At 38.8% G+C, this 137,058-nt stretch overlaps 2 protein-coding genes across 2 annotated transcripts; both read right to left on the bottom strand.

Moving 5' to 3' along the window:
- Positions 1-15,718: 15,718 nt before the first annotated feature.
- LACTBL1 (lactamase beta like 1) lies at positions 15,719-70,906 on the bottom strand. Its single transcript, XM_053690914.1, has 8 exons — positions 70,745-70,906; positions 68,876-68,974; positions 38,678-38,822; positions 36,995-37,104; positions 34,111-34,268; positions 29,492-29,739; positions 20,244-20,349; positions 15,719-17,433 (listed from the first exon to the last, which is right to left on the bottom strand). The coding sequence occupies exons 1-8, from the start codon at positions 70,904-70,906 to the stop codon at positions 16,455-16,457; spliced, it is 2,007 nt and encodes a 668-aa protein (XP_053546889.1). The 3' UTR covers positions 15,719-16,454.
- A 12,012-nt stretch (positions 70,907-82,918) lies between these two features.
- On the bottom strand, positions 82,919-90,939 carry LOC128637957 (von Willebrand factor-like). The gene is made up of 8 exons (XM_053689844.1): positions 90,933-90,939; positions 90,766-90,831; positions 87,567-87,611; positions 85,949-86,131; positions 85,510-85,692; positions 83,905-84,087; positions 83,466-83,648; positions 82,919-83,194 (listed from the first exon to the last, which is right to left on the bottom strand). Exons 2-8 carry the CDS (start codon positions 90,800-90,802, stop codon positions 83,007-83,009), a joined length of 1,002 nt encoding a protein of 333 aa, XP_053545819.1. The 5' UTR covers positions 90,803-90,831; positions 90,933-90,939; the 3' UTR covers positions 82,919-83,006.
- Between the last annotated feature and the right edge of the window lie 46,119 nt (positions 90,940-137,058).

Below are 137,058 nucleotides of genomic sequence, written 5' to 3'. Positions count from 1 at the left end.
CAGATTACTAGGTGTCTTAAATATTGAGTACAGTTCTGGAGGCAATAGCTGCAAAAGGATATAAATACACTGGAATCTGCGGCTACTATGCTTGTTTTTATCATATACTTTATCAGTTAAATAGGTACTTGAAGTCCTAAGGTAATATATAATATGTCTGTGATCCATGAGTGGCCTAGCTGACATGTTTAAGGGCAGATCTCACAACGGGAACCCCTGTTGTTAATGCTCTGGAATCTTTTTGTGTACTATGGAATTGCATATATCATGCTATATGTTTCCTCTTGATTTCAATACCCTGCTGTATTGCATTTGAAATATAATAAAAATGTATTTTATAAAAGGTACATGGTCTAAAAGCATAAAACTTGACTAGATGATATATCTATAGCTTAAAAGAGAGACGAAAGAGAGATGATATATGAAGGAAACTTTTAAGTATATTAAGAGGCTTAATAAAGCTGAGACTAAACATATTTTTCTAAAAAAAGAGCAACACCAGAACTAGGGGTCATGATTGTGAAGGGTGGAATGTTCACAAGTAATTTGCAGAAGCTGAGTGTTTCTTCACAGAAAGGGTATCCTATGTACTAATTAATGCCTTGGATAAGCTGTAGGCTACCCTACCTACTAATTAATGCCTGGGAAAGCATTAGACTATCCTACGTACTAATTAATGCCTGGGAAAGCATAAGGCTATCCTACATACTAATTAATACCTGGGATAAGCATTAGGCTATCCTACATAGTAATTATATGCCTGGGATAAGCATAAGGCTCTCCTACATACTAATTATTAATGCCAGGGATAAGCATAAGGCTATCCTATGTACTAATTAATGCCTGGAATAAGCATAAGGCTATCCTACATACTAATTAATGCCTGGGAAAAACATAAGGCTACCATACGTACTAATTAATGTCTTGGATAAGCATAAGGCTGCTATATGTACTAATTAATGTCTGGGATAAGCATAAGGCTATCCTATGTAATAATTTATACATGGGAAAAGCATGAGGCTATCTTACATACTAATAAAATGCCTGGAATAAGCATAAGGCTATTCTACATACTAATTAATACCTGGGATATGCATAATGCAATCCTACGTACTAATTAATGCCTGGGATAAGCATACGGCTATCGTATGTACTTATTAATGTCTGGGATAAGCATAAGGTTATCATATGTAATAATTAATACCTGGGATAAGCATTAGGCTATACTACATACTAATTTAATGCCTGGGATAAGCATAAGGCTATCCCATGTACTAATTCATGCCTGGGATAAGCATAAGGCTATCCCACGTACTAATTTATGCCTGGGATAAGCATTAAGCTATCCTACATACTAATTAATGCATGGGATAAGCATTAGGCTATCCTACATACTAATTTAGGCCTGGTATAAGCATAAGACTGACCTGCATACTAATTAAAGCCTTGGATAACCATAACACTATCCGACATACCAATTAATGCCTGAGATAAGCATAAGGCTACCCTATGTACTAATTACTGCCTGGGATAAGCATACGGCTATCCTACATACTCATTAATGCCTGGGATAAGCATAAGGCTATCCTACATACTAATTAATGCCTGGGATAACCATAAGCCTATCCTACATACTAATTAATGCCAGGGATAAGCATAAGGCTATCCTACATACTAATTAATGCTTGGGATAAGCATAAGGATATCCTACATAGAAATTAATGCCTGGGATAAACATAACGCTATCCTACATACTAATTAATGCCTGGGATAAGCATAAGGCTACCCTATGTACAAATCACTGCCTGGGATAAGCATAAGGTTATCCTATGTACTAATTAATGCCTGGGATAAGCATTAGGTTATCCTATGTACTAATTAATGCCTGGGGAAGCATAAGGCTATCCTACATACTAATTAATACCTGGGATAAGCATTAGGCTATCCTACATAGTAATTATATGCCTGGGATAAGCATAAGGCTCTCCTACATACTAATTAATTACAGGGATAAGCATAAGGCTATCCTATGTACTAATTAATGCCTGGAATAAGCATAAGGCTATCCTACATACTAATTAATGCCTGGGAAAAACATAAGGCTACCATACATACTAATTAATGCCAGGGATAAGCATAAGGCTGCCATATGTACTAATTAATGTCTGGGTAAGCATAAGGCTATCCTATGTAATAATTTATACCTGGGATAAGCATTAGGCTATCCTACATACTAATCAAATACCTGGGATAAGCATAAGGCTATTCTACATACTAATTAATGCCTGGGATATGCATAAGGCTATCCTACATACTAATTAATGCCTGGGATAAGCATACGGCTATCATATGTACTTATTAATGTCTGGGATAAGCATAAGGCTATCCTATGTAATAATTTATACCTGGGATAAGCATTAGGCTATCCTACATACTAATCAAATACCTTTGATAAGCATAAGGCTATTCTACATACTAATTAATGCCTGGGATATGCATAAGGCTATCCTACATACTAATTAATGCCTGGGATAAGCATACGGCTATCATATGTACTTATTAATGTCTAGGATAAGCATAAGGCTATCCTATGTAATAATTTATACCTGGGATAAGCATTAGGCTATCCTACATACTAATCAAATACCTGGGATAAGCATAAGGCTATTCTACATACTAATTAATGCCTGGGATATGCATAAGGATATCCTACATACTAATTAATGCCTGGGATAAGCATATAGATATCATATGTACTTATTAATGTCTGGGATAAGCATAAGGCTATCCTATGTAATAATTAATACCTGGGATAAGCATTAGGCTATCCTACATACTAATTAAATGCCTGGGATAAGCAGAAGGCTATCCTACGTACTAATTCATGCCTGGGATAAGCATAAGGCTATCCTACATACTAATTAATGCATGGGATAAGCATTAGGCTATCCTGCATATTAATTAATGCCTGGGATTAGCATAAAGCTATTTTACATACTAATTAATGTCTAGGATAAGCATAACACTATCCTGTGTGTTAATTAATGCCTGGATAAGCATAAGGCTATCCTAAGTACTAATTAATGCCTGGGATAAGCATAAGGTACACATTTGAATGAACACACACACACATGCACATACACACATATGCATGCACAGACACACACACACACATGTACATACGCACACATAATTACACACTCACATACACATTTGAATGCACACACACATACACACAGATGCATGTGCACACAACCACAAAGGCTCTCACACACACATGCACATACACACACAAATGCATGCACACATACATCAACATGCTCACACGCACTTGCATGCACACACAGACATATACACTCTAACATGCACATGCAGTCTCACACACACACACACATGCATACACTTGCACACACACACAGACATATAGGCGCATATACATGCACACATACAGTCTCACACAAACACATGCATGCAGATATATAGGAGCAAATACATGCACACACGCACACAAACATAAAGGCGCACATACAAGCACACATACAGTCACACACACACATGCATGCAGACACTTGCACACACACATACACACAGACATATAGGCGTGGCACACATACATGCACACATACAGTCACATACACATGCATGCAGACACTTGCACACGCACAGAGACATATAGGCACACATACATGCACACATACAGCTAGACACACACACACACCTATGCATGCAGACACTTGCACACACACACACACACACACAGACATATAGGCACACATACAGTCTCACACACACATGCATGCAGACACTTGCACACTCACAGAGACATATAGGCACACATACATGCACACATACAGTTAGACACACACACACCAATGCATGCAGACACTTGCGCACACACACACACACACACACAGACATATAGGCACACATACAGTCTCACACACACATGCATGCAGACATTTGCACACGCACACAGACATATAGGCACACATACATGCACACATACAGTCTCATACACACTTGCACATGCACACAGACATATAGGCACACAAATATGCACCCATACAGTCACACACACACACACACATGCATGCAGAAACTTGACACACACACAGACATATAGGCACACATACATGCACACAGACAGTCACACACACACATGCATACACTTGTACACGCACACAGACATATAGGCGCACATACATGCACACATACAGTCTCACACACACTTGCACATGCACACAGACATATAGGCACACATATATGCACACATACAGTCACACACACACACATGCATGCAGAAACTTGCACACGCACACAGACATATAGGCACACATACATGCACACATACAGTCACACACACACATGCATACACTTGCACACGCATACAGACATATAGGCACACATACAGTCTCACACACACATGCATGCAGACACTTGCACACGCACAGAGACATATAGGCACACATACATGCACACATACAGTTAGACACACACACACCCATGCATGCAGACACTTGCACACACACACACACAGACATATAGGCACACATACAGTCTCACACACACATGCATGCAGACATTTGCACACACACACAGACATATAGGCGCACATACATGCACACATACAGTCTCACACACACTTGCACATGCACACAGACATATAGGCGCACATACATGCACACATACAGTCTCACACACACTTGCACATGCACACAGACATATAGGCACACATATATGCACACATACAGTCACACACACACACATGCATGCAGAAACTTGCACACGCACACAGACATATAGGCACACATACAGTCACACACACACACATGCATGCAGAAACTTGCACACGCACACAGACATATATGCACACATACAGTCACACACACACACACACATGCAGAAACTTGCACACGCACACAGACATATAGGCACACATACATGCACACATACAGTCACACACACACATGCATACACTTGCACACGCATACAGACATATAGGCACACATACAGTCACACACACACAGACATATATAGGCGCACATACATGCACACATACAGTCTCACACACACTCTTACAGAATTAATTTTAGTTCTTGTGTAAATTTCACTAAGATTTATATGCAGTCTCTCCTCCGGGCCATGTTATATAATGCAGTGGATTAATTAAAAACACAGCATTTTTCTGTACTCTTGCAATAAACTGTCAAACTAAAGGAGTTTATAATATATATATAATGAACGAACACTTTGCTTGTTGCAGCTGTTATTCAACAGCCAAACTCCAGCCACCAATTGCTTTATTTGGAGCAGATAATACGGACTTGTTTCTGGAGCACCCACAGTCATTTTGTTAGCAAAGCTATCCTTGTTTTGCTGCTTCTATTCTTATCTTCTCTGCTGAAGCCAATTGAGAAATAGCACAGGTTTAGGCTTCGGGAAGACACACGCACTACCAGTTGTCAGAAATAAAAAGTCTTAATTTTCAGACTTATGTTACAGGAAAATGGGGTAAAATAAATAATAAAATATATTACTACACATAAATATTTTATATCACTGTCCCTTTAATTTAATTTAATCCCATCCCTTCATTCCTTAATCAGTCATTTAAATATAAATGCAGTAAATATTGGAGACATAACTTTGTGCTACGGAAGCGCTCAGCCTTTGAACTTCATTGCTTGACTCCTGATGAGGTAGTGGGGAAGGAATTTTCCATTTGGCCAAGAACACTAGTAAGTGCAGTGCAGAACATAAGTGCGCTGTGAGATGGATCTTTAGGTTTTCATGGTGGGTGGGCTTGGGGATGACAGGCACTTTTAATAAAGGGACAGTGTATGGTAAAACGTCCTTCCTTTTAATGTCTAATGATCCATTTTACCTGCTGGAATGTACTGTATATCATTGTTTACATATAGCTTGTTTTCCTTTATTGTGTTATTTGACATAGCTGCTTTGCCTGTTGAATCCGCCACCTATACTGAAAATGTAAACACTACAGTAATTGTTATAGAAAAACTATGTAAACAAGGTCCAGCAAAAGAGATCACAATCTCAGAAGGGTTGGATACATAGGCGCTAAAATGTTAATTTTCAATCTCAGATAGCAATAAGATAAAGAAGCATTTGTGTTTATATAGAGAGATAAAGTAATTAGATCTATGCTCACTGTATGCTCAGCCCATTTTAATGGGTTTCGGTTTCAAAATGGAACAACAGCCTTTTCATATTAAAAAATAAAGCTAAAGGGGCTATTTTCCATACATTGTATACTCCATAACAGAGGGCCCTTGTGCAAGGATTTTTTGTTTGTTTTTCAGTTGAAAGTAGTAATATGCATGCTGCTTTTTATAATGATTTTTAGGAAGGATAGATAAATAGATAGATTTGCAACCTGCACTAATAAAAGGCTTCCCTACTTTTGAGATTGTACACATTCTGTACATGCCTATGTATAGACTGGCTGCTATTGGCCCCACCCAGCCCCTGGGCCCTCGTGCAACGGCACCTGCTGCACCAGTGGTAGTTCCACCCCTGCCATAACTGGTATAGCAAATATACTCCATAACTGATATAACCACTCATTGAAAACACATTAAGGGCAAACCAATTCTACATTACACTGCCCCTTCAAACTGCAGGACACAATTTAACTTAATTCACGCAGTAGTTTTGTGTGTACAGTTAAAGAGATATGAAACCCACATTTTTTTATTTTATAATTCAGATAGAGCAAGCAATTTTACTCAACTTTCTAATTTACTTCTATTATCAATTTTTCTTAGTTCTCTTTGTATCTTTATTTGAAGAAAAGCAGGAATGTAAGCTTAGGAGCCGGCCCAAGTTTGGTTCAGCACCCTAGGTAGCGCTTGCTGATTGGTGGCTACATGTAGCCACTGAAGAGTAGAACTAATGCAACACAAATGATTACATATCTCCTCTGTTTCCTTTTGTTGGTCTTCATTCCTCCCACACACACACATTTTCTTGCTTCTATTATTTTTCATTCACATTTTTTCTCTTTCTGCTGTCTTCCCCCCCCCCCCCTTAATTCAGTTTTTCTTTTTTTGCCTGAGTCATATCTTCCTTTTGAGCTCATTAGTTCTCTGTCTGTTAAAGGGACAGTAAACACCAGCATTTTTGTTGTTTAAAAAGATAATCGCTTTATTACCCATTCCCCAATTTTGCATAAACAACACAGTTATAATAATATACTTTTTCCTCTGTGATTACCTTGTATCTAAGCCTCTGCAGACAGCCCGCTTATTTCAGTTCTTTTGACAGACTTGCATTTTAGCCAATCAGTGCTGACTCCTAGGAGCTTCACGTGCCTGAGCTTAATGTTATCTATACACATGAACTAACGCCCTCTAGTGGTGAAAAACTGTCAAAATGCTTTCAGATTAGAGGCAGTATTTAAGGTCTATGAAATTAGCATATGAACCTCCTAGATTTAGCTTTTAACTAAGAATACCAAGAGAACAAAGCAAAATTGGTAATAAAAGTAAATTGAAAAGTTGTTTAAAATTACATGCCCTATTTAAATCATGAAAGTTTTTTTTTTTTACTTTACTGTCCCTTTAAGTGTCTCCTTATTTCTTTCCTTCTGTCTCTACTCTAAAGGCTGATTTTCTATTACTCCATCTTAACCCCACACTGTCTGCATCTCTCTGCCCAGGGGGATATGGTTATGTTCCTTTACTGAGCTCCTGTCATTTGTACACAGAGGTCTAACACAAAGGAATATGCTTTACAAACAATACTATCATATACCTCTATATATATATATATATATACACTATTAGTATAGACAAGACATGATATGTAGCCCGATTCTCTAAAGCTCTCTGTTGTTGGAGAGATTCTCTAGGAAGTCTGGTCAGTACTGCAAGGTCCCTAAAATCATTTTAGAAAAGTGAATTTCAGCTTGAGAGCTTTTTATCTTGCTTGCAGGTTCTGGGTGTGAAGGGAAGTCACATACACTACAATATAAAGTCTAAAACAAAGATTTTTTACCATCTCTCTTCATGCAGACACATTTTTGATTATATGCTAAAGTTCTTAAAGGGACATTAAACCCTTTTATGATTCAGAGAGAGCAAGCAATTTTTAACAACTTTCCAATTTACCTCTTATCTAATTTGCTTCATCCTCTTGGTATCTTTTGTTGAAACGCATACCTAGGTAGGCTGGGGAGCAGCAATGCACTACTGGGAGCTAGCTGCGTATTGGTGCCTGTACATGTATACCTCTTGTCATTGTCCTACCTGATGTGATCAGCTAACTGCCAGTAGGCTCTTTCAACAGACAACACCAAGAGAACAAAGCAAATTAGATGAAAGAAGTAAATTGGAAAAATGTTTAGAATCACATGCTCTATCTGAATCATGGAAGAAAAATGTTGGGGTTCATATCTCTTTAACTAAAATGACCAGGCATGGGGTTCATTACACATTTTTATATGTAAAGGAAAATGAATTATAGACACACTGAAACTATAATAATTCTGTTGTCTTCTACAGGTGCAGTTGTAACGGTCTTCACCATTTGCTGGGCACCATTCCACGTTGACCGCTTAATGTGGAGCTTCATAATCCAGTGGACAGATGTAATGCACAAAATATTTCAATATGTCCATGTTCTTTCTGGGATCCTTTTCTATGTGAGTGCTGCTGTGAATCCAATAATCTACAACCTGATCTCCACTAAATTCCGTGAGTGCTTCAGAGAGATTGTCTGTCGAAATCCTGAGATTAGCCTATCCTATAGCAGTTCTCCAGCCTTCTGCAAAGTCCAGAAGAGTCCTTCACATGTGGAGAGCTTGTCTGTAGGGGCTGAGAGGTCCACGTATCGTGAGCTCGGACTTCTGCCGTTTAGTTTGCATCCACAACTCAACTGGGCTAATGATGATGAGACATCTTATATATAAGCCGAGAACAAACCAGGTGGACTTCTCTAATTAAAGTGTTAGCTTTTGTGACTGCTCAATATGAATCTATATGCTGGGTTCCTACAAATTATAGAACTTAAGTCTCATTCTTGGTCTGATGATTAAAAAACCTGCGGGTATGGGGAGAAATCACGTAAAATCTTTGGGGGCATTTTTTTGAGCATTATAAACATATGTGTCTCTCCTTCACATCCTGAACCCAATTCAAGCAGATAAACAGCTCACTAGCTAAAACAATATATAAATTCTTTACTGTGTAGTACAGACGAGACTGTTTAGCTAATCTCAGTAGAGCACAGAGCTTTAGATGATCAGGCCATTTCTTTCTTTACTCTTGTTATGAACACTCTCCTCTCTCTCTCTCTGCCATCTATTTCCCTATCTCCACGTATTTCTTTCTCTACTCCTCTGAATCTTCTTTTCTCTCTTTTTCACCTCTCTTGTATTTTCTCTATCTTCACTCTCCTTTCTTCACCATCTTCTCTCTATACTATCATCTTCTTTCTATCTTTCCCCTTTCCCCTTTCTTTCTCTCTATCTCTCACCTCTTTATTTCTCCATAGTCTCGCTATTCTTTTCTTTTCTCTCTCTTCACTTTCTTTCTTTTTCTTATCTCCCCTCTCTCAACTCTCCCTGTCCTCTATCTCTCCTCTACTCTATTCCTCTATTCTCTACTTTCTATCTTTCTCCCTTGTATCTTTTCTCTTAACTCTCACTTCCCTTTTACTCCACTCTCTCCTCTCACCTTCCCTCTCTTCAATCTCTCTTCATAATGTTTTCCTTTCTCTCTCTCCCTCTCCCTCCAGTCTCTTATTCCTTTCTCCCTCTCCTTTCTGTTTTCTCTCTCCTCTCTCCCTCTCTCTCTCTCTCTCTCTCTCTCTCTCTCTCTCTCCCCTCTCCCCTCTCTCTCTCTCTCTCTCTCTCTCTCTCTCTCCTCTCTCTTTCAATCTCTCTTTTCAGTCTTCTGTGCTCACTCTCTCTCCCTTCTTTCTCCACTCTGTCTATTCTTTGCATCTCTCTCTTCTCATTCTTGACTTTGTCTTCTTCTGTTCTTCCTTAGTCTCCCACTTCACCCTCCCTCTCCTGCATTATTGATCAGCAGATACAAGCTTTCCCAGTTCATTACATTTTTGTTTTAGGGCTACAGCGGGAACACATCATAAAAGTTGAAAAACAAAACATACATTTCCTGCCACCTAGTGTTCTGTTGGGGAAGTACTTTACAGCTATGAAATATGTATGTATGTGTATATATAGTGAAGACTGGATTAGCCGTGTTAGTCCAGTAGATAAGATGCTCAAATAACAAAGTATTGCAGTATGCAGTGATACCTTTTTTATTGGACTAACATAATATTTCAAAGACAAGCTTTCGAGAGTTTTCCTCCCTTCCTCAGGTCACAGACAACAAATGGGGGACGGGGGCATAGCATGCACGATTAGAGCTACAATAATGAATGAAAACAAATGGATATAATAAGGGAGACACGACAATGTAGAGAAAAAGAGACCAATATAAGACAATAAGATGAGAGAGTATAGAAAGTTTTGGTAGTGTGTGAGAAAGCCAGAGTCTTACATTAAGTCCTTCATTTCTGGTGTTGAAATGTGTGATCATTTTCATCTAAAACGTCTTTCGTTCATGAGAGTCTTTGAAATTCCCTTTAAGAACTTTAATCCTGAGGTTTAGGATGGAAATAAAAAAGGTATCACTGCATACTGCACAAAATAGGACTTATGACTTTGACACACATTTATAAATTGCTATTTTCCTGACTAGTCAACTGACATTAAAACAATCTCAGCTGTAGTCATTTTATTAAATTTGTCCTTATAAAATAATTCAGTTAGTCTGATATATATTGCCTATATTGCAGAGCACTTTATGATTAGTTTTATGATTAGCATCTTTGAGATTTTTATTTCATAAGATTAATACACCTAGTAAACAGCCAAATGTATTTAATTCTTTCCTGTTTTTTTTGTGAACAGTTTACCATACCTTGCCTGAAGCACCAATCTCTCTGATTCAAAGTGATATGTTGTCATGAAACCAGGCTCGGTAGCAAACAAGACAGTAAAAAGGATTCTATTTTTAGGTTGGGTATGTTGGATTTTTGTTAACTTTGATGATATATTAAAGGGATCCGAAACCCCAAAATTGTCTTTTTTCCCCCCCTATCAACCCACCTTGCTTTACTTTGCAACAAATGACCCCAAGAGAACAATTAAACTTGGCAATATAAATAAACTCTTAAGTTGGTAAAATCGCTGATCAATCAGAATCATTAATTTTTTTTTACTTTACTGCCCTTTTAAGCTATATATGAAATATAACCAGGGCTGGTGCTACAATAGAGGCAAATTAGGCAACCGCCTTAGGGTGCCTCTGCAGAAGTGGTAGCAAATTTGGTGTGTATACATATTTTTTTAATTTTTGTTTGGTGCCTTACTTGGGCTTCATAGTAGGGGCCATATGTGGTGGTAGCATCTGGCTTCAATATCTCACTGCACAGCCCCTGCACTCTGCAAAACATTAGCATCCTTCATAAAAGTTGGTGGAATTGCTGACAGCAGTGGGACTCACCTCCACCTATAGCCTAATTGGTATTCCTGGGGCCGATGAACACTCAAAGGAACACTGACAATCATAAAACAGTGCAGCATTTGTTATCAGTGTTTACATTTTCTACATTAATGGGAGAGTCTACTCCAAAATGTGTATTGTTTAAAAAGATAAATAACCCCTTCATTACCCATTACCCAGTTTTACATAACTAATACAGTTATATTAATATATTTTAACCTATGTGATTACCTTGTATCTAGACAACCCCCTGATCACATGACTTTTTATGTATTATCTATTGACTTGCATTTTAGCCAATTAGTGCTTGTTCCTGCATAACTCCACGGGAGAGGGCACAATATTATCTATATTGCACATTCTCTTGTTGTAAAAAACTAATACAAAAGCATGTGATAAGAGGCTGTCTATAGTGGCTTAGAAACAGGCAGAAATTTAGAGGTATAAATGTTATAAAGTATATTTATATAACAATTTTGGTTGTGAAAAGCTGGGGAATGGGTAGTAAAGCATTATCTATCTTTTTAAACAATAACAATTTTGGTGTTGTTGACTGTCCCTTTAAGTATATAGTGCAGCATGTTTATTAGTGTATAGAAGCCTTGCATTATCACATAGTACAGAGTGTTCTGTTTGTTAGTGTACAAATGTTCGTTATCCTCACTATACAGTAACATAAGTGTGAGTTGTACTTATCCCCTGGCCAAAACTTGCCGGTACTTCACTGTAGGTTGATGTGATCTGTTGTAGAGGTTGAGAAATGTATACAGATGCATTCACAGCTTTTGAGAACTTGCAGGTTAGGTTTGCTAGAGTGAGCCGCAATCACAAATTTAAGAATCAGTCTCTGCTTCATATTTTAGGTGGCAGAGAGAAATCAAGTTACACTCTCTTGTTTAGGGTGATTTTGTCACCAATTGATTGCTCAAGATCAGGGCCAGGATTGAGCAAAAGCATTTCTGCAGTCTTATATTTTGCCAAGTGGTGATTGCAGGTAGATAAGTTCTCTGCTTGAGAAGTTGTCTGTGTGCAGCTTGATAAATGTTCTTGTTAGACATACTAGTATCAGTCTAGGCAGTGACGTGCAGTGAGGTCAGAGGCTGGTGAGGCACTAGATATGATACGACGGAAAAACACATGCACAGAGGGCGCAAGTACCCCCAACAGGGCAGATTTAAATGATAGCTGAACCAGTGCACAGTTGAAATAATCAGGCGATGAGTGAGAGCAAGTTAGTAACCACTGATTTACTGATCAGCTGATTACTTCACCTGTGCACTGATTCAGCTATAATGAAAACCTGGCCTGTTGGGGATACTTGAGGACCATTGTTGAGAAACACTGCACTAAAGCACCAGCTCATCGAAAATGTATTGATTACCTGGAGAATAAAGGACACATACTCTGCTCACATACACACTCACACAATTCTGTGGCACAGTGCCAGTTACTAAGCAATTAGAATGATCCACAATCTCTTCTCTACTCACTACTGTATTGTAAAAATAGAAATAATTTACCATACAAATTTTACACAAAGCACAAGTTATCAATACTGCCAACACAGCTGCTGCAATATGGTGTTCAAGAACGCACGTGCACATCCCACTTATGTATGCTCTTCAACAAAGGACACCAAAGGATACCAAAAGAATGAAGTACATAATAATAAAAGTAAAGTAGAAAGTTTAATTTATTTATTTTTTTGTGCAATTTCTATCTGAATGATGGACATGTAATTATGACTTTCATGTTCCTTTCAAAAACTAATTTGATTTGCTGACATGGGGCCAGTAACAGTTGATGATAATTCTCAAAATATAAATAACTAGAAAAGTCTATTAAAATAGCATGCTCTACCTCAATCATGAAAGTTTAACTTTTAAATGTCTCCCTTTGACTATGTGTTTAACCAATTACTTTACAGTGGCATTATTTCTAAAAAAAAACATTTAACTGCAATAATTACATATATTTTTAAAATGACTCATTATCTCCTTTTTATTAATATAAACTTGTATAAAAGCAGCACATATTAAAAACACAATGCAACAGCTTTCAATTGATTTGTGAATTACAAGTTAACAGCAGTCTTTAAATAAATGGAGACACAGAGAAAAATAAAAATAGATACTGCATCCTCTGACTGAACAGACATAACATATATCGAGTTTGTACCTAATTAAATCAAATAACCATGAAAAAGGGAGGCTTAGCAATATTCAATGTCAAAAACTTTAATTTAAATAATGTGGATACTGCACACTTAACTTCAAACTCTGGTTTTTAAATTATGGATTTAAATTTGAATTGTCCCTTTGACTTCCTGTCAGTATTGGGTTATGCTCACTTACTGTCCCCCTGTTAATGAGCTGTATCTGAACACAATTTGTGAATCACAAGAGATGTAGATTAGAATACTACTTTACTCTTCTGCTTGGTGTCATCTGTTCTTAGGTTACCTCAGCTTCCAGTTGTGTCACATGACCCTGCTCACTGCATCCTCCTTATGATTAATCTATATATCTTTCACTTGCAAGGAGGCATCAAGAGGGGTGCCTCCTATTGGTCCCAATTTTTGCTGCTAATATATTGACAGAACACAGGTGGCGCTGCAGCACAGCTTTTCCTTTGACCCATGTACTGCAATGGAGAGAAGCGTTTCTGTACCTGCCTCTCCATAGCATTACATGGGGGGAAAACATTTTTTTAACTTTTTTTTTTGTTTTAATTAAAATTTAATTAAGCTTTGGCCACATATGGCAGGGTAGGCACTGCCTCCCCTGCCTCTTATGAGTGCACGTCCCTGAGTCTAGGTATAATGGTGAATTAGAAAAGAGGGAATCTTGCCTCTAGGTTTGTGTATTTATATATTATTACCACTGTTTTGATTTTGTTACGCAGAGCCACCACTGATTTGCTATGTTGTGTAGAGCCACCACTGATTTGCTATGTTGTGTAGAGCCACCACTGATTTGCTATGTTATGTAGAGCCACCACTGATTTGCTATGTTGTGCAGAGCCACCACTGATTTGCTATGTTGTGCAGAGCCACCACTGTTTTGCTATGTTATGCAGAGCCACCACTGATTTGCTATGTTGTGCAGAGCCACCACTGATTTACTATGTTGTGCAGAGCCACCACTGATTTGCTATGTTGTGCAGAGCCATCACTGATTTGCTATGTTGTGCAGAGCCACCACTGATTTACTATGTTATGCCGAGCCACCACTGATTTACTATGTTGTGCAGAGCCACCACTGATTTACTATGTTGTGCAGAGCCACCACTGATTTGCTATGTTATGCAGAGCCACCACTGATATGCTATGTTGTGCAGAGCCACCACTGATTTGCTATGTTATGCAGAGCCACCACTGATATGCTATGTTGTGCAGAGCCACCACTGATTTGCTATGTTGTGCAGAGCCACCACTGATTTGCTATGTTATGCAGAGCCACCACTGATTTGCTATGTTGTGCAGAGCCACCACTGATTTGCTATGTTGTGCAGAGCCACCACTGATTTGCTATGTTATGCAGAGCCACCACTGATTTGCTATATTATACAGAGCCACCACTGATTTGCTATGTTATGCAGAGCCACCACTGATTTGCTATGTTATGCAGAGCCACCACTGATTTGCTATGTTGTGCAGAGCCACCACTGATTTGCTATGTTGTGCAGAGCCACCACTTTAGTACATTATGTCATGCAGAAATGAACCATTTTAACTATTAAAATTAAATTAAATCAGATCAGCAGTCAAGACTCAAGATATTGATGTAATAATGGAAATCTGTTTTGTAATGGCAGAGTATATAATTTCTTTGTGATGGGAGGGCAGCAAAATGTGTCTTTGCCTGTGGAGCCAAAAATCCTAGCACCAGCCCTTTATAACATATGTGATTGATATCTTTCCAAGTATATTTTATTACATCATTTGATTGTGTCACACTTACTGCTTAGTTTAGCTTTATTAACATATTTGGTTCAACAAGGGCGCCCCCTATCATCTCTTCTATATTTATTTTTTTACTTGTTCTAGTACACATATTTTTTCAAAGGAACTGGAAAACAAAACACTGGTTAATCACCTGTGTATTCAATACTATTTTCATCTGTGCTGGCAGATGAAATATATTACAATTAGCAGAATGAGTTTTTGAAGAAATAGCTCAAATTTAAAAGTTTGTTTTATAATAAACAAGGTCCCCCAGTAGGTTACAGAAAATTATTTTAATAGTCTTTCAAACAGTAACCCTGCGGCTCTCATCTTTGCTGTTATATTGTTGTGTTTCCATGGTGATGAGTGTCTATGGATGCTTTGTATTGTAAATGGTTATGTCAGCAATAGCTAGGTGGAAACTCATGTGCCCACTGCAATGTAGGAGCGTGATGAAAACTGATAAAGCTCAGAGCAGTCACACGTGCATATATATATATATTTTTAGGAGACTAGTTTATATAGGCAGTATAATTTAGATGCAACAGTTATAAAATAATCCACTAGTGAAGTTGTCAATACTATCTCACTGCTTTGGGATCTGAGCTTCAAACTCCAACCTCAGACCCAATGTGTGGTGGGTAACCCATCAAAGAGGTAAACTGAGAAGTGACCAGCAGCATCCTAACGTTCTGGGGTCTGAGATTCTCGGAGCTACAGAACTCATTGGATAATCAAGCTGAATTTACAGAGAATGTATAAACCCAGTCTCACAAGTCCAAGTCAATAGTGTTCTAAATCTTGTGAAGTTTCTTCCATCAGCTTCAAATATATTTTTGACCATCAGAGCAGCTTTTACCAATATTACAAGCGGCAATGCATGGGAAATATACTTTTGAAAAAATATTTTATGTATAAAAAATGTTTAGCATGGTATTGTGTCACAAAGTGTAAAAAACTTCTGTGATCTAATTGTAGAACACAGGTTTGTGAGTTATACGCTGCACATTGTACGTGTTGAGACCTGGAGCATCAAACCCTGGAGACAAATTCTGAGAGTCAAATGGGTAGAAATTAAAAAGTTGCTTGTCCTGCGTTTCAAGTGAGACTGACGCCGAGCCCAAGTTCAGAATGCAGGGAAACTCCTTCTCAAACATCACTTGGAAGATGCGTTCCTCCAAGTAATGGAGCTGGATGGTCCTGTAGTTTTCAGGTATAAGTTCTTCAATATGAGGTCCAAACTGCTGCATGGTTAAGACACCATTGGGTCCTTGTTTGATCTCATAGAAAGTTAGATTTGCATAAGTGTAATAGCCAACATATGGTGTGGGGTTGGGGGCTGGGTTAAGTCTTTTTTCTGCTTCTCGAAAAGATTTTTCCATGGCTGGAATGAGGTAGCGATATGTTTTGTCCACAATGTCCTCTTGTTGAGGTCGTGTTCCTGACATGAGGACAGTAAAGCTCATTTTAAGCTTAGGGATAAGGGAGAATGTGGCAGAGTAGCCATCCAAATCACCATCCTTACGAATAATGTCATAACCATATAACTCATTTACCTCCCATGGTGTACCAGTTTTGTTGGCAAAGTAGTCAGAAGAACACTTAAAGAGGGGAGTAAGCATGATCTTTAGGGTATCTGGTTCTAGGATTCGTCGATGATAAGTACCCAACAACATCATTGCCAATTTGGCCATATCTGCTGCTGTGGAATACATCTGACCAGATGGTCGGTACCAGCCTAGATCATAGAGTGGGGCTAGCTGCCCACTGCTATAGAAACCTACAGCCATCTGAGCGAGGATGGGGGGTGTCATATCAAAACCTGTGTCCTCCATGCCCACTCTGTCCAAGATATTCTCCACCACCCAGCGCTGGTAGTCACCTTCAGAAGTGTGCTCAGCAAGGACATGAGCCAGCAGGGAGAAAGCCAGATTACTGTAATGGCACCTGGAAAAACAATTAAACGTTTCTTAAAACAAATATGAAATTAGACTCACAGTAATTTTTTTAAGGGAAATAAAACCCCTCATTTTCCTTTCATGGTTCAGATAGAGCAGACATTTTAAACATCTTTCTAATCTACTTATAGGGGCCGATTTATCTTCCCCTGAATGGTGCCTAATGCACCTGTTTCCGCACGTCAGAAACAGGAGTTAAAGTGACAGTCAACACTTGAATTTCTTTTGTTTAAAAAGAAAGATAATCCCTTTATTACCCATTAATATACTTTTTACCACTGTGATTACCTTGTATCTAAGCCTCTGCAGACTGCTCCCTTATTTAAGTTCTTTTGATAGACTTGCATTTTAGCAAGTCAGTGCTATCTCCAGGGTAACTTCACGTGCATGAGTTCAATGTTATCTATATGAAACACGTGAACTAATGCCATCTAGTGCTTAAAATGGATTCAGATTAGAGGCAGTCTTCAAGGTCTAAGAAATTAGCATATGAACCTCCTAGCTTTAGCTTTCAACTAAGAATACCAAGAGAACAAAGCAACATGTGTGATAAAAGTAAATTGGAAAGTTGTTTAAAATTACATTCCCTATTTAAAATCATGAAAGTTTTTTTGGACTTGACTGTCCCTTTAAGAAGCAGTGGTCTTAGGACTGCTGCTCCCTAACTCATCTGCCACCTCTGAGGTGGCGAACAGCAATCAGCCCGATCGAATTCAATTGGTATGATTGACACCCCCTGCAAGTGGCCGATTGGCTGCAAATCTGCAGGGGGCGGCATTGCACAAGCAGTTCACCAGAACTGTTTGTGCAGTGTTAAATGCTATAGCAAATCATGTTCACCCGTCATTTGATAATTTGGCCTATATTATCAAATTTGCTTCATTCTCTTTTGTATCCTTTGTTTGACAGAGCAGCAAATCACTACTGGGAGCTAGATGAACACACTGGATGAGCCATTGGCAAGAGGCATATGTGTGCAGCTACCTATCAGCAGCGAGCTACCAGCAGTGCATTGCTGCTCCTGAGCCTACCTAGTTGTGATTTTCAATAAAGGATACCAAGAGAACAAAGCAAATTAGATAATAGAAGTACATTGGAAAATTGTTTAAAATCGGCTGCTCTGAATCCTGAATTAATTTGTTTTCATTTCATGTCCCTTTAATTATCATTTATGTAAAGTGTAATTTTTCTTTCACGACAATTATTTGTGTGCATGTGTATTCATGTGTGTCAAACAAGGCATCTTTGTGCAGCCACCAATCAACAGCTACTTATCCTATTTAGATATACTTTCCAACAAAGGATATCAAGAGAATTAGGCAAATTAGATAATACAAGTAAACTGGAAAGTTGTTTAAAATTGTAATCTCTATCTGAAACATAAAAGAAAAAAAAATTGGGTTTAATGTCCCTTTTAAAGGGATGCTGTTCACTTGCACCAAACCTAGATGTACATGTTCCCTAGTTAGGAACAATTTAATTTCAAAGAGCTTTAAATCATCGGGCCCTTAGACTGCTAAAGACATGTGAACGCTCCTGAGCTCCCCTACGATCACAAAGAATACCAAGAGAATTAAGCAGAATTTATAAAAGTTGTTTAAATTCAGGGGTCAAGTCCTACAAAAATCAATATTGTTTTATATAAATACACACAGACACACACACTTACACACACACACAATGTAATTATATGTATATAATCTATACACTTTGGTTAATTAAAGCAAATTAAAGCCAATGAAGGGTTGAATGGTTGCCTTTGGGCCTGAGACTCCTCTCACCCACTTAATGTACAATAGTCCTATTTCTGCTGAGGGGAGCTAAATAACCCCAGAGCAAGCCACACAGAAATGTAAGCACCATCTGTTCCACACATTGTGGGTTGATCACACAGCAGCACCAACCACTGACAGGCTTGCATTTAGTGTATTGTAGGAAGTGTTACTGCCCATTACTAGAGGGTCTCACTATCCATCTAACCAGACTGTGATCCAGCAACTCCCACCAGCAGCAGCAGTGTTTACTGAAGAATTTCTGTTCTCTGTCCAGGCGAAACTTGGTTCCACTTGCAAAAATAATGCAGGAACTCCATTCCCATGCATTCCCGCTCGACTTGACCCCTGTTTAAAATGTTATGCTCCCTCCATTCCATTTAAGTTTAATTTTAGTAAAATGTACTGTCCCTTTAATAGTGACCATGGTTGTGTGGTTCTTTTACATGTCCTGCAGTGCATTTATAAAGGACATTAAATGTTTATTTTATTTTTTTTATTTGTATAAAGATTGGGTTTTTTTTGTTACTTTAATATTATTTTGTATATCAAGAGTATTAACATACTGTGCAGCACTAGAACATAGGTGCATTATGCCATGGTAAAAAATACAAAAGTAATGAGAGGTAGAGGGCACTGCTCATGAGCTGCCATCTGCAGAAGGTCACCTTGTAAAAAGGTGATACACAGGACAGGTGGGCTCCTGAGCCTACATGCTGAAAAGAGTGCAAGAAGAGCTGATGAGAATGAAGATGGCTCTGAGGTAAGGAAACATGAACAGTAGTGTTTTTAGGGAGTGATTCAGTGATGTTCTAGAAAATTCCTAAAGTTGACTAGAATAAAGTAGGTTTTGGGCAGAGCAAGGGGGTGGGAGGATAATATTTGCAGACAATTGCAGAGATATATGATGGATCAGTGTTATCAAAAGCCTGGTATATTAAGGAAACACATGGACAAGGGTGAAGGAGATGGGTCCATTTGTAAAACCCAACATGATTAATTGCAGCTATAAATACAATCAACTCACTTAGTTCCAGGATCAGCCACAAGAACATCATCTCTGAGCAGCTCGATGGCGTCCTGGGTTTTGCCCTTCCACAGCAGGTTGGTGGATCGCAATCTTCTGGGAAGACCTGAAAGGTTTTAAAAAAATATATATATCAATCTGATGGTGCAGCCTGCATGATAGACATTGGGGCCCATTTATCAAGCTCTGAACCCTGCTCCATAACCCTGTCCGCCTGCTCTGATGAGGCGGACAGGAATCGCCGGAATTCAACCCGATCGAGTACGATCAGGTTGATTGACACCTCCCTGCTGGCGGTCGCGAGTCGGCAGGGGGTGGCGTTGCACCAGCAGCTCTTGTGAGCTGCTGGTGCAATGTTAAATGTCAAATGCGGAGAGCGTATTGCTCTCCGCATTCAGCGAGGTCTTGCGGACCTGATACGCACTGTCGGATCAGGTCCGCAAGACCTTTGATAAATAGGCCCCATAGTATAGATAATTAGCGTTCCTCTTATTAGAAGGACATTGAACTAAACATGATTCCCTAATAAAAGTGTTGAATTAACCCATATTACAAAAAAGTATACTTTTGTTATATATCTTGTTTGATTTTCTGTTAATTTATCTTTGCAAATTATTTTTTTTTTCCACGCTCCTCAACGCACAGTGTAGATTTAATATGTCTATTTAAATCTTTCTAAAGGGACAGTAGTCAAAATTAAACTTTCATAATTCAGAGTATATAATTTTAAACAACTGTCCAACCTACTTTTATTAGCTAATTTATTTTGTTTTCTTGGTATCCTTTGTTGAAAATCATACCTAGGTGTCACGTTTGTGTTAGTATCAGGTGTAAGAAGCTTGTTTGTGAGGTACGTTCTATATAGGAATTATGATTACTATGATGCTAATGGAACTTGTCTGATTTTAGGCATAATAGCTACATAGGTATTGGACTGAATTTATAAGTACTGTTCAGTGGTTATAGCAAGGAAGGTAACGATGGATACAGCAGACACTTGTCAATGACAAGATACCAGGCAGGCTCTAAGGTTATGACAGGATACCAGGCAGGCTCGGTGGCAGTGGCAGGATACCAGGCAGGTTCTGTGGCACTGGCAGGATACCAGGCAGGCTCTGTGACAGTGGCAGGATACCAGCCAGGTTCTGTGGCAGGATACCAGCCAGGTTCTGTGGCAGTGGCAGGATACCAGGCAGGCTCTGTGACAGTGGCAGGATACCAGGCAGTCTCTGCGGCAGTGGCAGGATACTAGGCAGGCTCTGTGGCAGTGGCAGGATACCAGGAAGGTTCTTTGTCAGTGGCAGGATACCAGGCAGGTTTTGTGGCAGTGGCAGGATAACAGGCAGGCATTTTGGCAGGATACCAGGCAGGCTCTGTGGTTTTGATAGGATACCAGGCAGGTTCTCTGACTTTGACAGGATACCAGACAGGTTCTGTGGCTTTGACAGGATACCAGGCAGGTTCTGTGGCATTAGCAGGATACCAGGCAGGCTCTGAGGTTATGATAGGATACCAGGCTGGCTCTGTGGCTGTGACAGGATACTAGACAGGTTCTGTGACTTTGAAATGATACCAGGCAGGCTTTGTGGCTTTGACAAAGATACCAGGCAGGTTCTGTGGCTGTGACAAGATACCAGGCAGTATCTGTTGCTTTGAAAGGATACCAGGCAGGCTTTATGGCTTTGACAAGGATACCAGGCAGGTTCTGTGGCTGTGACAAGATACCAGGCAGGTTCTGTGGCTTTGAAAGGATACCAGGCAGGTTTTGAGGCAGTGGCAGGATAACAGGCAGGCTCTGAGGTTATGACAGGATACCAGGCAGGCTCTGTGACAGGATACAATATGGTACTTCCTTGACAGGGATTGTATCTTACAGTCTGTAAACCATCTGGTTTGGACAAACAGCCCAGGCTGGGTTGGATGATGGCTCACGTCTGATTTAAACTGTGGGCCCACGCCAGGGCTAAGAGGTGTACAAAACAGATAGTAGTGAGGTCAGCAACTTCCAGAAAACCAGTACAGAATTGACAGACAATAGGCAAAATAAAGTCTAAACAGGAGGTCAAATGTCAGGCAACAAGACAAAAGGGAAAATCCAAAGGCAGAGACTGAAGAGCAGTCTGGGTCATGAGCCAGCAGATCGGTCAGTGGGTTTCAGAAAATATCAGAGGCACAAACAAAAAAGCCTGTGGCTCAATGTCAGGCAGGGAGTGGTTTATGTAGTTGATTACAGAACTGTGTACAGCTGGAGGGTAGGTGGAGCCAGAGAGTAAGCACAGATCTCAGGTACCCAGATGAAAGCCATGAGCCAGGATGAAGCAATGCATTACTGGGAGCTAGCTGCACACACCCACTCACATATATATATATATATATATAAAAAACTCATGTCATTCGATCACCCAATGTGTCAAGCTAGCTCCCAGTAGTGCATTGCTGCTTGTCAGTAAAGAATACCAAAAGAATGAAGCAAATTTTATAAAGAAGTAAATTGGAAAGTTGTTTAAGTTGTTTTGAACAGCCAATAGGATTTCAGAAGCTCTCATCCTATTGGCTGATTTGAATTTGAAGACTCAAATCAGCCAATAGGAATGCAAGGTACGCCATTTTAAAACGGCTACCTTGCATTCATCTTCAGTGTACGGCAGTGACCGTATGAAGAGGACGCTCCGCACAGGATGGGATCGGCTTCCAGGATGGCTCCACTCCGTGCTGCTGGGATGAAGATAGAAGATGTCCCTGGAATGGATGAAGATATCGCCACCTGGATGAAGACTTCTCGTCGTCTGGATGAAGATGGATGTCCGGACTTCGGGAACCGTGAGTAGATTTTATGGGGTTAGTGTTAGGTTTTTTGGGTGGTTTTTTTTTAGCTTAGGGCTTTGGGCTTTTGGAAAAGAGCTGAATGCTCTTTTAAGGTCAGTGAAAAAGAGCTGAATGCCCTTTTAAGGGCAATGCCCATACAAATGCCCCTTTAGGGGCAATGGGTAACTTAGTTTTTTTTTAGAGTTAGGTTTTTTATTTTGGGGGGTTGGTTGGGTGGTGGGTTTTACTGTTGGGGGGACTTTGTATTTTTTTACAGGTAAAAGAGCTGTTTAACTTAGGGCAATGCCCTACAAAAGGCCCTTTTAAGGGCTATTGGTAGTTTATTGCAGGCTAGGGGGTGTTTTTATTTGGGGGGGCTTTTTTATTTTTATAGGGCTATTAGATTAGGTGTAATTGTTTTTATTTTTGATAATTTAGTTTATTATTTTTTGTAAGCTTAGTGTTTTTTATTTTTCGTAATTTAGTGTAATTTTAGATTTTTTTAATTTTTTCGTAGTGTTAAGTTTTTTTAAATTTGTAATTTAGATTTTTTTTATTGGTAGTATTTTTTTATTTTATTAGAATAGTAATGTTAGGTTAATTTATAGTTTAATGTTAGGTTTATTTTTATTTCACAGGTAAGTTTTTATTTATTTTAAGATAGTTATATTGTAATTTTAATTTTAAGTTAGGGGGGTGTTAGGTTTAGAGGTTTATAGTTTAACTTAGTGTTTTGCGATGTGGGGGGGCTGGCAGTTTAGGGGTTAATGGGTTTATTTAGTAGCGCGATGTAGGGGGCCGGAGGTTTAGGGTTTAATAGGTTTATTTAGTGGTGGCGATGTTGGGGAGCGGCGGAATTGGGGTTAATAACTTTATTATAGTGTTGGCGATGTCGGGGAGCAGCGGAATAGGGGTTAATAACTTTATTTAAGTGTCGCAATGTCGGGAGCGGCGGAATAGGGGTTAATAACTTTTATAGACCTAGATTTGGAGTTTGACGGTAGCCGTGAAAACCAGCGTTAGGGGCTCCTAACGCTGGTTTTAGGCTACCGCCGGTATTTAGAGTCACTCAAAATAGGGTCTAACGCTCACTTTTCAGCCGCGACTTTTCCATACCGCAGATCCCCTTACGTCAATTGCGTATCCTATCTTTTCAATGGGATCTTCCTAACTCCGGTATTTAGAGTTGTTTCTGAAGTGAGCGTTAGAATTCTAACGACAAAACTCCAGCCGCGTGAAAAAAGTCAGTAGTTAAGAGCTTTCTGGGCTAACGCCGGTTCATAAAGCTCTTAACTACTGTACTCTAAAGTACACTAACACCCATAAACTACCTATGTACCCCTAAACCGAGGTCCCCCCACATCGCCGCCACTCGATTAAATTTTTTTAACCCCTAATCTGCCGACCGCCACCTACGTTATCCTTATGTACCCCTAATCTGCTGCCCCTAACACCGCCGACCCCTGTATTATATTTTATTAACCACTAATCTGCCCCCCACAACGTCGCCGCCAGCTACCTACACTTATTAACCCCTAATCTGCCGTCCGCACGCCGCCGCCCGCCAGCTACATTATCCCTATGTACCCCTAATCTGCTGCCCCTAACACCGCCGACCCCTATATTATATTTATTAACCCCTAATCTGCCCCCACAACGTCGCCTCCACCTGCCTACACTTATTAACCCCTAATCTGCCGAGCGGACCTGAGCGCTACTATAATAAAGTTATTAACCCCTAATCCGCCTCACTAACCCTATAATAAATAGTATTAACCCCTAATCTGCCCTCCCTAACATCGCCGACACCTAACTTCAATTATTAACCCCTAATCTGACGACCGGAGCTCACTGCTATTCTAATAAATGGATTAACCCCTAAAGCTAAGTCTAACCCTAACACTAACACCCCCCTAAGTTAAATATAATTTAAATCTAACAAAATAAATTAACTCTTATTAAATAAATTATTCCTATTTAAAGCTAAATACTTACCTGTAAAATAAATCCTAATATAGCTACAATATAAATTATAATTATATTATAGCTATTTTAGGATTTATATTTATTTTACAGGTAACTTTGTATTTATTTTAACCAGGTACAATAGCTATTAAATAGTTAAGAACTATTTAATAGCTAAAATAGTTAAAATAATTACAAATTTACCTGTAAAAGAAATCCTAAACTAAGTTACAATTAAAACTAACACTATACTATCAATAAATTAATTAAATAAACTACCTACAATTACCTACAATTAACCTAACACTACACTATCAATAAATTAATTACATACAATTGCTACAAATAAATACAATTAAATAAACTTGCTAAAGTACAAAAAATAAAAAAGAACTAAGTTACAAAAAATAAAAAAATATCTACAAACATAAGAAAAATATTACAACAATTTTAAACTAATTACACCTACTCTAAGCCCCCTAATAAAACAACAAAGCCCCCCAAAATAAAAAATGCCCTACCCTATTCTAAATTACTAAAGTTAAAAGCTCTTTTACCTTACCAGCCCTGAACAGGGCCCTTTGCGGGGCATGCCCCAAGAAGTTCAGCTCTTTTGCCTGTAAAAAAAAAACATACAATACCCCCCCCAACATTACAACCCACCACCCACATACCCCTAATCTAACCCAAACCCCCCTTAAATAAACCTAACACTAAGCCCCTGAAGATCATCCTACCTTGTCTTCACCTCACCAGGTATCACCGATCCGTCCTGGCTCCAAAATCTTCATCCAACCCAAGCGGGGGTTGGCGATCCATCATCCGGTGCCTGAAGAGGTCCAGAAGAGGCTCCAAAGTCTTCATCCTATCCGGGAAGAAGAGGCGATCCGGACCGGCAACCATCTTGATCCAAGCGGCATCTTCTATCTTCATCCGATGACGACCGGCTCCATCCTGAAGATCTCCACCGCGGACCCATCTTCTTCCGGCGACGTCCAACTGCAGAATGACGGTTCCTTTAAGGGACGTCATCCAAGATGGTGTCCCTCGAATTCCGATTGGCTGATAGGATTCTATCAGCCAATCGGAATTAAGGTAGGAATATTCTGATTGGCTGATGGAATCAGCCAATCAGAATCAAGTTCAATCCGATTGGCTGATCCAATCAGCCAATCAGATTGAGCTCGCATTCTATTGGCTGATCGGAACAGCCAATAGAATGCAAGCTCAATCTGATTGGCTGATTGGATCAGCCAATCGGATTGAACTTGATTCTGATTGGCTGATTCCATCAGCCAATCAGAATATTCCTACCTTAATTCCGATTGGCTGATAGAATCCTATCAGCCAATCGGAATTTGAGGGACGCCATCTTGGATGACGTCATTTAAAGGAACCGTCATTCGTCGGCCAGGATGGATGTTCCGCGGTGGAGGTCTTCAGGATGCTGCCGCTTCGCTCCGGATGGATGCCGCTTGGATGAAGACTTCAATCGGATGGAAGAACTCTTCTGCCCCGCTTGGATGAAGACTTCAGCCGGATCATGGACCTCTTCAGCCCCCCGCTTGGGCTTGGATCAGGACATCGGAGGAGCTCTTCTGGACCGATCGGTGAACCTGGTATGGTGAAGACAAGGTAGGATGATCTTCAGGGGCTTAGTGTTAGGTTTATTTAAGGGGGGTTTAGGTTAGATTAGGGGTATGTGGGTGGTGGGTTGTAATGTTGGGGGGGGTATTGTATGTTTTTTTTTTACAGGCAAAAGAGCTGAACTTCTTGGGGCATGCCCCGCAAAGGGCCCTGTTCAGGGCTGGTAAGGTAAAAGAGCTTTGAACTGTAGTAAGTTAGAATAGGGTAGGGCATTTTTTTATTTTGGGGGGCTTTGTTATTTTATTAGGGGGCTTAGAGTAGGTGTAATTAGTTTAAAATTGTTGTAATATTTTTCTTATGTTTGTAAATATTTTTTTATTTTTTGTAACTTAGTTCTTTTTTATTTTTTGTACTTTAGCTAGTTTATTTAATTGTATTTATTTGTAGCAATTGTATTTAATTAATTTATTGATAGTGTAGTGTTAGGTTAATTGTAGGTAATTGTAGGTAGTTTATTTAATTAATTTATTGATAGTCTAGTGTTAGGTTTATTTGTAACTTAGGTTAGGATTTATTTTACAGGTAAATTTGTAATTATTTTAACTATTTTAGCTATTAAATAGTTCTTAACTATTTAATAGCTATTGTACCTGGTTAAAATAAATACAAAGTTACCTGTAAAATAAATATAAATCCTAAAATAGCTATAATATAATTATAATTTATATTGTAGCTATATTAGGATTTATTTTACAGGTAAGTATTTAGCTTTAAATAGGAATAATTTATTTAATAAGAGTTAATTAATTTCGTTAGATTTAAATTATATTTAACTTAGGGGGGTGTTAGTATTAGGGTTAGACTTAGCTTTAGGGGTTAATACATTTATTAGAATAGCGGCGAGATTCGGTCGGCAGATTAGGGGTTAATAATTGAAGTTAGGTGTCGGCGATGTTAGGGAGGGCAGATTAGGGGTTAATACTATTTATGATAGGGTTAGTGAGGCGGATTAGGGGTTAATAACTTTATTATAATAGCGGTGCGGTCCGGTCGGCAGATTAGGGGTTAATAAGTGTAGGCAGGTGGAGGCGACGTTGTGGGGGGCAGATTAGGGGTTAATAAATATAATATAGGGGTCGGCGATGTTAGGGCAGCAGATTAGGGGTACATAGGGATCATGTAAGTAGCGGCGGTTTACGGAGCGGCAGATTAGGGGTTAATAATAATATGCAGGGGTCAGCGATAGCGGGGGCGGAAGATTAGGGGTTAATAAGTGTAAGGTTAGGGGTGTTTAGACTCGGGGTACATGTTAGAGTGTTAAGTGCAGACGTCGGAAGTGTTTCCCCATAGCAAACAATGGGGCTGCGTTAGGAGCTGAACGCGGCTTTTTTGCAGGTGTTAGGTTTTTTTTCAGCTCAAACAGCCCCATTGTTTCCTATGGGGGAATCGTGCACGAGCACGTTTTTGAGGCTGGCCGCGTCCGTAAGCAACTCTGGTATCGAGAGTTGAGGCTGCGTTAAAAATGCTCTACGCTCCTTTTTTGGAGCCTAACGCAGCCTTTATGTGGACTCTCAATACCAGAGTTATTTTTATGGTGCGGCCAGACAAACGCGGGCGTTAGTTTTTCGGGTCGTTACCGACAAAACTCTAAATCTAGCCGATAGTGTCAGCGATGTCAGGGGCGGCAGATTAGGGGTGTTTAGACCTGGGGGCACATTTATCAAGTTCCGTACGGAGCTTGATGCACCGTGTTTCCAGCGAGCCTTCAGGCTCGCCGGAAACAGAAGTTATGAAGCAGCTCCATAACCTGTCTGCCTGCTCTTAAGCCGCGGACAAAAATCGTCAGAAATCAACCCGATAGAATACTATCGGGTTGATTGACACCCCCTGCTAGTGGCCGATTGGCCGCAAATCTGCAGGGGGTGGTATTGCACCAGCAGTTCACAATAACTGCTGGTGCACTGATAAATGCAGAGAGCGTATGCTGTCAGCATTTATCGTTGTGCAGCAGACATGATCCGCTATATCGGATCATGTCCGCTTGCACAATCATAAATATGCCCCTTGGGGTTTATGTTAGGGTGTTAGGTTTAAACGTAACTTTTTTTCCCCCATAGACATCAATGGGGTTGCGTTACAGAGATTTTTCATTCCGCACTTTTTTTCTAACACTCTCTCCACATTGATGTCTATTGGGGAAAGGGTGCACAAGCACGTCAAAGCAGCCCTTGGATTTTGTGCGGTATGGAGCTTAACGCTACCATATCGCACGCATAAGGAGGTTTCTCAATAACTCGTAATACCAGCGCTATGGATAGTGAAATAATGCAACTTTTTTGGCGTTAGTTTCGCACACTGTTTGACGCAAAACTCGTAATCTAGGTGATAGTGAATTTAATACGCTTTTAATATGTTTATTTTGTATACAGATCTTTCAAAGTGCTGCACTTAATTACTGAAATAAACTATGAATATGTGACTTTAATGTTCCTTTAATTTCAAGAAATTTAACCCATTACTTGTCTTTTTAATAAACTATAGACTTCACTGAGCTTCCAACTCTGTTTTTTTTTTTTTTTTCAAGCATGTGCAGCAGATTAGCTGATCAGGAATGAGCTTCGTCTAATCATATTAGGAAGTAACAGTTAACTATAGGTTGTGTAATAACCCTATACAGAGGGATCTAGACACTTAACATGTTCTCTGCACTGTCAGGAACAAATGGTTTATAGATTCATCTAACTTATTTCCTGTAAATATGTAGAGGAATGTGTCCCATCTATATACTAAATCTCCCTTCATATATACAGTGAGTGGCATGTGTTTATAGTGAAGCGCTCCATGAGAGGGTACGTCAGCTACTGTCTAGGATCAACGCTATCTGATGTCACCTGACAGATGGCTTGCCATCCGGCGCAGTGTAACTGGTGATGGTTTCATCGCTTGGCTCTCTTTCCCCAGTAACACAATGCCATTTGCCATGTATCTGTGATCAGACAGTTGGCCGCGACCAAGTGGGTTTTTGATAGAGAAGTTTTCTGCGTAACGCTCTAAGGGATCATCCAGTGAGGCAACTTCTCCGTCTTCCCACAGCTTGTACAACATTAACGAAGGGAATATCTTAGAGATGCTGGCAATTCTGAGGGGAAAATGACACAATAGTTAAAGGAGCACTAAATACAGTAGAGTTGCATAATTAACAAGTACATAATATAAAGACAATGCAATAACACTAAGGGGCCGATTTATCACAGCACGAATGGGGCCGTATACCTCTGTTTCCGCACGAGCCTTCAAAAAGTGTGTATATAAAAAGAATGTGCAAAATGTGATCATAGAAGTACATTGTATGCTCTATCTGAATCATAAAAGTTTAAATTTTTACTTTAGTGTCCCTTTAATACATCTATACTACCCACAAAAATACTCATACCGTTTATATGATGAGGTACAGGGGTCAAGGAGAGAACAATACTAATTTTTCATAATAGTTAAATATTGTGAAACTATTTAACAAATGTTGTTTTTTTCGCATTTAAGGGACGTACAGCTGCAGTAAGAAAATCCTCTATTAAAGAATTTTCTTACGGCTAGATTTAGAGTTTGGCGTTAGCCGTCAAAAGCAGCGTTAAGGGGTCCTAACGCTGCTTTTGGCCGCCCGCTGGTATTTAGAGTCAGCCAGGAAAGGGTCTAACGCTCACTTCCCTACCGCGATTCCAGGCTACCGCAGATGCCCTTACGCCAATTGCGTATCCTATCTTTTCAATGGGATCTGCCTAACGCTGGTATTTGGAGTCTTGGGAGAAGTGAGCGGTAGACCCTCTACCGACAAGACTCCTACCGCCAAAAAAAGTCAGTAGTTAAGAGCTTTATGGGCTAACGCCGGAATATAAAGCTCTTAACTACTGTGCTCTAAAGTACACTAACACCCATAAACTACCTATGAACCCCTAAACCGAGGCCCCCCCACATCGCCGCCACTATAATAAAATATTTTAACCCCTAATCTGCCAACCGGACACCGCCGCCACCTACATTATAGCTATAAACCCCTAATCTGCTGCCCCTAACATCGCCGACCCCTATATTATATTTATTAACCCCTAATCTGCCCCCCCAACGTCGCAGCCACCTAACTACACTTATTAACCCCTAATCTGCCGACCGGACCTCGCCGCCACTATAATAAATGTATTAACCCCTAAACCGCCGCTATCCCGCCTTGCAAACACTATAATAAATTTGATTAACCCCTAATCTGCCCTCCCTAACATCTCCGCCACCTACCTACAATTATTAACCCCTAATCTCCCGCCCGCAACGTTGCCGCTACTATAATAAAGTTATTAACCCCTGAACCTAACTCTAACCCTAACACCCCCCTAACATTAATATAATTTAAATTAAACGAAATAATATTCCTAAAAATTAACTAAATTAATCCTATTTAAAACTAAATACTTACCTATAAAATAAACCCTAATATAGCTACAATATAAATAATAATTACATTGTAGCTATTTTAGGATTTATATTTATTTTACAGGCAACTTTGTATTTATTTTAACTAGATACAATAGCTATTAAATAATTAATAACTATTTAATAGCTACCTAGTTAAAATAAATACAAAATTACCTGTAAAATAAATCCTAACCTAAGTTACAAATACACCTAACACTACACTATAATTAAATTAATTAATTAAATAAATTACATACAATTAGCTAAAATAAAATACAATAAAATAAACTATACTATAATACAAAAAAAAACACTAAATTACAAAAAATAAAAAAGAATTACAAGCAGTTTAAACTAATTACACCTAATCTAAGTCCCCTAATAAAATAAAAAAGCCCCCCAAAATAAAAAATTCCCTACCCTATTCTAAAATACAAAAGTAATCAGCTCTTTTACCAGCCCTTAAAAGGGCTTTTTGCGGGGCATTGCCCCAAAGTAATCAGCTCTTTTACCTGTAAAAAAATACAATACCCCCCCAACATTACAACCCACCACCCACACACCCCTACTCTAACCCACCCAAACCCCCCTTAAATAAACCTATGGCTAACCCCCTGAAGATCATCCTACCTTTAGTCGTCTTCACCCAGCCGAGCCGAATTCTTCATCCAAAGTGCGCAGAGGAGGTCCTTGATCCGGTAGAAGTATTCATCCAGGTGGCGTCTTCAATCTTCATCCATCCGGAGCAGAGCGGAGCCATCTTCAACGGAGCCGACGCGGAGCCATCCTCTTCAACCAACGGACTAACGACGAATGAAGGTTCCTTTAAGGGACGTCATCCAAGATGGCTTCCCTTTAATTCCGATTGGCTGATAGAATTCTATCAGCCAATCGGAATTAAGGTAGAAAAAATCTGATTGGCTTCATTCGTCGTTAGTCCGTCGGTTGAAGAGGATGGCTCCACGTCGGCTCCATTGAAGATGGCTCCGCTCCGCTCCGGATGGATGAAGATTGAAGACGCCGCCTGGATGAACACTTCTACCGGATGGAGGACCTCTTCTTTGCCGCTTGGATGAAGACTTCTACCGGATCAAGGACCTCCTCTGCGCACCTTGGATGAAGAATTTGGCTCGGCTGGGTGAAGACGACTCAAGGTAGGATGATCTTCATGGGGTTAGCGATAGGTTTATTTAAGGGGGGTTTGGGTGGGTTAGAGTAGGAGTGTGTGGGTGGTGGGTTGTAATGTTGGGGGGGGGGGTATTGTATTTTTTTTACAGGTAAAAGAGCTGATTACTTTGGGGCAATGCCCCGCAAAAAGCCCTTTTAAGGGCTGGTAAAAGAGCTGATTACTTTTGTATTTTAGAATAGGGTAGGTAATTTTTTATTTTGGGGGGCTTTTTTATTTTATTAGGGGGCTTAGATTAGGTGTAATTAGTTTAAACTGCTTGTAATTCTTTTTTATTTTTTGTAATTTAGTGTTTTGTTTTTTTTGTATTATAGTATAGTTTATTTTATTGTATTTTATTTTAGCTAATTGTATGTAATTTATTTAATTAATTTAATTATAGTGTTGTGTTAGGTGTATTTGTAACTTAGGTTAGGATTTATTTTACAGGTAATTTTGTATTTATTTTAACTAGGTAGCTATTAAATAGTTATTAAAACTATTTAATAGCTATTGTACCTAGTTAAAATAAATACAAAATTGCCTGTAAAATAAATATAAATCCTAAAATAGCTACAATGTAATTATTAGTTATATTGTAGCTATATTAGGGTTTATTTTCTAGGTAAGTATTTAGTTTTAAATAGGATTATTTTATTTAATTTTAGAAATATTATTTTGTTTAATTTAAATTATATTTATGTTAGGGGGTGTTAGGTTTAGGGGTTAATAAATTTATTATAGTAGCGGCGACGGTGCGGGCGGGAGATTAGGGGTTAATAATTGTAGGTAGGTGGCGGCGATGTTAGGGAGGGCAGATTAGGGGTTAATACTATTTATTATAGTGGCGGCGATGTCCAGTCGGCAGATTAGGGGTTAATAAGTGTAGGTTATGTGGCAGCGACGTGGGGGGGGGCAGATTAGGGGTTAATAATTATAATATAGGGGTCGGCGGTGTTAGGGGCAGCAGATTAGGGGTTCATAGGGATAATGTAGGTTGCGGCGGTGTCCGGAGCGGCAGATTAGGGGTTAATGGTATAATGCAGGTGTCAGCAATAGCGGGGGCGGCAGATTAGGGGTTAATAAGTGTAAGGTTAGGGGTGTTTAGACTCGGGGTACATGTTAGGGTGTTAGGTGCAGACTTAGAGAGTGTTTCCCCATAGGAAACAATGGGGCTGCGTTCGGAGCTGAACGCTGCTTTTTTTGCAGGTGTTAGTTTTTTTTTCAGCCCAAACTGCCCTATTGTTTCCTATGGGGATATCGTGCACGAGCACGTTTTAGCTGCTTACCGCTACCGTAAGCAACGCTGGTATTGAGGGTTGAAGTGGAGCTAAGTTAGGCTAAACGCTCCCTTTTTTGAGCCTAACGCAGCCCCTCAGACAACTCTAAATACCAGCGTTGTCTTAAGGGTGCGTTGGGAAAAAAAGCAGCGTTAGCTACGCGGGTCTTTACCGACAAAATTCTAAATCTAGCCGTCTGTTTTTTAGTTTGTTATTGCTGGTCAATAACTATGTGTTTAACATCTGAAAATAAGCTGTCTATTTATGAGCTATATATGTAGCCAGGCAATAGACAGACAGAGATGATAAGCAAATAGATAGAGAGGCTGAGAGGCAGATGGAAATAATAGATAGAATGATAGACACACAGACAGATGATAGACAGACATATAGATAGATAGATAGATAGATAGATAGATAGATAGATAGATAGACAGACACAGACAGATATATATATACAGTATATATAGATAGATAGATAGATAGATAGACAGACAGACACAGACAGAGAGATAGATAGATAGATAGATAGATAGATGATAGAAAAACCACCCTAGTCACAGCTGCTTTTTTACATTCCTCTTTTTGCTGATCACCTTACCTGTATATAGTGTACTCAGTGGGAGGGGGAGAGGATGGGTCAGATCCATTTTTCTTCCCAAAGTTCCCTGTCCACAGGACAGTATCATTATACGTGACAATGGCTGACATGGCAGGCAGACCCGGCGTACGGATTTTGCTCCTTAAAAGTGTGTCAACCTGCAATAAATGACAGAGTATTAGGATTAATTGTAAATTTAATGTATTTTCATCATGTTGGTAGTAGATTATAATGAATCTATTAATCTGTCCCTAAATGGTCCCTTTAAAGGGACATAAACACTAAATAAATACTAGATGTGCTCAAAGCAAGATTAGCCTGAACATAGATTATTTGTATAAATATTGAAACAAATACATTTAACATTTTAGTGTTATTAAAGCAACTGGCTCAGCCATGTTGTAACCTTTTCTGCTGTGGCCAATTAGAGACCCCTATTAAATAGGTCACTAGATTTTGAATGCCTACAATTTTAAGAATTAAATTACAGAAAAAGGGGACACAATTCTGAAATTATGAAACAAATTATATTTCAAAGTTGTTTTACTACATATAATTAAAGCAACAAGCTTTGGCAGACAGCACTATAGACTAGGGTTCCAGCTCTCCTTGTCACAAATACTGAACAATCTGTTGGTTACTAGGCATCAGTAGTAGATGGTGGTCACATTGACTTCTACGCAAAGCTCTATGTTAGGCTTAACCCTCGATGCATCATATAGATTTTTCACAACATAGTAGTGATTTTTATACCCTTGGTTGCCAGACATATAGAATTTATTCGGCTGCTGGTATGTCACACACACAGCAGTGATTTGACCCTTCCTAGACTGCAAAACACATATAGAGCAGTGTTTTTACACCTACGTGGTTGCAGTTTCCACAATGTCTAAACATCTAAATCTCTGCGTTAGCCAGATTACCTAAGAAGTTTTGCCCCTACAAGTTCCCTTAAATTAAAATGTTAGTTTGAGAGTTGTTTATCTCGCTTTGCAGAGTTCTGGATGTGAAGTAGAGACACCTACACACAATATAATGCTCAAAAAAAGCCCCCCAAAATGCTGTGTGATTTCTCTCCATACCGAAGAGTTTTTGATGACAGAGCAGAGTTCCAATTAAGACCAAGATCTCATTTTTTACCTCCTTTGCTGGCAGTAACACACAAACTACCGCATGCGCAGTATCACTTTGATTTTGGCTATATATATATGTAATGTACAGAGGCATTTTAAAATTAGCTGCCGCTAACAGGACTTTAAAAAACACAGGGGACCTTAAAAAAAGAATTAGACACAATTTTTTATTATAGATTTTACGTGGCAACCTGACAAAATACTGGACTGTCTAGCTGAATCCCGGGCACCTGGTAACCCTTCTACAGACCCAGTGCCATAGTACGGTCACTCTCCTGGCTACTAAACCCTAAGTGTCTGATGAGCAAAACCTCGCCGGCATAAAGTGAAATTACGCAAAATCTTTGGGGTCTATTTTTGAGCATTATGTTGTAATGTAGGTGTTTCCTTCATACCCAGAACCTGCATAATAGTGCCAGAATACGAGTGGAGTGCAAATTAGTGCTCCTACGTTAACTTTGCAAAATTGAGTCTTTTGCGCGTGTTGGGTTGTGCACGTATTGCAAGTTGAAAGTAAAGAAGCCGAACTTTGAATAGCTTGCAAGAAAAGTGGGGTAAAACGAACACCCTTACGCGTTAATCCGATCGCGTTTACTCAAGTGCGCTAATCCAACAGAAATATTAATATTTCACATTCCAATGCTCTTCACATAGAAGAATAGGTTCTATTTATTCATGATGTTTTCTGATATATATATACAGTGTATATATATATATATATATATATATATATATATTTATATGATTATATATAGGTATAGATATATACAGATATATATATATGAATATCTATTTAAAAATACATAGGAAATACGTGAAGAACATTGGAAATATTTACAGTAATTACTTTATTAAATATGATTATTGCATAAATATGATTTTATGTTTTCAGATTCTTGACTACAATTGGCTCCAATGCACTTATATATGTCTTTTTATGTGTACATATGTATTTATGTATTTTTATGTGTATACAAGTACAAGTACATATACACACATATATACATATATATATATATATATATATATATTTACCTACATAAACATATTTAGACATGTGTATATATGTATTTATGTATTTTTATGTGTATACAAGTACAAGTACATATACACACATATATACATATATATATATATATATATATTTACCTACATAAACATATTTAGACATGTGTACATATGTATTTATGTATTTTTATGTGTATACAAGTACAAGTACATATACACACATATATACATATATATATTTTTTTACCTACATAAACATATTTAGACATGTGTATATATGTATCTCTATGTTTAAGCCCTTTGCAGACCTGGGACTTCATATCTTTAAGCTCTTATTACTTTTTATGCAATATTGTTTTTAAAATAATTTTTATGGACAGATAACTGTACTGTACAATGTATATTTGTTGTGTTTTGTGCAACTTTTTGGTCAAGTGTAAAAGATAATCAGAGCTCTGAAGTTACGCTATCCCGACGTATGTTAAATTCAATTGCGATCAAGCGAATACGATTATTTTCAACTTGTAATACGCACGCTACTTCCAATGCACGCAAATTGCTGCTTTATACCCCTTTTCGCTTGTGCACAGCAGTTAGCGCATTACTTATCAATTAGCCCATAGTGAGATAAACAAGCAAAATTTGCCTTTCTAAAATTGTTCTGTTATCTTGTAAGAGCAGAAGTGTGATATTATCCCAAGCCAATCAGAAGCGCAAACAGCAGCCAAGACAAATGGCTCTACCTTTTCAAGGGCCTCTTTCAAAGCAGGTATCGGGTGATCCAGTGGCACCGGTTCTGGGTTACGAGGGCACATTTGGACCACATCAAGAGCTTCTTCCTTCTCTAGTGGAGCTGAAAAATGTTTACAGATGTTCAGTAGAAGGCCAACCTTAGCAATGTGTTTTATTGCACAAACGTTTGCATGTAACTCTGGGTCTAATCATGACAACTGGGGGGTGGGGGGTGGTGGAAATTACTCAAAATCTTTGTGGGCTTTTATTTTTAGAATTGTATTGTAATGTATTTATATCTCCTTCACATCCAAACCTGCATAGACAGATACCAAGTTCAACTTTGCCTTTCTATAATTCTTCGTGAGGCCATACAGTACTGACGAGACGTCTTAGATCATCTCACTAGATCATTAAGCACTCTCTGTTTAATTACAGCAAAGTGTAAAAGAAAATTCTCTAATGTGTTAAGTGCATATAATTTTTGCACTGTTACTTGCATATCTCTAGGTGTTTAGGCCCTGCAAATAGGTTAAACACATAGTTAAAGTCAGCTCCAGAGCAGCAATGAACAACTTGGACCTAGATGAACAGATCTGGTGATCCAATGACAAGGTGTGTAGCCACCAATCACCAGCGAGCTACTCGTGCATTGCTGTCCCTGAGCCTACCTAATGTTTTACAACAAAGGATACCAAGAGAATGAAAGTAAATTTGCTTAAAGTTAAAGTTGCTTAAAATTTCATGCTCTATCTGAATCACGAACATAATACTCATAATACATAATACTCATATGCTAAATCACTTGAAACTGATGCAGTGTAACTGTAAAAAGCTGACAGGAAAATATCACCTGAGCATCTCTATGTAAAAAAGGAAGATATGTTACCTCACAATCTCCTCAGCTCAGCAGAGTAAGTTCTGTGTAAAAAGTTATACTCAGCTGCTCCCAGCTGCAGGTAAAAAAAAAAAAAAAAAATAAGAAATGAACAGCAGCCAATCAGCATCAGCAGTGCTGAGGTCATTAACTCTTTTACTGTGATCTCATGAGATTTGACTTAACTCTCATGAGATTTCATAGTAAGCTGAATAGGGAAATAATATGAGAGTTCACGAGGCTCATCCCCTAAGCTGTCCCAGGGCAGACACACTAAAATGCTGCTTAGAAGTCCTTTACAATGGGATGTGGCTACTGAGGAACTTTTGAGGTAAAATATCTTTCTTTTTACATAGAGATGTTCAGGAGATATTTTCTAGTCAGCTTTTTACAGCTATACTGCATCACTTTCATTGGCCCTTTAATTATGCAATTAGGCATTTGACCGGCACGTTCACAATATTGCCATCAAATTATCATATTGGTATTTAATTTTTTTTTTAAACTGAGATAAGCACGAACATAGGACCTTCTAGTCATCATAATAGCAGCATTAAAAAGATTGATAGAGACATAGCATTTTATGTTAAATTAGATATGAACCAAAAGGCTCATCGAGTCTACCCATATTACATGTTACTTGTTTTTCAGGGTAGACTGCACGTCCCAAGCATTTTTTAATTCTTTAACAGTCTTTGTATACTGTTTACCAGCTCTATTAGAAGTTTAGTCCACTAATCCACCACCATTTCTGTAAAACCTGCTTCCTCACATTTCTACGCTCTAACTTAAGATTGTGGCCCCTTGTTACACGTACCGGGTTCCTGCTTGGGGAGTTTATACTGCCATATAAAGCAGCCGGTCATAGCAATGGAGACCAAAAAGAAAAACAGCAGCCCGACATGGCTCCAGTTCACCTCTATGTGGTGCGGCCTGTGGAGACCTCTTCGTCTGGAAGGCTGCTATAAAGGGAAAAAAATGACAGTTAGGCCAAAGGTCTCACACAGAACCATATATACATAAACACATATATACTCACAGTCACACATGTACACTCTATACAAATACATACAGTATTATATACAGTATATGCCTACATATATAATACACATATATACTCACAGTCACACATGCACACTCTATACAAATACATACAGTATTATACACAGTATATACAATATATGCCTATATATATATAATACACATATATACTCACAGTTACACATGCACACTCTATAAAATACATACAGTATTATATACAGTATTATATACAGTATATACAATATATGCCTACATACATAATACACATATATACTCACAGTTACACATGCACACTCTATAAAATACATAATGTACTATATACAGTATATACAGTATATGCCTACATATATAATACACATATATACTCACAGTCACACATGCACACTCTATACAAATACATACTGTATTATATACAGTATATACAGTATATGCCTACATATATAATACACATATATACTCACAGTCACACATGCACACTCTATACAAATACATACAGTATTATATACAGTATATGCCTACATATATAATACACATATATACTCACAATCACACATGCACACTCTATACAAATACATACTGTACTATATACAGTATATACAGTATATGCCTACATATATAAATACACATATATACTCACAGTCACACATGCACACTCTATACAAATACATACTGTACTATATACAGTATATGCCTACATATATAATACACATATATACTCACAATCACACATGCACACTCTATACAAATACATACTGTACTATATACAGTATATACAGTATATGCCTACGTATGTAATACACATATTTACTCACAGTCACACATGTACACTTTACACAAATACATACAGTACTATATGGTATATATGTATATACCTACATATGTAATACACATAAACACTCACAGTCACACATGCACACTCTATACAAATACATACTGTACTATAAACAGTTTATACAGTATATGCCTACATATATAACACACCTATATACTCACAGTCACACATGCACACGCTATACAAATACATACTGTACTATAAACAGTTTATACAGTATATGCCTACATATATAACACACATATATACTCACAGTCACACATGCACACGCTATACAAATACATACTGTACTATATACAGTATATACCTACATATATAATACACATATATACTCACAGTCACACATGCACACGCTATCCAAATACATACTGTACTATAAACAGTTTATACAGTATATGCCTACATATATAATACATATATATATCACAGTCACACATGCACACTCTATACAAATATATACAGTGCTATATACAGTATATGCCTACGTATGTAATACACATATTTACTCACAGTCACACATGTACACTGTACACAAATACATACAGTACTATATGGTATATATACTGTATATATATATATATATATCCCTACATATTTAATACACATATATACTCACAGTCACACATGCACACTCTATATAAATACATACAGCATTATATGTAATTGTATACATGCAGTACTATATACAGTATATACAGTATATGCCTACATATATAATACACATATATACTCACAGTCACAAATGCACACTCTATACAAATACATACAGTACTATATACATATATATATACAGTATATATATATATATATATATATATATATACACACACACACAAACATAAATAATACACATATATACTCACAGTCACACATGCACACTCTATACAAATATATACAGTACTATATACAGTATATTCAAGATATACCTACATATAATACACATATACACTCACAAACACACATGCACAATTTATACAAATATATACAGTGCTATATACAGTATATGCCTACATATATAAGACACATATATACTCACAGTCACAAATGCACACTTTATACAAATACTTACAGTACTATATACAGTACATGCCTACATATATAATACACATATATACTCACAGTCATACAAGTACACTCTATACAAATACAAACAGTAATATATACAGTATATGCCTACAGATATAATACACATATATACTCAGTCACATATGCACACTCTATACAAATACATACAGTACTATAAGTATACATACAGTACTATATACAGTATACACAATATATGCCTACATATATAATACACATATATACTCACAGTCACACATACACACTGTATACAAATACATACAGTACTATATACAGTTTATATATGTATATATATATATATAAAATACACATATACACTCACAGTAACACATGTACACAAATACATACAGTACTATATACAGTATATATATATATATATATATATATATATATATACATACACATATATAATACACATATATACTCACAGCCACACATGCACACTGTACACAAATACATACCGTACTATATACGGTATATATGCAGTATATATATATATATATATATATATATATATATATATATATATAATTTTTTTTGTTGTGCAAGTTCTCCCACTTAAGAAGATGAGAGAGGCTTGTAATTTTCATCATAGGTATACCTCAACTATGAGAGACAAAACGTGGAAACAAATCCAGACAATCACATTGTCTGATTTGGAAACAATTTATTTGCATATTATGGTGGAAAATAAGTATTTGGTCACCTCCAAACAAGCAAGATTTCTGGCTCTCACAGACCTGTATCTTCTCCTTTAAGAGGCTCCTCTGTCCTCCACTCATTACCTGTATTAATGGCACCTGTTTGAACTTGTTATCAGTATAAAAGACACCTGTCCACAACCTCAAATAGTCCCACTCCAAACTCCACTATGGTGAAGACCAAAGAGCTGTCGAAGGACACCAGAAACAAAATTGTAGACCTGCACCAGGCTGGGAAGACTGAATCTGCAATAGGCAAGCAGCTTGGTGTGAAGAAATCAACTGTGGGAGCAATAATTAGAAAATGGAAGACATACAAGACCACTGATAATCTCCCTCAATCTGGGGCTCCACGCAAGATCTCACCCCGAGGGATCAAAATGATCACAAGAACGGTGAGCAAACATCCCAGAACCACACAAGGGGACCTAGTGAATGACCTGCAGAGAGCTGGGACAAACGTAACAAAGGCTACCATCAGTAACACACTACGCCACCAGGGACTCAGATCCTGCAGTGCCAGACGTGTCCCCCTGCTTAAGCCAGTACATTTCCGGGCCCATCTGAAGTATGCTAGAGAGCATTTGGATGATCCAGAAGCGGATTGGGAGAATGTCATATGGTTAGATGAAACCAAAGTAGAACTGTTTGGTAGAAACACAACTCGTCGTGTTTGGAGGAGAGAGAATGCTGAGTTGCAACCAAAGAACACCATACCTACTGTGAAGCATGGGGGTGGCAACATCATGCTTTGGGGCTGTTTCTCTGCAAAGGGAACAGGACGACTGATCCGTGTACATGAAAGAATGAATGGGGCCATGTATCGTGAGATTTTTAGTGCAAACATCCTTCCATCAGCAAGGGCATTGAAGATGAAACTCGGCTGGGTCTTTCAGCATGACAGTGATCCCAAACACACCGCCTGGGCAACAAAGGAGTGGCTTTGTAAGAAGCATTTCAAGGTCCTGGAGTGGCTTAGCCAGTCTCCAGATCTCAACCCCATAGAAATCCTTTGGAGGGAGTTGAAAGTCTGTGTTGCCCAGCGACAGCCCCAAAACATCACTGCTCTAGAGAAGATTTGCATGCAGGAATGGGCCAACACACCAGCAACAGTGTCTTTCAACCTTGTGAAAACTTACAGGAGCCTTTTTTTGGAGGAAGTAGAGAGGCTAAGAACAGAAGACCCTGGCATACAAGGAGGGGGAGCAGGAGAAAAAGCACAAATAAACCGGAGCAAAACGGGAGCAGCCAGCAATCAAAAGAAAAGGTAATCTTTAACCTTTAAAAACACCGCTTAACACCAGAAGAAGAGAGTGCATTAGAGAGGATTGAATTTTGTCCCTAAAATAAAGGAAACATGTTTCGCACAAAAGTAGACCTATATAAATTTGGTTGCAGCTTAAGGCTTAGAGACTTTTTTTGTGGATAAAGGGGTCAGAGATCAGGGCACATATAAGGAATATAGAGGTGTCAGTAAGTTTGATCCTAATACCCGTAATCCCCATATAACTAGCTTCCTGAAACTTGTGGAAAAGGATATAGGCATCTTAGACAAGACTATTTCACATAACAAACCCAATTTTGAAAGCAGGGAATGGGATGCACTCAAAGGCCTTAAAAATAATGACATAATTTTGAAGCCTGCTGACAAGGGTGGCAGTATTGTCTTAATGGACTATAAGAATTATCAGGGAGAGGTATTAAGACAATTAAACAACAGTCAGAACTACATCAAATTAAACAGAAACCCCACCTTGGAATACAAGAGGGAGTTGGATAACATTCTACTGATGCAGAATGGCTGGATTTCGGAGGGAGAGAGAAACTTCATGTTTACTGAATACCCTAAGACCCCAGTTTTCTATATACTCTCAAAGATCCACAAGACTCTTATTAACCCTCCGGGAAGGCCCATAATCTCTGCTATGGAGTCACTAAACCAACCAGTGGCCCAATACTTGGATGATATTCTACAGGGACTAGTAAAACAAATACCCTCATATAAAAGGGACTCTGATCACTTCCTAGAGACACTGAAAGGAATAGAATCTTGTGGGGATAATATGCTATTTGTTACAATGGATGTCTCAAATCTTTATACCTGCATCCCTCATGAGGAGGGGATTGAGGCAGTTAGGCAGTTGCTACAAGAAAATACTAGTTCTAGGGGGCCTCCTGTAGAATACCTAACCTTACTATTACACTTCATATTGCATAACAACTATTTCAAATTTGAAAAAGATGTTTTGCTACAGTGCATGGGTACAGCCATGAGCTCTCGGGTAGGACCGAGCTATGCTAATATTTTTATGCATTCATATGAACAGGCTAATATTATGAATAATGAATTATTCTTACAATATGGTAGGAACTAAAGGAGGTTCATAGACAATGTGTTTTTCTCTGGTATGGTGGTGAAAGTACCCTCACTAGATTCCTGGAGGAGATTAATAAAATTCAGGGCCCCATTAGATTTGTCCCTAAATGGGACAAAGAGAAAATGGAGTTTCTGGATATAGAACTATTCAGAGACAATGACAGGATAGAGACAAGGGTGTATAGAAAGACTATGGATAGAAACATTGATAAAGGCCTACAGGGCTGAAACTCGTAGATTTGCTTTGATTTGTTTACTTTGGTAATACTACTTTGGTAATAGTAGGTGAGGTGCATCAAGCCGCTCATAATTATCTGAGTGGAAAACATATGCTTAATTCCTCACCCAGGATCTATATACCAACTGTTTACTAATATCTTATAGCTTGTCAAGTTATATAAAGATTTTGGAACTTTCTCTGATTCACACAGTGATTCAGTCTTTGACCTTCAACACCGGAACAGGTAGTAGGACCTGTAGGTACAGCTTGAACGGTATCGTAGCTGCCAGCAAATACCTCGGTCCCAGGACCTACCTGAGCCTTCTCTGAGACATTGGAATCTACACCTCAAGTATACTATACTGCTCAACTTAGCTGTTTACATCTAGCCCGGAGTATTGCATAAGATATCTTTGGTCCGGAGCACTGCATAAGATACCTTTGTTAATCGGGACTCTGACTTCACAAGTGACAGTTATTTTTACTACAGGAGTGACGGTAACATTGTAACCATTCATTTGGAGGAGAACTTTTTAACCCGTGTCTTTTATTGCCAGTAAAGTTACGAACAGTAGCCATTAATGTTCTTGTGTAACACAGCTTATTACTATATTGTTTCATTGGCTCTCATCACTAGTTCAAACGTCTTATTTTTGTTTTTAATCTTGCTAGTTTTATTTTATTTATTCAATGTAATAGGTGCCGGCACCCTATGATCATATTTAATTGTTTATAAATTATATTTTAAACTTTATTTCATTTTCATTTTTTATCCAGTATTTTCATTATCAATTAATTGATAGTCAAACCAGGGACCCCGAGGGGAACCTGAGAGCGGGGTGCGCTGAGTAGATCCAACTAACGAAATAAACGAAATTTACCACAAACCATATGGCCCCTGTGCAGTCAGGTTAATGGGCTCCTATGAAATTGGACGGTTTCTTGCGAGATTATGAAACCAAGCGGTGTCAGCGGCTAAGCTCCTCTGGTTCTTGGAGTGAAGATTTCTGAAATTTAGGAAAAAAGAGGGCGCCACATAGCGTGATACTGTTTTTACAGGCTCAGAGAGACAAGGTGTTCTAAAGGCTTACCGATAAGCTTTGCACCGTTCTGTGACCGGTGCTATCAGGCAGACTAACACTCTCAGTGGTTAGCACACTGGGTGGCCTCAGGTGTAATACAGGCAGGTAGATAAAAGAGCATAAGACAACTTCCCACAAACAGATTTAATAAATATTACATGTTTCTTTAGAATATACGCTGCATATATAAATTTAAACGTTCCACAATCTTTCTTTTTAATTCAATTTATTTGTATTTAAGGTTGCAATTTGTTTGTAATTATATCCATTTGTTTTTATGCCTGAGGAAAAGACCATTGGTCTAGAAACGCGTAGCAAATTGTTTATGGATTAAAGATTTTTAACTTGACTACACGGAAGTTGTCTTATGCTCTTTTATCTAACCTGGAGGGGTGTATATTCTAATACCCACTGGAATTTGCAGTATACGTGCTGCACAGCCACAGAGTTACTCCAATCAAGTAACGCTGAGATCCACCTGCCTGTATTACACCTGAGGCCACCCAGTGTGCTAACCACTGAGAGTGTTAGTCTGCCTGATAGCACCGGTCGGCGGTCACAGAATGGTGCAAAGCTTATTGGTAAGCCTTTAGAACACCTTGTCTCTCTGAGCCTGTAAAAACAGTATCACGCTATGTGGCACCCTCTTTTTTCCTAAACATCAATTAATTGAGTATACATTCACTACTTTCTAACAATATTATTATCACCCACCCAGTATGTTCTGAGTTAACACTAATCTCTGGCAAACACACTGCACTTTCTACTTGTTTCTTCAGCAAATACACTGCCTCTTTCACTTTACACGCCGCTTATTATTCCTATAGAACCACTTATCACATTTTATAATCTCTATGCTTATAGCGCTACCCATATACATTCTTTTTGCATGTATTGTTCACCTTGGTTGGTAGTTAGGAGATTTACCAATCTTTTGGGTCAGCATATTAGAGATAGAGAGTGTTAGTATCTTTAACAAATCCCTTTTTTTTGCTTTGTATAGAAAGACTATGGATAGAAACACCCTAGTACGATATGAGAGTTTTCACCCAAGACACTTACTTAATTCTATGCCAAAAGCTCAAATCTTGAGAGCAGTGAGACTCACCTCTAAACTGGATGAGGTAGAAAAAGCTGTGGATGAAATGGGTGAAAGATTCTCAAAGAGGGGATACCCAGCTAGTATCTTACAAGATAGCAAAACACAGGCAACAATTGCAAAAGAACAAAAAGTGGAGAAAAGGAGAAAGAATGAAGATAAACTATTTTTCCTCACTGAGTATACAACAGACAGTTGGAAAATATGAAGGGCTATCCAGGATAATTGGAAAATCCTACAAAGGGATGAGAGATTAAAATCTTTCACAAAGAACTCCCGATATTCTCTTATAGAAGGGGACACTCCGTGAAGGATATGTTAGTACAGGCAGATCCCACTGATAAATATGAAAAACCAGTAAAACATTTTCTGATGAGAAAACCAGGTGTATATGGGTGTCATGGATGCACAACATGTGATAACCTAGTCCTAGGCAACACATTTACACACAGCCACACTGGTAGGAGGTATGACATAAGACAGCCATTAAACTGTGAGTCTAAATACGTGGTTTATATGATCAAGTGCCAGTGTGTATATTGGAAAGACGGAATGTATGCTGAAGGAGAGAATGGCAGTACATTGGTCCAGCATCAGACAGGCTTTAGAGAAACGGGAGTCAGATCAGCCTGTGGCTAAACATTTTCTGAAAAAGGGCCACTCTGTGTCTAGTTTCAGATGTTGTCCTATAGACCAAATACAACCTCTTAAATGAGGGGGTGATAGAAAGACTATTTTATTACAAAGAGAGTCCAGATGGATCTCTGAACTAGACACAGTCCTCCCCAGGGGCTTGAATACATACCTGTCTCTGTCCTGTTTCTTGTAAAATAAGTAATCTGAAACTCAATAAGCTGAATTTTATTTTATTTGATTATATTATTATAGTGGATTTTTGTACCACTAATGGAGGGGATATAGTAGTTAGTTTATACATCAGTTATAATAGTTATTTGTAAATATGTTTATTACCCTGTAATCCTAACAATTTTTTCTAGTAATGCACATGTGACTATAGTATTCTAATGTATTAATGCTTTATTTTAGGTAGAGAAAAGGAAAATTCCAGTAATCAGTTAAGTGAACTGAATTCATATTCTACCTTAGAGAATCAGAGAATCACAGGGTCATAGAGCATCACCTGAGTGAGTGGGGGAGTGGTTTAACAGGGTATAAATATTGTGTTAGTTTGCATTGCATGTTACCTTGACAAAGGCCCAGGTTGGGACCGAAACGTTGGAAAATAAATGTTGAAAAACGTATGAAAAAGAGAGAAGCGTTTTTCTTGTATACCTATATTCATTTGTGACTCAGGCTCTAAGAAGTTATGCTAGAGTGCTAACCTTGCATGGAAACATATATATATATATATATATATATATATATATATATATATATATATATATATATATATATATAAAATACACATATATACTCACAGACACACATGCACCCTTTATACAAAAACATACAGTACTATATACAGTATATATATATATATATATATATATATATATATATAGGAACAAAAGACTTGCACTCACTGGACTTTTTGTATAATATTTACTTGTTTGTTAAAGTGTATATATTCACTGTTTGTTTGATTCACTTGCTGTCTGAGGAAGGGGATATATTATCCTCGAAACGTCACATTTGATAAGTAAATATTATACAAAAAGTCCAGTGAGTGCAAGTCTTTTGTTCCTGCATATCATTTTTTACTAGCACCCTGGCAGTTGTGTCAAAGTGAGAGTGCACATCTCTGCTACGAATATATATATATATATATATATATATATATATATATATATATATATAAACAAATAGAAAAGATTTCAAAAGTTATTCCTCTTTTTAATAGAAAGGGAATACAGCATTCTTTTATTTCTTTTAGCTTTTTTTGTTTCTTATTTTAATCCATAAGTCTTATAACCTTCCCAGTATTCATTGTGACATAGAAAAAAAACCAAGCATAAAAACAAGGTAATATATACAGCTGTATATACCCAGCAATTGAAACAAATAACCTGCTAGAAACAAAAATGATGGCATCTTATATATCTCTTATTGTTAAGACACATACGGCTAGATTATGAGTTTTGCGTTATACTGAAAAAGCAGCGTTATCAGGTTATAACGCTGCTTTTTCACTACCACTGGTATTACGAGTCTTGCAGATTATGGGGCACCTCACACTTTTTTGGCCTTACCGCAAATCAATTTGCGTATAGTCTATTTTCAATGGGACTTCCATAGCGCCGGTATTACGAGCTTGTCCTGGGAGGCCAAAAAGTGAACGGTACACCCTATCCCGTCAAGATTTGTACCGCATTCTAAAGTCAGTAGTTATGAGTTTTACACTACAAAGCCCTAGCATAAAACTCATAACTCATAACCTTTAAATGACGTCATCCAAGATGGCGTCCCTTAGATTCCGATTGGCTGATAGAATTCTATCAGCCAATTGGAATTAAGGTTGAAAAAATCCTATTGGCTGATGCAATCAGCCAATAGGATTGAACTTCAATCCTATTGGCTGATCCAATCAGCCAATAGGTTTGAGCTCACATTCTATTGGCTGTTCCAATCAGCCAATAGAATGAAAGCTCAATCCTATTGGCTGATTGCATCAGCCAATAGGATTTTTTCAACCTTAATTCCGATTGGCTGATAGAATTCTATCAGCCAATCAGAATCTAAGGGACGCCATCTTGGATGACGTCATTTAAAGGTACCTTCATTCAGCAAGAAGACGTCGATTGAAGAGGATGCTCCACGCCGGATGTCTTGAAGATGGAGCCGCTCTGCGTCGGAAGGATGAAGATAGAAGATGCTGTCTGGGTGAAGACTTCTGCCCGTCTGGAGGACCACTTCTGCCCGTCTGGAGGACCACTGCTGCTGGCTTCGTTGAGGACATCTTGCCGCTTGGATGAAGACTTCTCCCGGTAAGTGGATCTTCGGGGGTTAGTTGTAGGATTTTTTAAGGGTGTATTGGGTGGGTTTTATTTTTAGGTTAGGGCTTTGGGCAGCAATAGAGCTAAATGCCCTTTTAAGGGCAATGCCTATTCAAATGCCCTTTTCAGGGCAATGGGGAGCTTAGGTTTTTATAGTTAGGGTTTTATTTGAGGGGTTGGTTGTGTGGGTGGTGGGTTTTACTGTTGGGGGGGTTGTTTGTAAAATTTTTTTACAGGTAAAAGAGCCGATTTCTTTGGGGCAATGCCCGGCAAAACGCCCTTTTAAGGGCTATTGGTAGTTTAGTTTAGGCTAGGTTTTTTTTTATTTTGGGTGTGCTTTTTTATTTTGATAGGGCTATTAGATTAGGTGTAATTAGTTTAAAGATCTTGTAATTTGTTTTTTATTTTCTGTAATTTAGTGTTTTTTTTTGTAATTTAGCTAATTTTATTGAATTTAGACGGGTTAGGTTTTATTTTACAGGTAAAGTTGTATTTATTTTAGCTAGGTAGTTAGTAAATAGTTAATAACTATTTAGTAACTATTCTACCTAGTTAAAATAAATACAAACTTGTCTGTAAAATAGAAATAAACCCTAAGCTAGATACTATGTAACTATTAGTTATATTGTAGCTAGTTTAGGGTTTATTTTATAGGTATTTAGTCATAGATAGGAATGATTTAGTTATTAATTGTAGGTTTTATTTATATTTATTTTAATTATATTTAAGCTAGGGGGTTTTAGGGTTAGGGTTAGACTTATGTTTAGGGGTTAATGAATATAATATAGTGGCGGTGACGTTGGGGGCAGCAGATTAGGGGTTAATAAATGTAGGTAGGTGGCGGCGGTGTTAGGGGTGGCAGATAAGGGGTTAATAATATTTAATTAGTGTTTGTGATGCGGAAGTACAACGGTTTAGGGGTTAATATGTTTATTATAGTGACGGCGACGTTGGGGCGGCAGATTAGGGGTTAATAACATTATGTAGGTGTCGGCGATGTTGTGGGCAGCAGATTAGGGGCTAATAAATAAAATGTAGGTGTCGGCGATGTTGGGGCAGCTGATTAGGGGTTCATAAGTATAATGTAGGTGGCGGCGATGTCCAGAGTGGCAGATTAGGGTTAATAAATATAATGTAGGTGTTGGCGATGTCGGGGGCAGCAGATTAGGGGTTAATAAGTGTAAGATTAGGGGTGTTTAGACTCGGGGTTCATGTTAGGGTGTTAGGTTTAAACATAAAATGTGTTTCCCCATAGGAAAGAATAGGGCTGCGTTACTGAGATTTACGCTGCTTTATTGCAGGTGTTAGGCTTTTTCCCAGCCGGCTCTCCCCATTGATGTCTGTGGGGAAATCGTGCACAAGCACGTATAACCAGCTCACCGCTGACTTAAGCAGCACTGGTATTGGAGTGCGGTATGGAGCACAATTTTGCTTCTTGCCTTTTAACGTCGGGTTTGTAAAAACCTGTAATACCAGCTCTGCAGGTAAGTGAGTGCTGAGAATAAAGGGCAAGTTAGAACCACACCCCTCATAATGCAAAACTCGTAATCTAGAAGATAGATATCTATAGTCCTTCCCGTAGGAAGCAGTTAAGATCGCTCTATTCACAAACTCCAGTCCCGGAAATGTAAATAGCAACAGTCCCTCTATTGCTCTGTGAGCTACAGATAACACCAGCAAATGACCATGGTATTCAAAACCGCTCTTAAGGTCTATCCAGATTAGTGGGGCATAAGAATGGCAGAGTACCTTTCCAGTAAACCCATTGCGAGATCTGATAATCAAGCTTCAGCTACGCCTTCATGACCTCCCGTTGACGAGAGCTTGTTTCCATACGAGTATACACAAAACGCTTGCTTCTGATCCTGCCTCCTTAGCTTGGGAACGTGTAGTAATTACACCCAGTTCTCAGGTTACTCTGTTTCCTACATGGTCTAAGTGGATACACTATTTCAGCTTCAAGCAGTTTACCATTTGCAGGAAAGCCTCCATAGAACACATCTTACTTGTTGCTCAAATTTGATACAACTGCTCACAAACAACAGTCCTTGCAGCAAATTTTCAAAGTGGAAATCAAGTAAAATTCTGCATAGCCAACGACATATGCGTTTCACCCCATTTGTACTGGGGCTTCGTCACATATATATATATAATACACATATATACTCAGTATATATGGTACATGCCTACATATAAAATACACATATATACTCTCAGTCACACATGTACACTGTACACAAATACATACAGTGCTATATACAGTATATACAGTATATGCCTACATATATAATACACATATATACTCACAGTCACACATGCACACTCTATACAAATACATACAGTACTATATACAGCATATAGAGTATATACCTACATATATAATACACATATATACTCACAGTCACACATGTACACTGTACACAAATACATACAGTACTATATACAGTATATACAGTACATGCCTACATATATAATACACATATATACTCACAGTCACACATGTACACTGTACACAAATATATACAGTACTATATACAGTATATACCGTATATGCCTACATATATAATACACATATATACAGGTAGCCCTCAGTTTACGCCGGGGTTAGGTTCCAGAAGGAATGGTTGTAAATCGAAACCGTTGTAAATTGAAACCCAGTTTATAATGTAAGTTAATGGAAAGTGAGGGAGATAGGTTCCAGGCCCCTCTCAAAATTGTCATAAGTAACACCTAATACATTATTTTAAAAGCTTTGAAATGAAGACTTTAAATGCCAAACAGCATTATAAACCTAATAAAATAATCACACAACACAGAACATATAATTAAACTAAGTTAAATGAACAAAAACATTTGCTAAACAGCATTATAAACCTAATAAAATAATCACACAACACAGACTTCACTTGCATTTTTCTGCAAACAGTTCTTTCTATGCATTCCAATCTGGACTGAGATAGACAGGAAGATCTTGTTCCTTTGAAATCTGCTTGATAGCTCAGGTCTGGTTAAACTGGTTAATTTCAGCTTGCTTGGCTTTGCTGCAAGACAAGCGGACAGCTCCACCTACTGGCTATTTTAATAAATGCACTGCTTCTCAATGCTTTTCAATAGCAGTCACATGACTGGAAAAAAGGTTGTTATTCTGAAACGGTGTAAATTGAACCGTTGTAAAACGAGGGCCACCTGTACTCACAGTCACACATGTACACTGTACACATATACATACAGTACTATATACAGTATATATATGTATACATATATAATACACATATAAACAACATGCACATAAACATGCAACAACAATATAACTTAAATCCCTTTAAATATTGTTTAATTAATAAAAAATGTGTGTGGGGACATAAAACACATATTTTAAGCTGCATGATAACGTATGTTTAAATTTAAGAAAGATTTTGGAATGAATAATGCGGCTTTATTTTGTCAAATAAGTATATTTTTTGTTTTTTCCTTCAGAGCCTTACTAATCAATCACAAACTAATAGGCATATATGATTTAAGCATGATTTGTTGTTTGCACATGTGCAGATAAATAAATAGATTGGGGTAGCCCCGCCCTCTTCCCTTCCCTTCCCTTAAGGTGGTTTAGCATTGATTCAGCGTAGTGAAATAGTAATAATTTATTGAACAGGTATGTTAACAAATACAAATGCTCCTTCTCTGCTAATCTCCATCAAATAACTAAATATAAAGCTATTATATGCACAGTGATATTCACCTAAACTACCCTGTATGTCCACTGCTATAGCAAATAATGCTTCACCTATCTAGATGGTTAATGCATAAAAGATAATCCACCTTAAATACTTGAAAGACAAGGTAAGGGGTTAAACTGGTTCACGGAAAAGTAGATAATAGTATTAACCAAGCTTCCTGGGAGAAAGTGGAACAAGCATAGTTTTTAGATGTATTTTACAGCAAAAGGCAGCAAAATAAATAGTATTGATGTTGTATATTACATTATTGTCACACTTTCAATAATTAAATAATTTATGCATTGTTACATTTTAAGGGTAATTATTAATACATAATTATTGCCTTGTTGCAAAAATTAAAATGTATTGCAATTGGTGTCATTACATTAGCCACTAAAGAGTCAAAGATGTCAAACTATCTGATTTTAGAACATATAGAAATTCTGTAGGCAAAAAATTAAATACAGTTTAATGACATTTTTGAAGGGTTAACCATATTGGTAATAACATTAGGGAACAACATTGGATTTTAAATATCCGGATCATAAACTTGCTGCAGATTTTAGTGCAATTTGTATTTCATGGTGTTAATTTACGGATATAGATACATATATAACATGACAGCTCTGTATTTGTAATGTTGGTGAGCAATAAAAATGCATATTTCATTCTCTCTTTAGCGTAATTGTATAATTAAATATGGTGTCACAATTCTATTAAAGCCAGATGTCTTCTGCATGGGGTAAGAAATAATCATTATATAATCTGGCGTCTCCCTCCTGACTCTGGGGACATTAATCTCTGTTTGTTGTAAAATGAGAACACTTATTTCTGCAATCTGTTTACTTCAAGTATTCTTAGGATAAAGGGCTTCAGGGGGGGGATCCACTGAGATGAATGTTCCTAACCTGTAACCCTGCAACACCCGGCCCCATGCTGGGGATTTGATCTAAAACCAAGAGATGGGCTGGTAATCTATAATCTCTGCTTTTCATTCAGTTTGTGGATTTTCAGTGCTCATCCCAGCCTTGTGAATTAACCCTGACGTTGCTGGTTCCCGTCTGCACTCAGTACTAGTGGTAAATACAATGTATTCAGCACTGTTATTAATCAGCAATGTTACTGTTATAAATAATCACTGTGTAATTCTTAATGATAATATAAATGATGTCCCCTTTGCAGTTTTCCCATTTAATGTATCACTATTTATAATTCTGTGTCATTATTACCCCAGACTTTGTCACACCTTGTTGGTCTTTTATATATACGTATTTGTTTGCATATTGTAGCATCTGAGTTTTTGTGCAAGCGATATTGTGTTTTCATGAGCAGTTTTAATTGAGCTGATATTACAAGTTGAGCGAAATCGTGATTGCGCTAGCTTCAATCCTTACCGCAATCTCAGAGCTATGGTTAACAGTTTTCCGAAACTAAAAAGTGTCACAAAATACATTACAAATTGCAGTTACACTCATATTAACACTGTCTAATAAATATTATTCTAAAAAAAAACTGCACAAAAAAAGTTAAAAGTGCTCAAAGATATAAGATCTCAGATGTTGGGGAAAAAAAGCAGCCAAAGTACTTTCACTTAGAGATACATACATATACATTGTTAAAGTTGTATTTGTATGTATATAGATATGTTTAACTATGTATTTACTGTAAATATTTCACATTACAATGTTCTGCACATAGCAGAATATGTTCTATGCATTTATAAATAGATATTCCCATAAATATCTGTATATATCTATACCTATATATAATCATGTCTGATAAAATAGACCTGGGGGAGGGGCATCCTTTACCCCATACAACCTTAAAATTGTCTAATCAGCCTGAGGAAAAAACAAAAATAGATTTCTTACCTGGACAGGTAAACCATCCATGCCTTTGCTATGAGGCCTTTCTCAGCATTAGGGTATATGGGTGTAATGCGTTCTGAAAATAAAATGATACTGAGATTAAAGTTGAAATCTGATTTGTTGGATGGGGATTTTTGCATGTTAAAGGGACACTGTACTGTAAAATGTTTGCCCCTTTATTGTCTTCCCAATGATTCATTTTACCTGATGGAGGGTATTAAACTGTTTACAAATAGTATATTTACCTTTATTTTGTCATTTGAAACAGCTGCTTTTGACTGTTGAAACCGCCTCCTATACTAAAAATAAGAATACATCTCTATTCTCTAAAAAAAAAAAAAACTATGCAAACAAGATCCAGCAGAAGAAATCACACTCCCTGTGGGGAGTGGGATAGTTACTAACATTTCCATTCTCAATTGTTATTTCATATAAGGGTCTTTGTGTTTATGTAGAGTGATATGATAAAGAGGTTTGTTAAAGGGACACTGAACCCAAATTCTTTCTTGTTGTGATTCAGATAGAGCATGCAATTTTAACACCTTAATGACCACAGCACTTTTCCATTTTCTGTCCGTTTGGGACCAAGGCTATTTTTACATTTCTGCGGTGTTTGTGTTTAGCTGTAATTTTCCTCTTACTCATTTACTGTACCCACACATATTATATACCGTTTTTCTCGCCATTAAATGGACTTTCTAAAAATACCATTATTTTCATCATATCTTATAATTTACTATAAAAAATTATAAAATATGAGGAAAAAATGGAAAAAAACACACCTTTTCTAACTTTGACCCCCAAAATCTGTTACACATCTACAACCACCAAAAAACACCCATGCTAAATAGTTTCTAAATTTTGTCCCGAGTTTAGAAATACCAAATGTTTACATGTTCTTTGCTTTTTTTGTAAGTTATAGGGCCATAAATACAAGTAGCACTTTGCTATTTCCAAACCATTATTTTTCAAAATTAGCGCTAGTTACATTAGAACACTAATATCTTTCAGGAATGTCTGAATATCCATTGACATGTATATATATTTTTTTTAGTAGACATCCCAAAGTATTGATCTAGGCCCATTTTGGTATATTTCATGCCACCATTTCACCGCCAAATGCGATTAAATACAAAAAATTGTTCACTTTTTCACTAATGTTTTCACAAACTTTTGGTTTCTCACTGAAATTATTTACAAACAGCTTGTGCAATTATGGCTTAAATTGTTGTAAATTCTTCTCTGGGATCCCCTTTGTTCAGAAATAGCAGACATATATGGCTTTGGCGTTGCTTTTTGGTAATTAGAAGGCTGCTAACTGCCACTGCGCACTACACGTGTATTATGCCCAGCAGTGAAGGGGTTAATTAGGGAGCATGTAGGGAGCTTTTAGGGGTAATTTTAGCTTTAGTGTAGTGTAGTAGACAACCCCAAGTATTGATCTAGGCCAGTTTTGGTATATTTCATGCCACCATTTCACCGCCAAATGCGATCAAATTAAAAAAAAACGTAACATTTTTCACAATTTTAGGTTTCTCACTGAAATCATTTACAAACAGCTTATGCAATTATGGCACAAATGGTTGTAAATGCTTCTCTGGGATCCCCTTTGTTCAGAAATAGCAGACATATATGGCTTTGGCATTGCTTTGTGGTAATTAGAAGGCCGCCAAATGCCGCTGCGCATCACACGTGTATTATGGCTAGCAGTGATGGGGTTAATTATGTAGCTTGTAGGAAGCTTGCAGGGTTAATTTTAGCTTTAGTGTAGAGCTCAGCCTCCCACCTAAAACATCAGACCCCCTGATCCCTCCCAAACAGCTCTCTTCCCTCCCCCACCCCACAATTGTCCCCGCCATCTTAAGTACTGGCAGAAACTCTGCCAGTACTAAAATAAAAGCTATATTTGTTTTTTTTTGTGTTTTTTTTAAGCATATTTACATATGCTGCTGTGTAGGACCCCCCCTTAGCCCCCAACCTCACTGATCCCCCACCAAACAGCTTTCTAACCCTCCCACTCTGCCTTAATGGGTGCCATCTTGGGTACTGGCAGCTGTCTGCCAGTACCCAGTTTAGTAACAAAAAGTATGTTTTGTTTTGTTTTATTGCCCTTTTCTGTAGTGTAGCTTCCCCCCCCCCCAAGACCAACCCCCCACCCCTTCCAGAACCCTTAGATGATCATTTTTTTTTTTAAATATTTTTTTTTTCTAACGTTTATTAACTTTTTTTCTGCAGTGTAGCGGTTCCCTCCCCCTCCCGCCCGCCCCGTGCACGCTCCCGCCCGCCGCCTTCCGTGCACGCGTGCGCTCCCGTGCGCGCCCCCGTCTGTCCCGCCCCCCTCCACTCCACTTGGCACATCGATGGCTGCTCACCCGCCTCCCAGACTTGCTCCCACCCACCAACGATACCGGCCACCGATGTCCGGTGCAGAGAGGGCCTCAGAGTGGCTCTCTCTGCATCGGATGGCCAAGGGGGGTTATTGCAGGATGCCTCGATATCGAGGCATCACTGCAATAACCGGAAAGCAGCTGGAAGCGAGCAGGATTGCTTCCAGCTGCTTTCCAGACCAAGGACGTACGCCACACGTCCTCGGTCATTAACTGTATTTTTTTTTACAACGTGTGGCGTACGTCCTTGGTCGTTAAGGGGTTAAGCAACTTTCTAATTTACTCCTATTATCATTTTTTCTTCGTTCTCTTGCTATCTTTATTTGAAAAAGAAGGCATCTAAGCTATGGAGCCAGACAATTTTTGGTTCAGAACCCTGAACAGCTCTTATTTATTGGTGGGTGAATTTATCCACCAATCAGCAAGAACAACCCAGGTTGTTCACCAAAAATGGGCCGGCATCTAAACTTACATTCTTGCTTTTCAAATAAAGATACCAAGAGAATGAAGAAAATTTGATAATAGGAGTCAATTAGAAAGTTGCTTAAAATTGCATGCTCTGAATTACGAAAGGAAAAAAAATTGTGCTCAGTGTTCCTTTAATCGATTTAAGGGCTAATGTACAAGTGGAGTACTAACAGTTGTGTGCAAGTGAAAAGGAATTTATTGAGGCTCTTTGCGTGAGTCGGAAGTAGGACACGTATCTCGAGTTGAATGTAAATTTGGTTGAGTGCAACTTAATTTAATACGTGTCAGGATAACACGACTTTTGATTATATGTAGCTAATGTAGCCACCAATCAGCAAGCACTATCCAGGGTGCTGAACCTAAAATGGTCCGGCTCCTAATCTTTACATTCCTGCTTTTCAAATAAATATAGCAAGAAAACAAAGAAAAATTGTTTTAAAAGTTGCTGCTCTATCTGAATCATGAAAGAAAAACATTGGCTTTAGTGTCCCTTTAATAGTAGCTTGTTGTTTTGTGAGTCACCACCTGGAAGTATATTAATTACTTGCTGATTAGTGATGGACTGTCTTGTCTTGCAGGATCAGACTGATATGCTACAGTAAAAGTAAAAGGAATAGTAACCTTATGTGACAAACAAGAAAGTTTCTTCCATGTGGAAAATGATGAACTGAAAGATACTGCACCCTTAACCCCTTCCCGCCCGGACTTATTTGTCTACATTGGAACAAAGTTTCGGTTTAAACAAATAAGTAAAAAACTGATTTCAATGATGGGATTGTGTCATGGAAATTGCCTATAACGCTAGGCATGCCCTCCAGCCCACAATCCCTTCAGTACAGCCAAACGGCGATTATATTCTATGCCATCCTAAGGGCTTTAAAGCCCAGTGCGGTTAGGACGGCATAGAACGTCATAAGGTTGTGAAAGGGTTAATGTGTAAAATCTCTTTGCCTCAGCAAATATGCGCATCCCGCTTGTGTAGGATGCCATGTAATGTATAAAAGAGACTGCACCCTAGGTGGCGCTCACCTAACAAGCAAGCAAGGAAGTTTTTCCAGATCATTTTCATTCCCAGTTGAGTTTTTCTCTTTTTTTTCTTGTATGTAAATTACTCTGGGGACTCCCTAAGAGTAAGAAGTGGAACCAAATGTGGATGCCTTGCTCACATTCCCTAAGGATATGCAACTGTACCTCACTGATGAGGCCTGTGGAAGCCAAAACATACATCTGAGGTTTGCTGCTTTTTCTCATTTGGAGAAGAATTTCAGGGCATTTTGGGGCTGGGTTGTCTTTGGGGTCGATTTATGATGCTGCAGCCAACAGGGGCCAACATACGCGCCCCTGTCCACCTGCAACTCGCCTCGGGCGGGCTGAATTCCATTGCCGGAGTTCAGCATTGCACACAGGCACTATTTTGCACTCTCATGAAATACCACCCTCTGCCCGCACACAGCCAATCATGTGTGGGCAGGAGCTGTCAATCTCCCCGGTCGGATGGATCCCCGGTCGGGTAGATTGAAATTCGCCCACTAAGAGGTGGTCAAAGGGTAAGGAACGCAGTGGTCTGATGACCACTGCTTGTTAAATACAGACTGCAGGTTCTCTTGTGAGAACCTGCAGCCATAGCGTGGCAAAGGAGTTGATAAATTGACCCCTTTAATGCAAGATCAGACTGATATGCTACAGGATATTTCATCTCTGTAAAAGGAATAGTAAGCTAAAAGATACTGTGCCTTTAGTGACAAATAAACAAGGGCATTTTACCAGCTGTGACTCCAACCCCAGTCTACTGATCCTGCACAGTAGTTAGGAAATATTTCTGGCTATGCATATAAAAAAATCTGTCTTTACAACTCACCTTGATTTTTGACAGCCATTTGTATCCCTACTTTTCATATTAAAAAACTTGAATAATTTTCAAACTTGACCATTTACACATAATAAAATATTCTAGACAATCATTTAGTCAAAAAGACTCATGTCCCTGCTATCTACTGAGGTTTTTTTTCCCATATTTTCATAAGCTGTGATACTTTGTGTCTAGTATAACAACAGGGTTGTCCAAAACCATGGCCTGGAGGCCACAATGCGGCCCTCTATTGTGTTGCAGCTGCCTACCTACCTCTCCAGCGGTCTTGTTACTCTTCTGATTAGTAACTGGTGTTGCCAGCTGTCGTCCTCAACAATACAGGAGTATCTGTCAGCAACTGGGCACAATGCCCCCTAGAATCTCTTTCTTAGACCAAACTCTAAAATCCAACAATGTATATTTCTCACAACTGAGCAGTAATTTTACCCCTTAGCTGCCAGTAGCATACATAACTCTACCTTAGCCTCCACTCTAAATCCAAAAATGTATATTGTTCACAACTGAGCAGTAATTGTACCCCTTCACTGCCATTAGCATTCAAATCTTTACCTCAGCCCCCACTCTAAATCCCACAATGTATATTTTTCACAACTGAGCAGTAATTTTACCCATTGGTTGCCAGTAGCATACATATCTCTACCTTAGCATCTACTCTAATTACAACAATCTATATTTTTCACAACTGAGCAGTAATTTTACCCCTTGGTTGCCAGTAGCATACCTTAGCCCGCACTCTAAATCCCGCAATGTATATTGTTCACAACTGAGCTGTAATTGTACCCCTTGGCTGCCAGTAACATACAAATCCATCATTTTACAGTCCCTTGACTGATTCTCACTTCTTTTTGCTCCATATCTTTAATGTATTAAGATATTGAAGGCATTTTATACTTAGCTAACACTCAAGGACAATAAAAAGCTGGACATTTGTGATGATTTTACTGGACAGCCTGTTAAAATACTCTGTGTGTGTGTGTGTGGTCACGCTGTGTGTCTATCTGGGCCTGTATTGATATGTTGGTGGATGAACATCTTCCTAAAAAACAGTATTTATAAAAAGTGTATATTTTATTTAAATAAAAGGGATAAATAAAAAATTGTAAAAAGGAAATGCTGTAATCTATTAGAATATTTATTTATTTCCCTGTTGTTTGTATATAACTTTGTGTTTATCCCCTACAAAGAGATTAAACACATAGAGTCAGCTCAAGAGCAGCAATGCACATTTGGGAGCTAGCTGAACACATCTGATGAGCCAATGACATGAAGCAAATGTGTGTAGCCACCAATCACCAGCTGGCTTTGCTCCTGAGCCTACCTAGGTATGCTTATCTACAATACTAAGAGAATGAAGTAAATATGATAAATAATAGAGGTAAATTAAAATGTTTCATAAAATGGCATGTTCTGTCTGAAGCACAAGAATGTAATTCTGACTTTCTTGTCTGTTTATTAGAACTGATAACATTTCTTGGTGCTGTGTTTTACAGCAGATCTGTAACTTTTCTTCCATCTTCAACAGACAATAAAAGCTGTTCTGCACTAATTGTTAAAAATGACTATTTATGTTATTTAAAGGGTAGACATAAACTGTGACTGTCAGTTAATTAATGGAAGTTGTGTTATGTTCACTACATTGTTTTATTTTCTGGTAATTAAAAAAAATGTAACCAAGGAAATGTAATAAACATAGAGAATCATTTGCAGCAGTAATAAAATATAGAATTATCATTTTGCACCTTACAAAGAGCATTTTAAAATACATTTTTTGGTGTTTGTTTTTATCTAGATGTCCCTATGATGACATAAAAACATAATTTATGTAAGAACTTACCTGATAAATTCATTTCTTTCATATTAGCAAGAGTCCATGAGCTAGTGACGTATGGGATATACATTCCTACCAGGAGGGGCAAAGTTTCCCAAACCTTAAAATGCCTATAAATACACCCCTCACCACACCCACAATTCAGTTTAACGAATAGCCAAGAAGTGGGGTGATAAAGCATATAAAATAAGGAATTGGAATAATTGTGCTTTATACAAAAAAATCATAACCACCACAAAAAAGGGTGGGCCTCATGGACTCTTGCTAATATGAAAGAAATGAATTTATCAGGTAAGTTCTTACATAAATTATGTTTTCTTTCATGTAATTAGCAAGAGTCCATGAGCTAGTGACGTATGGGATAATGACTACCCAAGATGTGGATCTTTCCACACAAGAGTCACTAGAGAGGGAGGGATAAAATAAAGACAGCCAATTCCTGCTGAAAATAATCCACACCCAAAATAAAGTTTAATAAAAAACATAAGCAGAAGATTCAGACTGAAACTGCTGCCTGAAATACTTTTCTACCAAAAACTGCTTCAGAAGAAGAAAATACATCAAAATGGTAGAATTTAGTAAAAATATGCAAAGAGGACCAAGTTGCAACTTTGCAAATGTGATCAACCGAAGCTTCATTCCTAAACGCCCAGGAAGTAGAAACTGACCTGGTAGAATGAGCTGTAATCCTCTGAGGCGGAGTTTTACCCGACTCAACATAGGCAAGATGAATTAAAGATTTCAACCAAGATGCCAAAGAAATGGCAGAAGCTTTCTGGCCTTTTCTAGAACCGGAAAAGATAACAAATAGACTAGAAGTCTTTCGGAAAGACTTAGTAGCTTCAACATAATATTTCAAAGCTCTAACAACATCCAAAGAATGCAATGATTTCTCCTTAGAATTCTTAGGATTAGGACATAATGAAGGAACCACAATTTCTCTACTAATGTTGTTGGAATTCACAACTTTAGGTAAAAATTCAAAAGAAGTTCGCAACACCGCCTTATCCTGATGAAAAATCAGAAAAGGAGACTCACAAGAAAGAGCAGATAATTCAGAAACTCTTCTGGCAGAAGAGATGGCCAAAAGGAACAAAACTTTCCAAGAAAGTAATTTAATGACCAATGAATGCATTGGTTCAAAGGGAGGAGCTTGAAGAGCTCCCAGAACCAAATTCAAACTCCAAGGAGGAGAAATTGACTTAATGACAGGTTTTATACGAACAAAAGCTTGTACAAAACAATAAATATCAGGAAGAATAGCAATCTTTCTGTGAAGAAGAACAGAAAGAGCAGAGATTTGTCCTTTCAAGGAACTTGCAGACAAACCCTTATCTAAACCATCCTGAAGAAACTGTAAAATTCTCGGTATTCTAAAAGAATGCCAAGAAAAAAGATGAGAAAGACACCAAAAAATATAAGTCTTCCAGACTCTATAATATATCTCACTTGCAGACAAACCCTTATCTAAACCATCCTGAAGAAACTGTAAAATTCTCGGTATTCTAAAAGAATGCCAAGAAAAAAGATGAGAAAGACACCAAAAAATATAAGTCTTCCAGACTCTATAATATATCTCACTTGCAGACAAACCCTTATCTAAACCATCCTGAAGAAACTGTAAGATACAGATTTACGAGCCTGTAACATAGTATTAATCACAGAGTCAGAGAAACCTCTTTGACCAAGAATCAAGCGTTCAATCGCCATACCTTTAAATTGAAAGATTTCAGATCCTGATGGAAAAAAAGGACCTTGTGACAGAAGGTCTGGTCTAACGGAAGAGTCCACGGCTGGCAAGAGGCCATCCGGACAAGATCCGCATACCAAACCTGTAAGGCTATGCCGGAGCTACCAGCAGAACAAACGAGCATTCCTTCAGAATCTTGAAGATTACTCTTGGAAGAAGAACTAGAGGCGGAAAGATATAGACAGGATGATACTTCCAAGGAAGTGATAATGCATCCACTGCCTCCGCCTAAGGATCCCGGGATCTGGACAGATATCTGGGAAGTTTCTTGTTTAGATGAGACGCCATCAGATCTATTTCTGGAAGTTCCCACATTTGAACAACCTGAAGAAATACCTCTGGGTGAAGAGACCATTCGCCCGGATGCAACGTTTGGCGACTGAGATAATCCGCTTCCCAATTGTCTACACCTGGGATATGAACCGCAGAGATTAGACAGGAGCTGGAGTCCGCCCAAACCAAAAAAATTCGAGATACTTCTTTCATAGCCAGAGGACTGTGAGTCGCTCCTTGATGATGTATGCCACAGTTGTGACATTGTCTGTCTGAAAACAAATGAACGATTCTCTCTACAGAAGAGGCCAAAACTGAAGAGCTCTGAAAATTGCACGGAGTTCCAAAATATTTATCGGTAATCTCACCTCCTGAGATTCCCAAACTCCTTGTGCCGACAGAGATCCCCACACAGCTCCCCAACCTGTGAGACTTGTATCTGTTGAAATTACAGTCCAGGTCGGAAGCACAAAAGAAGCCCCCTGAATTAAACAATGGTGATCTGTCCACCACGTTAGAGAGTGTCGAACAATTGGTTTTAAAGATATAAATTGAAATATCTTTGTGTAATCCTTGCACCATTGATTCAGCATACAGAGCTGAAGAGGTCGCATGTGAAAAACAAGCAAAGGGGATTGCGTCCAATGCAGCAGTCATAAGACCTAGAATTTCCATGCATAAGGTTACCGAAGGGAATGATTGTGACTGAAGGTTTCGACAAGCTGAAAACAATTTAGACGTCTCTTGTCTGTTAAAGACAGAGTCATGGACACTGAATCTATCTGGAAACCCAGAAAGGTTACCCTTGACTGAGGAATCAATGAACTTTTTGGTAAATTGATCCTCCAACCATGATCTTGAAGAAACAACACAAGTCGAATCGCATGAGATTCTTCGAATGAGAAGACTGAGCAAATACCAAGATAATCGTCCAAATAAGGAAATACCAAACCCTGTTCTCTGAATACAGAAAGAAGGGCACCGAGAATCTTTGAAAAAAATTCTTGGAACTGAGGCTAGGCCAAACAGTAGAGCCACAAAACTGGTAATGCTTGTCTAAAAAGAGAATCTCAAACACTAAAAGTGATCTGAATGAATCGGAATATGCAGATACACATCCTGCAAAACTATTGTAGACATAAAATGCCCTTGCTAAACAAAAGGCAGAATAGTCCTACAGTAACCATCTTGAATGTTGGTATACATAACGATTCAATATTGATAGATCCAGAACTGGTCTGAAGGAATTGACCTTCTTTGGTACAATGAAGAGATAAAATAAAACCCTAGCCCCTGTTCCAGAACTGGAACTGGCATAATTACTCCAGCCAACTCTAGATCTGAAACACATTTCAGAAATGCTGAGCCTTGCTGTGTTAACTGGGACACGGGAAGAAAAAAATCTCTTAGCAGGAGGCCTTAACTGAAGCCAATTCTGTACCTTTCTGAAACAATGTTCTGAAACCAGAGATTGAGAACGGAATTGATCCAAACTCCTTTGAATAAAACGTAATCTGCCCCATACCAGCTGAACTGGAAAAAAGGGCCGCACCTTCATGGGTACTTAGGAGCTGACTATAGGTTTCTATAAGGCTTGGATATATTCCAAACTGGAAATAGTTTCCAAACTGAAACCGCTCCTGAGGATGAAGGATCAGGCTTTTGTTCCTTATTATGAGAAAAAGAACGAAAAAATGATTATTACCCTGGAAAGAAAGGGAAAAACAAAGTTAACTTAGAAGACATATCAGCATTCCAAGTTAAATCCATAAAGCTTTTCTAGCTAAAATAGCTAGAGACATATACCTGACATCAACTCAAATGATATCAAAAGATGGTATCACCAATAAAATTATTAGCATGTTATAGAATAAAAATAATGCTATAAAATTATGATCTGTTACTTGTTGCGCTAAAACTTCTAACCAAAAAGATGAAGCTGCAGCAACATCCGGTAAAAATATAGCAGGTCTAAGAAGATTACCTAAACATAAGTAAACTTTTCTTAGAAAGGATTCAATTTTCTTATCTAAAGGATCCTTAAATTTAGTACTATCTGCCGTAAGAATAGTAGTACATTTTAGTAGGAATAGAGACAGCCCCAAACCTTAGGGATTTTGTCCCAAAAAAACTCTAATCTGTCAGATGGCACAGGATATAATTGCTTAAACGTTTAGAAGGAGTAAAAGAATTACCCAAATATTCCATTCCCTGGAAATTACTTCAGAAAAAGCATCAGGGAGATTAAACACTTCTGGAATAAATACAGGAGATTTAAAAAAAAAAACCCTATTTAAACGTTTAGATTTAGTATCAAGAGGACCAGAATCCTCTATATCTAAAGCAATTAATACGTCTTTAAATAAAGAACGAATAAATTCCATCTTGAACAAATACAAAGATTAAACAGCATCAACCTCTGAGACAGAAACTTCTGAACCAGAAGAACCATTATCAGTATCAGAACGATGATGTTCATTTAAAAATTCATCTGAAAAAAGAGAAGTTTTTAAAAGACTTTTATGTAAACTAGAAGGAGAAATAACAGACATAGCCTTCTAAATGGATTTAAAAAATAAAATCTCTTATGTTTAACAGGAACACTCTGAAAATTAAATGTTGACGAAACAGCAACAGGTAATATAACAGTACTAAAGGAAATTTTATCTGCATTAAAAAGTTTGTCATGACATGCAATACAAACAACAGCTGGAGAAACAGGTACCAAAAATTTATAGCAGATACACTTAGCTTGGTAGCTCCAGCCCCGGGCAGTGATTTTCCTGAAGTATCTTCTGACTCAGTTGCAACGTGGAACATCTTGCAATATGTAATAGAAAAAACAACATATAAAGCAAATTGATCAAAATCCTTAAATGACAGTTTCAGGAATGGGAAAAAAATGCCAGTGAACAAGCTTCTAGCAACCAGAAGCAATAAATAATGAGACTTAAATAATGTGGAGACAAAAGCGACGCCCATATTTTTTTAGCGCCAAACAAGACGCCCACATTATTTGGCGCCGAAATGCCTTTTGGCGCCAAAAATGACGCCACATCCGGAACGCCAAAAAAATCCACGCCAAGAATGACGCAATAAAATGAAGCATTTTCAGCCCCCGCGAGCCTAACAGCCCACAGGGAAAAAAGAGTCAAATTTTTGAAGGTAAGAAAAAATGATTAATTCAGCGCATTATCCCAAATATGAAACTGACTGTCTGAAAATAAGGAACGTTGAACATTCTGAGTCAAGGCAAATAAATGTTTGAATACATATATTTAGAACTTTATAAACAAAGTGCCCAACCATAGCTTAGAGTGTCACAGAAAATAAGATTTACTTACCCCAGGACACTCATCTACATGTTTGTAGAAAGCCAAACCAGTACTGAAACGAGAATCAGTAGAGGTAATGGTATATTTATAAGAGTATATCGTCGATCTGAAAAGGGAGGTAAGAGATGAATCTCTACGACCGATAACAGAGAACCTATTAAATAGACCCCGTAGAAGGAGATCATTGAATTCAAATAGGCAATACTCTCCTCACATCCCTCTGACATTCACTGCACGCTGAGAGGAAAACTGGGCTCCAACTTGCTGCGGAGCGCATATCAACGTAGAATCTAGCACAAACTTACTTCACCACCTCCATCGGAGGCAAAGTTTGTAAAACTGAATTGTGGGTGTGGTGAGGGGTGTATTTATAGGCATTTTGAGGTTTGGGAAACTTTGCCCCTCCTGGTAGGAATGTATATCCCATACGTCACTAGCTCATGGACTCTTGCTAATTACATGAAAGAAAATGACACTTGTTGGAGTTGCTACTATTCACCAATAGAGACGTAGGTGTTGTCCTCATCAGCCAATGCTCATTGTATCCCTGATAGGCATTTATATCCAGTTATTTTTAAAGTAAATTAAACCAGATTTGAATTTAAAGATTTACATTTAAAAAATGTAACATGTTTAAATAGTTGTATTTCTTATATGTGAGATCTTAAAGGAACATGAAACATAAAATCAAACTTTTACTCACACAGAGCACGCAATTTGAAAACAAAATTGTTTCTATTGGCAAACAGAGAATAATTACAGAACAAAGGGCATTTTATAATAGAAGTAAATTGGAAAGTTTTTTTTTTTAAACTTCTTTAACTAAAGCATGGAAGTTTAATTTTAACTTTAAAGGGACAGTCTACTTGAAAATGTTTATTGTTTAAAAAGATAGATAATCCCTTTATTACCCATTCCCCAGATTTTGCATAACCAACAAAGTTATATTAATATTTTTTTTACCTTGTAACTAAGTCTCTGCAGACTGCCCCCTTATTTTATTTATTTTAATACACTTGCATTTTAGCCAATCAGTGCTGACTCCACGTGAGTCAGCACAATATTATTAATATGGCACACATGAACTAGCGCTGTCTAGCTGTGAAAAACTGTCAAAATACACTGAGATAAGAGGCAGCATTTAATGGATTAGAAGTCAGTTTATGAGCCTACCTAGGTTTAGCTTTCAACAAAGAATACCAAGAGAACAAAGCAAATTTGTTTATAAAAGTAAATGAGAAAGTTATTTAAAATGACATGCCCTATCTGAATCATGAAAGTTTAATTTTTACTTGACTGTCCCTTTAATATACTATACACTTGTTATTCCCCAGAAAGATCTGTACCTTTTTGGTATAACTAAGACAAAGGATTAATGATAGCGCACAAAGGTCCAATATCCCAATAAGAAAATGACAACTTAAACTGAGAAATAACGATTCAGTTCCATAGATTCACTAAGATTTCCAAATTTTGTTCAGTAGCACAAAAAACCTCCTATGTTATCCTCTGAAACGGATTCACTAACAATTGGAGGGCTACCTTACACTTCAGTAAATAAGCAACAAATGATAATAACGGTACTAGAGGTATTTTACTTCTGTGTTATTTTAATTCTTAGTTCATCTTTGCAATTCAGAGCACATAGAAAGAACATATTCTTTAATGCTGAAACACTATATTTGGTCTGTCTAATGCCAAAAACAAAACAACAAAAACACATAGGTGATAAATCTGAGCGCCTCTTGCCAAAATCAAAGCTCTGCTGGCATCGTCAGATCTATGGTAATAGGGTGCCATGTGCCCCAATTTTTACTAAGGTACCCCCATACCTGAACAGTGCTAATTACCCTGAATTTGTAAGGAGAGTGTTAGAGGAGATAGAAGAAGATTTACAAAATAAAGAAGTGGATAGTAAAATAAAGTTCCTCACCAGCCTGCCCTGCACCTTTGCAATTTAGCTCTGTGGTCAACTTGTTGGACCCACAAATTTGGTCTAAAGCCAATGCAGCCCTCTTGCACTTAGGTTGCTATGAACAGCTTGTATTATGATTTTGTTTGTTTGTTTTCAATCATTTTTTTAACTAACTGTTCCTTTGTGAGCAGGTAGTCCTGTCCCTGTGTAACTCACCTTCCCAAAGGCTCCAGGAATGACCCTGTGCAGAGCTGTAAATCCAGGCTTGGTCTGAAGATTACTGCTGGTCCCTTCACATTGTTCCTGGTGTTTATACTGTAAGTAACATCAGATGAGTGCGTTAGACACATGACAGACGGAGCAGAGGGTCATAATCTGAGAGAGCTGTGTATATTCTACAAATCTACTCAGGCACATTAAAGGGAACTTTCACAAAGAGACTGAGGCCACCCTATCAATATTAATTAGAGAGCTCAGGGCACAGATATTCAAATGGTTTCTGGAATAAACATTGTTTGAAGAAAGTTAATGATGACCCTGGCAGTATCTGAGATTTAATGCAGTTTAAAGAACATGGAAACATAAAACAGTAATACATCATCAACTGCGCCTGGTATAAGGTTCTGTTCGCTTACTGCAGATTAAGTGCTGTCAAACAAGAGGTTAAACAATCCCCTGGCAGGCTGCATGACAGCTGCTCTCTGATACAAACTCCCCTCCAGTTTAATCCCAAACTGGTTTAATACATCAGGATTTAAAGGGACACTGTACACAAAGATATTCTATCATACATATGAAAGAGAAATAGTTTTAAAATATTCTTTTTATGAAAAAATAAATATGTTAAAGCTTGTATAAATTTGAATTAGGACTGTCTGGAAATGTACGTTGCTTGATGCATACCCAGATATTCACTGTTCATTAGCTGATACTAACAAATCCTTCAGCAAAGCTGTTTAAATGTTAAAGGGATATGAAACCCAAAAATTGTCTTTTGTGATTCAGACAGAGCATACAATTCAAAAAAAGTTTCCAATTTACGTCTAATATCAAATTTGCTTTGTTCCTATGTTATTTGCTGTTGAAGAGATACCTAGGTAGGCGTCTGGAGTACTAGATGGCAGGTAATAGTGCTGCCATCTTGTGCTTTAGCAAGTGGATAACATTCTTGCAAAACTGCTGCCATATAGTGCTCCAGACACGTGCACACTCCTGAGTTTACGTCTCTGCTTTTCAACAAAAGATATGCAAGAACAAAGAAAATATGATAATAGAAGTAAAATAGAAAATTGTTTAAATTTAAAAGCTCTATCTGATTAATGAAATAATATTTTTGCAGTTTCATGTCCCTTTAATTAAAACTACTTGGAAATTCATGTTGTATACCCAGGTTTTCACTGCTCATTAGCTGATACTGACAAATCCTACTGCTGGTTACAAAAAATTTAAGCTGTTTAAATGTTAATTAAAACTAGTTGGAAATGCATGTTGCATACCTAGGTATTCACAGCTCATTATCTAATCCAATCAACTCCCACAGCAGTATTAGCGCATAGCAACATGTTCCTACAGATACAGTGTGCATTGTAGGACATCCTTTCTTAATCTTTCAAAAGATTATCCTTCTTCCCAAATCATCAGATGGCAGACAGTATTTATCAGACAACATTACAAAATTCAGGAAATATTAAAGAAATCCTTTTATATTTTTGATATATGATAATCTATCCCTGTTCTACAGAAGCCCAGAGAGGCCATGCCTTTTATTTATTGTTTCTGACTTGTTATCTTGGGATAACAACTTATTTTCTTGACGTAAGTTGTTTTGTCAAAATAACAAACACTGTTCAGAAGTTTAAACGATACAAGCTGAGTTTTTCTTTAATATCTGTCACACACCCACACAAGTATACACATACATGCACACACATACACACATGCGCACACATGCGCACAAACACACATACACACACATGCGCACACACATATGCACACACACATACATACACATGCGCACAAACACACACACATGCACACACATACATACACACATATTACAATATAATTTATGAGAAAAGCTAATACCTTACTACTGAAGTCTTTTTCCAGGTATCTGAGAACCTGGCACCTGATGTTTGCCATCTCATGCATGGCACCTGACTTCTCATGGCTGATATGTGAAGCATGACACCTGGCTCCCAATGTCTGACATCTCATGCGTGAAGCCTGGCTCCTGATGTCTGACATCTCATGCGTGAAGCCTGGCTCCTGATGTCTGACATCTGATGCATGGCATCTGACTCATGATATCTGACATGTGATTTATGGTACCTGGCTCATGAAGCAACAATATAAAAAAAAAAAACATCTAATGGCACACATTTTTAACCAAATAAACCTTAGATACAAATGAGTGAGGTAAAACATAAAACTTATCTTTTAATAAGATACTTAAAAAGGTATTAAAGACACCGTTAAATTAAAAACAAAATAAAAAAGACACAATATGCACTGTCTTGTTACAATTACAGTGGGTATATATCATACTAAAATTCAATATTAAGATGATCCTAATCAATGGAGCCAAAAGGATCTTAGAAGCCTATTTTAGCTGAGACCCCTAGCAAATTGTGACTATGTTTTCATGAGCTCCACTAATGTGGGTATTCAGAGGGCTTATCAGTTAACTCTCACTGAGTGACCACCTACAATTATTGTACAAAAAGGTTCAAGGCAAAGTCCAGTTTTGAAAAGATATATACAAGCCATTACATGTAGCAGAAAACCAAAATTATCCAAAGCGCCTGATGCGCATTTCGCCTAAGCTTTATCAAAAGGCCAGATCAGCCCTGTCTCATACTTATATTTACATCCTAATTCACCAATCGCCACCCACTACATGTGGCATACCCACAATGGGCAGTGCAAAAGTTGAAAAAAGCAACACTATATTATTACAATAATAACAAACTGGAAATTACTACGCCCCTTATGAAACATGAACAGCTGTTATCAGCGATTTCACAGAATCACCATTGTGCCATGTACTTCAATCACAACCAAAAACATTTTTTACCTATTTAAAACAAAACGCACAATCAGATGTAGCTTGTTTACCACATATTATAAGGCAGATATGAAGCAAGCTTAGTATGAATCTTTACATATCCATCAATCTACTTATAACAAATCAAATTTTTGTCAAGCTACATGATATAAAGTCACTCACACAAAAAATAAATATATAACGTTTAGTCAATCAGACTGCACATTACAATTTAGACTAATTTGTGTCAGAATCAAGAATATGTTACAGACCCTCATTCAAATCTCATATTTGTGTATCACTTGTTAGAACTAACCCACACGAGTCAGTCCTGAATCGTCTTACATTAAAATCTCATATCCTTATCACTTGTAAAGTCTAATCTATACATGAAGAAGTACTATAGCGTATCACATAAAGATCTAATCAAAACTATCACATTCAAAGGGAAACTATCTATTGAATCCCAATGTGAAGAATTTAATCTAAAAACACAAAGATCAAATTATAACGTACGGTCAGAAGGCTATAGGGCCTTGTAAAAAGATCTATATACAAACTGCTCATTCAGACCCTTAGGATATAAACAATTTAACCAAAAGATCCACCTACTCTCAGCTTACAAGAGTGGCTTCTCAATGTCACCACCCCTTATGCCCAGCTGTATTTTTCTAATATGAAGTAGTTCACTCAACCTGACTTTTACTTCTCTTGTGGACATTAAACAGTAGGGGATATTTCTAGATCAACATTTAAAAAAATAAAAAACTTTAATCAGTTTAACACCTTCAGGGAATATTTTAACTGATTGTCCTTTGAGAATATAGACGCAATAAGAGTATGATCCACACATATACGTTATTTTTTCTTTGCATTGATGTTTAAATTGAGTTTGAGATAAGTGGCTACTAACCAGTTTATCTTTATTGGTAGGTGCTCTGAACCAACTGGTATAGAATTTACCTCCAAGTATCTTCGCAAACGTAGTATCAGTGTTCAGCCCTTGTATGTGTTTGCTGAGAATCCTTTCTATGTCCCCAGAATTGTAATTGAAGGATCTAATAAAACAAACCTTATCACCATCGTTCTTGTCCCAAATTTTTGGAATAAGCAGAGTAACCCTAAACACATTTTAATTGTAAAATAAAATGTTTAATCGTGCATAGTAAAACAACTAATCTATTTTTTTTTATTTGTTTCGTTTCCCTTTAAATACACACAGCTTTAAATTTTTAAAACTTTATTCATCCTAAAAATAGTTTACCATATTTCTCTGCTGGTCTTTCATATTGATTATAAAAAAATGTTTTGACTGCGTTGCCCCTTAAGATTTCGCTAAAGCGACATTTGCACTCCACTTTGTAATACCAATGCTGGCATTGCACAGAAGCATTGTGCTCACGAGAGCGCACTTTCATAGGCTCCAATGGGAGCCTCGTTCTTATGCTGTCATACACGGCATACTAAGCACACTGAGCAAGGAGTCCACGGCTGGTTTCCCCTTTTTTCCGTTAGGGAGATTTAATACACAAAGAGAAGCACACTTACAGGAACAAACAACCAGCTCAATACCATTGTTAGTCTGTTCTATGGTGATTTACCACCTGGGTGCAGCTTGTTTTTAGCCCAGTAATGCTTTTCACAGAGTAGAACTTTCCTGTAGTATATCAGTCTGATCCCGCCTATTATGGTCAGTCCAGCACCAAAATACCAGGCAATTCCTCTCTGAACAAGGAATACAGCAACCCCAAACAATTGTCTGGGGTTGTCGTTTCCCTTGTTCTGAGGAGGATCGCCTGGTATTTCAAGGCTTGATTGACCTTGCTAGATGGGATCAGACTGATATACTACAGGAAAGTTTTCCTCTGTGAAATGCACAATTGGGCAAAAAGAAGCTGCTTCCAGGTGGTAACCGGGCCATAGAACAAACCACTGAGCTGTTCGTTCTTGCAGACTGCTTCTCTTTCTGTTTGCAAGGTGATCTTGGTATACTAGAAGAAATTTCTAATTCCCATCAGGTATAGTTATATAGATTCTGTCTCTTCCACTGTGGCCATTTGTGTTTTTCTTCTTGATTTTTGGTGGAAATAAGTTTAATACGTTTTTCGGATCTTTGCACAAAAAGTACATCATACCGCTGTATAATTCTGTAGTCCAAAGAGGATTCCTCTATATTCGTGGATTTGATACATTTAACATCTTCTATCAGCAACCAATATTTTTCTTTCACGGCCGCTAGCAGGAGGTGTCAATCATCCCGATCAGATGATTGCTGTCTGCCGCCTCAGAGGTGGTGTACGAGTTAAGGAGCAGCGGTCCTATGACTATAAACAGCATTGACTTAATCATAAATCAGCCCCTAAATGTGTTCTCAAGTCTGTTCTGACAATAAATTACAAATCCAAACCCAACTTACTTGCTTTGTCCCTCCCTACTCCCAAGGTACAATTGTTTTTAGCACACTCAGCCATTCACAGAGGAAACATTTCCTGTAGCATATTAGTCTGATCCTGCTAAATGACAGTCCAGCCCCCAAATACCAGGCAAACCCCATACGTACGTTTTGGCCTCTACGGGCCTCATCAGTGAGGTGTAGTTGCATCTAGGGCATGTGAGCAAGGAATCTATGTCTGGTTTCCCCCTTTACTCTTACTAAAAGTATTTGCATACAACACAGAAAGATGCACTCAACTGGGCTCAGAACAGAAATTGAAATAATTGTCCTTGCTTAGTCCATCCCTACTCCCAAGGTAGAATAATTTTTAGCACACTCTGCCTTTCACAGAGAAAAAAAAGTATATCAGCCTGATCCTTCCAAATGACAACCCAGCGCTGAAATATCAGGCAAACCCAAGACATTCATTTTGGGCTCATTAGTGAGGTGCAGTTGCATCTCTCTAGGGCATGTGTGCAAAGAATCCATGTCTGGTTTCCCCTTTACTGTTAGGGAGAGCTCAGAGTATTTGCATACACTGACAAGGCCCATAGAGGCTGAAACATTCGTCTGGAGTTTGTTGTTTTCTCTTGCTCAGAAAATAATTGCCTGGTATTTTGGGTCTGGACTGTCATTTTGCAGGGTCAGACTGATAGGCTACAGAAAATGTTTTTTTGTGTGAAAGGCATAATGTGCTAAAGGGTTTGTGCCTTGGGAGTAATGAGGGTCTAAGCAAGGTAGATTTCCCAGCCTCTGTTCTAAACCCTTATGAGTGCAATCTCAATTTTTATCTATAGATATATTTTCCCCTGATCAAAAGAGGCTACTCTTGGATCTCTATTGTATTTAAATAATGATTGTAAGTTGTATCTACAGTAACATTTCTCTCTTTGGTCTTATAGGAGATGGGAGCCTTTAAGTAACTAACGATAGATGGAATCATGTGGACACCTTCAGATTCTCATAACTGTTACAGATTATAACCTTATACTGTGGGGCATTATTAATCTAATGTTTGTTGTAGCATGTAGAGTCCAACAATATGAATATTCAAATGTGATTTAGTTTTTGCATCATAAATGAGCTAGTACCCTAAAAAGCAACATCAAAGGGCATTTCAGAGTAATTAAAACCTATCATACTATAAATAAAATATTACATGACCGATACTGGAACAGGAGGTCTGCAATTTTAAATTTAAAGCCCAATTAACATAAAAAGCCCACATAGGATATAGAATCAACACCCTTGGTGGGGCGTGTCCGAGTTGCGATCCAGAGCGATCGCATTTTCCAGGGGCTCCTACTGATCTCTCTTTAATCCACCGATTTACTGAGCCATCCTACAGCATCTCATCAACATTTGTCACAAATATTGTGATATTGCTCAGAAGAACTTACTAGCTCATAACTTTTGCTGTATTTTTGAAGTTTGAGCACTGCATTTGACGTCAGAGTCCTGGAGCGGTAGCTTGCTAACAGGCAGCGCCAGCCCCTCGGCTAGCCGAGGTACTCTACCTAAATTGAGCCTAAAACCATCAGACACCGACACCACTATTCCTGCCTCGCTACCAACAAAGACGCAAATAATTTGTAAGACTGAAAGTTTAAGCAGTTAGGAGCCAAGCAGCACTGAAAGAAATTGGTGAACATGGCAGTCACGGATCTATTAGCCTATTCCAACCCGCATTATGCAAATTACGAGAGGCTTATGAACATAATGCTGGTAAGAGCCCCATATGATTTTTTTAATGAGTAAGCTATGCCCGGCTACTGCACAATTAACAATATAGTAACTGAGAAAACCGGGAAACCCGATACTCAAAATGGCGCTCTGAAAACTGTGCGCATTTCAGAAACAGCTGACCCACAACAAGTGCCTGCAGAGTCCAAACCTAACATTGCTGGCTTAGAAGAATAAGACATCACTACGTCGGCTCCACCGTAAAGCAGTTGCATGTAAGTGATTCCAACTCTGATGCTATGTTACTACTGGAAAAGAGCAGAAGATATTTCTGGATTTCCAAACAGGTCAGAAATAGACGCCGAGTAGGCTTTTGGGGGGGCTTGGGGGGGTTCCCCTGACAGCTAAGAAAACTAAGCTTCCAAGTCTCCTGCCACACAACATTTTTCTGAATGGCAAACAGAGCGACAATGGAGTAAAATCTGTAGACCCGGTCAGATTACACAGCCCTTGGCAGACTCTTCATATGGAGCCGCAGCATATTGCAATAACAAAGACATTTTGGACACAATTGAATTTGCTCAACAACCCTTTATTAAAAATACAGCTGACTTTCTCAGAAGTTGGTCTCTATGATCAGGCTGAAATAGGGGATTGACACTGAACAAGCTCCACAATTGCATCACCAGATCCTTAAACAATAGTAGCTGGTGTAGTCGGTGGTACCTGTATAAAGTTATAGTGTTATCAAGTTGTAGTTTTCAAATTCTACTTTATTGTTATAAATTTGCCACTTTGACCATAACATTGTTATAGATAGGGATTGTTCTTTGCGGCAATAGAATCAACTCTACAATAGTTATGTATTGCACCATCCCAAACCTGCAACCCTCTCTAAATGGCCTGCAGCCAGGGCCACAAAGAGCAAGATAGTAGAATGTCATAGTTTAATTGGATAATCTTTGCTTCATCGATTATGCAATCAATTGTTAACCCACAGTTTCCTAACAGTGAAATATAATATTTTCAACAAACTGGTGCTCAAACTTTTCTATACCCACTGGATGACTATATTGCCTTATTAGAAAGCTCTAGCCAATTGGTAAAACCAGGAGATACATATAGCTAGCCATCGCCGTAACTGAAGATATTATGTTAATCCCATGGGTTTATACCATATTCTCACATCTTTAAGGTCACCCTGTGATGTTGGTGTTATGTATAAAAAAAAATGTATAATGTTAATTGTTGGCTCAATGTTGGTCCTCAACCTTAATATTTCATAATACTTGGTTTATATAACCCTTTCCCTGCATAGTCTATTATGCTTCTCCTATGATTTACTTATACATCCCCCCCATATAACCTTTAAACTGCTTTTACTTGGTACCCAAGAGAGGTCCAATTAGTTAATAGGGGTGCAGAATGAGGTTCAGTGAGAAATGCTCATGTTGTTAAGGTTCATTGTTGTAGCCTACTGTATAAGCATTGTTTAATAAAAGCTGATGCATGACTTTATCTTGTAACAATATTGATGCAAACCATGTGTAATCAAGCTTTGCTGTAAAACCTCAGTTTCTTTCAATAAAGCAACCTCAGTTTCTTTCAATAAAGCCTTTTGAAAATTAAAAAAAAAAAAAAATTCCACACCCTCTTATAACTGAAACTCATAACAAGCAATAGTTATAGCAGCGTCATCAGAGGGTTTAATCCCAAATTGAGGGTAATAAACTCTATGAACACTTTGGCCTAGATTTGGAGTTTGGCGGTAAAAGGGCTGTTAACGCTCCGCGGGCTTTTTTCTGGCCGCACCATAAATTTAACTCTGGTATCGAGAGTTTAAACAAATGCTGCGTTAGGCTCCAAAAAAGGAGCGTAGAGCATTTTTACCGCAAATGCAACTCTCGATACCAGAGTTGCTTACGGACGCGGCCGGCCTCAAAAACGTGCTCGTGCACGATTCTCCCATAGGAAACAATGGGGCTGTTTGAGCTGAAAAAAAACCTAACACCTGCAAAAAAGCAGCGTTCAGCTCCTAACGCAGCCCCATTGTTTCCTATGGGGAAACACTTCCTACGTCTGCACCTAACACTCTAACATGTACCCCGAGTCTAAACACCCCTAACCTTACACTTATTAACCCCTATTCTGCCGCCACCGCTATCGCTGACCCCTGCATATTTTTTTTAACCCCTAATCTGCCGCTCCGTAAACCGCCGCAACCTACGTTATCCCTATGTACCCCTAATCTGCTGCCCCTAACACAGCCGACCCCTATATTATATTTATTAACCCCTAATCTGCCTCCCACAACGTCGCCGACACCTGCCTACACTTATTAACCCCTAATCTGCCGAGCGGACCTGAGCGCTACTATAATAAAGTTATTAACCCCTAATCCGCCTCACTAACCCTATCATAAATAGTATTAACCCCTAATCTGCCCTCCCTAACATCGCCGACACCTAACTTCAATTATTAACGCCTAATCTGCCGACCGAATCTCGCCGCTATTCTAATAAATGTATTAACCCCTAAAGCTAAGTCTAACCCTAACACTAACACCCCCATAACTTAAATATAATTTACATCTAACGAAATTAATTAACTCTTATTAAATAAATGATTCCTATTTAAAGCTAAATACTTACCTGTAAAATAAATCCTAATATAGCTACAATATAAATTATAATTATATTATAGCTATTTTAGGATTTATATTTATTTTACAGGCAACTTTGTAATTATTTTAACCAGGTACAATAGGTATTAAATAGTTAATAACTATTTAATAGTTACCTAGTTAAAATAATAACAAATTTACCTGTAAAATAAATCCTAACCTAAGATATAATTAAACCTAACACTACCCTATCAATAAAATAATTAAATAAACTACCTACAATTACCTACAATTAACCTAACACTACACTATCAATAAATTAATTAAACACAATTCCTACAAATAAATACAATTAAATAAACTAGCTAAAGTACAAAAAATAAAAAAATATTTACAAACATAAGAAAAATATTACAACAATTTTAAACTAATTACACCTACTCTAAGCCCCCTAATAAAATAACAAAGCCCCCCAAAATAAAAAATTCCCTACCCTATTCTAAATTAAAAAAGTTACAAGCTCTTTTACCTTACCAGCCCTGAACAGGGCCCTTTGCGGGGCATGCCCCAAGAATTTCAGCTCTTTTGCCTGTAAAAGAATAAATACAATACCCCCCCCCCAACATTACAACCCACCACCCACATACCCCTAATCTAACCCAACCCCCCCTTAAATAAACCTAACACTAAGCCCCTGAAGATCTTCCTACCTTGTCTTCACCATACCAGGTTCACCGATCCGTCCTGGCTCCAACATCTTCATCCAACCCAAGCGGGGGCTAGACATCCACTGAAGAAGTCCAGAAGAGGGTCCAAAGTCTTCCTCCTATCCGGCAAGAAGAGGACATCCGGACCGGCAAACATCTTCATCCAAGCGGCATCTTCGATCTTCTTGCATCCGGTGCGGAGCGGGTCCATCTTGAAGCAGGCGACGCGGATCCATCCTCTTCTTCCGTTGTCTCCCGACTAATGACGGTTCCTTTAAGGGACGTCATCCAAGATGGTGTCCCTCGAATTCCGATTGGCTGATAGGATTCTATCAGCCAATCGGAATTAAGGTAGGAATATTCTGATTGGCTGATGGAATCAGCCAATCAGAATCAAGTTCAATCCGATTGGCTGATCCAATCAGCCAATCAAATTGAGCTCGCATTCTATTGGCTGATCGGAACAGCCAATAGAATGCGAGCTCAATCTGATTGGCTGATTGGATCAGCCAATCGGATTGAACTTGATTCTGATTGGCTGATTCCATCAGCCAATCAGAAAATTCCTACCTTAATTCCGATTGGCTGATAGAATCCTATCAGCCAATCGGAATTCGAGGGACACCATCTTGGATGACGTCCCTTAAAGGAACCGTCATTAGTCGGGAGACAACGGAAGAAGAGGATGGATCCGCGTCGCCTGCTTCAAGATGGACCCGCTCCGCACCGGATGGAAGAAGATTGAAGATGCCGCTTGGAGAAGATGTTTGCCGGTCCGGATGTCCTCTTCTTGCCGGATAGGAGGAAGACTTTGGAGCCTCTTCTGGACCTCTTCAGCACCGGATGATGGATCGCCAACCCCCGCTTGGGTTGGATGAAGATGTTGGAGCCAGGACGGATCGGTGAACCTGGTATGGTGAAGACAAGGTAGGAAGATCTTCAGGGGCTTAGTGTTAGGTTTATTTAAGGGGGGTTTGGGTTAGATTAGGGGTATGTGGGTGGTGGGTTGTAATGTGGGGGGGGGGTATTGTATGTTTTTTTTTACAGGCAAAAGAGCTGAAATTCTTGGGGCATGTTCAGGGCTGGTAAGGTAAAAGAGCTTGTAACTTTTTTAATTTAGAATAGGGTAGGGAATTTTTTATTTTGGGGGGCTTTGTTATTTTATTAGGGTGCTTAGAGTAGGTGTAATTAGTTTAAAATTGTTGTAATATTTTTCTTATGTTTGTAAATATTTTTTTATTTTTTGTAACTTAGTTCTTTTTTATTTTTTGTACTTTAGCTAGTTTATTTAATTGTATTTATTTGTAGCAATTGTGTTTAATTAATTTATTGATAGTGTAGTGTTAGGTTAATTGTAGGTAATTGTAGGTAGTTTATTTAATTATTTTATTGATAGGGTAGTGTTAGGTTTAATTATATCTTAGGTTAGGATTTATTTTACAGGTAAATTTGTTATTATTTTAACTAGGTAACTATTAAATAGTTCTTAACTATTTAATAGCTATTGTACCTGGTTAAAATAATAACAAAGTTGCCTGTAAAATAAATATTAATCCTAAAATAGCTATAATATAATTATAATTTATATTGTAGCTATATTAGGATTTATTTTACAGGTAAATTTGTTATTATTTTAACTAGGTAACTATTAAATAGTTCTTAACTATTTAATAGCTATTGTACCTGGTTAAAATAATTACAAAGTTGCCTGTAAAATAAATATTAATCCTAAAATAGCTATAATATAATTATAATTTATATTGTAGCTATATTAGGATTTATTTTACAGGTAACTTTGTAATTATTTTAACTAGGTAACTATTAAATAGTTCTTAACTATTTAATAGCTATTGTACCTGGTTAAAATAATTACAAAGTTGCCTGTAAAATAAATATTAATCCTAAAATAGCTATAATATAATTATAATTTATATTGTAGCTATATTAGGATTTATTTTACAGGCAACTTTGTAATTATTTTAACCAGGTAACTATTAAATAGTTCTTAACTATTTAATAGCTATTGTACCTGGTTAAAATAATTACAAAGTTGCCTGTAAAATAAATATTAATCCTAAAATAGCTATAATATAATTATAATTTATATTGTAGCTATATTAGGATTTATTTTACAGGTAAGTATTTAGCTTTAAATAGGAATAATTTATTTAATAAGAGTTAATTAATTTCTTTAGATGTAAATTATATTTAACTTAGGGGGGTGTTAGTGTTAGGGTTAGACTTAGCTTTAGGGGTTAATACATTTATTAGAATAGCGGTGAGCTCCGGTCGTCAGATTAGGGGTTAATAATTGAAGTTAGGTGTCGGCGATGTTAGGAAGGGCAGATTAGGGGGTTAATACTATTTAATATAGGGTTAGTGAGGCGGGTTAGGGGTTAATAACTTTATTATAGTAGCGCTCAGGTCCGCTCGGCAGATTAGGGGTTAATAAGTGTAGGCAGGTGTCGGCGACGTTGAGGGGGGCAGATTAGGGGTTAATAAATATAATATAGGGGTCGGCGGTGTTAGGGGTAGCAGATTAGGGGTACATAGGGATAACGTAGGTGGCGGCGCTTTGCGGTCGGAAGATTATGGGTTAATTATTTTAAGTAGCTGGCGGCGATGTTGTGGGGGGCAGGTTAGGGGTTAATAAATGTAATACAGGGGTAGGCGGGGTTAGGGGCAGCAGATTAGGGGTACATAAGTATAACGTAGGTGGCGGTCGGCAGATTAGGGGTTAAAAATTGTAATCGAGTGGCGGCGATGTGGGGGGAGCTCGGTTTAGGGGTACATAGGTAGTTTATGGGTGTTAGTGTACTTTAGGGTACAGTAGTTAAGAGCTTTATAAACCGGCGTTAGCCAGAAAGCTCTTAACTCCTGCTATTTTCAGGCGGCTGGAGTTTTGTCGTTAGAGCTCTAACGCTCACTTCAGAAACGACTCTAAATACCAGCGTTAGAAAGATCCCATTGAAAAGATAGGATACGCAAATGGCGTAGGGGGATCTGCGGTATGGAAAAGTCGCGGCTGAAAAGTGAGCGTTAGACCCTTTAATCACTGACTCCAAATACCAGCGGGCGGCCAAAACCAGCGTTAGGAGCCTCTAACGCTGGTTTTGACGGCTACCGCCAAACTCCAAATCTAGGCCTTTATGATTGTAAATAGACATACAACTCAAAAGAGTGTTGAACCCTGTATTGTATAGTTATTACTGCCTTGATAAATGGTGTGAAAAAAGGTCCTTGGAACTTACATATCCCCATACACACTAATTATTTATTGACTCTATAAATAGTCATAGTATTAATGTTGAAAATAATAATATGAAATGGGAATTACAGATATTGTGATTACTTTTACTGCAGCAACCTGAGGTTGGTGTTTTTGTTTTACCCATTAGTGTTTATGTATGTGTGTATGTGTGTATGTATGTATGTGACTGTGTGTGTATTTATGCATGTGTGTGTGTGTGTGTGTATGTATGTGTATGTTTGTGGAACCAGCAGATTACAGACCTTGTTACTACAGCATGGGGGGCGGGGGGTAAACAGTGTCACTATAAAGTACCACTATATACAGTACGGGGGGCTGTTTAAAATTAGAAAGTTGTTTAAAACTTGTTTAAAATTGCATGCTCTGACTGAATCATGAAATCATTTATTTGGCAATCATATCCCTTTAATGTTGCCATTAATATGTTATCTGCTGAATTAACTGATTTCTCCCTTTAACTGTAACATATATATATATAATAAAACAAACAGTGTCCACAGATAAATTTGAGATTTTATTAAAAGTAAGTACAGTTATGTTTAAAGAAGTGCAGTCACTCATTGTTCCCTTTGGGCACACAGCGTTATTGTTTATCACACTGATTTCTGGGGACACAGATACCTGCACGATTCTTAAAGTAACCAGGAGCGCAGAAGCACCCTCGCTTACATCCCTTCTTGCAGAATATGGGTGGGTTACGCTGATTGGCACATGTCACCTCGCAATAGCTACCACAGCTCTTAAACACTTCATTTGCCCCATTGCATTTACCTGGAAAAGAAGAGGAAAACCACTCAGTCAGACGAGAGACATGTCCCATAGATATTAATTAGATGACGTTTGTCATATAACATACTTTATAAAATAAGATCTATATGACCTATCATTGTAAAGCAGATACTCTGCTCTGCTCTTTAAATTAATCATTGTACAAATGTTAATTCTGTAACTTATTAGACACCAGTTTTGCACAAATACTTGTAAGAGGGCTATAAAACTGTACTTGTAACACAGCCAATAGTAAATCCATGTGACCACTCACTTTCTCCTTCACATTGACTTATGGGGACACAGCGGCCTGAGCTGTTCCTTAAGTAGCCAGACTTGCATAAGCAATTTCTACATACTGCAGGACATATCTTGGGTGGGTTATTCCTGTTTGAACATGTCACTTCACAACCACTAGCACATTCAAAATACACCTCGTCTGGACCATTACATTTTCCTGGAAAACATGAAAAAGGAATACAGTTTAACATTAGAATAATGAATTGTGGTCCACAGATATCCAGGAGGCCACTTTTGCCAAATATATTCTGCACAAAGTTAGATTGCTGTGACCAGACAATCTTGTGTTTCAATTGAGTGATAAATCTGAATAAGGAAATTTTCTAAACTTTTATATCAGATTTAAAATTATACAGGAGCAAGAGCCAATAGTAAATCCATAACCCATGAGACCATTTGCTTATGAGAATTACCTGTTCCACATTCATGTTCAGGGACACAGATTCCTTCGCTGTTCCTTAAGTAGCCTTCCGTACAGAAGCACCCAGGTTTACATTCTGCAGTGCATACCATGTCTATGTTAAACCGATTGTCACATGTCTTCTCACAAGAACTACCACAGCTATTATATATCTCGTTTGGTCCACCACACGCTACTGGAAAAAAGACAAAACAATCTCAGTTGGATAAAATGATCATATATTGGTCTATAAATATCTATAGACCTACTACATAAACCATATTTGTGTGAACTCACATTGTAAAGCAGAGAATCTCCTTTTTCAGTTATAGTAAATCCGTACACCAATGAGACCACTTACTTACAAGAGGAGATTATATTACTTATGATGGAGTCATCTGACTCTGTAAATAGCACACTGGTGATGTCTCCTCTTTTTTATGGCACAAAATAAAACAATACACCCATAAGACCCTAATAGAAAAGGGGGGATACTATGTAGCCCCTTGTAACATAATTGATATGATTAAGAATACAAAGCTGGGTGTATATAGATTGTATATTGGGTTAACAAACTGTATCACTTAATGTATCTAACTTGCATTATTTCAGAGTTAATTTACCAAACATTATTTTTCATGCAGAGATCATTGTAATACATACAAGAGTAATAAATACTCGTATAGCGCACAACCTCAAACCTAAAGGGATAGTCTAGTCAAAAATAAACTTTCATGATTCAGATAGAGCAGCAATTTTAAGGAACTTTCTAATTTACTCCTATTGTCAATTTTTCTCCTTTCTCTTGGTATTTTTATTTAAAAAAGCTGGAAAGTAAGCTTAGGAGCTGGCCGATTTTTGGTTCAGAACCTGCGTAATCCTTGCTAATTGGATGGCTACATTTAGACACCAATCAGCAAGTGCTACCCACGTGCTGAACCAAAAATGGGTCGACTTCTAAGCTTACATTCAAATAAAGATACCAAGAGAACGAAGAAAAATTGATAATAGGTATTAATTAGAAAGTTGTAGGCTCGATCTGAATCACGAAAGTTTAATTTTGACTATACTATCCCTTTAACCGACTTGCGGCACTGATAACAGGTGTTATTATTACCCAACGGTACTCATTTTACCAACCTCGGTAGGATGAAAGGCAGAGTGGACCTTACCGGGATTGAATCTGCAACCTTCAAGTTGCCACAGATCCCTGCAACAGTGCATTAGCACGATGAGCTATCTGTCCAATAAATAACATTTACTTAAAGGGACACTAAACCCAATTTTTTTCTTTCATGTTTCAGGTAGAGAATACAATTTTAAATAACATTCCAATTTACCTGGAAAAAAAGAGGAAAACCACTCAGTCAGACGAGAGACATGTATTGTGGCCCATAGATATTAATTAGATTACGTTTGTCATATAACATACTTTATAAAATAAGATCTATATGACCTATCATTGTAAAGCAGATACTCTGCTCTGCTCTTTAAATTAATCATTGTACAAATGTTAATTCTGTAACTTATTAGACACCAGTTTTGCACAAATACTTGTAAGAGGGCTATAAAACTGTACTTGTAACACAGCCAATAGTAAATCCATGTGACCACTCACTTTCTCCTTCACATTGACTTATGGGGACACAGCGGCCTGAGCTGTTCCTTAAGTAGCCAGACTTGCAAAAGCAATTTCTACATACTGCAGGACATATCTTGGGTGGGTTATTCCTGTTTGCACATGTCACTTCACAACCACTACCACATTCAAAATACACCTCGTCTGGACCATTACATTTTCCTGGAAAACATGAAAAAGGAATACAGTTTAACATTAGAATAATGAATTGTGGTCCACAGATTTCCAGGAGGCCACTTTTGCCAAATATATTCTGCACAAAGTTAGATTGCTGTGACCAGACAATCTTGTGTTTCAATTGAGTGATAAATCTGAATAAGGAAATTTTCTAAACTTTTATATCTGATTTAAAATTATACAGGAGCATGAGCCAATAGTAAATCCATAACTCATGAGACCATTTGCTTATGAGAATTACCTGCTCCACATTCATGTTCAGGGACACAGATTCCTTCGCTGTTCCTTAAGTAGCCTTCCGTACAGAAGCACCCAGGTTTACATTCTGCAGTGCATACCATGTCTATGTTAAACCGATTGTCACATGTCTTCTCACAAGAACTACCACAGCTATTATATATCTCGTTTGGTCCACCACACACTACTGGAAAAAAGACAAAACAATCTCAGTTGGATAAAATTATCATATATTGGTCTATAAATATCTATAGACCTACTACATAAACCATATTTGTGTGAACTCACATTGTAAAGCAGAGAATCTCCTTTTTCAGTTATAGTAAATCCGTACACCAATGAGACCACTTACTTACAAGAGGAGATTATATTACTTATGATGGAGTCATCTGACTCTGTAAATAGCACACTGTAAATAGCACACTCTTTTTTATGGCACAAAATAAAACAATACACCCATAAGACCCTAATAGAAAAGGGGGGATACTATGTAGCCCCTTGTAACATAATTGATATGATTAAGAATACAAAGCTGGGTGTATATAGATTGTATATTGGGTTAACAAACTGTATCCCTTAATGTATCTAACTTGCATTATTTCAGAGTTAATTTACCAAACATTATTTTTCATGCAGAGATCATTGTAATACATACAAGAGTAATAAATACTCGTATAGCGCACAACCTCAAACCTAAAGGGATAGTCTAGTCAAAAATAAACTTTCATGATTCAGATAGAGCAGCAATTTTAAGGAACTTTCTAATTTACTCCTATTGTCAATTTTTCTCCTTTCTCTTGGTATTTTTATTTAAAAAAGCTGGAAAGTAAGCTTAGGAGCTGGCCGATTTTTGGTTCAGAACCTGCGTAATCCTTGCTAATTGGATGGCTACATTTAGACACCAATCTGCAAGTGCTACCCACGTGCTGAACCAAAAATGGGTCGACTTCTAAGCTTACATTCAAATAAAGATACCAAGAGAACGAAGAAAAATTGATAATAGGTATTAATTAGAAAGTTGTAGGCTCGATCTGAATCACGAAAGTTTAATTTTGACTATACTATCCCTTTAACCGACTTGCGACACTGATAACAGGTGTTATTATTACCCAACGGTACTCATTTTATCAACCTCGGTAGGATGAAAGGCAGAGTGGACCTTACCGGGATTGAATCTGCAACCTTCAAGTTGCCACAGATCCCTGCAACAGTGCATTAGCACGATGAGCTATCTGTCCAATAAATAACATTTACTTAAAGGGACACTAAACCCAATTTTTTTCTTTCATGTTTCAGGTAGAGAATACAATTTTAAATAACATTCCAATTTACTTATATTATCTAATTTGCTTAATTATTTAGATATCCATTGTTGAAGAAATAGCAATGCACATGGGTGAGCCAATCACAAGAGGCATCTTTATGCAGCCACCAATCAGAAGGTACTGAGCATATCTAGATATGCTTTTCAGCAAAGGATATCAAGGAAATGAAGCAAATTAGATAATAGAAGTAAATTAGAAAGTTGTTTAAAATTGCATACTCTTTCTAAATCATGAAAGAAAAATTTTGGGTTTCATGTCCCTTTAATGCACTGGTTTGGATATCATGGAGTTTCTCACCATATTTATTGTCAGCCTGACTTCTCACCAGTGTCCCACATAGTGCTAAAAGTGAAAAAAAAGAATCTAATTAGTATTTAGAGAAAAACACTTTAAATACCATCATTTTGGGGAAAAACATTTTTTAGACCTTCTTTAGCGTAATACAGTTTGCATTAATTTACAAAGCATTAATATTTTCTGCACAAATTCCACATAAAATATACACAATTAGTAAGTATACAATAAGTAGAACTACATAAAATATACACAATTAGTAAGTATACAATAAGTAGAACTACATAAAATATACACAATTAGTAAGTATACAATAAGTAGAACTACATAAAATATACACAATTAGTAAGTATACAATAAGTAGAACTACATAAAATATACACAATTAGTAAGTATACAATAAGTAGAACTACATAAAATATACACAATTAGTAAGTATACAATAAGTAGAACTACATAAAATATACACAATTAGTAGGAATACAATAAGTAGAACTACATAAAATATACACAATTAGTAAGTATACAATAAGTAGAACTACATAAAATATACACAATTAGTAAGTATACAATAAGTAGAACCACATAAAATATACACAATTAGTAAGTATACAATAAGTAGAACTACATAAAATATACACAATTAGTAAGTATACAATAAGTAGAACTACATATAATATACACAATTAGTAAGTATACAATAAGTAGAACTACATAAAATATACACAATTAGTAAGTATACAATAAGTAGAACTACATAAAATATACACAATTAGTAAGTATACAATAAGTAGAACCACATAAAATATACACAATTAGTAAGTATACAATAAGTAGAACCACATAAAATATACACAATTAGTAAGTATACAATAAGTAGAACTACATAAAATATACACAATTAGTAAGTATACAATAAGTAGAACTACATAAAATATACACAATTAGTAAGTATACAATAAGTAGAACTACATAAAATATACACAATTAGTAAGTATACAATAAGTAGAACTACATAAAATATACACAATTAGTAAGTATACAATAAGTAGAACTACATAAAATATACACAATTAGTAAGTATACAATAAGTAGAACTACATAAAATATACACAATTAGTAAGTATACAATAAGTAGAACTACATAAAATATACACAATTAGTAGGTATACAATAAGTAGAACTACATAAAATATACACAATTAGTAAGTATACAATAAGTAGAACTACATAAAATATACACAATTAGTAAGTATACAATAAGTAGAACTACATAAAATATACACAATTAGTAAGTATACAATAAGTAGAACTACATAAAATATACACAATTAGTAAGTATACAATAAGTAGAACTACATAAAATATACACAATTAGTAAGTATACAATAAGTAGAACTACATAAAATATACACAATTAGTAAGTATACAATAAGTAGAACTACATAAAATATACACAATTAGTAAGTATACAATAAGTAGAACTACATATAATATACACAATTAGTAAGTATACAATAAGTAGAACTACATAAAATATACACAATTAGTAAGTATACAATAAGTAGAACTACATAAAATATACACAATTAGTAAGTATACAATAAGTAGAACTACATAAAATATACACAATTAGTAAGTATACAATAAGTAGAACTACATAAAATATACACAATTAGTAAGTATACAATAAGTAGAACTACATAAAATATACACAATTAGTAAGTATACAATAAGTAGAACTACATATAATATACACAATAAGTAAGTATACAATAAGTAGAACTACATATAATATACACAATTAGTAAGTATACAATAAGTAGAACTACATAAAATATACACAATTAGTAAGTATACAATAAGTAGAACTACATATAAATATACACAATTAGTAAGTATACAATAAGTAGAACTACATAAAATATACACAATTAGTAAGTATACAATAAGTAGAACTACATAAAATATACACAATTAGTAAGTATACAATAAGTAGAACCACATAAAATATACACAATTAGTAAGTATACAATAAGTAGAACTACATAAAATATACACAATTAGTAAGTATACAATAAGTAGAACCACATATAATATACACAATTAGTAAGTATACAATAAGTAGAACCACATAAAATATACACAATTAGTAAGTATACAATAAGTAGAACCACATATAATATACACAATTAGTAAGTATACAATAAGTAGAACCACATAAAATATACACAATTAGTAAGTATACAATAAGTAGAACCACATAAAATATACACAATTAGTAAGTATACAATAAGTAGAACCACATAAAATATACACAATTAGTAAGTATACAATAAGTAGAACTACATAAAATATACACAATTAGTAAGTATACAATAAGTAGAACTACATAAAATATACACAATTAGTAAGTATACAATAAGTAGAACTACATAAAATATACACAATTAGTAAGTATACAATAAGTAGAACTACATAAAATATACACAATTAGTAAGTATACAATAAGTAGAACTACATAAAATATACACAATTAGTAAGTATACAATAAGTAGAACTACATAAAATATACACAATTAGTAAGTATACAATAAGTAGAACTACATATAATATACACAATTAGTAAGTATACAATAAGTAGAACTACATAAAATATACACAATTAGTAAGTATACAATAAGTAGAACCACATAAAATATACACAATTAGTAAGTATACAATAAGTAGAACCACATAAAATATACACAATTAGTAAGTATACAATAAGTAGAACTACATAAAATATACACAATTAGTAAGTATACAATAAGTAGAACCACATAAAATATACACAATTAGTAAGTATACAATAAGTAGAACTACATAAAATATACACAATTAGTAAGTATACAATAAGTAGAACTACATAAAATATACACAATTAGTAAGTATACAATAGCATATGGGAGGGGTGTTTAGTGCATGAGGATAGAATCAGTGGAGAGATGATCATTGTGAGTCAGGATAAAACATTAGCCAATTGGACAGTTATTAAGGCATTATTGTATTATGTACATGGTATACAGTTAATTACAGGGACATGAAACACATTTTATATGTTTGCTCCTTTTCGTATTATCTGTCATGTAGCTCACTGCAAGGTATCATGGGAGTGATTTATTGCAATATATTTATTGATATAATGTTGCTATTTAATTACCTAAAGCCACGAGTAGCAAAAGTGCACTTATCTTCATCCTTATATCGTGTTTTCTTCTGTTAGATACTGAAGAGAATAAAACAAAAGAATACAATAAAACATTGCACACTTAGATAATACCTCTGTTACAAAATGATAAAGACAGTAATATATAAAGCAACGCAAACCTCTTACCTGTCCCTCTGTAAGCAAGTAATAAATCTGCCTTTTCTCTCAGTATTTATACTTCCATAGGGTGTGTGATTCTGTGTGATTAAGGAATATCATATCATGTGAAATGCAGCTCTGCAAGTTGTCACTCTATAATATTACGTACGTTATGTTTTCTCCCATATTTCACAACAGAGGTGAATCGTTCTCATCTCTAATAACTTCTGCAACTTCCTTGTATGTAAAGAAGGTGTATTGGTCATCCCTTGACCTACAAAGAAGTAAAACATGTTGGGCTAGGTTATGAGTGGAGCGCAAAATAGCGATCCATTCCAAGTCCAGCGCAATGCAAACGCAAGCTCGCATTGCATATTTGCATGGAAGCTTTGCGTTCAATAGAGTGTTCTTTGATAGGCTCCAATGTAAGACACGGCTGAGAACCTAGTGCAGCAAAGGGGGTAAGTCATGCAGCGATGGGCAGCAAATGTTAAATATATATGTATATACACATATTAACGCATAAATATATATGTATATACACATACTAACACATAAATATATATGTATATACACATAATAACGCATAAATATATATGTATATACACATAATAACACATACATATATATGTATATACACATAGTAACACATAAATATATACGTATATACACATATTAACGCATAAACATATATGTATATACACATATTAACGCATAAATATATATGTATAAACACATAACGCATAAATATATATGTATAAACACATATTAACGCATAAATATATATGTATATACACATATTAACACATAAATATATACGTATATACACATATTAACACATAAATATATACGTATATACACATATTAACACATAAATATATACGTATATACACATAGTAACACATAAATATATACGTATATACACATAGTTACGCATAAATATATGTATATACACATATTAACGCATAAATATATATGTATATACACATATTAACACATAAATATATATGTATATACACATAGTAACACATAAATATATATGTATATACACATATTAACGCATAAATATATATGTATATACACATAGTAACACATAAATATATACGTATATACACATAGTAACACATAAATATATACGTATATACACATAGTAACACATAAATATATACGTATATACACATAGTAACACATAAATATATATGTATATACACATAGTAACACATAAATATATATGTATATACACACAGTAACACATAAATATATATGTATATACACATACTAACACATAAATATATATGTATATACACATAGTAACACATAAATATATATGTATATACACATAGTAACACATAAATATATATGTATATACACATAGTAACACATAAATATATATGTATATACACATATTAACGCATAAATATATATGTATATACACATATTAACACATAAATATATATGTATATACACACAGTAACACATAAATATATATGTATATACACACAGTAACACATAAATATATCTGTATATACACATAAATATATATGTATATACACATAATAACACATAAATATATATGTATATACACATAGTAACACAAATATATATGTATATACACATGTTAAAGCATAAATATATATGTATATACACATAATAACACATAAATATATATGTATATACACATAGTAACACAAATATATATGTATATACACATGTTAAAGCATAAATATATATGTATATACACATAATAACACATAAATATATATGTATATACACATAGTAACACATAAATATATATGTATATACACATAGTAACACAAATATATATGTATATACACATAGTAACACAAATATATATGTATATACACATAGTAACACAAATATATATGTATATACACATAGTAACACAAATATATATGTATATATATATATGTACTGTTTATACACATATTAAAGCATAAATATATATAGGTATATAAGCATATACATATATATTTATAGGGAACACACAGTTTCCATAGATCGCAATGATAAGGTACTTTTGAGCACTGTTTTTTTTCTAACACCCCACTCCCGCCAACTTTAACCCCTAAAAACTGCTTTGTGCAGTTTAAAAATAAAATAAAAAAAATAATGTCCGTCCAACTTTAAATAAATCGGCCCCATTGATGCTTTCAAAGATTAGTCTGAGAATAACAGTTAGATGTATTTTTTAAAGTTTCATTAGTTGTTTAAATATTGACAAAATAAGTGTAAACTTTTATCGTCTATAAAACAATGGGAGCTGGCATATTGTAACTTAGTGTCACGGATACCAGGCTGCCAAGGCCACCTCCCTTTCCTATTTAGATTAATGTGTTTCCCATCCGTTCCCCTTTTATTTGTTATAATGATTGGACTTTGCACTGAAAGAGCTGACCGCTACCCCGCTTGGTCCCTTCTGGACTTGCCAAGGCCCAGCCGGAATCTTATGGAATTACTCTCCACGCTGGCTGGGCTCGCTAGAGATCCCGCTGAAATTTAACTCCAGAAGCCCTTTGCCCCAGAGCTCTGTTCTTCTGGGGACTTGTCCTAGCTTTGATGGGTTGGGGTGATTGCTAAGAGGGAGCTCACTTGGGAACCTGGGGTTTGGACAACTCTCTACCTCATGCTGGTCCTGAGTATCCTTTGCCCGGCTGCTGCTCCGGCCCCCAGCCACGGATCATGACGTTTTTTGGACTGGTACCCTGGAACAGCTGCCGCTCCCTCGGGATCAACCCGAAACTACTACCTAGTTATTGTGAGTATCTCTGTACTCCTATGGCCCTATGGAGGCACCAGCCTGTATGGAGGAGCAGTCCACTATTGATCAGATAAGGCTCTTATCAGATGGCAATTGTGTATATAAGCTATGTGTTTGTCCCAATAAAGTCTGTTCGTGTTTCACCTTAAAGGGACACTGAACCCAATTTTTTTTCTTTCGTGATTCAGATAGAGCATGCATTTTTATGCAACTTTCTAATTTACTCCTATTTTTCTTCATTCTTTTGCTATCTTTATTTGAAAAAGAAGACATTTAAGCTATTTTTTGGTTCAGACCATAGACAGCACATGTTTATTGGTGGGTGAATTTATCCACCAATCAGCAAGAAAAACCCAGGTTGTTCACCAAAAATGGGTCGGCATCTAAACTTACATTCTTGCTTTTCAAATAAAGATACCAAGAGAATGAAGAAAATGTGATAATAGGAGTAAATAAGAAAGTTGCTTAAAACTGCATACTCTATCTGAATCACAAAAGAAAAAATTTGGGTTCAGTATCCCTTTAATACTAAGCTAAAACAAATGTGACCTTAGCCACTAGAGGGCGCTAGAACAACCAGTATAATGTAACGGGAGTGGAGAGCCTCCCAATGTGCATGTGTACTAGCAGAGTCAAATACAAAGTGCAATACTGAACCTGATAAGTCAATCACCTAAGACACTGACTGTGTGTCCCCAATGTGAAAGACCAGCTGCACCTCTTAATAAAAAAATGGAAATAAAAAACTATAATAAAAGTGTGATCAACACACAAGAGGGCGCTATATACCCACTGGGAGGTAAAATGTATATGATATTAAAACAGGCTATATACAGGTGAAACTGGGAATAGATCATGGGCTCTCACCATACAGACAGCTTGCTCTCTCAGGCACACTCTCTCTCTGTAGTGATCGTCAGAGTCTTAGCCGCTGTGTCTCCTTATGTGATGTTAATCTCTAACGCCAGCAGGAACTCACAAAGGAATAGCTCCCAAGGATTGGTAATGAGGATATACTTCTATAGGTATCTTATAGCGATAGCCAGTCCGCGCCTACCAGCACATTGGTGTGCTAAGTGAAAGTATCTGCCTCCGGTCATCAAGGAGAGAAGAGGGCACTTACAAGAGGAAAGTGCAACATTATCGGCAGCAACTGGTTTTGCTTTCATCATTGGGACATTTGATATATGAACATTGCACATATATTTGGGACTGTTCATCATTTGCTCAATCGTCTGTATGGTGAGAGCCCATGATCTATTCCCAGTTTCACCTGTATATAGCCTGTTTTAATATCATATACATTTTACCTCCCAGTGGGTATATAGCGCCCTCTTGTGTGTTGATCACACTTTTATTACAGTTTTTTATTTCCCTTTAATACTAGTCTCATCTGGTTATTAGGGTGGGCTACTTGCTATAATCATTTTCCCACTATACAGCTACAGGTTCCAGGGTAAAGAAGGATCGTTTAGCGGAGATACCCATTTGGGGTATCCAGAGTCTGAGTAGCACAGTTTACTACTGTCAATATATATCCCTTTCCCAAGGGGCTGGGATGGGGCAATGGTCCAACGATGTCAACAGCTATCCTGCTGATCCTGAAGTGGTCATAAAAATGCTCCAGAAGGATGAGCTGGGAGGCTTAAGCCAGGGTGGTCACTTGGCAAACCGAGAACCAATAGTCCATGGAGCGGGTGAACTGGTGGGTCCACTCAGTAAAATAGAAGAAAGAGAGGGATGCCTCATGTGTAGAATCACCAAACCAAAAGAGCCAAAGCTTATGCACTCGGGTTCACTCGGTAAATGGTTGCCCCTCTCTCCTTATCAGACTCTGAAACTTGAGATATTGTGCCTCCGGAGTGATGGCATACCGGGACAGGATGGGCTCTTTCACTTGGTCATAGCTCCACTTATCTTCCAGGGGGATAGCCTCAAAAGCATCCCAAGCCCTTCCAGACAGCTTTCCTATCAGCAGGGTAACCCAGTCTGTCTTGCCAATGCCCTGCAGCTCACACTTGTGGCAGCAATAGGATGTTTACTTCTACCTGGAACATTCAAACCACCAACAGGACCCCTTCGGATGGAGCAGTGGTACTCCGGGCATAAGAGGAGTACCCTGAAAGACTTGCTGGAAGCTTGTGGCCAGCAATAAGCCGAAAAGCAGCCATCATTGCAGAGCTGATGGAGGGTGACCGAGCCAGCGATCAGGCCAGTGAACCAGACAGCAGCCGGGCCAGTGATCAGGCCAGCGAGCCTTCAACAGGGGGGACTGATATGTCCGAAGTCCAGCGGGAGATCCAATGGTGGCTGGCACTTTATGGGACTACTCCACCACAGGAGGTGATAACTCACATTATTGCCAACCACTTGTTTTAAGATGCCGGAGGTCCAGAAGTCTCTGCGAGGAGCCGCACCGGCCAATTTGAGGCCTGATTCACTCTGAAAGAAGTTACCCCATGAGGCCTTATGTGCCTTTAAAGATGGAGAAGAAGAAATTGACTGGTACCTCCATGTATTTGAGACCCAGTGTGAGCTGCAGGGCATTGGCAAGACAGACTGGGTTACCCTGCTGATAGGAAAGCTGTCTGGAAGGGCTTGGGATGCTTTTGAGGCTATCCCCCTGGAAGATAAGTGGAGCTATGACCAAGTGAAAGAGCCCATCCTGTCCCGGTATGCCATCACTCCGGAGGCACAATATCTCAAGTTTCAGAGTCTGATAAGGAGAGAGGGGCAACCATTTACCGAGTGAACCCGAGTGCATAAGCTTTGGCTCTTTTGGTTTGGTGATTCTACACATGAGGCATCCCCCTCTTTCTTCTATTTTACTGAGTGGACCCACCAGTTCACCCGCTCCCTGGACTATTGGTTCTCGGTTTGCCAAGTGACCACCCTGGCTTAAGCCTCCCAGCTCATCCTTCTGGAGCATTTTTATGACCACTTCAGGATCAGCAGGATAGCTGTTGACATCGTTGGACCATTGCCCCATCCCAGCCCCTTGGGAAAGGGATATATATTGACAGTGGTAAACTATGCTACTCGGTACCCAGAGGCAATCCCCCTGGCCAACATCCAGGCAGAGACAGTAGCCGATGCCCTGCTCCAGCTCACCCAGCAACTATGGAGGCTTTGCGGGATAAAACACCTGCCTAGCTCCCCATACCATCCCCAGACTAACGGGTTATGCGAGAGGTTCAATGGGACATTGAAGCAGCTGCTTCAGATGTTCTCTGCCTCTCACAAGGACTGGGAGAGATACCTGCTGCACCTCCTGTTCGCTTACCGGGAGTTGCCACTGGAATCTACCGGATTTTCTCCCTTCAAGCTAGTATATGGCCGGAGGGTGAGGGGGCCCTTAGACCTGCTTAGAGCTCACTGGGAAGGGTCGGTTCGGGAGGAGGGATCCTCCATTGTAGGATATGTCCTAGAGTTCAGGGACTGACTGAAGGACCTTGCCGCCAGGGTGCAGGAGAACCTTCAAATTGCCCAGGCTAGGCAGAAGCGGTGGTACGACCATACCGCTCACAACCACACCCTGGAAGTAGGGCAGAAGGTTCTTGCCCTAAAGCCTACCAAGATGTTTAAGCTGCAGGCGACTTGGCAGTGACCCTATTGAGTAGTAGAACAGCTTTGTGATACTACCTACCTGGTAGCCAAATGTTCAGATGAACGAGTGCACCAGACCTTTCATGTGAACATGCTAAAGGCATACCAGGGGAGGCCAGAGGAGGTAGCCACCATATATGCTCCAGCCATAGAGGACTCGGAGAGTCTCCCCATGCCGGAGTTGCCTGGGCAGATTAGGGCGCCAGCAGGGGACATATGAGTAGATAAGAGGATAGGGACTGTGCAGAAAGTCAGGCAGGTACTAGAGAGCCAACAGTACATGTTCTCCACAGACCCTGGGTACACCACAGTAGTGGTGCACCGGTTAGAGACCCCGGGACAGGCGCCCTTGCGGCAGCCGGCTTACCGGGTCCCCGATTCAGTTAGGGAATACATGCGCAGTTAAATTAGGGAGATGCTTGATACAGGAGTTATTGAGTCATCCAACAGTCCCTGGGCATCCCCGGTAGTGCTTGTGGCCAAGCGAGACGTCACAACCCGCTTCTGTGTAGACTACTGTAGGCTTCATGACCAGACCACGAATGACGCCTATCCTATGTTCCGGGTGGATGAGCTATTAGACCGCATCGCCCGGAGTAAACTTTCTGATGACGTTAGATCTCTGAAATAATTCAAAATTTTCCAGCCTCCAAATAATTAATAAAAGTGTCACGCCACACCACACTAGCCGTTGCTAGGGATGCGGTGCCTCCTTCCCTGCTCATTGTCAGGGGCTGTGTCGGCTCCTGTTGCGTGCAGCGCTGACATCTTTGCCGCACGCTCTCCGCTCTGATGACGGTTGGGATCCCCTGTGGCTCGAAGCCTGCGCCTATGTAAGTTGCCATTCAGCAATCTATCACTGCCCAAGTATAGGTGTTACTTTGTGTGCTCCTAGGTGATTGCTGATTTCTAGATTGATTTTCTGTTGCTGACTTCTGCTTGTCTGACCACTCTGCCTGTTAACCCCTAAATTGCTGGATTGATATACTGCTGCTGAACTCTGCTGGTCAGACCACTCTGCCTGTTAACCCCTAAATTGCTGGATTTATATACTGCTGCTGAACTCTGCTTGTCAGACCACTCTGCTTAATTAACCCCTATTGTTCTTGATTGTCTCTCTGTTGCCAAACCCTGCCTGCCTGACCATTCTAGTGTTTTACCTTTGGACTGCCTTACTGTTGCCAAACCTTGCCTGCTTGACCCTTCTTGTGGTTTATCACTGAACTGCCTTTCTCTGATTCCCTGCCTGTTGCCGCCGAAGACTATCCTGCCTGTGGTGAGTGCCGCTTACCACTTTCTCTGCTCTGGGATATTCCCTATCATTCCGGCTCGACGCTCAGATAAGAAGACTACTGGCCAAGTTTGGTCTGATAGTGGAATATCCCACGAGCATTACAAAAAGACCTTTATTTCTTCAAGCAGGGTCCATCAGAAAAAAACAACGTTTCAAACCTACAATAGGTTCTTAGTTATGTCATCCCCCTGACATGAATAAGAACCTATTGTAGGTTTGAAACATTGTTTTTTCTGATGGAATACCGTCAGCTACCTTCTCCAGCTTGCTCCTGTTTGTGTAAAGGGTCTTTTCATATGCAAAAGAAGGGGGAGGGGGGGAGGGTCTTATTTCCCACTTGCAGTGGGCTTTCCAACTACCTTTTCAACAGAGCTAAACTGAAAGCTTCTAAGTACGTTTTTAAACCATTTTATACTGGATTTTTATATCAGTATCTGTGCATCTTATTCTTTATAGTAGTGTCTATTGCATGCAGTTATATGAAAATGAGTGTATACTGTCCCTTTAAGGACAATTATAAAACGGTCACTAGAGTGTGCAGCCAATGGCTGTGAGGAATATAACAGTGTTCTGCACTTCCATTTCTAACAGTAACTGAAATGCTCACAATTTCAGAATGGAATTACAGGAAAAAAGTACAAAATAAATAATTAAAGTATATTGTATAGTTTGTTTATATATATATATATATATATAAATAATTTATCATTTTATATTACCATCTCAAAGTGTTTAATGTCCATTTAATGTTGCTGAATAATGTTTTATTCACAGTCGTCAAGAGTGCGCCTGTCTTTCTGTTTTTTTTTATGTTTGCAGATTGTTCCACTGCTACAGCCTTGCACTGTGCGGCATTGTGGGTAGTGTAGTCCTCTCTTCTTTTCTGGCCTCTGTTATGTGGACACCCGTGCCTTATTTTAACTTTTAAAAATAAATAGACAAATAAGAAGAGGACTGTTAATGAATTATGTATAGTGGTTAATGGCATGTTTCCATGTTAAGTGACTTTTAGATATACATTGTCCTGATCTTTTGAACTTTTCAGTTCTTGCTAGTTCATGCATTCATGTACATAAGTCCAAACTCATTCATGACAGTGCGTTGTCAAGTGCCTGAACTTACATTACTGAACTGGAATGAGCATTCGTGTAATATGAGTGAAAGCACTTTGAAAGTCACTCCTGTAAATGAGTTTGTCCCCTATAAAAAAACCTGTTTACAAAGGTACAATCTTGTTTAAGAGTCTCTTAGCAAGATACAAAGTATAGCAAGGCAGTTCACACCAAAATAGAAATGGCGCTTTAAAAAAAATTAGAAAAAAATATTGTTTAAAACAATACTTGTGAAAGTTGCAAAGCGAGCCAGCAATCATATAGCGATAGAAAAACAGTGCACATTCTGCCTATACTGACAACCTAAAGATGCATTCAGATGCGTTAGCAGTGGTGCGGATGGAAAAGGATTGCAATAGTTAAAGGGATAAGAAGCTCAAAAAATATATTTTTCTCTTTAAAAAAAAAAAAAAAAAAAAAAAAAACTTCTTTAAAATATAATGGGCTATATTGCAAGTGGCGCGCAAAATATAGCTATCGCAAGGGCTATATTTGCGCTCCGCTTAGTAATAAGTGAAGTGCAATGTGAACGCGACCATTGCACAGAAGCATTGCGCTCACAAGAGTGCTCTTTCATGTAAAGACACGGCACAGAACCTAGTGCAGCGTAGGGGGTAAGTAGCGCAGCAGATTTAAATATATATGTTTATGCTTATATACATATGTATATACACATAAATATATATGTATATAAGCTAAACATATATATTTACAGAAAACACACAGTTCCCCATAGACCGCAATGTAAAGGAACTTCTCAGTGCCGTTTTTTTCAAACACCCTACACCAGCCAATAAGCCATAAAAACTGCTAAGTGTAGTTATTTAAAAAAAAAAAAGCTACATTTTTTTATTTATTTAAAACAAACATCACACTTTATCTTGGGGGCCATTGGGGCACATTTTGAAAATTACGATCCAAGCGCCCCAATAGTAAGCGAACAACTACGGATACAGGAATATCTGTGCATGCGAGCGGTATTAACAAATATGTCTGCTCAGCGTGTTATGTACTAACCAATGCAAAGAATATTGTTTTTGCAATAAAAATAGAACAAACGTGCAAAAGATTGTTTCCAGAATTTGGATGCAGTAACATTTGCCAATGAGTGTAAAACAGATCTTAACTCCCAGTGCAACTGAAACTAGGAAACTAAGGAGTGGCTGGGATAAAGAGGCTGTGTTCACTCCCTGTATGAGTAGAAAGAAAGGAATGGACATTTTGTTTAGGAAATAAATCCAATTTAAAATTAAGAGCAAGAAGTAGACGTTGAAGGAATTTTTTTTTCTTTATTTAAGGAAAGGAGATGGAAGGATTACAATGTGTGCTACTGTTTTGTATTGTTTTATAAATAGAAATCTAATTTTAGTTGTTAATGAATTTAAATATAGCACCCAAAATAGGCAATCCAAGTTATTTAAATCACACCATACAGTCTAAAATGCAATATTATATGAAGGATTAGAGACCTAGAATATAGAAGGAGACCTGTATATTTAACTCACATATAGGTGCTCCAGGAGTAGGGTGACCATATTGCCGATTTAAAAAGGGACACTAATGAAAAATACATATGTCAGGGCTGTTTAAAGAAATGCTTTAAATAAGCTCCATTATGTGTATGTATTTTTCATATGTGTCCCTTTTTAAAGCGGCAATATGGTCACCCTATCCAGGAGTGACATGTTTCTAATCACTAACTCCTTAAAGGGACAGTAATCTTAAAAAATAATGTTAAATAATTCTGCACAGCCACATAGTGCCGAATTATATAACATTATCTTAGCGACAGCTTTCAAAATCAAAGGATTTTAGCTGTCAAAGTTGCACTTACCTAATCTGCTCTCCATGATCTTCTGATTAGATCTTCTTTTTCAAAAGTGCTTCGCAGGCGCGCTGTCTAATGACAGCTTTCCCAATTGCGCTATTGAACTGAATGTAGCACGCTCCCGCTACTAAACCAGAGCGGGAGCGCGCTACATTCAGTTCAATATCGCGAAAAGGCACGCTGTGATTAGACGGCGCACCCGTGAAACACTTTTGAAAAAGAAGACCTAATCAGAAGATCATGGAGAGCAGAACAGGTACGTGCAACTTTGAGAGCTAAAATCTCTAAAATCCTTTGATTTTGAGAGCTGTAGCTAAGACTATGTGCAGAATTATATAATATTATTTTATAACATTATTTTTTAAGTTTACAGTCCCTTTAATGAATGCAAACAGTAAAACAGAAATATCACAAAACAATCTCAGACCAGTCACTAAATATATTACAAATTAAAAAGAAGCTACAGGTACAAATCACCAAATCCGGAATTCCAAAATGTAAAACAAATATACATAAAAAATGACTCTGTTTCCCCACCTGTAAGTCACAATCTTATCTGCCTGAGTCTTTGTTCTCTTGTGTTTTTAAATGCAAATAGTGCTCTATATTTGTATAAAACAACAACTATTCCCTTTCTAATTACAGTGCTGTAGTATCTTTCTGAGGGCACGGATCAGGGGAACGCACACTCACTACACCAGTACAACCGCTGCTTGTGAAACTCTAAGGGACAAGGGTAACTAGGGGCTAACCACGCTCAAACCCCTATTCATTTCAACCTACTATCCCCTAGATATCTGAAAAATGTGTGCTCTTAAAGGGACGTGAAACCTAAAATGTTTCTTTCATGATTCAGATAAATAATACATTTTTAAAGAACTTTCCAATTTACTTCTGTTATCAATTTTGCTTCATTCTTTTGGTATCTTTTATTGAAGAAACAGCCATACACTCCTGGGAGCTATCTGGACACATTTGTAAGCCAATGAAAATGTGCATACAAGTTCAGCTACCAATCAGCAGCTAGCTTCAAGCTCCTGAACCTTTCTAGATATGCTTTTCAACAAAAGATACCATGAGAATGAAGCAAATTAGATACTAGAAGTACATTGGAAAGTTGTGTAAAATTGTATGTTCTATCTGAATCATGAAAGACAAAATTTGGGTTTCATGTCTCTTCAATTCCCAAAGCACTATCTCTATAACCAGTAACACTAATATACAACACAGGGTTAATTAAACAATCTATTTACTCCAGACAAGGTTAAGCACCAGCCCCTGCCTTCAATTCTGTCACACACAGATATTCTTGTCCAGCTGTGACAACAGGGAGAGTGCGGGCATTAAAGGGTTAACCTCCCAGGGCTTCACTATCGTATCCCAGTTCATTTAGGGCCTACGACTTACCCAAGTTAACTCCCAAATCTTACCTACACCACTCCAAAACTAAATGTTCAAATGTCTACCTCTTGTCACAAGCAGAGCTACTTGCCAAACTGTGACAACAGGGAGAGTGCGGGCATTAAAGGGTTAACCTCACAGGATTTCCAGCTGACTACAAGAACCCAATTCCCTTAGGACCTACCAGCTACCCCCATTAACCCCCAAACACCAACATCTGCTGCCACCACCCCAAAAGTTATGATTCAGGGCCTTTGGGGGTGGCCATAAATTAAGGTTAGAATAACAAGAAATACAAATGTATACAAATAGTGTTTTGGTAATGTTCCCAAGCTCACGGAAGCCGTGAATTTAGTTTCTAGAGCACAAAAACAGATCTGATTCATTTTATAGTTTAAGCTGATAAACAGGGGTCACAGTGCGAGAAATACAGTACATTAAATCAAAAGTGATATACAAAGGGTAATTAGAAAAGAAACCCAATAGAAAGACATTGCCAACAGTCATTATACAAAAAAAAAAAGGATTAAATACACAGAAGACCTAAAACTTTCAATTTAAACCTGAGTTATTCTTCAATAATTCTTTCTGATGTTATTTTCTGTGTTGTAAAAGTAAAATGACGTTTGTTTCTTTCACAGATAATTATACAAATCCCAGGTCACCTGACCTTCCTCCCAGGGGGTAATTTACCTACTTATCAAGTAAAACTGAGCCTGTTTGCTGGGTAAATGGCAGATATTGGACCTAGGGAAATATGTAAACCCACTTGGGCCTTTTCAGGTGCCGCCTGCACGCACAATGATGGCATAATATTTTACATGACTAAATTACCAATAACTAGACACCAAACACCCCATACCTCAGTTATGGGCATAATTCTTATTACTGAATATTGTGGATAGATGACCTTGGCTTCAGGCTGGGGGTTGGCTGGGAGAATCACAACTAACTCTGACTCCACAGCTGTGTTAGGCCATAACCTACTGTTAAAGAGACATGCAGACCAGGTTATAGCTTTGAAGCAAGATCTCTTATTGTGATACGGCTGATCAAAAGTTACACCATTCGGCTACCCCTCTAGTATCAAACTCTCTATGTTAACCCCTTAGCTAGGGGAACAAAAAGGAATAAAATCCTGCTTTTGCAGGACACAATATATCCTGCATTGTATTAACCCTCTAGCAGATGAGAGACAAAATAGAAAAACTCAGGCCTTTGCATGACAACTATGTATACACAAGTAATAAAAAAATATAAAACTATCATTAGGCTACATGTATAAGTTGTATTATTACTGTATATGTAAATAGTGCCTAAATGGCATAAGATATTGTTGTTTACACTTAGGGGTATATTTATGAAAGTGCGAGCGGACATTATACAATGTAGTGTATCATGTCCGCTGCACATCGATTCACCAGAACTGCTTGTGCAATACTGCCCCCCCCCCCCTGCAGATTCACGACCACTCAGCCGCTAGCAGGGAGTTTCAATCAACCCGATCGTATTCGATCGGGTTGTTTTCTGTCCGTGGCCTCAGAGCAGGCGAACAAGTTATGGAGCAGCGGTCTTTAGACCGCTGGTTCATAACTTCTGTTTCCGGGAAGGGGCATCAAGCTCCATTCGCAGCTTGATAAATTGACCCCTTAGTCCCATTCCCTCTCCAAACTGTCACATTTTAAAGATGCAAATATTCCAAACTATTCTGAAAACCAAGCATTTTCTGGTCCCAAGCAGTTTGGATAAAGGGTTTTCTACCTTTAATATTAAACATATTAATATGCAATTTTCTCTTTGGTAGTAAGAGAATGAATATCTTGTTAGACTTGTTCTCACACGTATTATGCTTCATTTTATGCAAAACCTAAAACATTCTCCTCCCAAGTCTCCTTCCATGGCCACCCCCTGCTGGCTTAATGTCGGTTCCCAATTATTCACCTTTAAAATATTATTCTTTATTTATAAAGCCCCAACAGATTCCTCAGTGCTGTCCATGGGTACAAAGATAAAAGTAAAACAGTGAAACATTATATATATTACTAAATATATTTATATATTTATTTGTTATTCATTTTAAGTTTATGCAACATTTTAATTGAACGTCATTTTATTAAACAGAACTTTTTGGGCATCTATACAGTTTTAAATTGCAGTGACTTCCCAACACTAAATAAATAAACACAAATTCAACTGGATTAATAACTCATAAAAATAAAAGGTCATAATAAAATGTCTCAATTACAACTCAATACATGAAAAAAACCTCTTTTTAATTTACAAGCATGTACAGAATCATTTTAAATACATTTGACCTGATATTTATTTTGTACATAGTTTAAGAAAAGTAAAACGATTTATTATGAAAAAAAATGAGACGGTTAAGTTGATGACAGGACTGACATTGAACTTCCGGTTGGGCAGAGCGTGCACAAGGGAGCTTGTAGCATGTGCCGTGCTTCAAGAAGGGGGGAACACGAAAGGCCTAAGCGTAGTGTCGCACTCATAGGCAACTTTGCCTGAAGCTGCCTGAGCTCTTAATGTATGGGCACTGACGATAGTTAAAGGGGCAGTCTACACCAGAATTTTCATTGTTTTAAAAGATAGATAATCCCTTTATTACCCATTCCACAGTTTTGCACAACCAACACAGTTATAATAATATACTTTTTACCTCTGTGATTACCTTGTATATAAGTCTCTGCATACTGCCCCTTTATTTCAGTTCTTTTGACAGACTTGCATTTTAGCAAATCAGTGCCGATACCTAGGTAACTCCACGTGCGTGAGCACAATGTTATCTATATGTCACACATGAACTAATGCCCTTTAGCTGTAAAACAAATGTCAAACTGCATTCAGATAAGAGGCGGCCTTCAAGGCCTAAGAAATTAGCATATGAACCTCCTAGGTTTAGCTTTCAACTAAAAATACCAAGACAACAAAGCAAAATTGATGATAAAAGTAAATTGGAAAATTGTTTAAAATTACATGCCCTATCTAAATCATGAGAGTTTATTTTTTGCTAGACTATCCCTTTAACTTCACGCTGTAAAGCACTTTCTAGATGCTGTTTGTGGCCATGTGCTGTGTTTATACTGCTACCCTGGAACAAAGTATTCCCAGCATAATTACTTAGCCTTATCTAGGCTGCATGAGTTGAAGTTCCATGATGAAAGAATAAACATTTTGCCACTTACACGGGAGCAAGAAATATATAAAATAAATGGGTTCTATACATGTGAATCATGTTATGTTAATAATTTTATTAAATGTCCCTGTTACCTTATCTATATAGGGGAGACAACACATAAGGTAAGGGACAGTGTCACAGATACCAGACTGCCAAGGCTACCCCCACCCCCCTAGTACCTGGCTAACTCCTTTTTAATTCAGATTTGGCCCTTTCATGGCTTATGGGATCTCCCAGATTCTTGTTATCTGTTGTTTTGCTGTTTGTACTTTGTCAGGAAAGAGATGATCACTGACCTGGACAACCCCCCACAGACTGGTCCAGCTCCTGGAACTGCAGGCCAGCCGCACCGCCCTGGACACCCGCTAACATTTACCCAAAGTCGCTCCAGCTGTGCCTTGCCCCAGAGCTCCGCTCTTTTGGGGATTGGTAGCCCCTAGGAAGGACCAGAGGTGGGGTGATTGCCGTAAGGGAGCTCCCTTGGGAATCAGGGGTTTTGGACACCTCCATATCTTTCCCAGGCTGTAACTCCGAGCTTTCCAATGAAAGTGCCACCCCTGCTATGGAGGCGCCAGACTGTCTGAAGGTGTGAGAATGGCGGGAGATCTTGGGATCAGATAAGGCTCTGAATGTGTATGTATATAAGCAGTGTGTGTTTCACAATAAAGTCAGTTCTTGTTCCACCTGAATACTGGTTCTATCTTGTTATTTGGGTGGGCTCTGGTTATAATCACTTTCCAGCTATACAGCTTCAGGCTCCAGGAAGTAAGCAGGACCCTTTTGGTGGAGCTACCCAGTCGGGGTAGTCGGTATCCGTCACATTGGTGTGGAGCGATGGGATCTGCTTCTTCCACACAGTTCCTGCTGACAGAGGAGAAGCGCCACAGTAACCTGCAACTATGGAAGCCGAGTTCCTATGGAGAGTACAAGAGGCGCTGGCCCAGCTGGATGGTCCTAGTTCTGAACAGGATAAGCTGAGATGGAGGAATATTATCCGCCAGCAACTATGGAGGGAGGCACTTTAAAAAGAACAGCACTATTATGGAAAGGTCCTCCCCACTGCTGATGAGAGGTACAGCTAGACTTATAAGTGCCTTTCCTGGGAGAGCAGCCCAGGGGGGAATGGCTATCTACACTAGGTGAACTGGTCCAGGCAGAGATATGGCTGGAGGATGGCTACAGGGCCCTCCGATGGCACGCTATGCATGTGTGGCAATGGCTGGAGGATGATGTCCCCCCAGAGGGCTTTGGCGGCCCTGGATTATTATGTGAAGAGATGGCTAGGGACCCAGACTTGGGAAGTGAAGCAGAGTGGAGATCGGAGGACATTAGTGGGTACTGAGAGAGACTGCTGAATCTCTCGGGGGTACCCTGGCTGCAAGATTATCTAGAGTACCTAGCTGCCCATGAATGGGCACTGGAAAAGGCATACAAGAGGCTGCTAGATCTCGTTCAGCGGCATGCCACAGAGTCTGCAGGGAGCTATGGTACAGCGATCAGGAATGTATTGGACTTTTCCTCAGATGAGTGGCCACCAGGAATGAGCTACCAAGAGCTGCTAGATCTTAATCCGCAGCCTGGGCCCGGGCTTATGGTCTTGGACAAGGAGCCACCCCAGCAGGAGTGCTGGCAACAGGGCAGAGAGCCGCTGACTTCTGCCCTACACCTGTGACATCTCTGGAGTGCCAGGGAGAGGAGGTAGTCAACCTCTTTTCCTGGATCCAGGACCCAGAGATTGTAGATCTAAGTGACTTTTCCTCAGAGGAGTGGTGACCGGGAATGAGCTACCAAGGGCTGCTAATCTTGATCAGCAGCTTGGCCCAGAGCTTGTGGTCAAGGATTCAAGGGATGGAGAAATCATCTCATCCCCCAAGCGGCAGAGCCATCCCCAGGGAGTGGAGGTAGCCAACCTCCCTCCCCAGCAACAGAACCCATTCCTGGGAGAGGAAACAGCCGGTCTCTCTTCCCAGTGGCAGAGCCATCACCAGGAAGCGAAGGTATCTGACCTCCCTCCCCAGCAACAGAACCCCTTCCCAGGAGAGGAAACAGCTGGTCTCTCTCCCCAGTGGCAGAGACATCCCCAGGAAGTGGAGGTAGCTGACCTCCCTCCCCAGTCACAGAACCCCTTCCTGGGAGAGGAGACAGCTGGTCTCTCTCCCCAGCGGCAGAGCCAATTCTGGGGAGAAGAGACATCCGGTCTCTCTCCCCAGTGGCATAGCCTTCCCCAGGGAGCAGAGGTAGCCAACCTCCCTCCCCAGTGACAGAACCCCTTCCCGGGAGACAGCCGGTCTCTCTCCCCAGCAGCAGAGCCAGTTTCAGGGAGAGGAGACAGCCGGTCACTCTCCCCACTGGCAGAGCTATCCCCAGGGAGCGGAGGTAGCCGACCTCCCTCCCCAGCGACATACCCCTTCCCGGAGAGGAAACAGACGGTCTCTCTCCCCAGCAGCAGGGTCATCCCCAGGGAGCGGAGATAGCCGGCCTCCCTCCCCACCAACAGAACCCTTTTCCGGGAGAGGAGACAGCCGGTTTCTCTCCCCATCGGCAGAGCCATCCCCAGGGAGCAGAGGTAGCTGACCTCCCCCCCAGCCACAGAACCCCTTTCCAGGAGAGGAGACAGCCGGTCTCTCTCCCCAGCGGCAGAGCCAGTTCCAGGGAGAGGAGACAGCCGATCTCCCTCCCCAGCAGCTTGGTGTAATCTTTGCCCTTTACCCGTCTAGGAGGATTTTCCAATGGGGGCGATTTATATTACAGCCACCACCTGGGAACTCAGGGAATGCTGGGCAGTCTGCCCAGGACACCAAACTTTGACTGCATCAGCCCCCTGCCTTCTCCCAAGTGGCTGGCCAGATTGCCAGGAGCAGGGGCAATTGGCCTCTCCCTCCGGTGGCCTTTCTTGGGAGAGTCCAGAATCCCCTCTGTGACTGTGAATTGTGGGAGGGTACAGGTTCTGGGTCCTGAGTTGGAAACCTATTGTGGCAAACTGAGTGATGGGATGTGGCCTTATGTGAAGATCCCTGTGTCCCAGTGTGCAGGGGATAATTGCCAGCAGGTTGCAGCAGGGCTGCCACGTACCCAGGGGGAATTGGATGACCTCCCCCGGCAACCTAAAATTGGAGTGCCACCACCGGCAGCCCTAAGCCAACCTGTTGGGGTCTAGCTGGGTCTGCCAGATAAGAAGGGGGAGCACTGTCATGAATACCGGACTGCAAAGGCCACCCCAATCCCCCTACTACTTGGCTAACTCCTTTTTAGTTCAGATTTGGCCCTTTCATGGTTTACGGGATATCCCAGACTATTGCTATCTGTTGTTTTGCTGTTTGTACTTTGTCAGGAAAGAGCAGCCCCTTGCCCCAGGGCTCCGCTCTATTGGGGATTGGTAGCCCCTAGGGAGGACCAGAGGTGGGGTGATTGCCGGAAGGGAGCTCCCTTGGGAACCAAGGGTTTTGGACACCCCCACCTCCATATCTTTCCCAATAGGACAGCCAATAGGATTTGAACAGCCAATAGGATTTCAGAAGCTCTCATTCTATTGGGTGATTTGAATTTAAAGAATAAAATCAGTCAATAGGAATGCAAGGTACGCCATTTTGAAACAGCTACCTTGCATTCAACTTCAGTGTATGGCAGTCACCGTATGAAGAGGACGCTCCGTGCAGGATGTCTTTGGCTTCCAGGATGGCTCCACTCCACGGCACCGGGATGAAGATAGAAGACCCCCCGGGGATGGATGAAGATATCGCCGCCTGGATGAAGACTTCTCGCCACCCGGATAGAGATGGATGTCCGGACTTCAGGAACCGTGAGTAGATATTCTGGTGTTATTTTTTGTATTTTTTTAGATTAGGGCTTTGGGCTTTTTTAAAAGAGCTGAATCCCCTTTTAAGGGCAATGAAAAAGAGCTGAATGCCCTTTTAAGGGCAATGCCGATACAAATGCCCCTTTAGGGGCAATGGGTAACTTAGGATTTTTTTAGAGTTAGGTTTTTTATTTTTGGGGGTTTGTTGGGTGGTAGGTTTTACTGTTGGGGGGACTTTGTATTTTTTTTACAGGTAAAAGAGCTGTTTAACTTAGGGCAATGCCCTACAAAAGGCCCTTTTAAGGGCTATTGGTAGTTAATTGTAGGCTAGGGGGTGTTTTTATTTCGGGGGCTTTTCTATTTTTTAGGGCTATTAGATTAGGTGTAATTGTTTTTATTTTTGATAATTTTGTTTATTATTTTTTTGTAAGCTTAGAGTTTTTTTATTTTTCATAATTTAGTGTTTATTACTTTTTATAATTTTAGATTTTTTTTATTTTTTTGTAGTGTAATTAAGATTTTTTAATTGGTAGTTTTTAAAATTTTATTAGAATAGTTATGTTAGGTTAATTTATAAGTTTAAACTTATTTTTTTTTTATTTCACAGGTAAGTTTTTATTTATTTTAAGATAGTTATATTGTAATTTTAATTTAAAGTTAGGGGGTGTTAGGTTTAGGGGTTAATAGTTTAATTTGGTGTTTTGCGATGTGCGGATGGGTGGAGATTTAGGGGTTAATAGGTTTATTTAGTGGCGGCGATGTGGGAGGCCGGAGGTTTAGGGGTTAATAACTTTATTATAGTGGCGGCGATGTCGGGGATCGGCGGATTAGGGGTTAATAGCTTTATTATAGTGTTGGCGATGTTGGGGAGCGGGGGAATAGGGGTTAATAACTTTATTATAGTGGTGATGATGTCGAGGAGCGGTGGAATAGAGGTTAATAACTTTATTATAGTGGTGGCAATGTCTGGGAGCTGCGGAATAGGGGTTAATTACTTGTATTAGTGTCGGCGATGTTGGGGACGGCAGATTAAGGATTAATAACTTTATTTAGGTGTCGGCGATGTCGGGGGCGGTGGATTAGGGGTGTTTATATTTGGGGCTTATGTTGCGGTGTTAGGTTTAAATGTAACTTTTTTTTCCCCATATACATCAATGGGGTTGCATTGCGGAGATTTTTCATTCCGCACTTCAGGTGTTTTTTCTAACACTCCCTCCCCATTGATGTCTATGGGGGAAAGCGTGCACGAGCACGTCAAAGCAGCCCTTGGATTTTGTGTGGTATGGAGCTTAATGCCACCATATCGCACGCACAAGGAGGCTTTTCACTAACTCGTAATGGCATCGCTATGGAGAGTGAAATAACGCAACTTTTTTGGCATTAGTTTCGCACCCTGTTTAGCGCAAAAATCGCAATCTGCCCGTGAGTTTTCAGTTGTATATAGTTGAAATGAACATAATATCCACTAGATGGGGCTGTAATACCACTTTTAGTGCCCAGCAGTACGAAAATTAACATTTAAGATAAAGCTATTGTATGTGAACATATTATGCAGGAATAAGGGGTTTCCCCGGAACGTCCCATTGTTTTTAGTCTGTTACCAATTAACATAAATTAAGTTCATGGTGCTGTGGACTATCTATTGTTGATTTAATTTGTAATATGAATGCAAGTTAGCACAGCCACGATATTGCAATCTTGTAATCTAGCCCAGTGATTTTTAACCTTTTTTTTGCCGTGGCACACTTTTTTACATAAAAAAATCCTGTGGCACACCACCATCCCAAAATCACACATTGTAGCCTAATACAGCATATATATATACACATACACACAAACACACACATACTGTATGTATTGTGCTGTTATGCCATGCCTCCTACAAACTACCCCTGCACTGGGAGTAAAAAACAAGCAAAGTTTAAAAAATATGTCACACTGTTGTCAGTCTGCCGTGGCACACCTGAGGATCTCTCACGGCACACTAGTGTGCCACGGCACACTGGTTGAAAAACACTGATCTAGCCTACTATTATTTATAGCCTTGTTTTTAAATTTGTCCTAAAAAAAAAATTGATTCAGGTTTCTTATAGGTCTTGATACATACATAAAAAAAAATGGTATAGTTTGTATCTGCTGGGTGTCCAGAAAAAAAAGATATATAATATGTGTGAGGTTCTCACTGAAAAATGGCCTACAGTAGGGACTAAATATCAGTAGCATCTAAAAACTGCAAAACAGCTCAGCACAGGGGTGGAAGTGACTCAGCAGTTAAATTATTATCCTAATAAATGCTCTCTTTGAAACTGCATGTGATTTAGACAATTCCTCTGGACTTGTCGGATACTATTTCTAGAGATTATGATATATGAGGGTCAATTCTACCATAGAAGAATCTGTTATTAAGTCTTAACAGTTAATAGTTTGATTTGAGGCCGGGTTGGCCTACCAGAATACCATGATATTTCCATTGCTCCATCCGTGTCAGCTGGGGCTGCTGGGGAGGCGATGTAACTTACTTTCTAAGTTTTATTTCCTAAACCATGTACCATTTAGAAGGACTCATTTGAATGGTTTATCTACACTATGGATAATCATTTTCACACCATGAAAGGGGGTCATGGATTAAATTATGTTGTAGAGTGCCTATATAAAAACAATCTGGTATTTATTTAAATGTATTACAAACTAATATACTTCTGAAAATTAAAGATGGTATTGGGAGGAGGAGTATATCAGTAGCCTTCTTGAGAAAAAGTGTTTGTTGCTTCTGTAAAGACATCATTTGTGTCATGCAAGCAGCTGCTGACTCTCTGAGAAGGTGTGGTGTTTGAATACGGGTGCATAGGTTTTCCTTTAACGACAAGGTACTCAGCAGCCTAACAAGCATCTTTATTTAAATATAGGCGATTGAATAGATCAAGGATAACTCTATATTATGTAAAATTCTAATACGTTAATTAGTGTCTCATTAGTAACTATTCAGGCTTAATACCAAGGGGCTGATTATTTAAAGGTCTCTGAGCAGGCAAGATTATTTAAGACTGCTTGTGAGTCCTCCTATTTCCCTGATGGAATTATATAAAGCAACGTTTTACCCTGAAAACAGGGTGTCTCGCTAAGGGGCGTATACTGTATTTTCATATGGGAAGGAGATACATACATTACAAAACCCAAAAATTAAAATCACAATTTAAAAATCATAGAATGGGAATAATTAAACCACTCACACATAAATACAAGGAAAAAATGGTATTGTTAAGGTGTATCAAAATCGTAACAAAAATGATCACCAAAAATCGTATTTTATCAAAAATGGAAAATTAGTTTGGAAATTACACAGGAATACATTTTATTTAATAAGCACAATGTAATTCGTAATTGTTGTTTTTTCGGTAAAATGATTGAACATGGGCATGTATTAAATTTTCTCTCAAATCCCAGTGTAATTCTCTAAACATTTCTGCCCTACAGTTATTATTGTTTTTTCTTGCAAAGGAAAAGGTGGCGAGGTTGTGACAAAATACTCAAAATACTGAATACTCTAATAGAGAAACACATGCATGCGAAAATAGAGGCGATTGTAAGATGCTTTAAGCAGAAAGCAATGTCATTTATATTAGCTGCAGGATTTCATTTTTAAAAGTGCCCCCCTGCTCACTGCTAACTTCACCCTACATAGCGAAAGTTCGGTTTCCAGCGAGCTCCATTAATTTCAATAGGAGACATCTCGCCACTCGCAGGAACGTCTTCTTTTTCTAAGATAATTCCAACAGGACAGCCCCTGCGAGGGTCAGCATTAAAAACCACTTCTGATCTGGCGAGGTTTGGATAATTGGCCCCCAAGTGCAGTTATGCAAAAATGCTATTTCAAACCAATCTGTGAACACCAGCAATGCAATGATTTTAAATACATAATTTGCAATAAACATAACTGAGAAGATCTTCCTTCCTCATTGTAGGTGACCCCCCAGCCCCTGAACCAAGTAGAGAGATGCTATTAGCTTATCAGTAGTCAAAGAAAAACATTTATCTTTGCTTTGCAAGCAATCCAGTCCTTAAGGGGATATGTTTTGTATTTCCAGTAAAAGAGATCTCAACCTTGGAATTTCTCTGCTGTTTTTGAAAATTTAAAGCTGTGCATTAACTTTTTTGTTCTTTGTTTTCTTTTAACATGAAATTTCCCTAAATTGTTTTTTTAACTCCTTCAGGCCCAGGGCAAGTGTTTAACATCAGAACGAAGAACGTTTAGATGTTAAAAATGGAAATCACACGAACGTCAATACGATCACGTGATTTCAAGGCCGGGATTGGATGATGGGGGACTGCCTACAATGCTAGGCACACCCTCAAATCCAATTTCCCATTAAATAAAAGAAGGAGGGTGCAGGACAACAAAAAAAGTAAGACGCTCCATGGCGTTCTAACAACGTTAAAGCCCAGCGCTGTTAGGATGGCACGGATTGTCCTAAGGACGTTAAGTGGTTAAAGAAAATAAATAATTGAACTTAACTATATAGATTTGTGGTAAGTTCTTTAGCAGTTTTACATTTCATAATGACATCACATAGAGAAGTATATTGTCAATCACAAAAACGGGTTAAAGGAACGTTCTAACACCAAAAATGACGTGCCCCAGTGAATGGTGAGTATGCACGACAGCTCCCCTCAATTGGTTCACCAGTGTCTTCCTGCAATGCTTGTGTCTTCCGAGAGGTAGTTTACCTATGTGTTCGCTTATTTGCAGGGGGATAAACTAGTGAAGATAATGCAAACAATACGGGGAGTGTAGGGTAGCAAGGTCTCCTGTAACGGAGTTAAGGGCCTGTGCATTACAAGGTAGTGAAAATCCCTGGCTCAGTGTGTTAGCAACAATGTTGCAAAGTAAGGGGAGGTCTTAGACTTACCAGTTATAAGGGTAGTTCTAGAAGAATCCTGCCTCTTCTTCCTGGGATTTTCAACGAAGAAAGATGCTGTTATCATCCTTTCCAGTGATGTCTCGATCCAAGAGGAGTGCTGCTTTACCTCAACGTTTCAGAGAGATGGCTGGGGTGTCTGCACGCAGGGCTGCACCTAGGAGACAAGAAGAAGAGATTGAGGATGTTGTTCCACTGACACCTATCAAGGACAGGCCTATATCTTCTGCTCTCCCCCTTAGGCAGAACTCCCCCCCTGGTCCCCCTGGGAGTTGCCCCTAGTTTAGAGAGGGCATTGGAGGCAGGTGTTGGGGCCCTCACATCCTCAGGGCTATCTCAGGAGGCTGCTGCTGCCGTGGTGGGCCTGTTCAGGGCCCTCACTGCGGCTGTGCTGCCGGTGGCCAATCCGCCACCAGTGGTGCTTGGGCCTTCTTACCCACCCCCAGGGTCGTGTGTGCTAGACTCCAGGGGCCCATTGGTGGTTCAGTCGGAGCAGCCCCAAACTCCTACCGCAGGCTCCAATTGCAGCCTGGCACCGGCCGCTCCCACTTCCGGTCCCACGCCTCTGGCACGTGACGTAATTTCCAGTAGTGACGCACAAGAGCCGGGGGCGTTCGGATCGGCGGTGGGACCGACGGCAGCAAGGAAGAGGACAAGCTGAGTACTGGCCACAGGTGAGTGGGGAGTATCCAGGCAGAGCGGCTCCGCTGCGCAACACTCTGCAAAAGCTGTGCGGGGTGCGAGAGCGGCGCTGCTGCATAGGGGGCGTGGCATAAGTGCAGGGTGGCAAAGAGGGTCAAAACCCATCAGGGCCAGTGGAGTGTGTATGGTTGGTGCTCGCAGGGGGCAACAGGGGGCAAGCCGGTACAGAGTGGGCAACATGGGGCAAAAAGGTGCGCATGTTCCGGGGTCAGGAATTAATGAAAGGCCAATACCGGGTATGACCCCAGCAGAAATTGGTGGTACTGGGAGCCTGAGGAGCCCAGTTGTTGCATTGAATGAGTTGAATTTTGCTGAAGATACTGTGGGTATGAGTGGGGTTGTTGATTATGGTGGGCCAAGAATGTCTACCCCCTCCCGCGGATGCGGTAGGGATTCCAACGTGGTGGGACTGTATACTCCCCTCTCTTTTATTTCTCCTTCTCAGGATCCCATGAACTCCTCAGTAGAGGCTGAGATGACCGGCGTAGCAGGACCATCAGCAACAGTCCGGGCTGGAGAAGGACCGTCAGGAGTAGTGTTGGTGACTGAGGCCCCCTCTACCTCTGCAGCTGTGATACATCTTTGTTGCTTTTGTCACACACACTTAGTGCAGATTCTAGTACTGACTCAGACTCTGATGGGGGTAGGAAGCTAGGGCTCAACAGCAAAGGGCAGAGGCGCATGTTTAGAATGCTGAAGTTGCTAGTCGCGGACCGTAACCAGAGCAAAGGTGTAGGGCAGGCAGAGCATTCTCTGTTCGCAGCAGCGCAGGGCATGGCTCATGTCAGCGGGAGCAAGCCTCCTGCGACACTGAGTAGCGTGCAGATGCAAGATAGTGCAGTTAGCGCAAGGAGAGTGGCTTTGCAAGGGGACTCTTACCCTTGTAAGATTCATTGCCTTCATGCACATTTCAAGGCGAAGACTGTCCAGTAGATCAGGGACCACAATTATGTTAATATGTTTGAGCTGTCGCTAAAGGGTTAGAGAGATAAGGAGCGTAGCGATGACGGTACGGGGCCTGAGAAGTTCCAACATCCAGACATTTTTGAGGAGCGGAGGCGTTGCTTCCGAGTTTTCTCCTCCTGCTATACAGAGCAGAGACCAGAGGCTGTGGTGGACGTCATTAAATACGCCGAGATTATCGAGTATATTTATAATAGGTTCGGCGAGGGGATGTGGAGAGCCTACGATAGTGAGTTTAGGCGGAAGATGGTAGGCAACCCCGTTCTCAATTTCGGGGTCAAGGACTTGTGGTCCCAACTTGATCCCGAAAAGGGCGGGGGATTGCAAGTACGCTCAGGCCCTTCTAAACTGCAGGGTCTGGTCAAGCGCCGTGGCAGGGAGTGCTGGCGTTTTAATGAAAAGCAGTCCGATAAAGGAGCCTCTTGCTCCTTTCGTCACGCCTGCATGTACTGCGGGGGACAGCACCCGGGCTCAGACTGCCCAAAGAGGAAGGAGGGTGGAACCAATCGAGGACCTTACAAAGGGGGTGCTGGCCAGAAGACCCCCAACACCACTGAGGCTGGGCACACTTAAGCCCTGGCTGGCGGCCTACCCCAATAGGGAGGCTGCCGACCTGCTCCTCGAGGGGATTGGGGTGGGGTTTTCGGATTCCCACACAGGGTACAGTAGTGGGGTCCCTCTCGCACAGGAATTTAAAGTCGGCTTATGAGATGCCGCGGGAAGTTCGGGCTAAATTAGATAAAGAAATTTCCTTGGGGAGGTTTGCTGGTCCATTTGATAAGCCGCCGATTCCTGCGTTGGTGGTTTCACCGCTGTGGGTGGTCCCTAAGAAGGATCCAGGGAAATTCCGCTTGATCCAACATTTGTCCTATCCGAAGGGTGGATCAGTGAATGACGCTATTGACCCGATGATTAGTTTGGTGACCTATCAGTCATTTGATCAGGCCTTAGAGTTAGTTAGGGGCGCAGGGCCGGGCGCGCCACTAGCAAAAATGGACATCGAGTCGGACTTCCGGTTGCTTCCCATACACCCCACGTCATTCAGATTGATGGGGTGCAAATTTGAAGGCCGTTATTACGTTGACAAATGCCTCCCCATGGGATGCTCGGTGTCCTGCGCTTATTTTGAGGCGTTTAGCACTTTCTTGCATTGGGCGATCCTGACAGCAGCAGGCGGGGGTGCGGGGGCCCGCTATCTCGATTACTTCCTGCTGGTGGGTGGCGCCGATACTCGGGAATGTGCTAGGCTCATGGCGGTGATGAGGGGATTGATGGCTGAGTTTAGGGTCCCGCTCGCAGAGGACAAGACCCAGGGGTCTTGCACAAGGCTGACATTCCTGGGCATAGAAATAGACACTGCTGCAAGGCTATGTCGTCTTCCCACCGATAAGGTGGGAGCCATGCTTATGGCAGTCTGGAAAGCAACGGCGGTCTCAAGCATGTCCATAAGAGAGAGGCAGTCGGTATTGGGTATCCTCAATTTTGCATGTAAGGTAATACCCATGGGTCGCGTGTTTAATAGGAGGATGGAAGCTAAGCTGACGGCTCCTCAGCGCTCTTGGGTAGTCACAGTGTCAGAGGACATGCAGGAGGACCTACGGGTATGGGAGCAATTTCTTGTAGATTTTAATGGGACACTGCTATGGCGTTCCCCACAGGCATCTAGTCAGGCCTCCCATCTCTTCACCGATGCAGCCGGGGCATTCGGCTATGGGGCATATCTGGACGGGCAATGGAGTGCCGAACCATGGCCGCTGTCATGGGTCCAGGTGGGCCTGACTAGGATTCCCCACGCTGTTAGAGCTCTTTCCCATAATTGTGGCAATGGAGCTGTGGGGGCCGGATCTAAGGAACCGGTTCATTGTGTTTTGGACAGACAACGCTAGCGTCGTCTTCGCTATTAAAAGACTATCTGCCTCCTCGCCAGTGGTGGTTCGGTACATACGCCAATTGGTACTCAGATGTCTACAATACAACATTCAATTTACGGCGAGGCACGTATGGGGATGAATAACACCTTGGCGGATGCTTTATCTAGGTTTCAGTGGGAACAGTTCCGTAGGTTGGTGCCCAAGGCAGCAGCGTATGGCTTACCCTGTCCCCTCTCTGTTTGGCAGTTGGCGGGGCATGGACTTCCATTCAGCACCCAGTACAGGCATCGCTGGCTCCGAACACCTGGAAGGCCTACTCACAGCACTGGGGTGAGTGGGTGGGGTTTTGCTTAGCACACGGCTCGGGAGTAGAGACTGGCCCCCGGCATTGTTTCTTGAATGGCTCGCTAGCTTGAATAGGCAGGGGATCTCAAAGGCAGCAATATCTGCTAAGCTTGCGGCAATATCTTTCTTCAGCAGCCTGCTAGAATACCCCAATGTCACAAAAGGGTTCATGGTAAGGCAGGTTATCAAAGGCTGGAGCAGGTTAGAAGGGAAGTTAGGAGATGCCCGGGAACCAGTGACAATGCACAGGTTGTCCAAACTGCTTAGTGCATTGGATGACGTGTGCACAGATCCTTATGAGAAGGCCTTGTTTAAGTGCGCCTTTTCATTGGCATTTTTTGCTGCACTGAGGCCGGGGGAGTTGGTCGCTGCCTCCAATCAGGCAGTTAAGTCTGGCATACAGATGGCGCATGTCAAGTGGGCTGGGGACAACATGCTTTTGTTCATCCCGCGTTCAAAGACAGACCAGGAAGGGAAAGGGGCTTGGGTGACCCTGACCCCTTCGGTTTCGGGAGCCTGTCCGGTGTGCTTGACCAGGACTTATGTAGCGCTGCTTCCACATGGCCAATTGCAGTTTCTAGTGCATGCTGACGGGGTTAACCTGTCTAGATACCAGTTCACAGCGGTTCTGAAGAGGGCTGTAATATCGGCGGGTATGGGAGAATGCAGAATTACTCCTCACTCGTTCCGTATAGGGGCTGCCACCAGCGCTGCGGCATTAGGCTGGGGGGCGGAGCATATACAAAAGTTAGGCAGGTGGAAGTCACAGTGTTACAGGCTGTATGTGCGGCCTCCAGCGGAGGCATAGATGGGGAAGGGGAAGACGACTTGTAAGTTGAGTTTCTCTGGTTCGGTTGGCATAAAGTTCATAACTATTGTAATCCATTTTAGGTATTGCTAGGGGCCCTACGCACGCTTGGATCGTAGGGCACTCTTACGTGCACTGGGCAGCCTTGCAGGTTCTCTCCCATCCTGACAGGCAGCAGCTGGGGTTATCGATAGCAAGAGCCTCAGTGAGATGGTTGGGTCATAGAGGCTTGCAATGGAATGGTTTGCCTGCCCTCCTTCAAGATGCCAGACGTAGATGGGGGCAGCCTCATTTTATCCTATTACACATGGGGGGGCAACGACTTAGGTTGCGCATCAGCATTAGACCTCATCAATATTATGAGGTCTGACGTGCGATGGATCTGTGCAACGTTTCCGGGGGTGAGGTTGGGTTGGTCCAACATAATCCCCCGGGTGCATTGGAGGTTCTTTCCCACGCCCAAGACAGCATACAGAGTTTGGAAGAAGGTAAACAAGGAGCTGGGTAGAGCAGTCATGGCTGTAGGTGGTTTTGTGGTCCGCCATGAACAGATTTCAGCCGACAGGAAGCAGCTATATCGTCCAGATGGGGTGCACCTTTCCGATGAAGGGCTGTTGATCTTCCTGGCGGACCTCAAAAGGGCCTTAGTTACCCATATTTAGCTGGTGGCGGCAAGAGTCCATCTTTCTGGTAGAGCCTGTCTCTTGTGGCGGGAGGTCGTGGCCATAAACACCTGAGGGCAGAGACTGTAGGGGTGACAGTCGGGCTAATGGCGGGGGAGATGTCCTCAGGTCGTGACCTGGGGGGCCCGTCCCATGGGTCTGCTGGCTGAAGATCCTTTAGGACGTTTGCGCCTCCTAGACAGAATGGGGTGGAGCCTCGTTTTGCGGCCCCCCTTTGCAGTTTGCAATTCCATAACACCTGGCTGCGACCTCTAGTCATATGGAGCTATTATTACTAAGTTACTAGGCCTCGAATGCCGCCACAAGTTAAGTGTTTTAGTTATGACTTCAGTTGAAGTCAGGTTTATTTAAATGTTAAATAAACATGACCATGATATGGTCTTATACCCAGCTCTCTGTGTCCGTGTGTTTATTGTTATTAGATTGTAAGTTAAATAAGTTATTGTTCAAAGGGTTGTAGCTACCAGATAGAGCATAAGCCTTTAGGGGAGTGTAGGGTAGCAAGGTCTCCTGTAACGGAGTTAAGGGCCTGTGCATTACAAGGTAGTGAAAATCCCTGGCTCAGTGTGTTAGCAACAATGTTGCAAATTAAGGGGAGGTCTTAGACTTACCAGCTATAAGGGTAGTTCTAGAAGAATCCTGCCTCTTCTTCCTGGGATTTTCAACAAAGAAAGTTTCCCTCCCTCCCAACTCCCTTGCACGTTGGCTATAGTGCTAACAGTTCAATGGCGTCATTCAGGCAAATGGCTTCCTAGTGGTTGCTGGTTTAGTAGGCTAAAGGCGGGGATAGGGTTAGTTGGCCTAATCGATGTAAGACCTTGGCGGTAATTTTGGTGCTTCCTGGTGCTAAGTGCTGCAAGGCTTTACCCTCTCAGTGCCTTATAGGTGGAAGCAAAAAAGCCAAATTTTTATCTCCTAGTGGCGGGAGGTCGTGGCCATAAACACCTGAGGGCAGAGTCTGTAGGGGTGACAGTCGGGCTAATGGGCGGGGGAGATGTCCTCAGGTCGTGACCTGGGGGGCCCCGCCCTGTGGGTCTGCTGGCTGAAGATCCTTTAGGACGTTTGCACCTCCTAGACGGAATGGGGTGGAGCCTCGTTTTGCGGCCCCCCATTGCAGTTTGCAATTCCATAACACCTGGCTGCGAACTCTAGTCATATGGAGATATTATTACTAAGTTACTAGGCCTCAAATGCCGCCACACGTTAAGAGTTTTAGTTATGACTTCAGTTGAAGTCAGGTTTATTTAAATGTTAAATAAACATGACCATGATATGGTCTTATACCCAGCTCCCTGTGTCCGTGTGTTTATTGTTATTAGAGTGTAAGTTAAATAAGTTATTGTTCAAAGGGTTGTAGCTACCAGATAGAGCATCAGCCCTTAGTGGTTTAACAAGTAAGAAAATGTAATTTTTGTTTTAAATGTCCCTTTAAATGTTATCATAAGTAAACTTTGCAGACTATCTTCGCTATGCATTTGTTTGTTAATAAACCGCACACAGATATAAGCCAGAGATCTCATTACACGTTTAGTATATTTCAGTACCAGCTGCATGTTTAGCTTTTAAGGTGTACACTTCCTGTACCACCCCACGTGCCCTCCTTCTGTCTCTCTTGCCCAGCAGGTTTCAGTGTTGAAAAATGTTGAAGCTACTGTATTTAATTCTTGTGATTAGAACAGGGTCAATCAACACTTGCCCCAAGGTTTACTGAAAACACTTAAACATTTCTTTTTTAAACCTTTAGTTACCCCAGCGGAATGCAGAGTATTTATATGCAATAAATTGCAGCCTTTTTTGTAGCTATGGGGTTGTGCATTATATCGAGGCACCCACACTGAATCTCAGCTACCGGGGCAGGAGGTTAGGTTGGGGTTGCTCAGTGCTTCCTTCTCTTAGTATAATGCTACTGAGATTTAGATTTACAGCTCTCACAGACAGATTCTGGGGGCCCCTACCTCATGCAAGCTGAATCTGTCCAGCTCAAATCTATCATGTGATAGGATATGTATTACACTGCTGAATAAGCATATTTCTGTGAGGGATAAAGGTTCAGGGCCCCATTGTACATAATCATGCACTTTGTGTTAATTTCATTTTAAAGGGACGTTAAACACTTTGAGATTGTAAAACCAGGCCTGTATCTCAGCTAAAAATGTTCCTTGTTCAGTGGGGAAGTGCCTGGTATTTTGGAGGGCTGGACTGACCTTGTTAGATAGGATCACACTGATATACTACAGCAAATTTCTCCTTTGTGAAAAAAAATCCCAATTGAGTTAAACGAAGTTTCTCCCAGGTGGTAACCGACCATAGAACAAGCCACTGAGCTGTTTGTTGTATTTCTGTATGTATTTGTACTATGCCTCTGGGGAAAGTCACCCTATGGGTGATGCGGGAAACCAGACGTGAACTTCTTGCCCAATGACGTGCCTAGAGGGATATGGCTGCACCTCACTGACAAGGCCTGAAAGGAGGGCAAAACGATTGTCTGGGGTTGCCATTTTGCTTGTTCAGAGGAGAATTGCCTGGAATTTCGGGGCTGGAGTGGCCTTGTTTGGCAGGATCAGACTGATATACTTAAGGAAAGTTCTCCTCTGCACAACTGGGCTAAAAGAAGCTACTCCCAGGTGGTAACCAGCTCATAGAACAAGCCGCTGAGCTGTCGTTCATTCCTGTCAGATTGCTCCTCTTTCTGTATGTGTGTAGCTATACCACACTGATTTCAGAGACACAGATTCTCATACTGTTCTTAAAGGGATAAACAATCTGTTTAAATATTGTAATAAAAAATGCAGTAGTGGCTTATACGTAATAGAAATCATTGCAATATGTATTATTTTGAAATTATTTTACCTCTTTTTTTTTAAATGTAATTTGTGCAGGATAAATTACTTCTTGTCACAGGCCGGCGTCCTCTAAAGTCAGGCATTTCTTTGAGAAATTAACAACATGAGCTGGCTTACTATAAAGTGAATGCTAGAGAAACATAAGGTCAGTTTCTTGCCCATGCTCAGCAAAGGCAGAATACAACTTAAGTTCTCAGCATGTCAGCTCCCTTATGTCACTATGGGCAGTGGCTACACTGATTATTTCTAAGTGCTCATTTTGCAAGAAAACAAGTAAGATGTATGCTATTCTTAACACAATATGTTTCTCTTTATGTTTACTTCGATTTAACATATTTTGTTTTTACTAAAAAAGCATTGTTTCATATCCCTTTAAAGCAGTCGGCTATTCAGAAACACCCAGTATTACACCCATCATGCACTTGCTGTTAGTTTTTGTGTCTTTTTCCTGTAATTTAACTCTGAGAATGGTGTACTTTTCACACATCTAAACACTGCTATATTCTACACAACCATTATTTCTTCTTTCTAGTAACTTATTTATAGCTGTCCCTAACTAGCCTCAGTAAAGAGTATGCAATACGACAACTACCTGTTACTTAATGACCTTTACACTCCAATATTAAAAATAAAATGCATCTCGCATCTGCATATTATTCTCTGGTTCAGAATAAATAATCCTATCAAGAATTTGTTTAGTGTTTATTTTCCCTTTAAATAAAAACAACTTTTTTTTTTAAACAAAAGTAAATGTAACGTATTTCTCTTTCATATACACGCTGGAAATATTTTGACAACTATGTTCCTTTAATAAAATGCCGGTATGGGAAGGGGGATTATATGACAATAATAATAGTATTTATCTTAAATAGGGCTCCATTACAAGTGGCGCACAACAATGTTAGTGCTGCTGAACCCTAACTGCTCTCAAGGTAAATCAGTAGCGCTCATATTTTTGCGCTGGTTTCACAAGTTGAAAGTAAGAAGCTATCGCTCAAGTGGAAGACTAATTTTTCTAGCGCTATTAGGTGTTGCATTAAAGCACAACACATAACTTTCAACTTGTAATATGAGCTATGTGTAGTGCGGTCTCAATATCCATTTAAAGTATAGGGCATGCTAAAGGGATCTCCGCTGTGCTAAACATTCTATGGTTATTCAGTATTACCATGAACTTGTAATATCAATTTGTGCTCTAATCCTAGCGCTAGCCTAACACTGCGCTAAACCCAAAGGTGCGTTAGGAATACTATAAATTTCTACGTTTTTTACATAGAAGAACATTTTCTTTTTATTCATATACACACAGGAGCCCTTCCCAGTCAAACACCTTGACATATCATGTCCAGGTGTTTTTATAATCTGTTTTATGAAGGGAATTTTTTTTTTTAACCCTTATACTTTAATTCTGATCTCAAGCCGCGCTAAATATTCTGGAGCAGTTTTGGATTTCCCTTGAGCACCTACTAACTTTCAAATTGTAATTACAGCGCTTTTTAGCTCGGTTGTGATACCCTTTGCAAGTATGTTTTGTGAGTGATGTAGGCTGTGCAAACCCATCTCCGGTAAAGGGGATTTACCATGGACTTGTAACATCAAGTTGCAGTCTAGCGATACTGCTTATTGCTACCCTCGCTAGCATTAGCACACCACTTGTAATCACGTGTGTAGAGACAAAATAAACCCTGAAAGATAACATACATCAAATGTTTTATTAGGAAAGCAGCTTTTAAAAGACATATACAGTCTGAATAAAATTTGGAATCACAGCACTTTATTCGTTTATCGTTTGTTTATCCTCACTCAGTAATTCTTTTTCACAGTTTCTAATGAGGCTACACAATAACATAGGTATGCTTCTAAAATTGCAGGTGCAACCACGTTTACATGCGAACAAGCAAATTCCGGATGTGTCACTTTTAAACCGATTGGCACAATTTTCTTCACAAGCGGTACCACAGTTATTCACATCATGACATGTGTCTGAAAAAGAAGACAAAAACCTCAGTCAGATAAGAGTCATTTATTGTGGTTCACACATATCCCTCAGACCACTTATGTAACATTCTGCATACAATCAGTTTCATGTGAGCCCTCCAGTTGAAAGGTCAGTGTGAAATGGTAATTATCTAACCCGTTAGATGCTAGGTATAAAATAACGCACGTGAAAGCTCTAAAACGATGGTTATATCCAGGGCTGTCTTGACCACGGGACCAAGCGGGTCCAATAGACCCAGGCAGCACATCAGTGATTGAGTCAGTCAATGTCAGACAACTCCTGTCCTCTGTCTCTGCGGTGGAAGTCGCAGGCTCCCAGCAGCATAACCTCATCATGCACAAAGATACAGAACCAGTCAGGTGCGACATTCAATGTGTGACAAGTGCATCTCTTCCCTAACTACCTTCCCACTTATTGTGCAAATGTGTATAAGCATTGGTTGCTTGCAGGTAGGTTTAGTAAGGTCAGCGGCCAGGTTAGTAGGTTGATATGCTAATTATAATTAGTAATGTTACCACGGGGGGGGGGGGCGGCATCATGGCATTGCATCCTTGGACCCAGGTGGCACAATATCTTGAGCCAGTCCTGTTTATGTCTCAACCAAAAATATAAAAACTGTACACGGACAAGATCAATTACTTTCACATTGGCTTTCTGGGATCAGTGTTAATTTTGACAGCAAATGTTGATTTAGTCTAACGGCTAGATTTAGAGTTTTGTCGGTAACGACCCGCGTAGCTAACGCTGGCTTTTTTCTGGCCGCACCTTTAAAATAACTCTGGTATTGAGAGTCCACAGAATGGCTGCGTTAGGCTCCAAAAAAGGAGCGTAGAGCATATTTAACGCAACTGCAACTCTCGATACCAGAGTTGCTTACGGACGCGGCCAGCCTCAAAAACGTGCTCGTGCACGATTCCCCCATAGAAAACAATGGGGCTGTTTGAGCAGAAAAAAAACCTAACACCTGCAAAAAAGCTGCGTTCAGCTCCTAACGCAGCCCCATTGTTTGCTATGGGGAAACACTTCCTACGTTTGCACCTAACACCCTAACATGTACCCCGAGTCTAAACACCCCTAACCTTACACTTATTAACCCCTAATCTGCCGCCCCCGCTATCGCTGACCCCTGCATATTATTTTTAACCCCTAATCTGCCGCTCCGTAAACCGCCGCTACTTACATTATCCCTATGTACCCCTAATCTGCTGCCCCTAACACCGCCGACCCCTATATTATATTTATTAACCCCTAATCTGCCCCCCACAACGTCGCCTCCACCTGCCTACACTTATTAACCCCTAATCTGCCGAGCGGACCGCACCGCTATTATTATAAAGTTATTAACCCCCTAATCCGCCTCACTAACCCTATAATAAATAGTATTAACCCCTAATCTGCCCTCCCTAACATCGCCGACACCTAACTTCAATTATTAACCCCTAATCTGCCGACTGGAGCTCACCGCTATTCTAATAAATGTATTAACCCCTAAAGCTAAGTCTAACCCTAACACTAACACCCCCCTAAGTTAAATATAATTTTAATCTAACGAAATTATTTAACTCTTATTAAATAAATTATTCCTATTTAAAGCTAAATACTTACCTGTAAAATAAATCCTAATATAGCTACAATATAAATTATAATGATATTATAGCTATTTTAGGATTAATATTTATTTTACAGGTAACTTTGTATTTATTTTAACCAGGTAAAATAGCTATTAAATAGTTAAGAACTATTTAATAGCTAAAATAATTACAAATTTACCTGTAAAATAAATCCTAACCTAAGTTACAATTAAACCTAACACTACACTATCAATAAATAAATTAAATACAATTCCTACAAATAAATACAATGAAATAAACTAACTAAAGTACAAAAAATAAAAAAGAACTAAGTTACAAAAAATAAAAAAATATTTACAAACATTAGAAATATTTTACAACAATTTTAAACACCTACTCTAAGCCCCCTAATAAAATAACAAAGCCCCCCAAAATAAAAAAATGCCCTACCCTATTCTAAATTAAAAAAGTTCAAAGCTCTTTTACCTTACCAGCCCTGAACAGGGCCCTTTGCGGGGCATGCCCCAAGAAGTTCAGCTCTTTTGCCTGTAAAAAAAAATATACAATACCCCCCCCCAACATTACAACCCACCACCCACATACCCCTAATCTAACCCAAACCCCCCTTAAATAAACCTAACACTAAGCCCCTGAAGATCTCCCTACCTTGAGTCGTCTTCACCCAGCCGAGCCAAATTCTTCATCCAAGCAGAGCAAGAAGAGGTCCTCCATCCGGTAGAAGTCTTCATCCAAGCGGGGCAGAAGAGGTCTTCCATCCGATTGAAGTCTTCATCCAAGCGGGATCTTCTATCGTCATCCATCCGGAGCGGAGCGGCAGCATCCTGAAGACCTCCGACGCGGAACATCCATCCTGGCCGACGACTGAACGACGAATGACGGTTCCTTTAAATGACGTCATCCAAGATGGCGTCCCTCGAATTCCGATTGGCTGATAGGATTCTATCAGCCAATCGGATTGAACTTGATTCTGATTGGCTGATTCCATCAGCCAATCAGAATATTCCTACCTTAATTCCGATTGGCTGATAGAATCCTATCAGCCAATCGGAATTCGAGGGACACCATCTTGGATGACGTAATTTAAAGGAACCGTCATTCGTCGTTCAGTCGTCGGCCAGGATGGATGTTCCGCGTCGGAGGTCTTCAGGATGCTGCCGCTCCGGATGGATGACGATAGAAGATCCCGCTTGGATGAAGACTTCAATCGGATGGAAGACCTCTTCTGCCCCGATTGGATGAAGACTTCTACCGGATGGAGGACCTCTTCTTGCTCCGCTTGGATGAAGAATTTGGCTCGGCTGGGTGAAGACGACTCAAGGTAGGGAGATCTTCAGGGGCTTAGTGTTAGGTTTATTTAAGGGGGGTTTGGGTTAGATTAGGGGGTATGTGGGTGGTGGGTTGTAATGTTGGGGGGGGTATTGTATGTTTTTTTTTACAGGCAAAAGAGCTGAAATTCTTGGGGCATGCCCCGCAAAGGGCCCTGTTCAGGGCTGGTAAGGTAAAAGAGCTTTGAACTTTAGTAATTTAGAATAGGGTAGGGCATTTTGTTATTTTGGGGGGCTTTGTTATTTTATTAGGGGGCTTAGAGTAGGTGTATTTCATTGTATTTATTTGTAGGAATTGTATTTAATTTATTTATGGATAGTGTAGTGTTAGGTTTAATTGTAACTTAGGTTAGGATTTATTTTACAGGTAAATTTGTAATTATTTTAACTATTTTAGCTATTAAATAGTTCTTAACTATTTAATAGCTATTGTACCTGGTTAAAATAAATACAAAGTTACCTGTAAAATAAATATTAATCCTAAAATAGCTATAATATCATTATAATTTATATTGTAGCTATATTAGGATTTATTTTACAGGTAAGTATTTAGCTTTAAATAGGAATAATTTATTTAAGAAGAGTTAATTAATTTCTTTAGATTAAAATTATATTTAATTTAGGGGTTGTTAGTGTTAGGGTTAGAATTAGCTTTAGGGGTTAATACATTTATTAGAATAGCGGTGAGCTCCAGTCGGCAGATTAGGGGTTAATAATTGAAGTTAGGTGTCGGCGATGTTAGGGAGGGCAGATTAAGGGTTAATACTATTTATTATAGGGTTAGTGAGGCGGATTAGGGGTTAATAACTTTATTATAGTAGCAGTGCGGGCTATAATAAATATAATATAGGGGTCGGCGGCGTTAGGGGCATCAGATTAGGGGTACATAGCTATAATGTAGGTGGCGGCTCTTTGCGGTCGGCAGATTAGGGGTTAATTATTGTAGGTAGCTGGCTGCGACGTTGTGGGGGGCAGGTTAGGGGTTAATAAATATAATATAGGGGTCGGCGGTGTTAGGGGCAGCAGATTAGGGGTACATAAGTATAACGTAGGTGGCGGTCGGCAGATTAGGGGTTAAAAAAAATTTAATCGAGTGTCGGCGATGTGGGGGGACATAGGTAGTTTATGGGTGTTAGTGTACTTTAGAGCACAGTAGTTAAGAGCTTTCTGGGCTAACGCCGGTTCATAAAGCTCTTAACTACTGACTTTTTTCTGCGGCTGGAGTTTTGTCGTTAGATTTCTAACGCTCACTTCAGCCACGACTCTAAATACCGGAGTTAGAAAGATCCCATTGAAAAGATAGGATACGCAATTGACGTAAGAGGATCTGCGGTATGGAAAAGTCGCGGCTGAAAAGTTAGCGTTAGACCCTTTTTTTAATGACTCCAAATACCGGCGGTAGCCTAAAACCAGCGTTAGGAGCCTCTAACGCTGGTTTTCACGGCTACCGCCAAACTCCAAATCTAGGCCTTAGTCTTTTGACTAAAATGCTGTTTTAGTCGTATTTTAGTCATCTGAATTGTTTTAGTCGACTAAAATCTAAGGGGTTTAGTTAAAGGGACAGTATACTATAAAACTGTTTTTCCCTTAATGTGTTTCCAATTGCAGCTGCAGAGTATAAAAATGTATGATATTTGCTTTTTAAGGCTTATTTGTGTATATGAATAGCTGATTTTGTGTTTTGAAGCCACAACCTAATAAAATGGGTTGAGCTTGTAGGTATAATCAGATCTCATTACTGTATCACATTGTGTACATATACATGTGTCTGAATCTTATATCTGTAGGTATTATCAGATCTCATTACTTATCACATTGTGTACATATACATATGTCTTTATCTTATATCTGTAAGTATAATCAGATCTCATTACTGTATCACATTGTGTACATATACATGTGTCTTTATTTTATATCTGTAGGTATAATCAGATCTCATTACTTTATCACATTGTGTACATATACATGTGTCTTTATCTTATATCTGTAGGTATAATCAGATCTCATTACTTTATCACATTGTGTACATATACATGTGTCTTTATCTTATATCTGTAGGTATTATCAGATTTCATTACTTTATCACATTGTGTACATATACATGTGTCTGTATCTTATATCTGTAGGTATAATCAGATCTCATTACTGTATCACATTGTGTACATATACATGTGTCTGAATCTTATATCTGTAGGTATAATCAGATCTCATTACTGTATCACATTGTGTACATATACATGTGTCTGTATCTTATATCTGTAGGTATAATCAGATCTCATTACTGTATCACATTGTGTACATATACATGTGTCTGTATCTTATATCTGTAGGTATAATCAGATCTCATTACTGTATCACATTGTGTACATATACATGTGTCTGTATCTTATATCTGTAAGTATAATCAGATCTCATTACTGTATCACATTGTGTACATATACATGTGTCTTTATCTTATATTTGTAGGTATAATCAGATCTCATTACTGTATCACATTGTGTACATATACATGTGTCCTTATCTTATATCTGTAGGTATAATCAGATCTCATTACTGTATCACATTGTGTACATATACATGTGTCTTTATCTTATATCTGTAGGTGTAATCAGATCTCATTACTGTATCACATTGTGTACATATACATGTGTCTGAATCTTATATCTGTAGGTATTATCAGATCTCATTACTGTATCACATTGTGTACATATACATGTGTCTTTATCTTATATTTGTAGGTATAATCAGATCTCATTACTGTATCACATTGTGTACATATACATGTGTCCTTATCTTATATCTGTAGGTATAATCAGATCTCATTACTGTATCACATTGTGTACATATACATTTGTCTTTATCTTATATCTGTAGGTATAATCAGATCTCATTACTTTATCACATTGTGTACATATAAATGCTTCTTTATCTTATATCTGTCCATAAACCAATCACCAATACTTGAAGAGAACAATGGAAAAGTAACATTTTATTACCCTCTCTCTTCTATGACCCACTGGGAGTGAAATTTCTTCTACTGGCTGTGTTAACACAGCTTGGCCTCAAGGCCAAAAACATTAAGGATGGGTGGAGATAACATAGGCTATATCAACTATTTAAAATGCCAATATAAGGGTAATGGAAATGCTTAAACAATATAATACACTCCAGCAGGTAAAGTGGATCATTGGGAACAAATTAAAGGGGAGAACATTGAGTAAACTGTCCCTTTAAAGTGTAATGCATTATTTAAAGGGCCACTAAACCCAAAATCTTTCTTTCATGATTCAGATAGAACATACACATTTAAACATCATTACAATTTACTTCTATTATTTATTTTGCTTCATTTTTTAGATATCCTTATTTGAAGAAAAATCAATGCACATGGGTGAGCCAATCACATGAGGCTTCTATGTGCAGCAACCAATCAGCAGCTACTGAGCATATCTAGATATGCTTTTCAGCAATGAATATCAAGAGAATAAAGCAAATTAGATAATAGAAGTAAATTAGAAAGATGTTTAAAAATGCATTCTCTTTCTAAATCATGAAAGAAAAAAATGTGCGTATCATGGTCCTTTAAGCATCTCTCTATAATTTCCAAACTCATTATATACTCCAGGAGTAAACATTTAATAATCTGTTAATATTTATGGTATTAAGCAGGGCCGGCTCAAGGCATTGTGCTGCCTGGGTCCGAAAATGAAATGACGCCCCCCATAGTAAATTTACTGACTAACATATCAACCCACCAGCTTTGCCACCCCCTTACTAAGAATGCCTATATATATATATATATATATATATATATAAAACCAAAGTGTTTCGTAAAGAAACAGCAACTAATAATCTGTTATATGCCTCTAGTCATCATCCTCAAGCGTTAAAAAATGGTATTCCAGCGGGACAGTTCTTGAGGCTCAAGAGATGCTGTTCCACTGAACCAGATTTTGAAAAGCAGGCTAGTGAGATGGCTCAGAGGTTTCTTCAGAGAGGATACTCAAAAAATCAAGTAAAAAAAGGCTGGCTTAGGGCTAGGCAGAAACCCAGAAATGAACTATTATATAGAGCAACTGAAAAGCCAAAGGGAGAGACTGAAATTCGTCTCATAACTAAATACAACTCTCACTGGAATAAATTGCGAAACATCCTCAATAAATACTGGCATATTCTGTCTAATGACAGTTCAATTGCTAAATACATTTCTGAATATCCACTGCTCACAGCCAAAAGAGCACCCAGCATCAAAGACAAATTAGTCCACAGTGAGTTCCAAAGAGATACCCCAAAAAATTGGCTAACACAGGCACAAACTAGGAAAGGTTGCGAACCTTGTGGCAGATGTGTGTACTGCAAGTACATAGTCAAAGCCTCGAATTTTTGCACGGAACATTCAGAAAGGTCTTACCACATAAATGAAAGAATAGTCTGCAATACCACAAATGTGATTTATATGTTACACTGTTCGTGTCCCAAATTTTACATTGGGAAAACAACACGAGAATTAAAAGAAAGGGTGAGGGAACACAGAGATAGCATTAAGGACAAAGAGTCGGACAGTCCAGTTGCCAGACATTTTCAAAAAATGCATAATTCTGATTTCTCTCTCCTTAGAGTACTGGGTATAGAGCACATCAAGCCAAGGAGGAGAGGAGGTAATATTGACCAACTATTGCTCCAGCATGAGTCACGTTGGATGTATAGACTCAACACCCTCTCTCCCCTTGGATTGAATGAAAAAATTGAATTCTCTTGTTTTTTGTAAATATTCCTTATTATTTAATACACTGTTAAACAACATAAATATGTGCTTAAAAGTGAGCATTTTAATATGTCTTCACAAGTGCCTCTCAGTGTATAAGTGAAATCAAAAAGTATAATGCTGTTTATCGTTATGTATTATGTATTTTCCAAGAATTTGGAAATTGTAAATATGCTATATTGTTTAGTTTAGTTGCACGTAAAATGTATGCAGCCGTTTAATTGTAGCCATTTAAAATTTACATGCATTATACATTCCCCTTTAAAATTCATGAAGGGGATGTAACTTTGTATCTGCACCAGTGTTTAAAAAGTCTGCTGTGGTGTCTAATTAGACACATCTGATGAAGCCCTGAGTTCAGCCCGGAAAGGGGGAGGGGCGAAACGCGTAATGTTTTGAGCAAGACACAGTGTGGAGGACGCCGGCATGGTGGATATGCTGTGAATCTGGCAATATCAAGTTCGAATATCAGAGCAAGTGAAGAGCTGCACAGGCAGAATACATCGCTGTAAGTCACACCACGGATGCGATCCTGTCAGGTATTACAGTAGAGTGTGTGAAGAAAGCGGAGGTAAGCCATGCAGTAATAAGTCTTGCACCCTGAAATCTTGAAGTTTGGTGAATCATTTGCACATGGGATTAAGCTTCTAACAGTATATTACCTTTCTTGGACTCTCATATTATTGCATCAAATCCGGTACCGGATCAAATATATGGCATTGAGATATCAAGGACGGTATTCTGTTTATCTGTAACCGGAGCGTGTTTTTAACACTCAAGTGCCCGGTTTTAGAGATGGACTTTCTCATGAGTCAAATTTAATCCTGCACATGCTAGCCAACAGACGTCAGTAGTGCACTACACCTGCTACTTGGAATTTGTTCATTGCCATTTTTTCAGCATGTATCTTTTTGGCTATGTTTTTATTAAAATGTATATGTTCAGCAAACCTGTTTAGGATATAATTTCCAATTATACTGCGAGGGTGTTTATGGTGCGGCCAGGTATCCACTTTAGCTCTTATGATTTTGTAGAGCTCTTTTCTAACTAATTTGGGGATATATATATATATATATATATATATATACACACATACACACATATATATATATATATATATACACACACCCTCCCTCCCCCTCTTCTCTCCACCCCTTTCTTTTAATTTTGGTGTCTAACAAAACCCATTTTGCATAATATTTTTTTTTTACATTTATTTAGTGCTGTTTTATACACATGATAGAAAACTGTAGTATAACCTTATCATGCACAAAGACAAAAAGAGCGAGTCAGGGGTGACATTCAAGGTGGTCACCCCTGACTGGCTCTTTTTGTCTTTGTGCATGATAAGAACATGCTACAACTTTCCATCATGCGTATAAAACAGCACTAAATAAATGTAATGTAATTTTTTTTATGGAAAATGAATCTTGTTAGACAGAAAGCAAAATTAAAAGAAAGGGGTGGAGAGAAACGAGGGCGAGGGATATGGATATATATATATATATATATATATATATATATATATATATATATATATATATATATATATATATATATATAATAAATAAACTTTACAAATCAATCTAATAGGATACTTGTTGAATTAGCCTTGTAATATTTTAGGTACATGTATTTTAAAATATCTAACCAGTGCAAAACATTTCTGCATAGTTAATTGTGTAAGAGGCACCTGGGACATTATGTTATATACAAATTAGAGATAACATGATGTTCAAAATATATGGCAAGATATATATACAGTATTTGTGTGCCTGTTAACCCTATGTTAACAAGTACTCTGAAATGTTGTCTAGGCAGATAAGAAAATTGTACACTAATGTTCATATTATATACTAATAACTTTAAAAATTAAACAAACACCATGCTTTGAACTTTTTGCAGAATTCCTGAAAATTAATACCTAAAATTATATGGATTTTGTGCACAAACATTCAGGGTTTAAATTCAAGAAAGTAACAAAATAAGGGACGTTGGGACTGATTTAGAGCATTTACCTCCTTTGACAGAAATTTTCAACAACGTTAAAATAAAAAATAAAACATACAAACTGCACAATCATAAAGCAACTCCAATACGATTTATAAATGTTTTTCAGAAGGAAGCACACGTATTTGACTTTTGTTTGCATGGTGCAGCTGATATCCAATAGTGATGCCGGAGAACAGTTCCCGGCGATCTTAGCTTGTTCGCGTTCGCCGCGGCGGGCGAACATATGCGATGTTCGATCCGCCCTCTATTCGTCATCATTGAGGAAACTTTGACCCTGTATCTCACAGTCTGCAGACACATTTCAGCCAATCAGCAGCAGACACTCCCTCCCAGACCCTCCCAGATCCTGGGCAGCAGCCATTTTAGATTCATTACGATCCTGCATTCTTAGTGAGAGGAGGGTTAGTGCTGGTGATTTTATATGGAAATTGATAGCTAGGCTAGTGTATTCAGTGTCCACTACAGTCCTGAAGGACTCATCTAATCTCTGCTGTAAGGACAGCACCCCAAAAAGCACTTTTTAGGGCTAGAACTTCAGTCTTTTTTTTTTTTTGTAATCTAATTGCATTTGCCTGCCTGTCAGCCTGTGTGTGAGGCTCACAGCATATACTGTGATTAATTGCTCTGTGCCACCACTGATATCTGGTGTAACATTAGTGTAAATTTAAAAAAAAAAACAAAAAAAAACTTTTACATCAGTTTGCTAGTGTAATCTAATTTCATTTTCCATCAGGCCTGTGTGCCATATACACGTCCCCTGGCGCTGCAACTGCCTCTGGGAACCTTACCATGGGTCCCAGCCGCACGCCTTTTAATTCTCTGTCAGGGAAATTATATATCTATCAAATCTATATATTTATCTAACGAATCTAACTATCAATCGTATCTATCAAATATATATTGCATATTTTGATCTATGTAATTCGTATCTATCAAATGTTTATTGCATCTTTTGATCCATGTAATTTGTATCAAATGTATATTGCATCTTTTGATCTATGTTATTCGTATCTATCAAATGTATATTGCATCTTTTGATCCATGTAATTCGTATCTATCAAATGGATATTGCATCTATTGATCTATGTAATTCGTATCTATCAAATGTATATTGCATCTTTTGATCTATGTTATTTGTATCTATCAAATGGATATTGCATCTTTTGATCCATGTAATTCGTATCTATCAAATGGATATTGCATCTATTGATCTATGTAATTCGTATCTATCAAATGTATATTTCATCTTTTGATCCATGTAAGGGCATACAAATATATAAAAGCAAATAGTATGTAAATACAATTGCTTCTCCAATTTAGTCTTCAGTAGAAACCTGTAAACCAAAATTTAAATGATACAACATTTAAAAGGACATTAAAAGGGCATGTTATATTTCAACAGAACATAGGATTGAACTGGCTCTTCTAGATAAATACAATTTTAATCCCAGCAAAGTGGTTAAATATGTAGTTAAAGCCCCATTCAGAAGCAGGAAGTCTGTCATGTTCAGAAACGGCAACAGATGATTGGCTAGGTTGTGAAACCTACCGATTGTGGACCGGCTGTGCCCTACACAGGAGCTGCATATAGAAGTGGGACTTTACCTATGCATTTAACCCTATCATGAGAGATCAATAAATATCAGGTAATAAAATTCAAGGGTCACTACAAAGACATTTAAAAATATGGGCTGGTTCATTGTTTCTCCCACAGTGATTATCATTGGTAGTACATCTGAAAATGTTATGTCTGATAAAAAGAAAGGTTCTTTTCACAAAATTAGGTTATTTTTCTCAGATGCAACTGTCACTATACATTTAAACTGCAGAAATAGGTGTCTGCTAGGCCAAGGTAGGGGAGATGCAAGTACAAAGTAAAGACATTGATAAACATAAAAAATAACAAAATGTTTTCCAGCTAACACTGAAAGTTTAACAACTGTTTAAAATGACCAGTAAAGTCAAAATTACACCTCTATGATTCTGACAGTTAAACAACCTTTCAATTTACCTTTAATAATAATCTATAATGTGCCTTATTTTCTTGGTATCCTTTGTTGAAGAGTAAACCTAGGCTCATGAGCAGCAATGCACTACTTTGAAGCTAGCTGGTGATTGGTGTTGGCGCATATAGGTTTTGTTCTAACAGCAAAAGTCAATCTATTTGAAACTCTTATTGCCGTCAATAGATTGATTATGGACTTAACTTTAAGCTATGTGGGCTAATTTTGCCTTAGTTTTCCCCCCAATCTCTATATAAGTTGGTGGGAGCTATCAAGTTTTTTCAACAATAAACTCCTTCAGAATAAAAT

This window comes from Bombina bombina, chromosome 8 (genome assembly GCF_027579735.1).
Source record: "Bombina bombina isolate aBomBom1 chromosome 8, aBomBom1.pri, whole genome shotgun sequence".
NCBI lineage: Eukaryota > Metazoa > Chordata > Amphibia > Anura > Bombinatoridae > Bombina > Bombina bombina.
Note: the sequence above shows the minus strand (reverse complement) of the source record. Positions and strands in the feature narration are given on the sequence as shown.

Bases quoted from the DNA above. Each gene is read 5' to 3' on its own strand.
- LACTBL1 (XM_053690914.1), bottom strand. From the start codon at position 70,906: ATGTCAGACATCAGGAGCCAGGCTTCACGCATGAGATGTCAGACATTG. The intron at 29,740-34,110 runs GTAAGGTGATCA...TTTTCCCCTCAG, and splicing joins ACTGAGTACACTATATACAG to AATTGCCAGCATCTCTAAGA. The intron at 17,434-20,243 runs GTGAGTTGATTG...TTGTTTTTCCAG, and splicing joins GTGGCTGATCCTGGAACTAA to GTGCCATTACAGTAATCTGG.
- LOC128637957 (XM_053689844.1), bottom strand. From the start codon at position 90,802: ATGAAGATAAGTGCACTTTTGCTACTCGTGGCTTTAG. The intron at 87,612-90,765 runs GTAATTAAATAG...TTTCACTTTTAG, and splicing joins TTTGCTACTCGTGGCTTTAG to CACTATGTGGGACACTGGTG. The intron at 85,693-85,948 runs GTAATTCTCATA...CATGTTTTCCAG, and splicing joins TGAACATGAATGTGGAGCAG to GAAAATGTAATGGTCCAGAC.